The following is a 136968-nucleotide window of genomic DNA, read 5'->3' on the forward strand; positions in this document are numbered from 1 at the left end:
AGAGCATACAGGGAAGTGGACTTTGTTTTCAAACTATTCTAACTCGATATCAGCAATATTTCAGAGGGTAAATAGACATGGTGCTATTCTACGACTATACTCTTAGGCTGGACAAAAGAGCTACTACCCTCTAGGTATTTCTGAGGCCTCCCTTCCATTCCTTCCCTTCCCTTCTCTTCCCCCAAGTCTCCCCACCCCATTAGCTTCATGTTGGTACAGGAACAACCCATGAATGCATTCCATTCTGGAAAATGAGGTCAGATTCCAGAATTATCTATCCTAGCCATTAGTTGCATACAGCTATACTTTTAGACAATTCAGATGGCCACGTATATCTCATATAGCATTCACCTAAATTACATATATAAAAGGAATTAGATTATTCTGCTTGATTCTTGAGGAAAGAACTAAAAACAAAGGGTATCATTTTCAAGACTAAATTTACCTAAAGAGGAAAATTTAGGGTTTTTAAAATTCTTTATTTATTTTAACTGAAAAAAATATTTTTCCACATTTATATATTTCATTTCCTTTCTCTTCCCTTTTCTATCCCACCTCCCAGATCCAATAAACACTTCCATTGGGTTATACAAATGTTACCACTTATGCCTATTTCTATATTATTCATTTTTTCAATAAAGCAGTCTTTAGAAACCAAAAACCCCAATCATATATCCATATAAATAAATGATAAGTCATTTGTTTTAATTCTGTGCTTCTACTTCCACAGTTCTTTCTATTGATGTGAATAGCATTCTTTTTTGTAAGTACTGTGGGATTGTCTTGTAAGTAGCAAAGTCCAATACATTGTATTATTCCACAGTGTTTCACTTTATATGCATAATGTTCTTTTTGTTCTGCTCATTCCACTCTGCATCAGTTCCTAGAGGTTCTTCCAGTTCATATAGAAAGCCTCCAGTTCATCATTCCTTTCAGCACAGTAGTATTCCATCAACACCGTATGCCTCAATTTGTTCAGCCATTCCCCAATCGATGGACACTCCCTCATTTTTTTATTTTTTTTTGCCACCACAAAGAGTGCAGCTATAAATATTTTTGTACAAATATTTTTCATTACTATCTCTTTAGGGTGCAAACCTAGTAATGGTTTTGCTGGATCAAAGGGCTTTTAAAAGGGCTTTTAAAGCCCTTTCAAATAAATACTGTTTATTATTTTGAGGAAAGGTCCTTCTATTCCTATACTTTCTAGTGTTTTTAGTAGGAAGAGGTATTGTATTTTGTCAAAAGGCTTTTTCTGCATCTATTGAGAAAATCATGTGATTTCTGTTAGTTTATGATTTTCCTAATGTTAAATCAGCCTTGCTGATCTCCCCATTTCAATCAACAAATCTAGACGTCAAAGAGGGAATCCTATTTTCATGAATTAAACAAAATAAACCAGAAGCCTAAATTAAAAATGCATTTGGAATCATGATATCAAGGTTATATTATTTTAAAAACAATATTGGAAAAGTTGGAAGGCAGTCTGGTGCAAGTTAGTATAGACCAACTTCTCTCATTATATATGCAGACAAGCTCCAAAGATATGTACCCCTTATATTAAAAAGATCACATCACAAAAAAAAATTAGAAAAGCAAAATGGATTTATGGATAGGACAGAAGTTATTACTGATGCAGATCACAGAAGATAAAATAAACAATTTGATTAGATAAAATTTTTAATTAAATTTTATTTTATTTTTCACATTAACAACATTTCCTCTTTTCCTTCCACTCCTCCCCTTAGAGGGAAAACAACAACAACAATGAAATTCTAACAGATAAAAACAGTCAAATAAATAATAGTAGTAGTAGTAGTCTTTCGGTAACCTTGGTAACAGAGGATGACGATTGTCTTTGTGCACTTTCATCTGTGATGTAGATGAGTGTGCACAAAGATACTTGTGCGTGAAGGAGATCCACTTAAGTGGAAAAGTCGATGCACAGAGACAGTCCCACTCTCTCGGCGTTGGAAGCCTGGGTCCATTGGCACAAAAAGTTGTTACACCTGGAGACTTCCTCAGCTGCATTGGATGGCCATGTTGTCCTTTGTGCTCCAACATGCCCTAAGCACTCCACAGTGCTTTGCTGCGTTGCCATCTCAGCCGTTGAACCTTCTTATTGGTTTCTTCGGTCTGTTCAGCTGAAGCAGTCTTCACATGCTAGGTGAGCAAATCCTTGGTTCACCAGGGGTCAAGGCTACCCTCACAAGGTTTAGCCGGCCTGTCGAAGTCGTTGCCCGGGGTGTGGCCACTGCTGCATGCTAGCAGCTACTGGGAGCCACAAGTGAGAGCTGGGTGTCAGGTGCGGGTCAGAGGCTGGAGAGCTGCCCTAGAAGGGCACGACAAGCCCTCCATACCGGAGATACTACCCCTCCCTGAGCACCCCATACACCCTGGTATTATAGTATTATATTATATATAGTATTATATTGGAGATAATACTATTATAAAAATCCATAGACAAGTTGGACACTGTTTTGGCTGACACAACGTCATGGAATGCAAACTATGAATTTTGGATTTAAAAAAATTTTTATTATTGTATAAGAAAGAAGAATCAACAGGATGTGACAACTCATGGGATCTGGGCAGTGGAGTTGAGGATTAATGGAGGCTGTCACAAGGGATGATGGTGGTAGCCTCCTAAGTAATTGGGAAGTGAGAAGAAGAATTTAGAGGAAAATGTGAGTTCAGCTTTGGAAAAGTAGCACTTAAGACTATCTAGAAAACATTCGTTTAGAAATGTGCAATAGGCAGTTCGAGATCAGAAGAAAGATTAGGCCTGGATGGATAAATCTGGAAATCATTTATATGTTGCTAATATTTGAATCCATGGGACCTGTGACAAATATACAATCAAGCAAAACAACATGCCATATTGTTCATGTACAAAAACATTTGTCTCATGTTGCATTGATATACGATACAGTCAATCATCTCTCTATTAGGAAGTAAGCAGTATTATAAATCACCAATCATCTGAAATTATAGTTGATCATTTTAATGATTAAAGTTCTTAAGTCTTTCACAATTATTTTTATAATGTTGTTATCGTATTGAGTATTCTCCTGGTTCTGCTCCCTTCACTTGGCATTTGTCCAAAGTAAAGTATACTTTGCCCTCTGATTCTAAGAATCCAAGTGCTCATGATTCCTTAAAATATGGGTTCTAACCTTATTGTTTTTGGCTTGGCTTTCAGGTAGTCTAGTATTTGTTAAATGATGATTCCTTAGTCCGTTTTTTAGGTCAGGTCTTTTTAATAGGAGACAATTTTCATTTTCTTCTGATTTTTTTCACTTTTGACTTTTTTTTAGCATTTGTTTCATGGAGTCATTAGCTTCTGTTTAATTGAATAATCCAAAGCTCAAAGCTCATTTGCATAGGACTTTCCACATTAATGGAGACTAATTACTCAATTTTCTATGTCATCCTGAAGGGTAAAGTTGGTGGGAACTTGGGAGAAGAGATATTTTTGCCTTCTGACTCAGCTTTGAGAAAGCATATAGTTCCAGATTCTTTTTATGCCCTAGAGAGAGACTCTGAGAAGAAACTGGGGTAGAGTCAGAGTAGGGGATCATCTTGGGCCCCTAAAGAGAGTAAAATTAATTTCATCATCAGTTCCTTGTGCATTTATTCCACCTGGACTCATAGGATAAAAGTCTGGGCCTTCTACTGGACTACATATCCCATTGCTTATCTATATCATCACTGAGATACTTTCCCATTGAATTGTCAGGGCAATGAAGAATTTCTCCTTGACTGATTGTTCTTCATATGTCTACTTTCTTTTTCTGTACTTAAATGAAAGTATAAATAATCCATTTCAATCCATTTTATCGTTACTATGTGCCACATATAATAATAGTAATGGCATCATTGAATTTATAAGTGTGTACTATGTTCCAGGTAGTGTGTTAAGTGCTTTACAAATATTTTTTTCCTTTGATCCTCACAACTCTGTGAAGTAAGCGATATTATTATCTCCACTTTACTGCTGAGGAAACTATAGAGGAAAACAACCTTGAAAGAATGAAGAACCTTGACCAACCCAATGAACAACTATGATTCCAGAAAACTGATGATGGATGATGTGGCATCAAGCTTTCAGAAGCTATGTGGCTTCTGAAAAAGAGTTGAAGAATGAGGCATTCATTTTTTGAAACACCTAATGTGAAAGTTTTACTCGTAATTATATATGGATTAATGTATATATATATATGTGTGTGTATTGATATATGGGTGGTAGATAGATAGATACACAGACAGAGAATTTCTTTTTTTCTCAACTTCAGAGAGAGAGGAAGGGGAAAGGTGAATTAGGAATAGGTTTGACAAAGGGAGGGGGGAGTCATTGGAAAATGTCTTCAAAATGCACAGAACACAAAGAAGTCCAGAAAGAATGATGAATAAGGAGAAGCTCCGAAAGTTATGTCATCATCATCTTTAACATATCATTTATATAGTACTTTAAGGTTTACAAAATATTTTACAAATATTATATTGATTTACATAATGAATTTGAAAAGCAAGCTTTATATAATAGATGTACAGTTTCTTGTACAATATGCTTAGGTTTTGCTAAAGATATGGAAGTGATCAGTTTAGTTGATGTCTATTGTTTATAATTTTTAAATGTATGTAAAAATTTTGAAAAATTTCTCCCAAATTATAGTGGTTTGTTGCAGCATTCAGAAAATTGAAAGGACAATGGTGCTTTGAGGTGTTTGTAGTTGTTTTTATAGTAAAAATATAAAATTCTAAAAGGCATCATTAGAGGAGCTATCAACTATAAGCCACATTTTTCTGACTCCAGTCACATCATTTTTCCCTCAGATATATCACACAACATGGGACTGTCACATTTGAAACAAAATTTTTGTAGCACAGGCACAAACATAATAGGCCCTGTGCTACACTGTAACGGGTATGTAGAAATCTAATCCAAAGTTAATGAGGGATCAACCTAGACTGAGGGTAGGATCTAAGAAACCAAAGCCAGAGATATGAATGGAGTTGTATGCCTACAGTTACTGAATAATTGGATCCATATGAATGAAAGAAAAAATAAGACTAAGAAGATGCTTATGTTTCAAAAATGGATGGCTGGGAGAAAGGTGCTATCATTCATAAGAGACAAAGATGATTGTGTCCAAATTGGTGATACTAAATTGCTACCATTGTTTAATATTGTAGAACTGCAGGGTATTTAACTTTTTTCCATTTTGAATTTTTTTCTTCAGCTTCTTCTTCATTCATTCCTTGGGTTGTTTTTCTTAGTAAAATCTCTTAAATTTTCAACAAGCTTGTTTCTTCTCAATTTTTTGCTAAACAAACTTCCATTCTGACTCAATGTTATCCTTTGATGAACAGTTGTTCATCATATTTTATTGCTATTCCTGTGTTCAATGTTCTCCTGGTTCCACTTATTTCACTTTGCAACACTTCAAGTATGTCTTTAAAACTATTTTTGTGATGATCTTGTTCATCACTTTTTGTGGGCACAATAGTATTCCACTACAAGCATTCAGTAGAACTTTTTCAGCCATTCCTCAATTAATAAGCATCCTTTAAGTTTCTAGTTCTTTGCCACCACAAATATTTGTTTTGAAAATTTTATTCAGTCAATTTAGAACATTATTCCTTGGTTAAAAGAATCATATTCTTTCCCTCCTCTCCCATCACTCCTTCCCATAGCCCACACACAATTCACCTGGGTTTTCCATGTGTCCTTGATCAGAACCTATTTCCATGTTGTTGATGTTTACACATGTAGAGTTTACATCCCCAATCATATCCCCCTCGACCCATGTAATCAAGCAGGTGTTTTTCTTCCATGTTTTTACTCCCACAGTTTTTCCTCTGAATGTGGATAGTGTTCTTTCTTGGAAATCCCTGTGAGTTATTCAGGATCACTGCATTTCCACTAATGGAGAAGTCCATTACATTCGGCTGTACCACAATGTATCAGTCTCTGTGTATAATGTTCTCCTTTCTGCTCCTTTCACTCTGCATCAATTCTTGGAGGTCATTTCAATGCACGTGGAATTCCTCCAGTTAATGATTCCTTTGAGCACAATAGTATTCCATCACCAACATATACCACAATTTGTTCAGCCATTCCCCAATTGGAGGGCATCCCCTCATTTTCCAATTTTTTACCACCTCAAAGAGCACAGCTATGAATATTCTTGTATAGGTCTTTTTACTTATTATCTCTTTGGGGTATAAGCCCAGCAGTGCTATGGCTGAATGAAAGGGCGGACAGTCTTTTAGTACCCTTTGGGCATAGTTCCAAATTGCCCCCCAGAATGGTTGGATCAATTCACAATTTCACTAACAATGAATTAACATCCTGACTTTGCCACATCCGCTCCAGCATTCATTACTTTCTGTTGTTGTCATGTTAGCCAATCTGATAGATGTGAGGTAATACCTCAGAGTTATTTTGATTTGAATCTCTGATTATAAGAGATTTAGAACACTTTTTCATGTGCTTATTAATAGTTTGGATTTCTTTGACTGAAAAATTGCCTATTCATCTCTCTTGACCATTTATCAATTGGGGAATGGCTTGATATTTTTGGTACAATTGATTTAACTCTTTATAAATTTAAGTAGTTGGGCCTTTGTTAGAGGTTTTTGTTATGAAGATTTTTTTGCATAGTTTCTTGCTTCCCTTCTAATTTTGGTTGCATTGGTTTTGTTTGTACAAAAACTTTTTACTTTAATGTAATCAAAATTATTTATTTTACATTTTGTGATTTTTTTCTAACTCTTGCTTGGTCTTAAAATCTTTCCTTTTCCAAAGATCTGACATGTATGTTATTCTGTGTTCACCTAAATTACTTATAGTTTCCTTCTTTATATTCAAGTTATTCACCTATTCTGACTGTATCTTGATGTAGGGTGTCAGATGCTGATCTAAACCTAATCTCTCCCATACTGTCTTCCAATTTTCCCAATTTTCATCAAATAGTGGATTTTAGTCCCAAAAGATTGGATCTTTGGGCTTATCATTGACAGTCTTGCTGAGGTCACTTACTGATCCTCCCTTCGGTCTCTTAGCCAGTACCATATTGTTTTAATGACCACTGTTTTATTTTTTTGTTTGAGATATTAGTTTGAGATCTGGGTCTGTAAAGCCACCTTCCTTCACATTTTTTCCATCATTTCCCTGGATATCCTTGATTTTTTGTTTTTCCAAATGAACTTTGTTATTTTTTTTCTTATTCAGTAAAAAAGGTTTTTGGTAGTTCAATGGGTATGGCACTAAATAAGTAAATTAATTTGGGTAGGATTGTCATTTTTATTATGTTAGCTCATCCCACCCATGAGCAATCAATGTTTTTCCAATTGTTTGGATCTAGATTTAATTGTGTGGAGAGTGTTTTGTAGTTGTGTTCATATAGTTCCTCTGTCTCAGCAGATTGATTCTAAGTATTTTATATTTTCTAGGGTGATTTAAAATGGAATTTCTCTTTCTAATTCTTGTTGCTGAGATGTGTTGGAAATATATAGAAATGCTAATGACTTGTGTGGGTTTATTTTTTTTTCCTACAACTTTGCTGAAGTTGCTCATTATTTCCACTAGTTTTTTCCACTATTTTTAGTTGATTCTCTGGCATTTCTTTAAGTAGACCATCATATCATCTGCAAAGAGTGATAGCTTGGTATCTTTATTCCCTATTTTAATACTTTCAATTTCTTTTTCTTCTCTAATTGCTACTGCTAGTGTTTCTGGTACAATGTTAAATAATAGAGGTGATAATGAGCATCTTTGTTCATACCTGATCTTATTGGGAAGGCTTCTAGTTTATCCCCATTGCAGATGATGTTTGCTGATGGTTTTAGATATATACTATTTATTATTTTTAGGAAAGGCCCTTCTTTGATTTCTAGTGTTTTTAATAGGAAGGAGTGTTGTATTTTGTCAAAGGCTTTTCCTGCATCTATTGAGCCAATCATGTGATTTTTGCCAGTTTGCTTGTTAATATGGTCCACTATGTGGATGGTTTTCCTAATATTGAACCATTCTTGCATTCCTGGTATGAATCCTACCTGGTCATAATTAATAACCCTCATGATCACTTGCTGGAGTCTTTTTGCTAGTATTCTATTTAAGATTTTTGCATTTATATCCATTAGGGAGATTGGTCTGTAGTTTTCTTTCTCTGTTTTTGACCTGCCTGGATTTGGAATCAGTACCATATTTGTGTCATAAAAGGAATTTGGTAGAACTCCTTCTTTGCTTATTCTGTCAAATAGTTTGTATAATGTTGGAATTAGTTGTTCTTTGGATGTTTGATAGAATTCATTTGTGAATCCATCTGCTCCTGGGGATTTTTTCTTAGGAAGTTCTTTGATGGCTTGTTCAAATACTTTTTCTGATATGGGTTTCTTTTAGGTATTCTATTTCTTTCTCTGTTAATCTAGGAAATATATATATATATATATATATGTACATATATATATATTTGCAAATATTCATCCATATCACCTACATTGCCATATTTGTTGCCATATAATTGGACATAATAATGTTTAATGATTGCCTGAATTTCCTCTTCATTAGAGGTGAGATCTCCCTTTACTGTTAATTTTGTTTTCTTCTTTCCTTTTTTAAACTAGATTGACCAATACTTTGTCTATTTTATTTGTTTTTTCAAACTACCAGCTTTGTGACAAGGAAATCACTTTAAAAGACTGATATATATTAATTTAAGGTCGCCAAGGAATTCATCTATGTAATTCCTAAATGAAAACTCAAGTCAGCCGTCAGCCTTTTATAGAGTTTAATTACAAACAGGAGGAAGAAAGGAATTAGAGATAGAGATAGAGAGAGAGAGAGAGAAAGGGGAGAGAAGGGAATAGGGCTTAAATACCCCCTCTGTTTAGGCTGGGCCAAAAGGCCCAAGCCCTTAGATAGCTGGGGCAAAGAAAGGAGATCAGTCCCTATTATTCACGTGACCAAAATGGAGAAACAGTCTCCAGGGCCTCCACCTCCAGCTTCCTTCAGAGCAAGCTTCTCAGAGCACCTCTCCAACCACTTAGAGCCAAAACTCTCCCCCTAACCTTCAGTCCTCAGACCCCTCTATCTTTAAGGAAACCATCCAAGTTCCCTCCCCTCAGTTCTCACATCTACCAATCACTGTCCATCATTTTCCCTGTGCCAATGGTGGCTCTAGCTTAACCCAGGACTGCCCAGAGGTCTGTGGCTTTGCACATGTCTGTTGGAGGTCATATTCTCAAATAATTAAATCTTGATCTTTTGCTACAGCCCTTCCTAAATCCTGTTACCCCGAGTAGGGTAGAGATTGGAATAATTAAATTTTGATCTATGCTGCAGCCCTTCCTAAATCCTGTTAGGACTGAGTAGGGTGGAGATTGCAATTTCCAAGACTTGGTTCTGTCATTCCAAGTATCTCCATTGTATCAATTCTAAAATCAATCATGACTCAAAGAAATTCCTGTTCTATGCTTAAGCATAGGTCAAAGTCCTTTCCATTGTTCAGCAAAAGGTTTCTGTCCTAAAGTAATCTTAAGAAGGGAGGAGGAGGAACCTCCCATGCCAATGGGGTTCACATTCCAATAGCCAAGACCCACTATCAATAGGAAATTTTTCAAGTATGAAATTTCCCAATGGTGAAATTTCCAACATTTATAAGTCTAAGAAATTTTAAGGTTTACAGCTTATAGTCTTATTTATTAAGTCAATAGTTTTTTGACTTTCAATTTTATTAATTTATCCTTTGATTTTTAGGATCTCTAATTTAGTTTTCATCTGAGGATATTTAATTTGTTCACTTTCTAGTTTTTAAATTTGTATGCCATTGACCTCTGCCCTCCCTAATTTGTTAATATATGAATTCAAGGATATAAGTCCCCCCTTCCCCCCCCCCCAGTAATGCTTTGGCTGCATCCCATAGATTTTGAAAGGATTTGTCATCATTGTCATTTACTTCAATGAAATTATTGATTGTTTCTATGATTTGATCTTTAACTAGCCAATTTTGGAGAATCATATTGTTTAATTTCCAATTAATTTTTTTTATTTTCCTCTCTGTATACCCTTACTAATTATTATTTTCATTGCTTTGTTATCTGAGAAGATTTCATTTATTATTTCTGCTTATTTGCACTTGTTTGCAATGTTTTTATGCCCCAGTACTTGGTCAATCTTTGTGAATGTACCATGTGCTACTGAAAAGAAGGTGTATTCCTTTTTGTCCCTATTAATTTTTCTTGACATATCTACTAACTCTAATTTTTCTAAGATTTCATTCACTTCTCTCACCTCTTTCTTATTTTTTTGGTTTGATTTATCTAGTTCTAATAAAGGAAGGTTCGGGTCTCCCACTAGTATAGTTTTTCTGTCTTTTGCATCCTTGAGCTCCACTAGTTTCTCCTTTAGAAATCTGGATGCTATTCCATTTGGTGCATACATGTTGAGTACTGATATTTCCTCATTGTCTACATGGCCTTTTATAAGGATGTAATTACCTCCTCTATCTCTTTTGACTCGATATATTTTTTTACTTGAGCTATTATGATTGTGATTCCTGCTTCCTTTTTATCAGTTGATGCCCAATAGATTTGACTCTATCCTCTTATTTTTACCCTATGTGTGTCTACCTTCCTCATGTGTGTTTCTTGTAGACAGCATATGGTAGGGGTTTGGTTTCTAAAACACTCTGCTATTCACTTGTGCATTGTTGATGAGTTCATTTCATTCACATTCAGAGTTATGATTACCATCTGTGTATTTCCCAGCATTTTGATTTTCACTCCTAGTCCTGCCCTTTCTTCTTTCACTACTTCCTTCTACACCATTGTTTTCTTTTTAATCAGTCCAATTCCCACCCTTATCTTACTTCCCTTTCTACCCCCCTCCTTTCTTATTCCCCTCTTATTTTCTTTACAGTCTTTTTAAACTAATCCCCACCCCTCTCCCTCCCTCATATTGCTTCCCTGCCCACCAGTCCATTTGTTACCCTTCTATTTCCCTATCGGGCACAAATCAATTCTCTGCCCCAATGTATTTGATTGTTCTTCCCTCTTTGAGTCAATTTCAATGCACATAAGAATTGAATATTTCCTATCTCCAACCACTTTACCCTTCCAGTGTATTGATGTTCTCCCCCCCTCCCTCCATGCCCTTCTTTGTGACATATAAATTTACCTCATTTTGTTTCTTTTCCCATTTCTCTTAGTATTAACCTCTTTAAAAAAAACTCTAGTTATATATATGTATATATATATATATATCTCCATATTTATGCATATATATATATATATCTATATACATATTTGTGTCTTGGCACTTCATCCTATACAGTGTCATTGTTCCCTCTAAGTATAATTCTTCCAGCTACCCAGGTGATAATTACAATTTTTAAGAGTTACCAAATATTTTTTCTTGTAGGTATACATATCATTTTAACTTATTGGGTCCCTTTAAAAAAGTTTTCATTTTTTTATTTTCCTCCTTTCTTAATTACTTTTTGTTGATTCTCTTGAGTTCCCTATTTGGGCATCAAATTTTCTGTTGAGGTCTGGTCTTTTCTTTATGAATGCTTGGAATTCTTCTATTTTATTAAATGACCATACTTTATTTGCTCATATTTTCCCCTTCTTTTCCCCATGTAGTTGTTTATACTCTTGCTCCTCTCATTACATGCTGAATCTGTGCTTTGGGGCTTTTCTGTCAACCTTCACCCTTGGAGGCACTATTGTGCCTCTCACAATAGTCTGTTGGGGAGGGGTGTTGGAGCTTGAGCTTCCCTGCCCTCTGAAAGCTTGAATAGATTAAGCCCAGCTGAGTTGAACTTGCAGAGCTGAATGTGCCCTGAGGCCAAAACCTTTGGAAGGGGGTGCAATATGGAGTGTCTCGGCTGCTGTGACTAGGCTGCCTCTTCTCTACTTCTCCTAGAGCTGCCTCCCAGCTACCCGTGTTCAAACTCCTGAGTGTGGGAGTGCTTTCCCTGCAAGATATCCCTCCAGACTAGCACCCTTGCTCTCCCAGAGATTCTAGCCACTGCTGGAGGCTCAGCATTGTAGGTGGGGTAGGCATCCTGGGACCTTCCTTCTTCCTTCTCCTTAAAACTGAGTGTTCTTGAATTCAGGCTTTTGGGAGGCTTACCTTTTAAGTTGAGTCCAGCAAGGGGTTCCTTAGCTCTGTCCTGTTGTTAGATTTGGTTTTCAATCCCCTAGGAGCATTTGGTATTTAATTGGTGAGGAAGGGTTTTCAGAGGTCTGAACTTTTGCTGCCTCTATGCTGCCATCTTGACTCTGCCTCCCCCACCACAAATATTTTTGTATAAGTTTTTCTATGTACTTTTTTTTGGTCTCTTTTGGATACAGGCCTAGCAGTGGTACTGCTGGGCCAAAAGTATGCACAGTTTTATGGTCCTTTGAGAATGATTACAACTTGCTCTCCAGAATGCTTTTATCAGTCCACAACTCAATTTACAGTGTATTAATGTCCCAGTTTTCCCCAAACCATTCAATCACATCATTTTCCTTTTCTTTTTTCTTATTAGCCAGTCTGATAGGTGTGAGGTAGTACTTCCAAATGTTTTAATTTGCATCTCACTAATTAATAGTGATTTGGAGCATTTTTTCCATATGACTAAAGGCAATTTTAATTTTTTTTTATCTAAGAATTATCTGTTCATATCCATTGACTACTTGTCAATTGGGGACTGCTTTGTATTCTTTAAATTTGATTCAGTTCTCTATATATTTGATAAATGAGGTCTTTGTTGGAGATGTTTGCCATATGCCGCCCCCCCCAAGTAGTTGTTTCCCTTTTAATCTTGGTTTCATTAGTTTTGCTTCTGCAAATCCTTTTTAATTTAATTTTAATTTTTAATTAATTTAAATTTAATTTAATTTAAAAGTTATCTATTTTATGTCTCATAATTTATTTATGTCTTTTTTGGACATGAATTCTTTTCTAATCCATAGATCTGACAGATAAACGATGTTGTGCTACCTTAATTTGTTTATGGTACCCACCTTTATTTTTAAATCATATATTTATTTAGACTTTACCTTAGAATTTGGTGTGAGTGTTGGTCTATGCCTAGTTTCTGCCACACTCTTTTCCAGTTTCCCCCCAATTTTTGTCAAATAGTGAGTTCTTCCAAAAGTCTAAATCTTTGGGTTTGTCAAAAATTAGATTACTATGGTCACTTACTTCTTTGTATCAAGTGCCTAATCTATTCCATTGATCCATTATCCTATTTCTCAGTCAGTACCAGATTGTTTTGATGGTTGTCCCTTTATAATACAGTTTGAGATATGGTATAGCTAAACCACTTTCCTTCATATGATTTTTCACTGATTATTTTGACATTCTTGGCCTTTTGTTCTTCCAGATTAAATTTATTGTTATTTTTTTCTAGCCCTGTGAAATAATTTTTGTGTAGTTTGATTGTATGTATCTGAATAGGTAAATTAATTTAGGTAGGGTTGTCAGTTTTAATATCTTGGCTTGATCAACTCCTGAGCAATTTATGATTTTACAATCTAATTATTTAGATCTGACTTTATTTGTAATCATTGTGTCCTAATATTTTGGAGTGATGCCCAAAATGATTTGATTTCTCTTACCTTTTAAAACAAATTGCCTTTAAAAATCTTCAAAACTGACTATGCTCTACTTGCTTTTAAATATCTAGAGAGCAGTGTGGGCATTGTCACTTTCCTTGTCACATGAACAAAATGGGAATGTACCACAACATGGCTGAAGCCATGGTTTCCACATGATATTGTTCATAGAAAACTGCTGAGAAATAGGGTGGAAAGTATTCTGATGCTCCATTATTGCCTCTCTTAATCTTTCAATCACAGTATGATAGAAGGGCTCAGTATCAGGTGAAAGTGGGTTAGTCTCAGAGGGATCTCTTGAGAGATCAAATAGCAGAGGTTGATCATGGTAAGTTACATGTTCCCCAGAACATGGGCAGACTCCTCTCCCATAGCAAGCTCCAGATCCTTCTGGGTGAAAATTTGGAGTTATATAATGAACCTTCCAGATTTTGTTACCTAGTATGAAATAAAAACAATATACAGATGAGAAAGAGAAGTCTCCTATAATCACTTATGTTACAAAGTACTTTGTGTCTTTACCTTATGAGCAGAAATTGTTTCTTAGTAATTATGAGAAAAAATGTATCATTTTAAATGAAGACTTTATGAATGTTGATAAATTAAGTTTGCTTATCAAATAATATACTAAGCTATATGAGGATCATTTTTAAAATTATTCTTATCTTTTCTTATAAAATTTTTCTAAATCATCATATTTTGAACTCTTTGTATATCTAAAAGAAATCACACTAAAATTCACCGTAGCTCTTCTACCCCCAAAAGTATATTTAATTCTCTACTGTGATGAGTTTCAAGCTGTAATTATTTCCCACCAGAAAATTTCATATTTCTCATTTTAAGCTTTGACATAATTAGTAGTAATATCTTAGCTGTGACTTCTTAGTCTAAATAACCACATTTCCTTGGTTTTTATACTATATGAGGCTGGAAATATGCACGTATTATGCCAGACAGTATTAACCACTAGAATATTATCTCATTTGATAAATTAATTGATAAGAATGAAACTTACAAGAGTAAATAAGACACTTTTCTAGTCTCCTTTGCCTATCTTTCCATTAATATATTTTCCATATATATTTATTACATGTAATAAATATATATACATGTATATTTATCTTGCAGCATATTAGAAATTAAAATGTCAGTATTGTAATGACAATTTTTATTTTGCTGACACACTGAAAAGGTTTCAGTTCTTGGTCTATACTTTTAAAACTGCTGTATGAGAACAATGAAATCAGTTTCCCTTACCTCTTCCTAACCTCAAAATTCCTTAATTAAAAATTTTCATTATAATTGAAATGGATATTTTAGATATAATTTATTTATCTATCAAGGTACAAAAATAAAATTTTTGCTCTTTTTATAAACACACAGTGACCAAGGAGAATCTAACCAATTCTATTATAGGTGAAATAATAAAGAAATGAATTTGTTTTTATTGTTGTGAGAAAAAAAGAAAATATCATACTCACTATCCTTTTGGTGCCACCGTGCTGCATGTAAATGAATCCCACAATAGTGAAATAGGAAATGGTGTTTGGAGTGCTCAACAGTTCCTTGTAACAAAGGCATCAGATTGTGGCCATCAATCACTCTGTTTAAAGGGAGAGTATGCAAGTTAGTCAATACTTCCTCAGCTGTGCTATGTCAATATCTGCCATCTCAACTCATAACAAAACTCAAACAGTCCTGAACTGTCAAATTTGCTTCAAGTATTTGACATAGATTTTAAAAATTCCACTGCTACTGAATATGTTTCTTTAAATAATCATTCCATCTACAGTCTTTATTTTAATGTTTTCACTATGAAGAATTGGCAAATAGAGTTGGATAGCCAAAGTTGATGAAAATCAAGTTAAGCTTCTATTTTGAATAAGTTTTTTAAAAATTGATTCCTGACTGATTCTTACTTGAAATTAGGTGTTTTGTTCAGAATGACAAAGCAGTGGTATTTCTTCATTTTTTTCCAGCTGGCTTTTGTTCTTTTTAAAAAATGTACCCTAATAAAGCCCCCCCTCCACACACACACACAACATGTATAGCAATACTTTTATCTTGCTTGTCATTTAGTAAATATGTTTCCTAATCATCTTAGATACAGAAAAATTGAAGTTTGTAGAAAATTATAACTTTTGTTACGATAGTTTCTCAATTTGACAAACATGTAGTATAGAACTATTCCTTGCTAGTCTTGATTTTAAGTGTTATTTATACAAAGATGAAATAAATATGATTGCCATTGTTCTCCAGGCACTAAGCAATCTAAAGTTTACCTTATGAGTTCATTTATATTAAAATAAGGCTAAAATAATTGCCACTAGGAAACAGAAAAATTAAATATGTTTGTATAGATTTATGACATATAGAGACATTTTTGTATTTGAAAAATTATAAAAGATTTTCAAAGGCATGGAAACCTTAGAATATAAATATGATCCCCAATTACCCTATATTATAACAAGTAAACATAAATTTCTTCCCAAAATGTCACTTAATTTAGTGCTAGAGATTATAGACTATTATCATTCTAAAATTTTACTATTCTTAAGTGATAATAAATACTTTAAAATACACATTAATAAAAGGAAAAAAAAACCTTCCAAAATAAATTGTGTTATTTCTGTACCTGTCCTGAGGAATTTTACCACCTCCTAGATGAACTACAGTCGGGTAGACATCCATCAGACTTGTAGGTTCATCAATCACTTGACCTGCCGGTAACATCCCAGGCCATCGAAATATTCCTGGGACACGAATCCCACCTTCCCAGCCTCCCATGCCTTTGCCTCCTACAATTTGAATGATAGAGTAATAAGTTACCAGGATATATTTATAAAAACCTAAATGAACATAACATGAAACTGCATTATTGATTCCTAACCTAAAAAATCAAATTACACACACTATTAATCATTGAACTGAAGTAAACCTTGTTAGTGATCACATATATTTTATTGCTTTGAATATAGCATGAAGAAGAGGCACTAGGCCATCATTCCTCAATTGTCTAAGTTTTTTCTTTAATATCATCATTAAATTCTGTCAACTCTATATTTTCAATTTGAATAAGTAGTACCAAAAAACAAAATCAAAACCAAAAATGTAACAGCTTTGGCTTTGGGACATCCTGTATTTCTTTGAGGTATACTTTTCAGATTGCTCTGCTAAAGGAAATCCTCAAATCAGTTTCAGTTCTCTCAACTACATTCCAGTTGATGGGAGGAGTCATTGTGGGACAGCCCATAAATATGCTATGTTTAAGTAGGATACCAATCAAGAATCACCCAAAATTTCAAAGTAGTTAGTTGATGAACCAGGACTACAACTGAATTTTCCTGTACCTTCTTTAAGTGCCCCTTTCACTTCATGACATTATTGACCTAATCTAATATTTCTTCACTGTTTTTCTGATCTTCTAAGGAAAGATTCATTGACACCTTTGTATATTCCATTTGATCCACCAAGCTGGACATGTCCTTCTCTAGCTTCCAAATGCCCTCCGTGGTCTGAGGTAAAGTAAATAAATGTTGTGTTTTTCAAGCCTTCCTGTTCAATTGCATCAAGAATTTTACCTGTAATAAAGAAATCAAAAGTAAAGTCAAAAAGTAAAACTGACAACAACATGGTAGAAACAAAAAGGGCCTACTTGATAGAAAGGAGGTATAATGAATCATAAATATAATATAAATGTTAAACTAATTGTAAGCAATACAGTATTTAAAAAATATTGTGTGTATATGTGGGTATGCAGCCAAAATTGTAGAATAAAGCCACATGGTTTTTGAGTTCTCCCAATATGCCTTCTATACAAAAACCTTTAAAAGGCATGCCAAATCAATCTGAGCAGGAAAGCCAATGAAAACTCATTGAGTCATTTTTTAAGCCTGAAGTAGCTTAAGAATACAGAAGGAGAGGCCTGTGAAAAGAGAGATGTAAACCCTTTTTACAGTGTTTTTCTGTACAGTGGATACATTTTTTAGTTTGATATAAAGAAACAGCGGAGACATCTAGTGCTTTAGGGGGTTCTTTTGGGACATAAAAGGAGTCCAAGAGCCTGTTCACTGAAATCCAGAGGCTACTTTGCATCTATGGATACATGGACTTTGGGATAAAGAATCTAGACTTGTGGATCAGAGTTGCCTTCTGTGTTAGATTAAAATCTTGCTTCTGACAGATGCTGGCCGTGTCATCATAGGCAGGTCACTTTGCCTTTATGTACCACAGACAAATCTCAAGGTCTGATCTGAATCTGTAGAGTCCACTTTCTCACCTACTATTCCAAATACCAGTGAAATCAAGATCCATATATCATGTGTATGAATTAAATCACAAGTACACACGAACAATAAAAAACAAAAGCAAATAAATAATAAAACTCCAAACAACTGAGGTTGTTACAGTAAACAAGGATATATCCTAGTGGATGAAAGGGGATTGGTGAATGCCTAAAGAGACAACTTTTATTACATATATATATATATACACACACACATATATATACATGTAAAACTTTTATTGGCGGCTTTAAATAATCAATTTGTTCTCTGAGTGCATTTTTATTAATGGATGGTGATTGTATATCAAATTAGTAAACTGAGATGTTTCAGTGGTAAATAAATAACTTGAGATTAGTTTTATTTTTATATTATGAATACTAGGAATATGTCCAAGGAGGTAACTTAGGATGAACTGAAGGAATGTGACCTCAAGAAAGGCAGCTAAAAATATTTGGAGGGTTCAAAGATAAAACTGTAACACATTTTCAAACAATGTGTTATAATCATAGATACTGCATAAACCACAACATGAGCCAGGCCAGTCTAATGGGAGGTGAAGGAAAAGGAGTAGTTTTGTTTGAGTAAATACTTTGTACCAATTGGAAATCAAAAAGTAGAGTCACAGTTTTCTAAGCAATTTTTATAGGTTTAAAGCCAAGAATGGCATTTACCCACATTAACCATCTTAGCAGATATTATAACTCCCAGATGAGAACCAGATCAAGTGCCTTTTATGGTAATGGTTGAGAAGAGAATTCTTAACCAAATAGGGATAGAAGCAATCATAAAAGACAAATAGAATTGAAATAGAAATATTTTATGAATAAAATCAGTGCAATGGGGATAAAAAAAAAACCTCTGGATTTGAAGAGAAATTTTTGCATTAATTATTTATCTCTGATATGAATTTGATATCCAAGATGAATGAGGAACTAGCATAAATATATAAGAATAAGAGCCATTTCAAAACGTATATGATCAAAAATATACATAATTCTTAAAAGAAGGAATTGATATTATCTTTAAAATTATATGAAACTTTCAAATCACTAATTAAGGCTTATTCCAAAAATCTCACTACATTTTTAATTTTAAAAACTTAAAAAAAGAAAGTAAAACTTTGGGACCCTACATAAGAGAAATGTAATCCAAAATACTGTTGTCCCTTGCTATATCGTGGTTCATTTATTGTGGTTTCACTGTATTGCTGGTTTTTAAAAAATATATATTTAATTCCATATTGCAACATTATGTTTATATCACAGGATTATTATTATTTTTAAGAAACCACCAGTTTATTGAATGAAAAATTCTATAGCAACTCCCTGCAAACCCATGGCCCAACCAAGAGAGCAGCTGTCCCGGGGCAAGGTGCTTTGGACAACAGGGCTGAGTCATAGGACCTGAAGGCACAGGAGGGCTAAGAAGTAAGAAAGCTTTTCTATCCAAAACTCCAGGATGGGGATGAGCTTGGGGCAGGAAGGGGGTCTCAGTGGACAGAACACTTACTGGAGGACAAAGGCCTGTGGCCCTAGGACCTAGAGTTCAATCCTTCCCATCTTTGGGGTGGGAGAGGGGGAAGTTAGGGCTCAGATATGCATTCCCCATGAGGAAGAATGAGGCCTGTGGACTCACAGCCTGGATGGGGCAAGAACAAAGGGTGGAGGGATCCTAGCAGGGGCTCCCCTGATATGGTAGGCTGTCCACAGAGGGAGAAGAGCTGGGAAGAACAGCTGCTGAGATTGCAGCCTGGGGAAGGCAGTACTAGGCTGGAATGTGGGTGGGTAGGAGTGTTGGGAGAAGAGATACCAGAGGAGGCAGGGCCTGGTGCACAAGGGAGTCACACTGAACAAAGAGGACAGAGTAGGCCAGAGGGAAGAAATGCTATGAGTTCTTGAAGACACACACACACATTGACAGGACACTTCTGAGGACAGCGAGGATGCTGGGCAGGGCCCCTAGAAGTGGGTCCCAGGGATAGAAGAGCCCTTCCCTATCGTGTCCAGCTAGGGAGGAGTCGGAGAGGCTTGGCAGCCCTGACTGACCCTTTCTTGCTGTGTGGCTGGCCAGTTCAGTCCCTTTGGCCTCATTCTATTACCTTCAGGAAAGCTGAGCTGACTTGAGACAGAAAAGACATTCCTGGGTGAGTGGGTGGGGGTTTGAACTAACTTCTAACCAATAGCTGGGGACTCATGGGTGCCCCTCACCAGCACTGTGTTCTGTATCCTGGGCACTGATTGGATCAATGACTGTAGCATCACTCTGTTTGCTCTCCCACTACTTGGTGGATTTTCACCTATCACAAAACAGAACTCCTGCCATAGCTAAGGGATCACAATAACCCTGGCGTTTCATCTCACACCAAGAAAATGAAATGGAAGAAAAAATATTAGAATAATCAAAACCATAGATATATTGCGGGAAGATGGCAGAGTAGAACATGAAGTTTCCTTGCTTTTTTAATACCCCCAATAAACAACCATAAATAACTTCACAGAATCAATACTAAAAATGGCAAAAACAGATAGGAATTGGGAGTGAAGTAGAATACCCTGGAACAAGTAGGGAGGAAAATTTCTGACTTTACTGGCCTTAGTCCTACTGTAGCAGATCCAGGACTCAGGAACAGAGCAAACTGAGTGGAATCAATAGCCAGCAACCTTATTTTGTTTGCTAAGCCCTGGGGCTTGCATCTCTGAGCATACCACTGGAATATACAGGCAGAGAGAAGCTATATTTGCTGTGGTCTTGGCTCTGGAGACCCATGTTGACTCAGACTTGGTATTGAAGGAATAGAAACATCCTAAGGGCAGGAATTCAAGCCTCAACACTAAACAATGATGGACTTTGGAGGCCTAGGAACATGGACTAGACAGGAAACTTAGCCACCCCAGATTACATCAGACTGTGGCATATAAAAAGTAGAATAATTAAATAGTTAAAAAAAAACAAGAGTAACAATCACATCAGACAAAGCTAAAGTAGAAATTGATCTGACTAAAAGAGATAAGTAAGGAAATTACAGTCTGTTGAAGGGTATAATACACAATGAAGAAATATCATTAGTAAACATTTATGCACCAAATGAAATAGCATCAAGATTTCTAAAGGAAAAATTAAAGGAGCTCAAGGAGGAAATGGATAGTAAGACCATATTAATGTGGGATCTCAACCGTCTCCTTTTGGAACTAGATAAATCAAACCAAAAAATAAATGAGAAAGAAGGGAAGTGAATGAAATGCTAGAGAAATTAGAGGTAATAGGTATCTGGAGAAAACTGAATAGGAATAAAAAGGAATATATCTTCTTCTCAGCAGTGCATGCTACATATACAAAGACTGACCATGTACTAGGGCAAAGAAATGTTGCAAACAAATGCAGAAAATCAGAAATAATAAATACAACTTTTTCAGATCATGATGCAATAAAAGTTACATTCAACGAGGGGCCTATAGAAAGGCAAATTTAAAATTAATTGGAAACTAAATAATCTAATTCTTCAAAACTGCTGGGTCAAGAAACAAATCATAGAAATAATTATGTAATTTGTTAAAGAGAATGACAATGAGGAGTCATCATATCAAAACCTATGGTATACAGTCAAAGCAGGACTCAGGATAAAATTTATATCTCTGAGTACCTATCGCAAGAAAATTGAGAGAGAGAGGAGATCAATGAATTGGGCTTGAAACTTAAAAAAATTTTTTAAAGAACAAATTAAAAATCCCCAGATAAAAACTAAGTTTGAAATCCTAAAAATTAAAGGACAAATTAATCAAATTGAAAGTAAAAGAACTATTGAACTAATAAATAACACTAGGAGGTAATACTTTGAAAAAACAAATAAAATAGATAAAGTACTCATAAATCTAATTAAAAAAGGAAAGAAGAGAATCAAATTAACAGTATCAAAGATGAAAAGGATAATTTCACCTCTAATGAAGAGGAATTAAGGTAATCATTAAGAACTATTTTACCCAATTATATGGCAATAAACATGACAATCTAGGTGAAATGGGTCAATATTTACAAAAATATAAATTACCTAGATTAACAAAAGAGGAAATAGAATACTTAAATAGTCCCTTCTCAGAAAAAGAAATTTAAAAAGCCATCAAGAACCTTCCTAAGAAAATATCCTCAGAGCAAGAGGATTCACAAGTGAATTGTATCAAACATTTAAAGAACAACTAATCCTAATATTATACAAATTATTTGACAAAATAAGCAAAGAAAGATCTTACCAAATTCTTTTTATGACACAAATATGGTATTGATTCTAAAACTGAGAAGACCAAAAACAGAGAAAGAAAACTATTAGACAAGTCGCCTTAATGAACAGATGTAAAAATCTTAAATAAAATACTAGCAAAGAGACTACAGCAAGTGATCACAAGGATTATTCACTATGACCAGGTGGGATTTATACCAGGAATGCAAGGATGGTTTAATATTAGGAAAACCATCCACATAATTTACCATATCAATAATCAAACCAACAGCAAAAACATCATTATCTCAATAGATGCAGAAAAAGCCTTTGACAAAATACAACACTTATTCCTACTGAAAACACTAGAAAGTATAAGAATAGAAGGACCCTTCCTCAGAATAACAAATAGTACATATTTAAAACCATCAACAATTATAATTTGCAATGGGGACAAGTTAGAAGCCTACCCAATAAGATCAGGAGTGAAGCAAGGATGCCTATTATTACTTCTGCTATTTAATATTGTAATAGAAATGCTAGCAAAAGCAATTAGAGAAGAAAAAGAAATTGAAGGGATTACTCATTGAGGAAATTAAAACATTACTCTTTGCAGATGACATGATGACAGACTTAAAAAATCCTAGGAAACCAAATAAAAGGTTAGTTTAAACAATTAACAACTTTAGCAAAGTTGCCGGGTACAAGAGAAAACCACATAAATCATTAGATTTCTATATATTTCCAACAAAACACAGCAGCAAGAGTTAGAAATTCCATTTAAAATCACTCTAGACAACATTTAGGAATTTATCTACCAAGATAAACATAGGAATTATGTGAACAAAACTACAAAACACTTTTAATACAATTAAAACTAGATCTAAATAACTGGAAAAACACTAATTGTTCAAGGTTGGACAAGCTAAAATAATAAAAATGACAATCCTTCCCAAATTGATCTACTATCATACTACCATACCTATCAAACTACCAAAAAAAAAACTTTTTAAGAGAAAAAAAAACTATAGAAAACTATAGAAAAAAACCTATAACAACATTCATCTGGAAGAACAAGAGATCAAGAATATCAAGGTAAATGATGGAAAAAAAAAAGTAAAGGATATGGGCATAGCAGTACCAGATCTTAAACTGCACTATAAAGCAGTGGTTTTCAAAACAACATGGTACTGGCTAAGAGACAGAAGAGAGGATCAATGGAATAGACTTGGGGTAAATCTCTTCAGCAAAATAGTATACAATAAACCCAAATATCCAAGCTTTGGGACAAGAACTCAGTATTTGACAAAAACCATTGGGAAAATTGGAAAACTATGGGAAAAATCAGGTCTAGATCAACATCTTACACCCTATACCAAGATAAATTCAAAATGGGTAAATGACAAACATAAAGGGTGAAATCATAAATAAATTAGGTGAACATAGAATAGTATTATAGTATAATAGTATATATACATAGTATAATAGTCAGATCTTTAGGAAAGGAAGGAATTCAAGACCAAGCAAGTGATAGAGAACATTACAAAATGTAAAATGAATGATTTTGATTATATCAAATTAAAAAAGTTTTGTACAAACAAAACCAATGCAACCAAAATGAGAAGGAAAACAACAAATGGGGGAACATTTTTATAACAAAACTCTCTGACAAAGGTTTAATTTACCCAAAATATAAGGAATTAGGTGAAATTTACAAAAAAATCAAGCCATTCCCCAATTAACAAATGGTCAAGGGACATGAATAAGCAGTTTTCATATGAAGAAATAAAAACTGTCAATAAGCACATCAAAAAGTGTTCTAAATCCCTCCTGATTATAGAAATGCAACTTAAAACAACTCGATTTTTCTACTAGCAACAATGCAATGACCCAGGATAATCCAGAGAAACTTATAAGAAAGAACACTATCCAGATCCAGAGAAAGAACTGTTGGAAACAGAAATGCAGAAGAAAAATATATGATTGATCATGTAGTTTTATAGGGATGTGATTATGGTTTTGAAGTTAATCACTCTACTCCAAATATGAATAAGATGGAAATAGGTTTTGAACAATGATACATGTATAACCCAATGTAATTGCTTGTCAGCTCCAGGAGTAGGGAAGGAAGAGGAAAGGGCGCGGGTGGGGTGGGGTCATGAATCATGTTGCCCATGGAAAAGTATTTTAAATAAAATTTAAAAAATGAAAGTGAGTAAAATGTGTCTAAGTTGTGACCCAAAGATACCATTACTAATCATATTTCCCAAAAAGATCTAAGACAAAGGAAGGTCACATATATATCAAAATATTTACACTATTTTTTTTGCATTAGCAGAAACTTAAAAACAATGTAGATATCCATTGAATAAGTAATGGTTAAACTAATTATGGCACAGTAATATGAATATTATTGTGCTATAAGAAACAATGAATATTAAGAATTTAGAGAAGCATGGTATATCATTGATGAATTGGTGCAAAAGGAAGAAGAAATTGAAAACATATATGGTATGTAAATGTATACATATGTTCATTAAATACATAGAAACAAAACATAATATATAACACATTATAGAATACCTATAGAATATATATAAATATAGATGTAGTTTTTCTATTTTTCCATAAATATATGTAGTTCTACCATATAAACATATATATGTCACAAAAATATATTTCATTGTATATATGTACATGTCTTTGTAGTACCTGAACTATAATACTGTAAATGGGGAAAAAAAGGCAAAAGAAAACAAAATTATTTATTATATAATTGTAATGACCAGGGTTGTCCCTGGAAATGAAATGAGAAAATATCTCTCCCTTATTTTGCACAACTAGGAGACTACGTGTATGGAACATTGTATTTTCTTACTGATTTGGTCAAAGTATTGGCTAGTTTTCATGAATTGTATTTTCCCTTGTTTTTGTTGTTGTTTTTAGGGCTGCTCTATGGGTAAGAGAGGATTTTTTATGAAGTCGATATAAAAGCAAAACAAAACAAAATATACTCTTTCAAAAATTACATGTCATAATCTCTTATATCTTAAGGTGGAGGGAAAAATTATTACTTGTTGCTTAATGAAACATGTTTTAAGAATTACTTTCAATTTTCAAGATAACACTAAATTTTAAAAACTTAATATACTTCACTTACCAACCATCCAGTCCATCTCTTCTACATTGTCTCCATAGAGGCCATGTCTGCTTTTCCCAAGGAACTGTTTTGTTGTAACAAGAGGAATATGGACATGCAGCAGAGAAACAAAGAGGAGGAAGGGCTTATGCTTGTTTCTAAAAGAATAAAACCATTTTGGTAACTTTTAGAACCTATGATAAGAAATTTACAGAGTACATTCTTTCTGTGAATAGAAACTAATCTGAAAATGTTTAATTTGTTTCCATGTTCATTGAAATTTCTGATGAATTCATCACATAGCCTTTTTAAAAAAAATAAACTTCTAAAAGCTAGAGTAAGAAAAGATTTAGGATCTTCAAGAAGTTCTTGAACATCCTTTAAGAAAATGGCTGTTAGTTTACCTGGCAATAAATGAAATTGCTTCCTTTAGCATAAGAGTTGCTGTTCTCTCTAAAACCATTGGTTGTTCAGTAATTTCATAGTTTCTCATCATGATACAGTTCCAATACTGCACAAATCCAAAACTGGAGTACCAGGAAATGAAAAACAGAAAACTAAGAGTAATCAAATACATCAGTATTTTCCAGGATACTGAGATTAAGCCAGCAAGTTTGCCAGTTATAAGTGTTAACATCCCAAGGACAATTACCTGGGTGTAAACCCAAAGTTTAGCTCTAAAGGCAGCATCTACTTCTGGGGGTTTATTTATCTGACAATCATTTATAAGTGTGAAAGGCATGCCATAAAAATAGTCAAATCCATGTCTTAATGGATGGTGGCAGTGATCAGTTCGGAATTCACAATTCACTCCTTGGTGCCATTTTCCTGTAAACGGAAGGGGGGAAATTTTAAATTACATTTTCAAATACTAAATAGTATTAAAGGATCTCTGCATTTAGTATTCATTTTTTCACTATAAGTATTAAAATAAAATAGTAAAAATATAATTTTAAAAGCACACATAACATAATTATTTAAAACACCTATGTGAAAAAACTTGTCATTACTTTGAGAAAGGATTGGGTGCAATAAGTGTTAATCTTAAAAATGGCAGGAATAATAAATAGCATCCTTACTTAGTCTTAATAGTAGAATGAAGATATATGGGAATTCAGAAGTATTTTCATGGTTAATAATCAAGTATACAATGAAATAAATGTTTATTGGATTGAATTGAAATAAGGTCATGTGACAAGAAAATGCTAACCTGTAATGAATGAATTCAGGTTTGTCAAAGTTTGGGTGAAAGTATAACTTCTGAAAAAAAACTTTTTAATTAATAAGGGTAAGCTATCTTAAAACTTGGCCAATAAGAGAAGTGAAATATTCACAGTCAGAATAAAAAAGTAATCATTGCCTAGTGATTCAGAATGAGGAGACTGAATCTCCTGAAAATATAACAAAGTTATGCATTATTTAATAGAGCTCAGATTCACCTTTGATTTTACAGGGGGTAATGATTACTTTTGTTTGTTTTTGGAGATAAATGAAATTCTCTAATAATTGAATAAGTCTAGTGCTAATGTGATTCAAATAATATATTGCTATATTCACCTATAAGTCCTGTTGCATATCCTTGCTTCTGTAGTATTTTTGCAAAAGTTGTTTCATTTGTGGGAAGTCCTCCTGAACCTCCATTCCATTGAAGTGCACGATATCCATTAGTGGCATCCATTCCTATAATTTAAAGAGATACTTTTTCCTTTAATCTTTTCTTTAGTTATTTTAAGTTCTGGATTTTAAAAATAGACTAGGCCATTCTAAAAACTACTTTAAACCAGAGGTAATATTCCAAAAATAGTTTAGGCTTTTCTGATCTTTACTTTGAATTCATGATATCAAACTCAAATAGACTTGAAAGCCACTAAATACAATATAAGAATCCTTATGGGCTGCATATTGACTTAGAAAGCCAGATATTAATATCATACATGTTCTAGTCTACTATTTATTTTATTGGTCATTTCAAAATTATATTTTTATCTGGTGGGACCTCATTGGAGAATGTTGTTGCCTGATAAGGACCTCAGGCTACATGTTTGACATATCTACTCTTAATAATATAGCTGTGGAAGACAAAATTATCAAGCAAGATTTAGAATCCAGTAAACAAGAGTATTTAGATCAGATTAACTTTTTTTTTTGGTTGTTTTTTAGACTAACTTTTCTTACAAAAATCCTAGAAGTCAAGTGGAAAAATAGTCATTTTTATTAGCAACACATGGAAGAGAAAATGGATAGGAAATTTTTTGTAAAGTCAATACTCTTTCAACAAAATCAACCTGAATTAGCCAGTTGGGGTTTGTTTTTTTTTTCTGTTTCGACTGTGCAGATTATTATAATTTTTTGTTCATCATAATTTTTGATGCCCTTAGAGCAATTATATTTTATTATATTCACTGTCAACAAAAATAATTTGATTATACAATATATGTGTATATATTGCATACACATGTACACACACACATATATATGTCTATATATATATATATATAGACATATATATGGAAAGGAACTGGGTCTATGATTTAATTAGTATAGAGAACTCCTGGGTAAGGAATATCTCTTTTATAAGGCTAATATTAGAAATTGGGTCTTATTATATTAGTTTAGAGATAAGAAGTAGAGAAGCTGGCTTAAGAAAGAATTGGAGTTTTAAACAGAGCTAAGACAGTGTCAGTTTCAAGTCTAACAGTTTTTCTGTGACAGTTGCTCTCTGGGTGTGGCTGTTGGTCTCTGGCAGGTGGTGGAGTTAGTCTCTCTCTTTGAGGGCCTGGAGGAGGTAACATCTTTTTCTCTCTCTTTCTCACTGGCTGAGGTAGAAGGAAAGGAGGGAAAGACCTGAAGGAGCTAAGTGTTTTACTTTTCCAAATTGGGAAATACTAGTGACTATCTATTTCTGTTTTTATATCTGAGAGGATCAAAGAAAGACCTGGTCTTTGATTTGGACTCTGAGTCTTCTAATACTCAGAGTTCTAACTTGGTTCTTGCTGAGACTCAGCAAGTTAACCTTTGATATTTTTATAACTTGGACACAAAGTTAAGCATTGTAAGGATAATAGTGTTAGTTTATTTACAATACTAAAAATTTGGGTTAGTCAGATCAGGAAGGATCAGGGTAGCCTGTGGAAACAGGAGAAGAAGTTCCTTGCGGAACCAGGGAGTTTTATTTGGGTGGAGTTAGAATCCCTTAGAGTTAGAAATCCTTTTTTATCCGTATATTTTCAATAAATATTTTATTTTTATATAACAAGAGTCTCTTTAGCATCCTTGCATCTGGCCCTGAAGAGAAGTTCACTTTTGAGCTTCACTTCACTTATATAAACTGGAGATACTTTGTAAACACAGCAAGCAGGGTATCTAAATCAGCTTATAACCTATAATCAATTCATAGCCTTTATTATTTTTACAGTTTTCATCATTATTTTTACACTTTCTTACTTCAGGTCAGAAAATTGTGTACAAACTACAGTCTTTGAGAGTTGCCTAGATAGAGCACTTAATGGTCAAGTCACTTCCTCAGAAATACAGAGTTAGTTTGCATTGGGGTAGAATTTGAACCCAGGTCTTTCTGGATTTAAGGCCATTTCATTTATCCACTAGTCAATGCTCCATTTCATGTGTATGTTCACAAACAAAAATATAAATAGCAATAATAATGGTAATTACACTGAAAAGATAAAAAATGCATTAATATTTGATTGTAGCAAATCAAAGGGAATCACTAAAGTATATTGTGTGGGGAAATAGTATGGTCAGACTTGATATTTTGGGGGAAAAATTAAAAAAATTTTCAGAAACTACATGGACGATGCAGAAGATAAGCAAGAGATGAGATTAATTAGGAAGTTATTTCAATAGCCTTGGCAAATGCTGATCAAATGTGAACTGTGGACATATGATTAGAGAGAAAGGGATGGATTCAGGTGGTGCTGTGGATAAAGCATTGGGCCTGGAATAAGAAGACCTGAGTTCAAATGTGAGCTCACATACCTACTAGCTGTGTGGGGTGAGTCATTTAACATTTATTTGCCTCAGGTTTTCCATCTGTAAAAAGGGGATAATTATAGTACCTACCGTCCAGGATTGTTGTGAGCATCAAATGAGATGTTTGTAAAGTACTTAGCACAGTGTCTGGAAGACAGTAAGTGCTTTGTAAATGTTAGCTATCATTATTGGGGCATATTAGAAATGGAAAGATTTAGTAACTGATTGGATATATAAGATGACTGAGAATAAAAACTCAAAGACAACACTGAGATTATAAGATGGAAGAAAGTTGATGCCCTCCATAGAAACAGACAGATTTGGGGAAAGGGAGGAATTTGAGCATGAGATCTATCCATGCCTTCACATTCAGAAATTATTAATTCTTTTCCATGTAAAATATAAGGGGATGGCAGTCATAGTTGGTCACTACCTAGAATATAGTCTACTCTCAGAGTAGCATTTGCCAAAGCCACCACATGATCTGTGGCAGTGGTGTCAAATTCAAGTAGAAATGGACTTCTATAGCTAGCTACCTATTAACTTGGAAAACTTCAAGTGAACAATGTTGTATTTTTGTTTATTTATTAAACATCTACTGATTATATTTTAATCCGGTTCAGGCTATACTTGGGAGTTTTGTCCATCACTCGCAGGCAGTTAATTTGACTCCTCTGCTTTGGAGGACAGAAAATTAAGGATACTGGTGAGGGGCATAGAGTTTCCTCATGAGACCTGCATAGATGCTGCTCTGGTTAAGAGTTAGGTTATAATTTTCCTAAGAAGTCCATGGCCAGTTCAGACAGTGGAAATGGGCAGTAGTGAAAGGTAGATTGGGCTATGTTAAGGACAGCTCTACAATTTTCTATCTCTTAGAGGATGGAATTCAATCCATCTTCCCACTCTCTAATAAGTTGATTACATGACTTTTGGTGTTAGTCCACAGCCCCTTTTGGATCAGGAAACCACTATTTTAGAGATGTACTGGCACCAAGAATTTATTAATATTCAATCAACTGGGAATGAGTTTCTACAATTTTAGCATCATATTTTCTTAATCTAGATATACTATCTTCAAGGGCCTTCTGCTTAAAGTTTTCTAGTTCAGTAAAACCCAACAGAGTTTATAATCCTCTAGCACTGCCTCTGAAAAACCAAGGTCAATCTACTTTATAATGGGCAAAATGGAATCAACTATTACTACCTCAGTAGACAGACATCTGGTTCTCTGAAAACATCTTAAACATACATTGATGTTACTTTCAAATTTTAAAATGGCATATGAAACAATGAATTATTGGCAGGCTTGGTGAAGTGAAAACATATATGTACGTTATCATGTTTCTTTTTCTTATCTTGTATGTATTCCCCCTTTCATTAAATTACTCCTACAGCTTCCTTATGTTGACAAAGATAAATCCAAAGGTTGCAAAAATCCAGCATTACTCAATTTTTTTTTCATTACTAGCAGGGTTCTAACCTGATCTGAAGGCATGTCTACCTGTCAGGAAAGCGGCTCTGCTGGGAGTACACAGAGGAGCAGCAGCTAAGTGCTGCAAGAGTTTGATTCCTTCCTTGGCAAGGCGATCAATATTTGGGGTCCTAAAAAAAAACAGTCCAATGTCAATGCATGTTGATGAGAAAATATTCATAATATTGAACCAGTTTTAAAGTAAGTGAACATTGATTGAATTACTCTCTTGCTTAAGTGGTTTTCCTGAGACAACAATGTCCATTATTATTATTTTAATTTTTCATTTTTAAAAAGTATATATTTGACTAACATCAAGAAACACGAGCATTTATTTCTAAAAGTAAAGAATAAAACAATGTCTAATATATAACATATTTTAAATATTCATATACATATATATATATAATTTATTCTATCAACATCCAATTTGTATCTTCTGATCCTTCTTTGATCTTGGTGTACTTTTAAAATCTTTCATTGATTTTTTCTCTTTTCTTTTCATATCTTCATCACTATTCTCCCAATTCCACTTTTAATAATAAATAAAAGCCCCTTCTGACTTCATTCTTTAACATTTCATTTAAATAGTCATATGAGTAAAATGACTGAAATATGAAAAATGTTCTTTTCTTAACATTAATAGGCATCTTTAGTTAGATTTTCTTAATCTCAGAGTTACTCAGTCTGGAAACTGCATCATTCTTTTAGCACATCAGGTAGGCAGAGAAAAAGGAACACTAGATTTGGAGTGATTAGAAGAGTTCCATCCTTGCTTCTGTAATTTACTATCTATGTGACTTCAATCAAGGCAAAAGCTTTTGGGTCCTTGGTTGAGAGAGAGAATAGCATAGTGGGAAAGATGCTTGGCCTAGAGTCAGAAGATAACTAGTTTTGATTGACATCATGGACATGGGACCAAGACAAATCATAAAATCATACTGAATTATAGCTTGTTGTCATACAGTTTTCCAGTCATGTCTGACTCTTTATAATGTTGTTTGCGGGTTTTGTGGTAGAGATATTGGAGTGGTTTGTCATTTCCTTTTTCAGTTATTAAGGCAAGTAGAAGTTGTGTCTTGCATTGGTCGCATAGTTAATGAGGTTTTGAGGCTGGATTTGAACTTAAGTCTTTATGACTTCAATCCCAGAATTCTCTCTACTTAGCCACCTGCCTGATTACAAACTACAGCTTACCCATATTTAAAATAGGAATAATGATAATAGTTATAACAACAATAATAAAAATAGTGGAGTAGCTGGGTGGCATTGTGTTGAGCCTCGAGTCAAGAAGACTCATCTACTTGAGTTCAAATCTGGCTTCAAACATGTACTATGTATCTAGCCCTGGACTTAACCCTGTTTGCCACAGTTCTTCATCTATAAAATGAGCCAGAGAAAGAAATGCCAAACCATTCCAGTATCTTTGCCAAGAAAAATCTAAGTTAGTTTACAAAGCATTGGATATCATTGGACCAAGCAACGAAAAACAACAGCAATAACAATAATAATTAGCCTGCAGTAGCTGGCCTCATAAAGTGGTTGGTGTTTCAAAGGAGATAATAAAGTAAAGTACTTCATGATCTTAAAAACACTTTATAAATGTCAGCTATTATTATTAGTTGCTTCATACACAAGAGGATATACATGATCTTTGAGGTTACTTCTAGCTTTAAATGCTAACATCTTTATCACACTAGATCCATGGAATCATAGAATTTCAGTACTCAAAGGAATTTTTTTTTTTTGGAAGGGTAAGAAACTTTTATTAGTTTCTCTTGAAAATGCAGGCTAGGGAGAAAAGAGATCACTTATATTGGTGACACATTTGCACTCTCTGCAAATCAAAGAACAGGATTCCTGGATGCCAAACAGATACAACCTCCTCCACACTAACTCTCCCCTTAAAACACATTAATTTAAATTAATCCCATTTCAACACATGCTCCAATGCCTCAAAAATTATAATTGTTGACTTCCGGTCAAGATGGTGGCTTAGAGATCTAAAGTTCAGATCTCCGGAAAGCCTTCTTAACCGATCTCAAACTGTATGCTCCTAGGACACCGATACTCAAAACAAACAACAGGATAGATCCCGGGAATCCTCCTCCTGGACCTGGATCAAAAAGTATGGCCCCCCCAAAAGCCAGAACCCGAGATCACTCAGATCTAAGGGGTAGGCAGAAGGAAGGTCCCAGGACCCATCCCCCCCAACCCAGAGCACTGAGTCTGAGGCAGCAGCAAGAACCTAACAGCCAGAAAAAAGAACCTCAGGGCTGGCTATTCTGAAGGCAGCATCCTGAAAACAACCTGAGCCAGTCGCGGGGGCACCCAGACAGCAGGGAAACAGAGAGAGACAGAGGGGATCCTGTAGCCCCCTGGCTAGATCCTTCTGTCCGAGTCCCAGAAAAGGTCCCTGCTTTAAGACACACTCAGTCCAACCCAGCTGAAGTTAATCCTATCAGGAGCCCTCAGAGCTCTGGGAAGCTGTGGCCCCTCCCCCCTCAGAGTGCAGGGTCTTCTAAAACAACAGTAACCCTTAGGGTGGACAAAAGAACCTCAGGGCCGGCTATTCAGAAGGCCACATTATGAAAACAACCTGAGCCAGTTGCGGGGGCACCCAGACAGCAGGGAAACAAAGAGAGACAGAGGGGAGCCTGTAGCCCCCTGGCTGGATCCTTCTGTCCGAGTCCCAGAAAAGGTCCCTGCTTTAAGACACACTCAGTCCAACACAGCTGAAGTTAATCCTATCAGGAGCCCTTGGAGCTCCGGGAAGCCTCTGCCCCTTCCCCCTCAGAGTGCAGGCCCTTCTGGCCCACAAAGGCTCTGAGATACCTCGTGGACAGTACCAAGCCAGTCTCAGAGCATGGAAGTAAGGCAATGAAGAAGCATCGGGAGGGAACTGAGAGCAGTAACACCCGCGAACGGACAATTCGCCTGGGGCTAAAGCCTCTGAACATCAGACAGAGATAAGAAAAGCTAGACCTCTCCACTCAGATAGAGATGGCAAACAGCACAGAAAAGCCCCCAAAACTCCAAGAAAAACAAGAAGAAGGGGGTGACTTTGGACACATTTTATGGAGCAAAAATACAAAATACAGAGGAGATAGAAGAGGAACCACAAGCAAATGCTCCTAAACCTTTCAAAGGAAATGTAAACTCTCCACAAACCCATGAAGAATTTGAATCAAAAATGATCGAAAAGATGGAAGCCTTCTGGGAGGAAAAGTGGGAAATAATGCAAAAGAAATTCACACATCCACAAAACCAGTTTGACCAAACTGAAAAGGAAAACTAGGCTTTAAAGGTCAGAATCAGCCAACTGGAAGACAACGTGCAGGGAAAAGATGAAGAATTAATAAAGCAAAGCCAAAAGACCAAGAAATTAGAAGAGAACATAAAATATCTCACCGACAAGGTAATAGACTTGGAAAATAGAGGGAGAAGAGACAATTTAAGAATAATTGGACTGCCAGAAAAGCCAGAAATAAACAGCAAACTTGACATCATAATACAAGAGATAATCAAAGGAAATTGCCCAGAGATTCTAGAACAAGGGGGCAATACAGGCACTGAAAGAGTTCACAGAACACCCTCTACACTAAACCCCCAAAAGACAACTCCCAGGAATGTAATTGCCAAATTCCAAAGCTTTCAAGCAAAAGGAAAAATCTTACAAGAAGCCAGAAAAAGACAATTTAGATATAAAGGAATGCCAATCAGGGTCACACATGACCTTGCAAATTCCACTCTGAATGACTGTAAGGCATGGAACATGATTTTCAGAAACGCAAGAGAGCTGAGCCTTCAACAAAGAATCAGCTACCCATCAAAACTGACTATATACTTCCAAGGGAAAGTATGGGCATTCAACAAAATGGAAGATTTCCAAGTTTTTGCAAAGAAAAGACCAGAGCTCTGTGGAAAGTTCGATATTGAAAAACAAAGAGCATGGAATACCTGAAAAGGTAAATATTAAGGAAAGGGAAAAGGAGAAAAATGTTATCTTTTTCTTTTATTCAAACTCTCTTCTAAAAGGACTATATTTATATCAATCTATGTATATTAATATGTGGGGAAAATGTAATGTGTAAATAGGGGGAAAAGAAAGATCAAATAGAATAATCTTTCTCACACAAAGATTCACATGGGAAGGGGAGGGGAAGAAAACTCCTATAAGAAGGAGAGGAAGAGAGCTTTTACTTACACCTTACTCTCAGGGAAATCAACTCTGAGAGGGAAGAACATCCAGATCCATAGGGATGTTGAATTCTATCTTACCCAACAAGGGTAGGGAGAAGGGAAAAACAAGGGAGGGAGGGGGGGAGGGAACATAAAAAAGGGAGGGAAGAAGAGGGGGGTGGGGAGGGAACAAAAAAAGGAGGGGCTAGAAAGGGAAATATATCAAGGGAGGGGACAAGGGGGACAGACTTAAAATAAATCACTGGATTAAAAAGTTAGAGCTGAAGAAGAAAGGTTAGAATTAGGGAAGGATATCAAAATGCCAGGGAGTCCACAAGTGACAATCATAACTTTGAATGTGAATGGGATGAACTTACCCATAAATCGTAGACGAATAGCAGAATGGATTAGAATCCAAAACCCTACCATATGTTGTCTTCAAGAAACACACATGAGGCGGGTAGACACCCAAAAGTTCAGAATTAAAGGATGGAGTAAGACCTTCTGGGCCTCAACTGACAGAAAGAAGGCAGGAGTGGCAATAATGATATCTGATAAAGCCAAAGCAAAAATAGACCTGATTAAAAGGGATAGGGAAGGTAATTATATTCTGTTAAAAGGGACTTTGGATAATGAGGAAATATCACTAATCAACCTATATGCACCAAATAATATAGCAACCAAATTTCTAATGGAGAAACTAGGAGAATTGAAGGAAGAAATAGACAGTAAAACCATATTAGTGGGAGACTTGAACCAACCATAATCAAATTTAGATAAATCAAATAAAAAAATAAATAAGAAAGAGGTAAAAGAAGTGAATGAAATCTTAGAAATATTAGAATTAATAGACATATGGAGAAAAATAAATAGGGACAAAAAGGAATACACCTTCTTCTCAGCACCACATGGCACATTCACAAAGATTGACCATACACTAGGTCACAGAAACATGGCATACAAATGCAGAAAAGCAGAAATAATAAATGCAGCCTTTTCAGATCACAAGGCAATAAAAATAATGATCAGTAATAGTACATGGAAAACCAAATCAAAAACTAATTGGAAATTAAACAATATGATATTCCAAAATTGTTTAGTTAGAGAAGAAGTCATAGAAACAATTAATAATTTCACCTAGGAAAATGACAATGGCGAGACATCCTTTCAAACCTTTTGGGATGCAGCCAAAGCAGTAATCAGAGGTAAATTCATATCCCTGATTGCATATATTAACAAACTAGGGAGAGCAGAGATCAATCAATTGGAAATGCAAATAAAAAACTCAAAAGCAATCAAATTAAAACCCCCCAGCAGAAAACCAAACTAGAAATCCTAAAAATTAAGGGAGAAATTAGTAAAATCGAAAGTGATAGAACTATTGATTTAATAAATAAGACAAGAAGCTGGTACTTTGAAAAAACAAACAAAATAGACAAAGTACTGGTCAATCTAATTAAAAACAGGAAAGAAGAAAAGCAAATTAACAGCATCAAAGAAGAAAAGGGGGACATCACCTCCAATGAGGAGGAAATTAAGGCAATCATTAAAAATTACTTTGCCCAATTATATGGCAATAAATACACCAAACTAGCTGACATGGATGAATACATACAAAAATACAAACTGCCTAGACTAACAGAAGAAGAAATAGAATTCTTAAATAATCCCATATCAGAAAATTAAATCCAACAGGCCATCAAAGAACTTCCTAAGAAAAAATCCCCAAGGCCCAACGGATTCACAAGTGAATTCTATCAAACATTCAGAGAACAGTTAATCTCAATACTATACAAACTGTTTGACATAATAAGCAAAGAGGGAGTTCTACCAAACTCCTTTTTGATATAAACATGGTACTGATTCCAAAACCAGGCACGTCAAAAACAGAGAAAGAAAACTATAGACCAATCTCCCTAATGAATATAGATGCAAAAATCTTAAATAGGATACTAGCAAAAAGACTCCAGCAAGTGATCAGAAGGGTCATCCACCATGATCAAGTAGAATTTATACCAGGGATGCAGGGCTGGTTCAATATTAGAAAAATCATCCACATAATTGACCACATCAACAAGCAAACCAACAAGAACCACATGATCATCTCGATAAATGCAGAAAAAGCCTGTGATAAAATAAAACATCCATTCCTATTAAAAGCACTAGAAAGCATAGGAATAGGAGGGTCTTTCCTAAAAATAATAAACAGTATATATCTAAAACCATCAGCAAAAATCATCTGCAATGGGGATAAACTAGATGCATTCTCAATAAGATCAGGAGTGAAACAAGGATGCCCATTATCACCTCTACTGTTTGACATTGTACTAGAAACACTAGCAGTAGCAATTAGAGAAGATAAAGAAATTGAAGGCATCAAAATAGGCAAGAAGGAGACCAAGTTATCACTCTTTGCAGATGACATGATGGTCTACTTAAAGAATCCAAGAGATTTAACCAAAAAGCTAATCCAAATAATCAACAACTTTAGCAAAGTTGCAGGATACAGAATAAACCCAACTAAGTCATCAGCTTTTCTATATATCTCCAACACAGCTCAGCAGCAGAAACTAGAAAGAGAAATCCCATTCAAAATCACCTTAGACAAAATAAAATACCTAGAAATCTATCTCCAGAGACAAACACAGGAACTATATGAACACAACTACAAAACACTTTCCATACAACTAAAACTAGACTTGAGCAATTGTAAAAACATTAACTGCTCATGGATAGGACGAGCCAATATAATAAAAATGAACATCCTACTCAAACTTATCTATCTATTTAGTGCCATACCCATTGAATTCCCAAAAAATTTCTTTACTGATTTAGAAAAAAACATAACAACATTCATTTGGAATAACAAAGGATCAATGATATCCAGAGAAATAATGAAAAAAACACAAATGATGGGGGCCTTGCAGTCCCAGACCTCAAATATTACAAAGCAGCAGTCATCAAAACAATTTGGTACTGGCTAAGAGACAGAAAGGAGGATCAGTGGAACAGACTGGGGGCAAGTGATCTCAGCAAGACAGTATATGATGAACTCAAAGATCCCAGGTTTTGGGACAAAAATCCACTATTCAATAAAAACTGCTGGGAAGATTGGAAGAAAGTGTGGGAGAGATTAGGAATTGATCAACACCTCACACCCTACACCAAGATAAATTCAAAATGGGTGAATGACTTAAACATAAAGAAGGAAACCATAAGTAAATTGGGTAAGCACAGAATAGTATACATGTCAGACCTTTGGGAGGGGAAAGACTTTAAAACCAATCAAGACATAGAAAGAACCACAAAATGTAAAATAAAAAATTTCGACTACATCAAATTAAAAAGCTTTTGTACAAACAAAACCAATGTAACTAAAATCAGGAGGGAAAAAACAAATTGGGAAAAAATCTTCATAGAAACCTCTGACAAAGGTTTAATTACCCAAATTTATAAAGAGCTAAATCAATTGTACAAAAAAATCAAGCCATTCTCCAATTGATAAATGGGCAAGGGACATGGATAGGCAGTTTTCAGATAAAGAATTCAAAACTATTAATAAGCACATGAAGAAGTGTTCTAAATCTCTTATAATCAGAGAGATGCAAATCAAAACAACTCTGAGGTATCACCTCACACCTAGCAGATTGGCTAACATGACAGCAGAGGAAAGTGGTGAATGCTGGAGGGGATGTGGCAAAGTAGGGACATTAATTCATTGCTGGTGGATTTGTGAACTGATCCAACTATTCTGGAGGGCAATTTGGAACTATGCCCAAAGGGTGATAAAAGAATGTCTACCCTTTGATCCAGCCATAGCACTGCTGGGTTTGTACCCCAAAGCGATAATGGGGAAAAAGACTTGTACAAGAATATTCATAGCAGTGCTCTTTGTGGTGGCCAAAAATTGGAAAACGAGGGGATGCCCATCAATTGGGGAATGGCTGAACAAATTGTGGTATATGTTGGTGATGGAATACTATTGTGCTCTAAAGCTTCCTCAGACGGGAAAGAAGCTTTAAGGTAGGAAGATAGAGACAGGATAAAAGTTTTAGATGCCACGAGGGGGATGACGGAGTCAAATTAGAGATATGAGGTGGCAGGAATGAGTCTTTATTAATTTTCCATAAGCCACAGCTAAGCTCTGATCAAAGGACCCTTCCGTAGGCTTTTACCAGTCCAGAGATCCACATTTAATACCACACAGGTCAGAGAGATGAAAGAGAGATAGCGAAGATTTAAAGATGGACCTTGGCCAGAGGCCAAGCTCCTGCCAGGCCAGCCATCAGCTAACCTGAAGAGAGAGAGAGCTAGAGGTGGAGCTTGCTGGGCTCCATATACCCTTTGATATGCAAATATACACAGTACATAGGGATGATCCTCATTGGTTAATGACAAGGTATAGGTGTGGTTTCTCTTAACCAGGTGAGCACAAAGAAACCTGTGTTCCCGCCTAACCTGGGGGAAGCTGGGGTCAAGGGTCAGAGGCCTTCCCAGCCATGTGCAATACTGAGCATGTTCAAGACTGAGCATGCTCTCTTCTAAGGCAGTCTGCACATACCAACTGTTCCCCTTGCCCATAGCTAGGGGTGGACTGCTACATGCTCAAAGGAATAATAAAGTGGAGGAATTCCATGGAGACTGGAAAGACCTCCAGGAAGTGATGGAGAGTGAGAGGAGCAGAACCAGGAGAACACTGTTCACAGAGACTAATACACTGTGATATAATTGAATGTAATGGACTTCTCCATTAGTGGTGGTGTAATGTCCCTGAACAATCTGCAGGGATCTAGGAGAAAAACACTATCCATAAGCAGAGGACAAACTATGGGAGTAGAAACACCGAGGAAAAGCAACTGCCTGACTACAGCGGTTGAGGGGACAGGTCAGAGGAGAGACTCTGAACGAACACTCTAATGCAAATACTAACAACATGGCAATGGGCTCGAATCAGGGACACGTGATACCCAGTGGAATCACGTGTCAGCTATGGGGGGGGGGGGAGGAAAAGAAAATGATCTTTGTCTCTAATGAATAATGCTTGGAAATGATCAAATAAAATATTATTTAAAAAAAAATTATAATTGCTTCTAGAAAGATAAACATTTTCTGATAAAATTAAGAGGATTATTAGTTCTGGCTCCTCAATATTCAGAATAGGAAGGGGAAAAAAAGCCAAGAGAATCATTTAATTTGCAAGGTTTTGTTTTTTGTTTTTATTACAGCAGGTATAGATTTGGAAGGTTCCTTCCCCAGTCAAGTCTGATACCCCTGTGTTCTGCTTGGCAATGTGAAGAAACACATTGGTTTTGGTGGTAATGGGGAACCCACCAGATGAGATCAGTCTGAAGGACCTGATTTCAAGGCTTGTGTTCATTTCCCCTTTGGTCCTGTCTCAAGAGGCTTTCCAATGTCCTTTCCACGAAGCTTGAGACCACTGGCTCTTTCAATCTTGCCCAACACCTGGTTATTAAGGAATGGCCTGTCTGCACTAAGAGTCAGCAACAACTTGGGGCTTTTCATTGATTTTTTTTTGCCAGATCCTTCTGTTTCAGTCCGTTGCTCTGCCAGCCCTCTAGGATCACTTAGCCAACTTCTAGAATGACTCTGTCATGGTGAAATTCTTCAGTCTCTCAATCCAGCTTGGCTGTGTTCTTTGTGATAGAGTGCTGTTTGTTTTGGTCAGCAACCCATTTTTTGGAAGTCTCCACATCTCCCTTTCTCTGAGCTGCTAATATGGCCAGCTTGAACTTGTCCTGGGCTGCTGTGGAGCACTCCTTGTGCAGAGCCATCACCATGTCCCAGTCACTCTCGGCCATGGCAGGGGAATGAGGGGAAAGTCTCCAATGGGGAGGAAGCAGGACTAGGGGAGCAAGGCAACACAATGCTCCACCAGCCTCCATAGGTCCCTAATCTTCTTACTCACCAAAAGGAACTTTGGATTTTTAACTTCATTCCCCTTGTTTTACAGCTTTTGAAAGAAACAGGTCCAGAGAATTCTTAGGCCTTTATAATTAATTTGCAAAAGAAGCATTGAAACCAAAATATCTTGATTTATCCAATTTTTTCCCCCACTCTACCCAATGAGAAAGGCAATAGAAGACATCAGGAAATAGTGAGAAGTCAGTAACTGGTTAGTTGTAGTACCTTGGACAAGTCATGAAATTTAATTAAATTCAGCAAAAATTTATAAAATGATTGCTAGACACTAGGGAAGCGGGTAGATACTGAATAAATGAGGACAAAAATGAAATTGTCTTCCTCTCAATAAACTTACATTTTACTAAGCAAATAACTGCTCCCAGGCCTTAGTTTTCTCATCTAATGGGAATGTATTACATGATCCTTAAGGTCCCTTGCAGCTCTAAAATTCCATTATTATTATTAAAGTCATTAAAATTCCATTATATTACTAGAATATTTCTCTATTTACATCAATTAGTATGTACCCTGGACATGTGAATTAATTTTGTTAAGTTCTCAAACATAATTAGTGTGAGAGGGAACTCTTTATTCTCTTTGTTTATTTTGTGTTAACACTTGGTTAACACAAAATTAAGTACCCCTACTTAGTACCTCACCAGACTGTGAAGTGTAAATCAGACTTTCTTTTAGTACCCGTACTTAGTACCTCACCAGACACTAAGTAAGAGTCATTTGCTAAAGTAGGTAACAACTCAATCAGTCAGGAAGGTGTGAATCCTTTAATAAGAGTTTACACCTCCAGAGGATGAGAAGTGGATCCTGCAAGACACTGCTCACCCACCCCCCACATCCCCCCTGGGCAGTGCTAAACAAATTTAGCTGTGATTTTTCCCCTTTGAAGAGGGGAAGGGACAAGAAGTCACTATAAAAGCCCTGAATTTCCAGGTCTAGAGGCTGGCTCTAGGAGTCGTCCTCTACAGGTCATCATCTTCAGCACAAGTCGTCTTGACCTGCCTCTTGGAGGGACCTTGGGTGAGTGAAGAGCTGGCTTTCCTTTCCTGGCTTCTGGAGAGAGTTTAACTTAAGTTTGAGGGTTAACCAGTTGTGCTGGGCTGAGTAGAGCACAGGATCAATATTTAGTGTAATACACTAACTGTCTTCTCTACCCCCTTTTTGTATTTCTCAACTTTCACTCTCTCCACCTATTTTGTTAATAAAAACTATTGAAAGTCATTTTGATTTGAGCTATAATATTTTATTATTTAGAATTCTCATATATTTTAGTCAAACCCTTAATTTTAATTCCATTAGAAAGGTAATATGTTTCTTAAACAAACAAAACCTATATACAAGAAAATTAATTTCAATGCCAAATATAAATTATTTCAGCTTACCCTGTTTGGGATTGTTCATGCTATTCTTCCCAATTTAATGGGTAATAGGTGGTTGAATATATTTAACAAAGAACTTTTAGTAAATTTAGAAATACAAGTACTCTGATTTTTAGAAAAGAGTTGTTGTAGTTATTGAAGGTAAAAAATTTGTTTCAAGGGGATAATTTAGGCACTGAGAGAGACAGAACCATTTCATACAAGGACTTATGGAAAGAAAGATGAAATTGAACATGATGTGCATTCAGTACACTGATTTCTTGTCAAAATAAACCTTGTGGCAATGTCCAATATTTTCCTTGCCTACTAAGGAATGTGAAATTCCATGTCTAAAAGGCTTGATTTCTATTTTTCTTTAAACAAATATGAGAATTTGTTATTCTTGTCTAGTAAGCAAGTTTTCTTTTCTATAAATAAAACTGAAATAGGCATTAGGTATAGCTCTTACCTGAGTGTGTTATTGCCATAACAACCCAAATCTCCAATCCCAAGGTCATCTGCCATTATCAAGAGAATGTTTGGTTTTGAATCATTTGCTACACAAATTCCCAGAAGTACATATGTAACAAGTAGGATGGAGTAGGCCCTAAAAATGAAAAATAATACATGCTAAAAGAATAAAGGACTCTCATGATTAAGAACCCCATAGGTAATATAAAGCCCTAGCTATTTTGGACTGATGTTCAAATCTCTGTTTTGGTTTCATTCTTTGTAATAGGCAAACATGAATAAGACAGAAGTTGGTTGGTAGCAACCTTTAAGATCAGCAAAAGTACATCAAAGGTTTATAATCCCCCTGAAGCAACAGGCATTTTCTACAAGTTTTCAATATTTCTTTTAAGCTGTTCTTAATTTCTGATTTTTTTTCATATAAACAATGACAGACCATAACTTCCATATATACTTTCATTCTCAGGAGTTTGAATTAGCAGAGTAAGAGTGAGGAAGAGTTCAGGTTGCATTCAAAGTATCCATTGAGGCATTTCCATCTCTCCAACTGTCAGATCTTAGCCTGCCATAATGCAATGAGAATACATAATGCATATCAGGTATTTACATTCTGAATCATAACTGCAGCAAAATTACAGTTTTGAAGTAGCCACCAAAATAATTTTTTGGTTTGGGGTAGCTGCAACATGGGGAACTGTATTACAGGGTCACGGCATAAGAAAGGTTGAGAACCACACTGCCTTTAGTGATCATAATACCAGAAGTTCTCATCAAACCCAGAAAATTTCAACTTATACAATGCACTTCTATGTGTAACTTCTATGTAATTTAATATTAATACTTTAACCATGATCTGTGTGAAGACTGTTAACATTAAGACATAGATTGCTCAAAGAAAGAGGTTACAAGAAGAAGCAATAAGGCAGATTGTACATCTTGGGAACTAATGAAAGATACTAGCAACCAAATCCCTTAATATTTTAATTCAGAGAGACTATGAATAAATTCCTGCTACTGGGAACAGTTAAGAGGTGTGGTGATTACCATGGTTGGAATAAAAAACATAAAGATCCTAAGGTGGTTCTGTAGTTAAGAGACTTATGCCTGGAGAGGGGAGGTCCTAGGTTCAAGTCTGGCCTCAGACACTTCTAGCTGTGTGAATCTGGGCAAGTCACTTAACCTCAATTGCCTAGCCCTTACCACTTTTCTACTTTTGAACTAATACTTAGTATTGATTCTAAGACAGAAAGTAAGGGTTAAAAAACAAAAAACAAACAAACAAACAAACAAAAAAAGATGCTTATGGCACTGAACAGATCTGGTTTGGTTGTCTCTCAGCCTTTTAAAACATGTTTTCCTTTCACTTTTTACTTTGAAATATGATTGAAGCTCCTGTGTTAACTACTTCTCTGATTTCTAAGCAGGGAGAAAAATGAAACTAAAATGCTTCTGCTCTTTCAGTTAGACATATTTAGCCGAGGCTCCTGTATTTCTAAAGTACTGTACTGGCCAACATCTCACAAATCTCTTCTCCTCATGATTTCTGTCCATCTCTTTTTGTTACTGGATATTACAGTGCTGTTATTTGGACAACAAAATTTGGGAATGGGAAGCAGGCATGAGCAATTGTGAATTATGTAGTAGATTCCTCCAGTACCATCTCAGGAAGCAGAAGCTAATGGAGAAATAATTCTCCCTGGAACTGACCAGTTACTCCTGTCCTAGAGAATAAGTAGGAAAAATAAAAGCAAACATGAAGATATCTGGGATCTGAATTCTTTAATCCCCTAGACATGTGTTAGTGACCCAGAAGGCTGGAAGAAAAGGAGAAAGACTGACTTGCCCTACCTGCATTTTCAGGTTTCTCTAACATTTCTCCAGTTCCATTCATTGCTACTCCTTACAGGGGGATTACCCTATCAAAGTAATACTGTAACAAGTGGATTATCTAAACCCTCAGGTCACAATGATATCCTTTATTAATTTAGACAGTCTGTCAAATGTCAAGAAAAGACTTTTCAATGTCCAATATTATTCAAAAGGGCTGGATATTGTGAAGTGTTGAGAAGGCAAAATGTAATGTACTTTAAAGGGGTAATTATCACTTCAATCAACCAACAGATATGCAATATGAATATGCCATAGGCAAATTCCTTGGCAATGTTATGGCAGAAGGTGGGGGTGGTTTTAATCCTACTGAGGAAAGAAAAATAAAGAGCTTACAAATTTGATCTGTACATACAACAATATGAATAATGTAGCACAATACAGTCCCTCTCCTTTTAAATGAACCATTCTGACTCTACATGCTAGACTTCATTTCACTAAATTTAGTTTATTTATAGGGCACTAATAATCTCAGTCTTTGCTTTGCCTAGGCAGTTGAGGCATTCTGTTATGACAAGAGTTGAGAATTTGCAGTTGGGAAACCTGGACTTTAATCTCCCCACTAACATTTTCTAGCTTGTTGACCACAAGTATGACATTTAACCCAAGCCTTGTTTTTCTCACTAAGTAAAACAGTATCACTTTTAAATTATAATTAATAAAAAACCATACATGATTCCAAATGCAACAGTTTTTTCATTCCATTGGAGCCATAAACATTAAGAGAGAGAGAGAGACAGAGAGAGAGAGAGACAGAGACAGAGACAGAGAGACAGAGAGAGCGCCAGTATTTATAGAGAACAAAGTTTGACAATGAAATCACAAAGTTATAATACTTCTGGGGTCAGTCATATGACATGATGTCTAAATTTAAAAAGCAAACAACAAGTAGTGAACTTTTCTAGAGATGAGCCAGCAGATGTCCCTACACTAACATCAAAGTTTATGGAGCAACAAGTTCCTTTTGCATTGCAGCCAAAGCAGTTAAATGTTCAGAAAGTAAAATTTATTGCTAAGATTAAAAGGAAATATATGTATTGCTGAAGAAGGGGAACAGACGGCAGCACAGGAAGGCAAAGTCAATGTGGGTATTATGTATTCGTCCTATTTTTATTTGCCTCAAGTTAAAATATTGAAAATCAAAGCGAAAATGTTCTCCGGACTGTGCCAAGGAAATAAAAAGTCATCCCCAAAGAATAACAATTTCCACACATCCACATTCTCTTTCCCTTCCCCTTCACTTTCTTTTTTATACCCAAAGAGTTACACTTTCTAAATTCATCTTGGGGAATTCCTTTCCAGATCTCCCTAAAGGGCAAGGGCATATTTTTACTTTACAAAAGATACTGTGAATTGTTTCTTGACACTGTTTCTTGACAAAACAGTGGCTGATTTTCTTTAACAGAGGCCATTTTGAAAGCCAGACCCATGAAAGAAAGTCACAGTCAAGACAAGTAGCGAAAGCCGGTAAGTCTTTGTCCTACGCCAAATCCCGGGGTTTCACTTCTGCGCGCCACAATTCAGGGTGAGGTGGCCATTGTCAGGGTCGCTGGTGGGTGCCCGAGGCCCAGAGGAGAAGGGGAGGGAAAATTACCTCCCAAATCCCCATTACCCAGAATTAGGAATTAGCGGAGAGAAGCTGGGCAGCAGGAGTGGAAGGAGTGGAGGGAGAATTCCTAGCAAAGAAGAAATATCAGATGGCCAGACTTGAGGGCTGCTTGTTTGCATTATGTTTAAAAGAAAGAAAGAAAAATCTGACTTTAAAATGTCTGCACAAAGAACTATTTAAGGCAAGAGGCTGCAGGGGAGAAAACAAAGGGTGGATAGCTTTTAATTCCGGAAACGGCGGCACTGCACCTTACACACCTGCAAGGGACTGTGGAGCCATTCAGCCGGTACTTCCCTTGTCTTTCGGTGATCGGGGACCACCCCCAAAATCGAACGACCCCCATCCACAAAACAAGCGAAAGAACACCGGAAAAAGCTGCAGAGTCCAAAGTCTCCCAAGTTCGTTTAGAGAACCAGGAAGAGCTTAGGTGAGGGCACTGAGATAAGCCATAGGGAAGGGAAATTGCAAACCTTGATCAGTCTGGTGTAAGAGCCTTTGTTAGAACACCGGAAAATTCTTACTGGCCCTTAAAAAAAGGTGCGCGCGCCCGTGTGTACGCGCCTGAAAGGATAGTAAGAAACACACACACACACACACACACACACACAATTGTGTGTATGTGTCTGAAAATGCCAAAAAGGACGATAAGAAAAAAAATGTCCCTCTCTTCTTTCAACCTTGAAAAAGTACACATTTGGCAGCTCAATTTGCTGTCTTCCAATGTAGTTTTAGGGTTTATCTGAAGCTCTGAGAAAGCTAGCCATACTTAAAACTCAAAGAGTTATTCCAGGAATAATAAATAACACTGCTTAATACCAACACAACAGCTTTCATCTGGAACTAATAGTTTCTGTGCACAACAGTTAATTTTCAATACATCATTTTTATGTCTCCTGTCTTCACAGGTGAAAAGGCCTGAATGCTGAAGTGTTAAGTGATCAGCTTTATGCACCACTGGAAATCAGGATTAGATTTCAAGGAGATATTTTGTCCATGCCAACAATGGAAATGTCTATTCAAAATGTTATGTATTTCTTCATTAACACTGAGAGCACACATAATATTTTATAGAAGAATGAATAGGAGATATGACAAAGGACAAAAATCCCATCTTCTGAAGTTTACAACACATCTCAATTCATTCTGAAATATTTTAGCAAATATTTGGTACAGTGGGCAGAGCACTGGAACTGGAAGTTAGAAGACCTCAGTTCAAATGTAGGCACAGACCCTGGCTTTGTGATCTCTGACAAGTCACTTAAGTTCTGCTTGCCTCAGGTTCTTCATCTGTAAAATGGGGATAATAATAATATCTATCTTTTGTGGTTGTTGTGAGGATTAAATTAAATAATAAGTGTAAAATGCTTAGAACAGTACCTGTCACAGAGTAAGCCCTAAAATTTTACTTATCATTATTATATCAAGTGCCAATCTGTAGTTCTTAATGTGAGCTTTGACATCTTCGATCCCCTCCAGCTTTTCAGTCCCTTTTAATGTTATTTTTCCCCATTAAAATGTAAGTTCCTTGAGGGCAGAGAATGAATCCCTCCTCCTTGTAAATGTATACTCAAGGTTTAGTATGATACTTATAACATACTTAATGGAATCTCTTGTAGGAAGTAAGTAAAGGATAGAGTAAATTTCATGGATTAGCTTTAAGAGAAAAGGAGGAAAATTTTGTATATAAGCCCTGAGGGGAAAGATTCTGGAAGGAAGAAAAGGATTGTGGGAGTTTTTACTGGCATTAACTGTCATTCCTGTTTTGGCTGAGTTGGAAGGAGGATCTTTGCTCTGGCAATTTTCCCTTGGAAATCTTAATCTTATGGAAAGATTAGTGATGATTAGTGATTCCTTGGTTTGAGAATTTGCCTTGGAGCATACTGCTTTTCCCCTGAAGTGCAGAGACCATCTGCCTGAGATCCATCTATCAGAAATCCATTTGGTAAGGGTGAACCCCAGAGTTTGGTCATCTGGGACTCTAGGTATGTCTAGGAACAACCCCAGGCTTTAGATAAGGACTCAAATACATCTGTGAGTCCTTCCTCATTATCTTTTTGATAATCCATATTAATTAGTATAGTAGGATATTCAGATAGCTGGGTTTTCTGGGTCTTAGTTAGAGATAAGGAGTTTAAGTAGCTTGAGTGAATTCTAAAGAAGAAGAGGTTGGGTGGAGATTAGATCTATAGTTTTAGGAACCTACCTATCACTTCCTCTTTACTCCTATTATAAAAAATAAACTTTGTTTCTAGAGCCCAAGGGGTTTTGTGCTTTACTGGTCCTGAAGAAGTCCCTAGGTGGGTGGTTATCATCTCCTATCCATCTAGGAAGGATTTTTATTTCTTTGTGAGGTATTCAGGGACGGCTAGCATCTCTGGTGTGAGAGCTTGACAAGAGGACTGCTCATCCAGCTTTGTTGTCTACCTTTAATTCAATTTTCACCTGTGGTTCTAAGAAGCTATAGCATGCACAGTGGCCACACCTTGATAAAGCCATAGCTGCAGATGGGCCAAAACTAGGGTGAGGGTAACTGACATGCCTCAAGTCTGTTGAATGTATATCCCAATTCTGTGAAGATTTCTCCTGGTAAAATAGGAAGATGAGAAAAATTGTTCCAGTAGCTAAGAAGATGGCTAAAGCAAGCACTGTGGAGCCTAGAGTTTGGTCAGACTTAGAGGACATTAAGGTATTCACTGCATCCTGGGTCATTCCCAGCATATTGACTTTTGTCTTTCATTGAGAAAATGTCACAGAAGGATACTGTAGTTAGTTGAGAAAGGAAGATTTGGAACAGCTGCTATGGGGAGATAATAAAGAATCAATAAGAGAAGAATAAAAGAACTAATAATTTAAGAGCTTGGTTGAGATTAGATAAAACAAACTTGAAGAAACTCATTCATAATGTTACATGACTTTCTCCAGTAGCATTCTGTAAGAGCAGGATTCAGAGAGGGAGGATGATGGGAGTAACCTAGTGTTTATATGAAAGTATGTGTGTGTGTGTGTGTATATATATATATATATATATATATATATATATATATATATATATATATATATGAGTTTCTATGCCTGTCTATAGATTCAGAGAGAGAAAGAAGGAAAAACTTATACACACATATATACATATATGTGCATATCTCCATTTTATAGTTGAGGAAACTGAGGAAAAATGAGGTTAAATGTCTTACCCAGGGTTATATAGCTAGGAAGTATCTGAGGCCAGATTTGAACTCAGGCCATCTTCATTTGAGGTCCAACATTTTCCATAATGCCCCCTTAGTGAACATGGTGAATGTAGAACATCATGGAAAGATGTTTATTCCAAAGTTATGGAAAGTAATATTAAGTAGAGCCAGAAAAGCAACACATAATGATTAAAACAAAGTATAAAGAACAACAAACACAAACCATTCAAAAGAAAATATTTAGTCTCAAAAAAGAGATATGAAAAGACATCTTCCCCAACTCCTTTGTAGAGGTTGAGATCTGGGAGTATATAATTTTGCATCAGAACTTTTCAATGTATTTTTTGATGAATTTTTTTCACTTCCTATAAAAAATTATCACAAGGAATGACTTTCTGGGTGGGGTGAGTAGGTAATAGAAAACAAAAACAAATGACATCAATAAAATATTTTTAAACATTAACAAATAGCAGGCACAGAAAGATTTTCTAGTCTTTTATAAGTGGGAATTGGAAGGACAGCAACTGGGGACACTAAAATGTTTTCCACTTAATTTTACAACATATAATTTCACTAATGGACTAGTTCTAGTTAGAAGCTCATCACCAGGTTAGTCATAGACTATTATTATTATAATTTTGGCACAGCAACCCTCAAAAACCATATGCAAGTTATTAAAACATGGGATCATAGCTTTAGAAGTAGAAAGAGACAGAGTAGATAATTCAGTTGGCTTGTTATTGAGTCCTGTCAGTTGTGTCCAATAATCCATTGGGGGGGGGGGCATTTCGTGGAGTTTCTTGGATATTGGAGTGGTTTGCCCTTTCCTTCTCCAGGTCATTTTTCAGATGAGGTTACTGAGGTTAATACATATTAAATGACTTTTCTCACATCACACAGATAGTGGCAGAGCTGGAATTTGAATCTGTATTTTGACTTCAAATTCAGCATTTTTTACCTGCCACTATTCTCCAGAGGAAAATACAGGTTAAACTGTATGGTAGGAGTGACATCTACCAGCATCTTTGTTTTGTGGGATAGGCTAGTTTTTTTTCTCTAAAAGGTAAGGAAACATGATTGACACATAGGATTAAGGCTTTAGATATTGTTGTGCCATCCTTTAACAAGCATTTATTAAGGACTGACTATGTGCAAAGTAAGTACTGTGCTAAGCCCTGAGGATATAAATACAGTTCAAATACAAATTTAGAAAAACTCTCTTCCACTCCCAACTCATCCCAAAAAACCCTACATTCTAAAAAAGACAATACATAGAAGAAGCTGAAAACATGGAGGTGGTGATAGAGAGACAAGGGACAAAAGTATCCAGCTCATGGACATATTAGGGATTGTTTGGATGGAGTGAGGGAGTGCAGATCAGAGAAGAATGAGACTTGACAGATCTGGGTACCCTTTTTAGTTAGAGTTTCTGGAAAAAGCCATCCAATCAGAGGAAGAGTCTACAGGTTTGGAAGTTTTGTTTTGTTTTTCCCCCAATATGTGGATTCCAAGGTTGGAATGAACATTCGTGATGAAGAGGTTTCTGGAGGATGGTAGAGAAAACTGGATTATATTCTGGAGAGGAATGAGAGTGGCTTCTGGGCCACCTGGAACATAGAAAAGTTAGACCTCAAAAAAATAGTGTTTTCTTAGCCAAAAGGTATTCCATGGATAAATGAATCAACACACACTTTTGATCAGAATCTTTACTATATTGTAATATTTATAGGGAGAGATGGATGGATATGAAGAACAGGGGATAGGGAAGGTTTGTGGTAGGGAATGGAGGAGTTGAAGGGAGAGAGGGAATATGGCTGTCAGTGAGGCAAAGGAGAGAGATGTTCCCTGCCAAGAAGCTATTTTTGAATAAAATGGGGTGTCCAAGAAATGAACCACTTATGATAGCCTGCGGGGATGTCTTCTCTATGGATTGATGCTGAAGATGCCCAGAGAAGGTAAAAATGAATGCTATATCTGTGCTAGTTTTCTTAATTTCAAATCTTAGCATTAGAAAGCAAGCAACAAGAAAAGTTCTGACTTTCCGAGCTGATTGGGCCTGTCTCTTCAGGCTGAAGAAAATAAAGGCACCACTCTCTCTCCAGAGACTGGTAAGAACAAACTCCTCCCACTTCCCACACCAGGAAGGAAGTGCTCCTCACAAGACCCACTGTCACTCACAAATTGTAGTCCAGGGGTAGTGTTTGTTGTATCAAGCCCATATCATGCAACTCTGCTATTCTTGTCTGTAAAGCTTGTATATATTTTGTTAATTGACAGTCTCCACCTATCATTGCAATGTAAGCTGGTTTACACATCCTTCCTTGCCAAATTGCATGTCTGTATAGCATCTCAAATGGAGAGATGTGGAAATCTCCACTGGGTCATGTTCTAAGATAGAACAGAACTAATGGCAAAATGTCTGTCCATTTTTGGTGTGTTTCTGCACAAAATTTTCCTATCAATGTTTTGATGTCTTTCTTTAATTTCTCCACTTGCCCTGAACTTTGGGGATGATACGATGTGTGGTATGTTGCTTGTATTCCTAGATTTTTATAAATTTCATTTAATATTGATTGAGTAAAGTGACTTACACAGTCTGAGTCCAATTTTGTGGGAATCCCAAATCTAGGTATGATTTCTTTTAATAGGATTTTGATCATAAATGCTGTGTTGTTCTTTTTGGCAGGAAAATCTTCTGGCTATCTAGTCAGTCTGTCTACGATGACAAGGCAATACTTAAACCCTTTGTCTTTTGGCATATTGATAAAATCTATCTGTATGCAGTCAAATGGAGTATATGCTAAGGGATGACCTCCTAACTCTTTGGTCTTATACACTCCCTGATTGAACTACACACAAATTTTACATTTTTGACAAACTGTTATGGCATATGAGGATATTCCTGGTGCAGTCCAAAATTGTCTAACTACATTGATCACTGCTTGGGTTCCATAGTGTCCTTGTGAATGTATTGCATTGCACACATGATAAAATAACATTCTCGGCAGGATGGGCTTGCCTAGTTGTGAAAACAATATACCTCTTATTTGTTTCACCCCTAAGTTCTTTATCCATGATTGAATTTCCTGTTCATTGTAGGCATTAGTTAGATTGTCCTGTTCAACTATTGAGAAATTCAATACATGTAGAGGTCCTTCTCTAGCTCCAAATTTTGCTGTAATTTCAGCTCTATGGTTTCCTAAGGACACATGATCATTAGCCCCTGTGTGTGATCTACAGTGGATTATTGCCACTTCCTTGGGCAGTTGTACGGCCTCAAGAAGTTGCATTATTACTTTGGCATATGTGATCTCTTTGCCTGCACTTGTCAAAAAATCTCTATGTTTTCAAATTTCTGTTGTGGCATGAATTACTGAGAATGCGTACTGGAAATCTGGGTGAATATTGACCTGCTTATCTTTCCTGATTTGCAAAACATTTAATAAAGCAACTAGCTCTGCCCCTTGAGCTTTCATGTGCTTTGATAAAGATGCATACCATAATGTCTCTCTTTGTGTTACTACTGCCGCTCCAGGGTACCTTTCTCCATTAACTATCATGCTTGAACCATCCGTATACATTTCAATTTTGGGTTGTTCCAGGGGAGTGTCTTTTAAATCATTTCTTGGTTTTTCTTCTAATGATATTGTTTCATGGCGATTATATATGGGTTCCCCTTCAAATGGCAGATCTGGAATCAAGGATGCCAGATTCAATGGTTGGCAACATTTTAAAGTGATGTTTTCATTGCTTAGTAACACAATTTCTTATTGAGAAAGTCTTATTGAGAAAGCTGTGTGCAAGCTTGTAAATGACATTTCTTCAATATGGATTCTAGTTGGTGTAGACAGATTCTAGTTGGTGTAGTAGACATTAAGTTTTTATCCTAATACCAAATCAGATGACTTTTGAATCATGGTTGCTGTGGCTGTGATTGCTCTCAAACAGGGAATAACTCCTTTCTTAATTATATCCAGCTGTGTACTATAATATGCCATTGACCTAAAATTGGGGCCTAAAGTTTGGACTAACTCCAGAAGCTATGCATGTACAAAGAGATGGAATTCTTTGTTGTATTCTAGAATACCTTAGGCTAGAGCTGTTATGATTGCTTCTTTGAGTTGTGCCAAGGCTTGGAAATCTTTTGTTAGTTTCAAAGGTTCTGTGACTGTGTTTTTGGTTAAATCCGTAAGGCATTTTGTTATTTGGCTATAGCCTAAGATCCATTGTCTACAGAAACCTGTCACTCCTAAAAAGCCTCTCAGTTGTTTCTTGATTTTTGGTATGATGAGCTTCTGTAATGCCTTCTACTCTTTTCTTGGAAATCTTTCTTGTCCCCTTTTCCAAGATAATTCCTAGGTATTCCACTTTAGCCATGACCCATTGTAGCTTTGATTTGGAAACTTTGTGGCCTTTATTATATAGCTCTAGGAGGAGTTTTTTACTGTACTGGTAACAAACTTTAGCAGATGGAGATACAAGAAGAATGTCATCTACATAATGCACAATTTTGCTTTCTTTGAATTGGATGTTTTCTAAATCTCGTTGCAATATTTGGCAAAATACTTTTGGGCTATCACAGAATCCCATTGGTTGTCTTCCCCATGTCAATGAGTTCCATTCCAAATGAAAGCAAAGATTTTTTGGCTTTCCTTTGCAATTGAAATGCTAAAATAAGCACTACACGGATCAATGACAGTATAATATCTAGATTTACTTGGAATTTCTGAAATTATTTTAGATGGGCTTGGAATGACTGCATGGGACTTTAACAAAGTTATTTACTGCTCTTAAATCTTGGACCAGTTTTCATTGAACTTTTCCTTCAGAGTCACATTTCTTTTTCTTTATGTGTATTATTGGTGTATTATGTTCTGAAATTGTTGAGATTAAAATTTTCTGATCCAACAAGCTTCAGATAATTGGGTTGATCCCCTCTATGCCTTCCTTACTTAGTTTGTGTTGTGGTATCTTTGGTGGTGTCCCTTCTTTAACTTCAACTTTTATTGGTGTTGCTGACTTTAGAATCCTTACATCTGTAGAATATGTGACCCAAAGTCCTTCTGGTATATCACTTGGTACTTCAAATATTGTACCTTCATTCTGAACTTGTTCATCATCCACTTGCACCATGAACAGCAATGGATAATGTTTTAAAGAGTCTTTGGGTAGATGTAGAAAGATTTTCCCCGATTTATCACATTGAATGTTTGCTCCAATTTTACACAAAATATCTCTCCCAAGAAGGTTGATTGGGCATTCTGGGATTAATGTGCGTTCTGTTTTTAGGGGTCCTAGAGTTACCATTTTTGATTTTAGTTTTGGTGCTCTCTGTTTTTTCCCCTGTAGCCTCCATTATTTGTACTTAACTTGTGATTTGACTGTCTTCAGGAGATGTTTTTAAAACAGATTTTGTTGCCCCTGTATCAATAAGAGCTGGGTAGATCTCATTACCCACTTTTATCATGACCCTTGGTTCTGTGTTCTCATTTTGTTGGCATACTTGGACCATAGGTGCATGTATTTCTATTTTGCTCAAATTCCACTTTTGTTCTTCAGTTACAGACTTCTCTTGTTGCTTTGAACATTCATTTTGCAAAACATCATCAGTTTGCAATGGAATTGCATTATCATGGAGACTTAAGGATTGCATAATAATGTTTATGTTTGCTTTTTCTTGTGCAGTTACTATTGTTTGGAATTCTTCTGCATAAGGATTAAGGTTGATTTTTCTATTATGTCATGGGTATTTTCTTTTGTAATATCATCCCTGCCTTCAGTGTCATGTCTCCAGGAGGTCTGCTAATTTGAATGTTCTCTGTTATTGCCTTTTCCTCCCCATTGGACACTTCTATTGTTTGCTCATGTGCTTCAATTAATTCATTTGCAGTTTGTTTAGAATCTTTATAACCCTCTACTATTTGTGTTTCATATGGCTCTGTTTTTGGTTTTATACTTCCTGTTTCTTTTTTTTTAAACCCTTACCTTCCGTCTTGGAGTCAATACTGTGTATTGGCTCCAAGGCAGAAGAGTGGTAAGGGCTAGGTAATGGGGTCAAGTGACTCATCCAGGGTCACACAGTTGGGAAGTGTCTGTGGTCAGATTTGAACCTAGGACCTCCTGTCTCTAGGCCTGGCTCTCAATCCACTCAGCTATCCAGCTGCCCCCTTCCTGTTTCTAAAGTATATTCTTTCCTTTCTGCTGAGTTACTTTTCTCTTGTGCTGAGAAATGTTTCAAATCACTGTTGCTTGGATCTAATATTTCATGTTCTTTGTTTTTAAAGTATAATGTCTTAATAAGTTTAAGGTTTGTGTATTATAGACTGTAGCCAGTTCTCTTCCTTCCTCTTTCTTTGTAGCTTGCTCCACTGTTCCAAAAATTTTCTCTTTAATCTCTGTTACATCATTATCTAATTATATATTTCTTCTTCTATCTGTTCTTTAGTTTTATTTTGTGCTTTTGGGCCCCCAAGTTCTATTTGCATGCAATCTCCTTCCTTTTCCTTTTCCCCATTTCCTTTCCCATATTGCCTTTTTGATGTTACCCCATGCACCTGGCTTCATAACTGACTTTGTTTTGCATCCCGTGAGACTACTTGTGAATGATGTGGTTTTGCTCCTTGTTGGATGTATCTCTCCGTGGTTTCTAAATGTGGTGCTTGCAATGAATTCTTGCAATTACAATTAAAACATTTTTTATTTGTTTGTGTATTGTTGCTGCTATACTTTATGTTGCTTTTACAGGACCTCTATTTGTTGTTAGCTTGGACTAATTGTGCCTTTAAATAACATTCTCAAACCATGTGACCCATTTTTCCACATAAAAAACATTTGGGTATATTTCTCCTTTGATTGCTTTGTGTGTAATTTCTTGTGGGTTTGTATGATTGCAGGATGGCAAGAATTCTTTATTTCTTCAATTTCTTTATGTGCTATTTGCCTCCTTGATCTTGGTTTTAAGCTCTTTTATTATTTCATCTTTTTCCTCTAGGATTTCTTTATGACCTATGTGAACTTTAAAAACTACTCCATCCTACTTAGACCTTCTTTAGGGGAAGATAAAATTGTAATCTCCTGATTAAACAATGAAGGTACTTAGTTCTCACCTTATAGTGAAGCTAGAACTTTAAGCTACTACAAAAAGTTATTAAGTAACTATAAAGGTTAAATTAATCACAAAAAAGATCAAGTGACTCAAAAGGTGAACTTAACAAAGAAGTGTTAAGTAATTCTAAAGATATAAACAAATCAAAGAAGGTGAAAAGTAAAAGTATGGGTAGTCCTGGAGAAAAAGCCTTTAATGTGATTAGTAGATGTGAAAATTTAGAGGAGGAGACACAAGGATGAAAGGTCTATATATTTGAGATTTTTCATCCCTCAAGGGAACTCTCTCTCTCTCTCTCTCTCTCTCTCTCTCTCTCTCTCTCTCTCTCTCTCTCTCTCTCTCTCTCTCTCTCTCTCTCTCTCTCTTTCTCTGATTGGCGGTGGAGAGTTAGCTGAGAGCTACGTGCTGAGGCTTTCAGCATACAAGCTATTATCTGGTTTGGTAGTGAGTTTCTGGCTGAATTTTCCTCCTTTACTTTCCAACCTTTTCCTCTCAGAAGCCTCTAATCTTCTTTAGAGACCTAGAGGTGGGGAGTTTAAAACTACCCCTGGCATAGGCCAGGTAGGAGAAATCCTATATCCTCTTTCCTCCTTCTCTTTAAATTCCTTCCCTCTATATTAATTAAATTACTATAAATTTCCAGACTGACTTGGGAATTTTATTTGATGACCACTTAAATGTAGATTTAAAGTCAGAACCCTAAAACTATCTGACACATGTGAATATGTAAGTTGCAGTTTTTCTTAAATCTTCCAGACTTAGTGTTTCCCAGTCTGGGCATTGAAGTTTAAAATATGATCTAATAGGTCTTACTGCCTTTCATGAATTGTCTCCTTATGTGTCTGAGATTTTGTTCAGTTAGATTTTCAAGTCCAAGCACATCCTCCGCTACTTCAATTACTCTATCAATTCTTTATCAAGAAACTTTGTTTGATGTTCCCCACTTTCCTGTCTCAATTTCTCAAATTGTTCCCAAGTATCTGGTCTTTTTGAAAAACTTTTCATTGCCTCTCATAGATCTTTTCTGATCTTTTTTAGATAATGCAGATTTGCATTATTTGCATTATTGCAATTATTTGTATTAGTATTAGAGATAACTCTAAGTCTGTTCCCTCCTCTGGCCATGATGTTAAATTTGGATTGTTTCTAGTTTCATCAATGAATTGGGTTTTTTTTTCCCCCTTTTTGAAAATAATTCTGAGAGAAGAATTTCAGTATCATGGAAATTTGGATCATAAAGTCTAATTGCTCTTTTAAATTCTTTCAAACATCTCACAGGTTCTGAAAACCAGGAAGGCATCCATTTTTTCAGACTTTCAAGGTCAGCTGTTGTAAGTGGTTTATGTGTTTTAATATGAATTATGCTGCTATCTGGTTGTAGGCTTGCTTGATCTTTTAGTGGCAATATTGGTATTCCACCTTCAGCCCTACCTGTATTTTCTTGCTTAACTACATTTTTATTTTTAAGTATGTCATGTTGTATGTTAATATATTTGCCACTTTGTTTCTTCTCGGTCAGTTGCTTAATTATTTGCTTTAGTTGCATCATTGCCTCCCTCATGACTAAAATCACCACGGCCATTTCATTGTCTTTTGATTTTTTCCCATAAATTAGATGCACACCTTTTTTAGGGCATAGTATAATTGGATTAAGAATAATAATATTCCAGCATATGTGGGAATGAATGAAATCAAGGAATTTACACTTATATTCAGCCATTGAAAACTTTCATAGATATTAAGTAGAAAATAAATATAATCTGGAATCTTAACAAAAAATAAGTTGTAAAAGATTTAAAGAAATGTCCAATCCAGCCTAGATAACCCATGGCAAGTAATAGTTTCTTTGCTGTCTTGTATCTTGAAAAGCCTTTTTCAACAGAAAAAATGTCTGACCCTTTAAGAGTTGCTTCCTCCCTTCAGAAGTAGTGGGGTTTTTTTGGCTGTGGTGTTACTAGGCAAATTAGTTGCACTCAACTCTGCTCTCAAAATGGCTGCATTCCACAGTCACATAGGCTTTTGAAATGTATGTTAAGGCCCAATTTCTCTGAAACTTCTCTGACACTTCCAACTGCCTTCTTTTTCCCAAATTCTTGACAAAAGAAGCTGGAAAACCTAACTGGCTCTGCCAAAAGCTGTAATATTTATAGAGAAAGATGGGTGGCTATGAAGAACAGGAGATACGGAAGGTTTGTAGCAGGGAATGGAGGAGTTGAAGGGAGAGAGGGAATATGGCTGCCAGTGAGGCAAAGGAGAGAGATACTTCCTGCTGAGAGGCTATTTTTTAACAAAATGGGGTGTCCAAGAAATGAGCCTGCAGGGATGTCTTCTCTATGGATTGATGCCACAGATACCCCAGAGCAGGTAATCACGGACCTTCCTGAGGGACAAGCCTTTCCCCAGACTTTGGTTGCCCAGCTGGGGTCCGATAAGGACCATTTGTACTTAGATGACTGAACTGAGGTTCAGCTCCCTCTATGCACCAGAAAAGATAGTCCACTTATCTGACTGTGATATTTAAATAAGATAAATTTTAATAACGAGTTCAAATTGGAGAGGTATCAGGGAAAAGGGAAGAGTTCCTAAATAAGGTTGGAGTCTTTCTCACCTTTGGAGCTGAGGCCAGGCCTCACAGGCTGGTGGAGGGTTTCTCTTATTCCTGTCTATGCTATATCTGTGCTAGTTTTCTGGTTCAAAATCTGAGCAGTAGACAGCAAGCAATAAGGAAAGTTCTGACCTTAAGAGCTAGTTGGGTCTGTCTCTTTGGGCTGAAGAAAGTAGAGGCACCTCAAACCAGAGACTCTGAAGAGCAGCTCCTCACACCAAGAAGGAAGAGCTAGTCACAAGACCAACTGCCACTCTCAGTTGCCCCTTCCCCCACCCACTGTCAGTCTTAACAATTTCTTCTCTCTCTTATATTCCCATTGTTGCTTGTTCCCACTGTGAATTTTAAAACTATTCCACCCTAATCAGACCATTCTTTAGAAGATGTGTTTTAGCTATTTCCTGATCAGTAACAATGGAGATATTTGGAATAACAGAATCATGTTATTAACAGAATATTTGGAATAACAGAATCAGGAAACTACATTTCTCCTCCCTTCTTAGTTTAACAAGATTTGGAAGGTCTGCATCAAACTCAAGATTTAATTATCTAAGGAAATGGCCTTCAACAGACATGTGAAGAAAAAAGGACAGACCTCTGGGTTGTTCTATGTCAAGCTAAATCATCATTGGTACAGATGAGACGCAGGAAAGTGATGTAAAACTGTCTATATAAGGCACACACTATATAAGGGGTGTATGGGGTGTTCAGGGAGGGGTAGAATCTCTGATATGGAGGGCTTGTCATGCCCTTCTAGGGCAGCTCTCCAGCCTCTGACCCCCACCTGACACCCAGCTCTCACTTGTGGCTCCTAGTAGCTGCTAGCATGCGGCAGAGGCCACACCCCAGGCAACAGCTTCGACAGGCTGTGTGAAGTAGCCTTGTGAGAATAGCCATCAGGTCATAGACCCCTGGTGAACTGCCTTGCTCACCTAGCATGTGAAGACTGCTTCGGCTGAACAGACTGAAGAAACCAATAAGAAGGTTCAATGGCTGAGATGGCGACACAGCAAAGCACTGTGGAAGTGCTTAGGGCGTGTTGGAACACAAAAGACAACACGGCCATCCAATGTAGCTGAGGGAGTCTCCAGGTGTAACGACTTTTCATGCCACTGGACCCAGGCTCCCAACGTGAAGAGAGTGGGACTGTCTCTGTGCATCGACTTTTCTACTTAAATCTCCTTCACGCTCAAGTGTCTTTGTGCACACTCATCTATCATAGATGAAAACGCACAAAGACAATCGTCATCCTCCGTTACTGAAATACTACTATTATAAGGCACATCACTTCCTGACTCTCCTCCTCTTTCCCTGGAAAGGTGACTCTGGCTGAGAGTGTTCTAGGTATTTCGACATCTTGGAGTGTTGGTGGTGAGTTTTGCCCTTGAGCTGATTCAGGTTCGGGCATCTTAGCTGAGTCCCTTTGGAGGTCAAGCTGATTCTTCCCTCCTTCACACTCAAAACCTTACTTTCTAGATCTCTTAATCTTCCCACCAGGTACTAGCCTCTTCCTTCTTTCTTCTTAAATCTCCTACATTATATCAATTAAATCACCATAAAATTTCCTCAGCTCACCAGTTTGGGTGTTTCATTAGGATTTTATAAATAAAATCCTTGGTGACCAAATATAATTATTAAGTTCAGTCTCAACCATAATTTTAACCCTGACACAACACAGTGGCAGAAAGTCCAGACCTTGTTTTAGTTTCCTTTCCACAATATAGAGATTTAGCACTGTATCTCCACTAAATATATATTCCAGTTTAACTCCAATATTCCTTCTCAATGTTTAATCTTATTCCAATCCCCAGCATTTCCTCTCTGAAAGAAATGTCATACTTGGACTACAACAACCAACTGATATGGATGGAGTACCAATACTGAGGAAATTATAGATGTTTGAGGTTGAAGTTATTATAGTGTAACAATGAAAATTGCTGTTGAGCCAAGGCATTAATTAAGGCACTGGATTTACTTTTTTGTCTTATGGGGCCCAAGTACAACCAAGGAGATGGATCAAGCTGAGTACACACTAAAGGGAAACTGCTTTCTAATTAATAAAATTAAGATACCTCTCTTTCAAACTCTTTGATTTCTTACATCACTCATACAATTTATAAAATTTTTGTTTAAGGCTTATGGTAGCAGAAAGGTACTTTATATATAATATTGAACATATACTCAATCCATAAATATAAATACAATATGAAATAGCTATATTTATTTTCTTAACATGGAAAAATACTAACACAAAAGACTTACAAACACACATTGTCAGAAAGATTTAAATGAACAAGTAACAGTATAAACTACTCTTGTACATGGCCAGGAGATTTAAGAAAACAAAATAGTTTACAGGACTGCTGAAGGGCCATTTTTACATGTTACCTTCACTGCATTGGCCCCTCAGAATCCATATCTAATCTGTAGCCAGGCTAATGCTTGGGCTCCCTCTGCTTGTATATATCTCTAATACAGAAATGTTCCCTGCCCACAGTCACCTCTTCCTGATAACTCTAGCACTTCTTGGACTCAAAAGATCACATCTAAGCCTATTCCTGTTCAGTGGTTAGTGAGGGAATTGCTTTTTTGAAAAGCATAAGCCCATCAAATGAAAAATAACATTTGGAAAGGAGACATGGATCCCTTAATTACTAAAATGCCCAGCAGATGACCTTACACATTTCATTGACCAGAATCTGGAGAGGGCAGTTTTTGCATATCCTGATAGATCTTTAGTTATGATCATAATAAATTTATCTTTATAATTATGTTTTGTCTGATATCTAGAATAAATAAAATGTCTTTTTTCCTTTTTTTCTTTAAGTTTTATTTAATTAGTCAATTTAGAACATTATTCCTTGGTTATAAGAATCATATTCTTTCCCTCCCTTCCCCTCGCCTCTTCCTGTAACTGACTTGCAATTCTACTGGCTTTTACATGTGTCCTTGATCAAAACCTATTTTCATGTTGATGTTTACACTAGGATGATCATTTGGAGTCTACATCCCCAGTTATATCCCCATCAACCCATGTGATCAAGTAGTTGTTTTTCTTCTGTGTTTCTGCTCCCACAATTTTTCCTCTAAATGTGGATAGTATTCTTTCTCCTAAATCCCTCTAAGTTTAAACAAAATTTTCTTAGAACAAAGAGGAAGAAAACAGAGGGAGCTAGCACAGAGGAATAAAACTAAAATGGTATTTTGAAAAATCAAATACATATGTATTTTTAAAAAACATAATAAAAATCATATACATATAGATAGGGGCAACTAAGTGGTACAGTGGATAGAGTGTTGGGCCTAGAGTTAGAAAGATCCATCTTTCTGAGTTCAAATATAGCCTCAAATACTAGCCGTGGGACCCTGGGTAAGTCATTTAACCCTGTTTATCTCAAGTTTCCTCGTCTATAAAATGAACTGAATTCGAAAATGACAAAATACTCTAGTATCCTTGGTAAGGAAACTCCAAATGGAGTCACAAAGAGTTGGATAACACTGAAAATAACTGAACAACATCAAAAAATACATAGGAATAATCAGTGACTAGCTGGCTGTATATATCCCAAGGGTAACATCCAATTTTAAGTATGAAGTCAGAACTGAGAGATGCTGCATTTTTATGTGTGACTTTTTCAAAACTGCTTTAGTATATTGTGGCTTCTCATCTGTAAAATGAACCTAATTAAAAATTTCTCTTAAATAGTTCAGTAGCGATTTGCGTCAATAACCCTCAAATTAACAGCATGTTTCTGCAAAAAGAGGGCAACAAGAGCTGACTAGTAATAATCTTGCCAATTAGTCTTTGACTCCTCTTCTACATTTAAATCAGCTTCTACTAATGGTGAAAAGCCCAGGATGTATTCCACTCTGAACTCAGAAATTCTCAACAATGAAAAGCTTTCTAATGACTAATCACAAAATGGCAGTTTGTACCTTTATTCCTCCCTATACCTACTCATCACTTCTCATCTTTTAGAAATTGATGGATTTTTATTCTCCCCTCAAAGGATTTAGAAATACTCTTTGCCAAAAAAAAAAAAAAGACAAAATATTCTTTTGAGAAATTATGGAACTTTTAAAAGAAGTCATCTTTTTAAGATAAGGAAAACAAGGTGAGTTTTTTGTTTTATTTATTATTTATTCATTCTTTCATTCATTCATTTGTTTGCTTATTTATTTTTACATTGAGGTAATATGGGTAGTGGGAAGAGTGCTTGATTTCCTAGACAGGAGAGAGCTTGTATTTGAATTTTGTCTCTGAAATTTACTAGCTGGGCTTCTATACCCAATTTACATATTTCTAAGCATGAGTTTTCTCATTTGTAAAATGAAGATTATTTCTAAAGTATAGACTTCATAGGGTTTTTATAAGGATCAAATGAGTTAAAATATATAAACCACTTTATGAAAGGATGAAAGTTAGCTGTTATACAGATAAACTAAAGTAGGGATTTGAAGACAATTATCAGGAAAATCAAGAATAAACTACTGTAGTAGGGCTCCTATATCTGAGAGGGATATATTCCAAGATCTATTACAGATCTACTACTGAAACTCTAGGTATAAATGAAGACTGTAATAGATGGTATTTGGAGAGTATAATTGATGGATACTAGGTAACTAATGTATCAGATAGTTATCTTCTTTTTGCCTAACCTCCTCCCTTTTGTACCTCCTTCTTCAGAAGCCTTTCAGCCTCCCCTCTCCCCTTTCTTCAGTCTCCTTCAAGTCACTCAGTGTGAGCTGTGAGGTTTCAATGAAATGGTTCTTAATCTTCTTTGTCAAACAAGGGGTTTATTTGGGGAAGACAGGACAAAGGTGAAGGATGGAGGTAAGAGGTATTGGGTTTTCCCTATTATCTACAATGAGTTTTATGTTGGAGGATATTGAGAGAAATGGCAATTCAGTCACTAGCATGAAATAGATCCAGTCAGAGAGAGATATAAGGACTACTGTCCTTCCTTTTCTTCTTCAAATCAGCCAGGCCAAATCCAACTTGATTATCCCAAGTCCAAGTGATAAAATCAACTTCTTGCTTTAGTTACCACCATCAGCCAAAGACCAAAGACCATCAGTTTCAGTCAAGCAGTTAACTCTTGCCTTCAACTGTTTCTCAGTCACATTCCAAATGGAATGTTCATTTGACTGACAGATGATCAATCTCCAGCTTTTTGTCTTGCTGCAAGCATGCCTCTTCCACATGACCTGCTGAATACACACACACACACACACACACACACACACACACACACACACATACACATTCTCTCTTCCCACTCCTGAAGCATGACTAGGCATTCTGTGATGATTAAAAAAGGGGAAGTCATAAACTGTTACAGATAAAAGAGTGGTTGACTTAAATTGTGGCCGCAGAAAATATGGTTTCAAGACAGTGTCTTGTTTTAAATCAAATATAAGGTGGTCACCAGGGAAAAATTCCCAAATATTAAATATACCCAAGTCAGCTGGGTTTTATAGAGATTTTAATTAATACAAATAAGGAATTAATGAAAGAGAGAGAGAGAAAGGAAATAATGAGAAACAGGGCTAGACCAGCCTAGGCCAGCATGAGCCAGCCTAGGCTGAAAACCCTAAGAGAGAGATCAGTCAGTCTTTTATATACTCACCACAAGATTTGTCCAAGCAAGATTCTAGTGTTCAGAGAGACACCAGCTGCCTCCTCCAATTCAGCCTTTCCCAGCTGAATCTCCCGAGATCTCCTTTTTGACCTCCTTTGAAAGGGAATTTTCTCCTATGTTACCTCCCCTTAGTTCTCACATCTACCAATCACAGTAGACATTTTTCCAAAGGACAGACCATTCTTAATTTACACCTGAGTAGACTTAAACTTTTGATTAAGTTCACACCTGAAAAAACCTCTGAGTAAGTTCTCACCTCTTTGCTCCTTGTAAATTCACAAGTTGCCTGACCTTAGCACCCTTTTATATTAGATCTAAAAATAGGCACAGTTTAAAAACTTTTGCCTTACTATCAGTATGGGTTTAAATATTTTTGATTGTTCAGCAAGGAGTTTCTTCCCCTAAAGCATGCTTAAGTAGGGGTGGAGTAGAGGTCTCACATTCCTGATCTAAGTTCCTTCATTGTTTAAAATGGGGAATGGTCTTAACCAAATCTTATGAAGTAGGGTCTGAGAATTTTTAAGATTCACAATTCTGCAGCCTCTACCCCATCATGAGAAACACCCACAATACACACACACACACACACACACACACACACACACACACACACACACACACACGGGGAAAAAAAAGTGATAATAAAAGCGCCAGGAAGTGAAAGTGAAAGCAAAAGCAACTGTTCCAGAAGGCTTTGCAATTTACCCAGATAACTGAAACTAGATAAAGGGACCCTACTTGTATGTATAAGAAACTAGATGGTGTAGTAGATAGAATATTGGACCTAGAGTCAGGAAGAAATGATTTCAAATCCTCAGATACTTAGTAGCTGTGTGACCCTGAAAAAAAAAGTCTCATAACCTTAGTTTCCACAAACATAAGATGAAAAGAGTAATAGCACTTGCTTCCCAGATTTGTTATAAAGATAAAATAGATATTATTTGTGAAATCTGTGTCTCAAAGCCTATCAGCATAAGACTTGCCATATTGATGGAGACTGATTTCTCCATACTTATATGAAGGGCTAGTTTGGCAAGAGCCCTAGAGAGTAAATATCTTGATCATCAGGCTTTTAGCTTCAAAGGAGAATATACAGTGTTTCACATTGTGATAGGGGCTGGCACTAGAGAAAAAGTGCCAGACTGAAGAGTATATGAAATTGACCACCTCAAAAGGGGAGGGGTCCCGGGGATTTTTCCTGAGTAGATTTCCTGAGTAGAGAAGCCTCTGGCTGGAGAGCAGTGAACTCTCTCCATCTGGAGACCTCGAAGAGAGAAGGTAGATAAAGATTTTCTCCTGAGGGTTACCCATTTTTCCTGCTGGTGACTGGAAATCCTTCCCCCCAACACTTCCAAATTGAAGGGACTTTCTGAAGAGAAACCTGAGCAGACTTTACCTCAGCTCCTGTTGCCCAGGGGTGAGTCAACCTGACTTTCTCTCAGGGGGGTTCAGGCTACCAAGGCCTGAGTTCCCCCCAAACTTGAGGAGGGAGGAAAAGGGTTTAGATAGAGTCAGGGATCCCTTTCCCCACTTTCCTTTTCCCATTCTTCCCTGCCCAATATTCCTTTTTGTATTACCTGAGTGAGTTAACATTAAAAGTTATCTGTTCCCCAAGCTGAGTGTGAGTGAATGGAATTGAGGGGAGTCCTTTTGGTCTTGAGTAGTGGAGGGGGGACAAAAGGGACAAGAGTGAACTGGGGAGAGCAGCTTTGGCTAAGGAGGGAAGGCAGAAGGGGGGAAATCTTCAAACCCCCTCTCCTCTCTCTGAGCCAACCCGTTACATCTGCTATCTCCCTTGAACCCCACTTTGTGGAGAAGGGAGTTCTCCTCTCTTCCCCCCTCTCCAAACCAAAAGGTCCAGGCCTCCCCTTCTAGACTACATCCCTACTTCCCTTCCTTCTTTTTAATTTTTTTTTAAACAACATTCTCTTCAAGAGAGATCCCTAAATGGGGGGTGGGGGGTGGGGAAAGACAGAAAAAGTTGATATATAAAAGAGCCAGCACTTTGATCATGTTCCATCAGCTTACTATACTAAAGACTTGGGGGAATTTCCCTTTAGGGGAAGATCTTGTTGCCTGTCTGTCTGTCTGTCTGTCTGTCTGTCTCTGTCTTTTTCTCTGTCACTGTCTCCATCTCTCTCTTTCTGTCTCTGTCTCTGGCTCTCTCACATACACAAACACACACACATGCACACATCTCCTAGTGGAAGAGCCCATTCACACTAGGCATTGTCTTGCATATTATCATCTGCAATTCCACCCCCAACCCCATTTCTGTTTGCTATTGGCTTGAATAAATCTGTGTTTGTTATTACCTATGTATGGTATTTCTGGAACTGTCATTTGGTGGAGAATCAAATCCTAGATACAGAGCTTGAGGCACTCCTTTCTTGCTAAGGGATAGCAATCAAGATCTCAACTTGAGTCTAGAAATTTCCCCCCCTATATTTTTAATGAGGGGAGATAGAATTCTACCCTATTCCCCATTCTCTGAGAAGAAGGAAAAAACGGTTTAGATTCTAGTGCCAATCTCTTGCTACTTTCCTGGTTGGAGAATTGTGGGCACATGAGACTCTAGAGCAGGGGTCCCCAAACTACAGCCCACGGGCCACATGTGGCACCCTGAGGCCATTTATCCAGTCCTCATCACACTTCTGGAAGGGGCACCTCTTTCATTGGTGGTCGGTGAGAGGAGCACTATATGTGGCAGTGCCACAAAGCACGGCATCACTCACATACAGTACTACTTCCAGTGACATAATCCTTTGGATGGCACCTTGTTCTGAGAGTAACTGAAGGAGAACAAGGCATCGCACAAAGGATTATGTGGATGCACAATGGAAGGTGTCAGCATGGTGAGTGGCAGTCTGGGGGAGGGGATTCCGCACTGTGTATACTGCTGCCCGGTATAGTGGTGGCAGTGATGGGCCTGTGCAAGGTGTGACAGGCTCATTACAGCCAGTGATGCAACCTCTGCTATCCCAGACAGTGCTATACAGATTTGTTCATAGTTTGTTTTTTTAAGTCCGGCCCTCCAGCGATCTGAGGGACAGTGAACTGGCCCCCTGTGTAAAAAGTTTGGGGACCCCTGCTCTAGAGATATATTTATTCATGTTTGCCTCCTTAAAAGGTACAGACTGGGCAGACTCATGTGGACACATGTAACACTACCAAAATTTTTAAAATGCTTTGCAATCCTTAAAATTCTATATGAGGGGTGGGGCAGCTGGGTGGCCCAGTGGATTGAGAGTGAGACTTCTTAGTTGTGTGACACTGGACAACTCATTTGACTCCCATTGCCTAGCCCTTACTGCTCTTCTGCCTTGGAAACAATATGCAGTACTGATTCCAAGACAGAAGATAGGGGTTTTAAATTTTTTGATATAGAGACTAGCTATTATTATTAGAGCTAAATAAAGTTTTATTGACCCCCAAACCATGGGTTAGTTTTCTGTATGATCAAATAAGTTAAATAAGTGCATTACTTTCTCTGTGTACATAAGATTATTTGTTTTAGCTTTGAAGAAAGCAGGTAATCCATGTATTAGAGTAGAAAAGTAATAGAAAGGAAGGAAACAAGCATTTATTAAGCACATACTATGTGCTAGGTCCTGTGTTAAGTTCTTTACAAATATATCATTTTCCCGCCCCACATGCTAACACTGGAAGGTAAGGAGATGTTATTATCTTCATTTTATAGGTCAGGAAATTGTGACATGCAGAGTTCAAGTGAATTAACTGGGGATACATAGATAACAAATATCTGAGGATGAATATAAATTCAGGTCTTCTTGACTCTAGGCTCAGCACTCTATCCATTGGACCATGTAGCTGCTAGCAAAGTAGGGTTCAGGGAGTTATAACATTCAGTTCTAGACCTGACCCAGATAGTTTGTGTTCTTGGGCCTTGGGCCAAATTAGTGGATGTAGTCCAATTAAGAGAAAGCTCATAGTTCACTTCTTCTTTCATCAGTCTCCTTTCTTGGCTCATCTTCTCTTCCTTCTTCCAGGCCTCAAAAATTTAGAACTGTAATTGTCCTCAGATGCTATTTTTCTAGCTGCCCCCCACCCCCACATTTAAAAGGTGAGGAAACTCTGTATGAAGAAAATCATCTTTTGTGATGATGAAAAAAGCTGAAAAACTGGGTTCCTAGTAAGCAAATCAATTTATTAATCAGGCTAGCATAATCAACAGATTAATTGATCAGTGATCAAAGTGAAAGAAATCCACCCTCTTCAGTCATTAAATACAATTTTGGGAACTCATTATTAAGCTCTCTCCCTAGATAGCCGAAGACATATCTAACTAGTGAATAATGAATGAGGAGGAAGAATAATTTTCTCTCAGTTCTTTCCCTATTTCTTTATGACAGTGAAGGAGTCATACCTGGTCATAAGATTCTACTAGCCTTTAGTGGTATAGATGGGAAGATTGAGTTGGGTCTGGTTAAGTTTTAATTTTTTTTTTTAATCTTTAGTTCCTACCTTAGAATCATTACTAAGTATTGGTTTCAAGGTAGAAGTTCAGTAAGGCTTTGGTAACTGGGATTAAATGACTTGTCCAGGATTGTATAGCTAGGAATTGTCTGAGGCCAGATTTGAATTCAGGACCTCCCATCTCCACTCAACCAAATAGCTACCCAAGCTGGTTAAGTTTTGACCTCCACAGCTCATTTCAGTGACACTGACCCAAGGACACTGCCTTGGCCTGAAGACATATTTGGCTTGAGCCAGTTCTTGTTTATTGGGCATGATAGAACTCAAAATCTCACTTTTTAATTACTTCAATTTAGAAGATGCTTGGGGTAGGAAATATGACCAGCATTTCTTGGATTTGTTAGGAACAAAGGAATGAGGAAAGAGGCTTGAAAGAAAACTTGAGCTCTAATTTAAAACTTAGAAATTATACAGTATTTGAAATAAACTTTCTCACTTGCCCAAGATCATATATAAAGTAACAAAAATGAGGTTTAAGTAAGAGTTGTCTAAACAGAGCCTACCACTTCCTCCTTCGCTAAAATTATGCCTTAAGTCTTCAACAGCATCCCTGTCCTTTTAGTTTCTCTATATTCTCTTAAATTTCCTTCTATGGCCTCTCTATCCAGCTAATTTCCACTTCTGTTCATATTTCTCCCAAATGTATTTTATCCCCCTTTTTTTATTAAGAGTTTAGACATGAATTTTTTATTACCTTCCATATACCTCTATAGGGGTGCCTCACTGGCACCTTGAACTCTACATATTGACACTTGTACTCATTTCTTCCTCAAACCTACGCACATTTATTTCACTACTGGACCCATATGCAAAGTCTTTCTAGCTACATATGACCTATCAGGTTTTATATCTCTGGCATAATCCTTGAGAACCCAAGATTGCATCTAACCTGTGGGTGGAGTACTAGTACAGAGGAGTACTAGCAACACATGAATGCCACATAATTTATTACACTTACGTACGAAGAAGATAAACAGAGGAAGAATAGGAAATAATTAATAGAGAGTGTGGACTAGTATAAACACTGAACACTTTCTGTAACAGATAGAGAAACTCAATTATTTCTTATTTTTTAAACCCTTACCTTCTTAGTATAGATTCTAAGGCAGAAGAGCACTAAAGGCTAGAAAACTGGGGTTAAGTGACTTGCCTCAGGTTACACAACTAGAAAGTATCTGAGAACAAATTTGAACCTTGGTCCTCCCAACTTCAGGTCTAGTCCTTTATCCTCTATGTTACCTAGCTACCCCTAATCAATTATCTCTTAAAGGATTTAGGATCCATCTAGACACTAAAAGTCACTTATCTTGAATTCTTTCCTAGACTACATTGGTACTGGTTGGGTGTAAGGATAAGTTGTTTTATGTTGTTTCTTTACAGGTTATTTATCCCATGAGATTTGGTGCTTTGCAATGTTACAAGTTTTGTAGTACAAATAACTTTGTGAATATTTTAAACATAGTGCATTTTATTTTGCATGACAAATTCTATTGTATTGTTGGTGATTTTGCAGCAGTTCTCCATAAGTACTTCAAGTGAAGATATGAAGTGACTTCTGTCACCTTTAGAATACTAAAATTCTCTTATTTGTGGCCATCTTCCCAATTACACCAACACAATGGGAATGTGCCACAACATGGCTGAAGCCATGGTTTCCAAATGTTATTAAAAGTATTAAGCTGCTGTGGAACTGGTGTTAGTGTACTTCGATGATCTTGTATAGCATGTTCTACTCTTGCAATTACTAAACTAAATAGGGGCTCAGTGTCAGCGGAAAGGGGGTTAGTCTCTGAAGGATCCTTTGAGAGATCAAATAGCAAAGGTGGGTCATGGTGAATTACACCATCCCCAAAACATGGGCAAACTCCTCTCCCATAGCAGGCACCAGAACCCTCTGGGTGGAATATTGGGGTCACATAATGTACTTTCCATACTGTACCACCTGAAAAAAGAAGAAGGATATACAATTTGACAGGTACAATTCAAAGAGCATTATTGATGTTACACTTTATTCTGTTCTGACTGGTAACATTATTTGAGACATTTAAAGATTTTCACCCAAATTTCAATATTTGAGAAGGGAAAGCATTGTGGAATTGAGAAAGAACCATTTATTAATTCAGGAAATTCATTGTTATTGTTCTTTCTCAATTCCTGTGTCTGACTCTTTGGGACCCTTGGTAGAGTTTTGATGTAGTAGATTGTCATTTCCTTCTCCAGTTCATTTTACAGATGAGGAATAGCATTAAGTAACTTGCTCAGGGTCACACAGCTAAGAATTGCCTAAGGTTAGGTTTGAACCCAAGTCCCTCCAACTCCAGGTCTGGCATTCTACCCATTGAACCACCTAGCCACCATAGGATATTTTCCAAAACTAATGCTACAGCTTTTGAGTTTTAGAGCTTTGAGCAGAGGATCTTCTACTTACTGTCCTTTTGATGCCATCGGACTGCATGCAGATATGATTCACAATAATGAAACATGAACTCATGATCTGATTGATCAATTTCTCCCCAAAGCAGAGGCATTAAGTCTTTACCATCAATCATTCTAAGGAAACAGAAAAGATAAGGGAAGAAGTGAATTGCACAATATGCACTAATTTTTATCCAAGGAAGCAGCATAATATAGTACCCAGAGTGCTTTTATTTAGGAGGATCTGAGTGAAAATCTCACTTTGGACATTTAATAGCTATATGACCCTGGTCAAGTTGTTTAGCCTCTCTTTTTTTCTGTTTCCTCTGTCAAATGAGAGGATTGGATTTGATTACATCTTATGCCCTTTCCAGTTTTAGAGTTATGATTATATGACCCCCATAGCATAGTCTCCACTCATTAGGAAAAGATCAAAAGAATATTACTGGTCACTTGTATTTATTTAGCTACTTTTAAAGCAAGAAGATATAGATATTTAATTAAATATTTCACATAATTTAGCTTCAGCATCACTTTTGGCTGAAATACTCTACAGAAGGAATAGGAAAAAAAAAAACCCACCAAAACACATGACCTAAATTATTTGATTTTCAATATATTTCCAACTAGTGTTCTTGCTTTCCACTTGACTGAAAAATCATTGAATAAGACATTTTCTCCCATATTAAGTGTGTGAATGGATATGTGTGGGTGTGTGCAAATGAATGCATGCACGCTCCTTTAGAGCAGGGTGTTTATCTCTTTTTTGTATTCCCAGAAACTAGCATGGTATCTTGAAAATGGCAGCAGTTAATATATGTTTGTTGAATAGAATTGCTTTAGTTAAGGTACTTGTCTATGCTCTAGTTTCCTAATTTGTATGCCTAAATTGTTGACTGCTAAGGTCTCCTCTGATTCTAAAGTAATAGCAATAATAGTGGAGAGAATTTAGATCATCATCTTACAAATATTGTCTAATATAGCTCTGGGAGTTAGGTACTATTATTGTTCCATTTTTGGCTGTTTACTTATTTCAATTGTGTCAGAATCTTTGTGAGCCCATTTGGGATTTTCTTGGCAGAGACTATAATGGTTTGCCAGCTTCTTCTTCAGCTCATTTTTATAGATGAGGAACTGTGGAAAGCAGGGTTAGGTGACTTGCCCAGGTTCATACAGCTAGTAAGTGTCTGAGGATGGATTTGAACTTATGAAGATAAGTCTTCCTGATTCTAAGCTCAGTGTTCTATCCATTGTTCCATCTGGCTGTCTAAAATAACAATTCTATTGCAAAATAGATAATTTAGGCTTAAATTTTATATATGTTTGTGTTTTAATCAGACTCATCCAACTCTAGAAACCTTTCATGAATTAGGGCTTCCTTAAAAAGTTTAAACAAGGGAAACTGGGGGCAGCTGGGTAGTTCAGTGGATTGAGATCCAGGCCTAGAGACTGGAGGTCCTAGGTTCAAATCTGGCCTCAGACACTTCCCAGCTGTGTGACCCTGGGCAAGTCACTTGACCCCCATTGCCTAGCCCTTACCACTCTTCTGCCTTGGAGCCAATACACAGTATTGACTCCAAGAAGGAAGGTAAGGGTTAAAAAAAAAAACAAGGGAAACTAGAGATGTACATATAAAAATAAAGCAAATATACAAATTATATAATCTTAGTTCTTTGGTCTTCCTCTCAAACACTAATATAGTGGGCACTATATCTTATACCTTTTAAATGCTAATATTAAATTACAAGAATGCACTTTTCATATGTAAAAATTTAGAAAAAATTTATAGTGCTTTTGCAAACAATATAGAGTGATTATATATAAAGGTTTCTTTACCTATCTCTGGGCACTTTTCCTCCTCCCAAACGAGCCACTGTTGGGTAGATATCCATCATGCTTGTAGGGTCATCAATCACATGACCTGCAGGTAAGACTCCAGGCCACCGGAATATCCCTGGTACCCTGATTCCACCATCCCAGGCTCCCATGCCTTTGCCTCCTTAATTTGATTTAATGAAACAAAATTCATAATCAAGAACATATAAAAGGAAATAAGTTCACAAGTAAGATATCTTTCTTATTTGTTTTAAGAGAACTTTTACTATAATATTTCATTTCTCCTCAGGGAGGAGGTATTAAAAAGGTCTTTTGTGGGGAGGGGAAGGCAATAAAACCATTCATTTTATGTTACATTGGAATTTCAGTATCCATTATTGGTTCTAATACCTTTTAAGACTTAAAATGCATTTTAAAATAACAACAATGATTTAATATTACTCTTAAATTATTCTTTATTTTGTTGGTATCTTTCTCAGGATCATATTTAACAAACTTGTGCTTGTATTTGAGATGAATATAAGCTCAGTTAAATCATGGATACATGTTTGTGAAGATTTGACTCTGATATCTCTCTGACACATTGCCTTCAGGATCAGGCATATATCTTCTGTTTGATTTTTTAAGACCTGCATAACCTGACCCACTCCTACCTTTCCAGACTTCCAACACTTTATTTTCCTTCAAGTAGTCTGTGATCTAGTGTCTCTGGCCTCCATATGACTCCTAGAACCAGATACTCTATCTTATCTTCCTACTTTGTGAATTTAAATATACTCTCTCCAATGCCTGGAATTCTCTTCTTCTTTCTTCTTTCTCTTTTCTTCTTTCTTCTTTCATCTTCTTCTTCTTCTTCTTTCTTCTTTCATCATCATCTTCTTCTTCCTCCTCCTCTTCCTCTTCCTCTTCCTTCTCCTCCTTCTCCTTCTCCTCCTCCTCCTCCCTCCTTCTTTCTTCTTTCTTCTTCTTCTTCTCTGACTCCTGGCTTCATTGGTTTCCTTCAAATCCAAAGTCCCTCAGAATTGTCCTAGATCATTTTATTGCTGTTAATAGCAATCTATTACATTTTATCATTCCACCATATTGCAGTTACTGGGTATAATGTTCTCCTTTTCTGCTTATTTTACTCTGCATCAGTTCACATAGGTCTTTCCAGTTCTTTCTGAAATCATCCAGTTCATCATTCCTTAGAGCCCAATAGTATTCCATTATCATCATATGCCACAATTTTAGCCATTCCCCAACTGAGGAACATCCCTTTAGTTTTCAATTTTTTGCCACTACAAAAAAGCAAAGTTATAAATATTTTTATGCAAACAGGTCGCTTCCCATTTTAAAAATCTCTTTTGGGATACAGACCTAGTAGGAGTATTGACGGATCAAAAGGTGTGTATGCATCCTTTTAAAACCTTTTGTGCATAATTCCAAATTGTGTTCCAGAATGGTTAGATCATTTCACAACTCCACCAGTAATGCATTAGTTTTACCACATCCCCTCCAACATTTATTATTTTCCTTTACTGTCATATTGGTCACTCTGCTAAATGATACCGTAGAGTTATTTTATTTTGCATTTCTTTAATCAGGAGGGATTTAGAATATTTTTTCATATGATTATTGATAACTTTGATTTCTTCATCAGAAAACTGCATATCTATATCCTTTGACCATTTGTCAATTGGGGAATGACTTGGTTTCTTATAAATTTGACTTAGTTCTTTATATATTTGAGAAGTTAGACCTTTATCAGAGAAATTTGTTGTAAACATTTTTCCCAGTTTGTAGCTTCCCTTCTAATTTTGGTTGCATTTATTTTGTTCAAAGTTTTTTAATTTAATATAATCAAAATTATTCATTTTATATCTTGTAATTTTCTTTACTGCTTGTTTAGTCTTAAATTCTTCCCTTCACCAGAGATGTGATAGACAAACTATTTTACATTCTCCTAATTTACTTATAATATTACTTCATATTTAAATAATATACCTATTTTGAATTTATCTTGGTATAGGATGTGAAATATTGGTCTAAACCTAATTTTTACCATAAAAATTTCTAATTTTCCCAGCAATTTTGTCAAATAGTGAGTTCTTAGCCCCGAAGCTGGGATATTTGGGTTCATAAAACACTAGATTGCTGAGGACACTTATTCATAGTCTATTCCATTGATCCACACTTCTATTTCTTAGCCAGTACCTGTTTTGATGATTGCTGCTTTATACGACAGTGTAAGATCTGGTATTGCTAGGTTGCCATCTTTCACATTTTTTTTCATTAGATTCCTTGATATTCTTGATCTTTTGGTCTTCCAAATGAATTTTGTTATTATTTTTTTAGTTGTATAAAATAGGTTTTTTTTATTTTGATAGGTATGGTACTGAATAAGTAAATTAATTTAGATAGGACTGTTATTTTTATTATATTAGCTTGGCCTCCCCATGAGCAATTAATATTTTTCCAATTGTTTAGATTTAATTTTGTGTGTAAAGAATTTTGTAATTTTGATCATATAATTCCTGTAATTGTCTTGGTATATATATTCTAAAACATTTTATATTATTTATAGTGATTTTAAATGGAATTTCTCTTTCTAACTCTTGATGCTGAATTTTCTTGGAAACATAGAAATGCTGATGATTTATGTGGGTTTATTTTGTATCCTGCAACTTTGCTAAAGTTTTAAATTATCTCAACTAGATTTTTAGTTGATTTTCTAGCATCCCCAAGTATGCCATCATATCATTTGTAAAGAATAATAGGTTAGTTTCATTATTGCCTACTTTAATCATTTCAATTGCTTTTTTTCCTTTAATTGCTAACACTGGCATTTCTAGTACAATAGTAAATAATATTGTTGATAATGGCAATCCTTGCTTCACTCCTGATCTTATTGAAAAGGCTCTTAACTTATCCCAATTGTAGATGATACTGGCTGAAAGGTTTAAATAAATACTACTTATTTTGAGGAAAGACTCTTTTATTTCCATGTTTTCGAGTGTTTTCCTTAAGAACGGGTATTGTATTTTGCCAAAGGCTTTTTCTGCATCTAATATAACCATGTGATTTCTGCTAGTTTGATTATTGATATAGTCAATTATGCTGATTGTTTTCCTAATATTAAATCATTCTTGCATTCCTGGTATAAATCTCATCTAGTCATAGTGAATAATCCTTGTGATAACTTGCTGTAGTCTTTTTGCTAATATTTTATTTAAAATGTTTGCATCTATGTTCATTAAAGATCTTGATCTATAGTTCTCTGTTTTTCATCTTCTTGACTGAAATCAGTAATATATTTGTATCATGAAAAGAATTTAGTAAGACTCCTTCTCCCAGCTATTTTGTCAAATAGTTTGTAGTGTATTGGGGTTGTTTTTTAAATGTTAGATAGAATTCACTTGTGAATCCATCTGGTCCTGGTGATTTTTTTCTTGTGTAATTCCTTGATAGTTTGTTCAATTTCTTTTTTCTGTTTGGAGATTATCTAAATATTCTATTTGCTCTTCATTAATCTAGGCAATTTATAATTTTGTAGATTTTTGCTCATTTTGCCTAGATTGCCATATTTATTGTCATATAAAAAGGCAAAAATAGCTCTTAATAATTTCCTTAATTTCCTCTTCATTCTAGGTAAGATCTTTGATACTGTTAATTTGGTTCTGTTTCTTTTTCTTAATTACATTAACTTTATCTAGTTTATTTGTTTTTTTTAATACCAGCTCCTAGTCTTATTAGTTCAATAATTCCTTTACTTTCAATTTTTATTAATTTCTCCTTTGATTTTTAATTTGTTCTCTTTTTAGTTTTTTTTAAGTTGCACACCCAATTCATTGACCTCTTCCCTGTCTGATTTGTGAATATATGCCCTCAGGCATATAAATTTTTCCCTGAGTACTGCTTTTGCTATATCCCATGAATTTTGATTTGTTTTATCTTCATTGTCATTCTTTTCAATTAAATCAGCAATTGTTTCTATGATTTTTGATTCAACCAGTTTTGGAGGATAAAATTATTTAACTTCCAATTAATTTTTATTTTGCCTCTCAATGTACCCTTACTAATTAAAATTTTTATCACATTATGATATGAAAAGTTATATTTATTATTTCTGCTTTTTTGCATTTGTTTGCAATGTTTTTATGCCCTCTATATGGTCTAATTTTTCTAAGATTTCATTCACATCTCTTACTTCTTTCTTATTTAGTTTTTGTTTGGTTTATCTAGATCTGATAGAAGAGGGTTGAGGTCTCCCACTAATATAGTTTGACTATTGTGAAAGGGATTCTTTATTCTCTTTGTCTATTTTGAATTAATCAACCAAAAACTTAAACACCCCTACTTAACACTAAGTAAGGGAGTTCTCAAGTCACTTAACAAAAATGGGCAACAACTCCAGAAACTTGTGAATCCTTTGATAAGAGTTTATACCCTCAGAGGATGAGAGGTGGATCCCAGACAGCCCCCCACCTACCCACCATGGGCAGTTCTAGGCATTTTGGAAGCTGTGATTGGCCCCTGTGAAGTGGCGGAAGGGACAGGAAGGGATGTGAAAAAAGCACTAGAAAAAGTCCTGAACTTCCTGTCCAATGGGGTCTTCAGCTTGAATCTTCAGCATGGAGCTTTGGCTTGTGACTTGTCTCTTGGAGGTGGCTTTTGACTTGTACTTTGGCTTTGGCATGGGACTTTGGCTCTTGGACTGTTTCTTAAAGGATTGCTCCTGGACCTTCTCCATTGGACTTCATCTTGAGTGAGTGAGTAGCTGGCCTTCCCTTCTGGCTTCTGGAGAGATTAGTTCTAGAGAGGTCTCCTTCTCCTGGAAGAGACTGCGATGGTGGAACCTTTGTATGAGACATCACCAGGTCTTCTGGCTTAGGGTTAATGAGCCCTTCCAGGGCTGAGCTAGACATTGAAGCAACATTTAGTGTGATAGGCTACATATTTTCTATACCCTCTTCTTACATTTCTCTACTTTCACTCTTTCCACTTCTTTGTAAATAAAAGCTACTAAAAGTCACTTGACTTGAGCTTGTGAACTTTAGATTACTCGACCCCACTTAGTCTAACAAAATCAGGAATGTCTACACCCATACTTAAGGATTAAGTATCTAGGAGGATGGCCTATGATAGACATGTGATAGCAAATGACAAATCAGAAACAGCTGACAGACCTCTGGGATGTCCTAAGTCAAGCTGAAGCTACCATTGGTACAGGTGAGACACAGGAAAGTGATGTAAAATCCTCTATATATTTCTCATCACTTCCTCTCTCCAGTCTCTTTTGCACTGGAGAGGTGGCTGGCAGCAGCTTTCTGAGCGTGCTAAGCTTTCCGGTATCTTGGCGTGGCAGCAGCTATTGTCCAGTTTGGTAGTGAGTTTTCCTTGATACTATACTGGGAGAAGCTGAGTAGCCTAGTTCAGGTGAGGCATCTTACTGAGCTGTGTTGGAGTTTAGGTTGATTCTTTCTCCTTTACCTTCCAAACACTACCCTCTTAGAAAGTCACTAATCTTCAGAGACCTTGTGGCAGAGAACTTTGAACTTCCCTTGGCACAGGCCAGGTGGGAGAAATCCTAAGTCCTTTCCCTCTCCCTTCTCCTTAATTTCTTTCCTCTATATTAATTAAACCACCATAAATTTACTAACTGATTTGGGTATTTTATTTGGGATATTCCCTGGTGACCAAAATTAATTTAGATTAGGTCACAACCTTATTATTATTTTTTTATATTTTTTATAATTTTATAATAATTTTATATTTTTTATTTTTATATATTATATATCACATATATATAAAATAAATATATTTTATAATTATCTTTACAAGCTATAATATTTTTTAATTGGTGACCACAATATTAACTTAGTATTCTCATATTTTAGTCAAACCACTAATTTTAATCCTTTACACTGTCTATTTCTTCCTTAAGATCCAATAGTTTCTTTAAAAATCTGCTATACTATTTGCTGCATACATGTTGAAAACTGGTATTTCTTCATTTTCTATACTGCCTTTTATCAGGATGTAATTACCTTCTTTATCTCTTTTAATCAGATCTATTTTCTCCCCCTTTTAATACTCCCCTTTCCCACACCTCCTCTTTCTTATTCCCTTTCTATTTCTCTTCAGGGTAAGATAGAATTCTATTCCTCAATGAATTTGGATGTTCTTCCCTCTCAGAACCAATTCCACTGAGATTAAAGTTTAGTTATTAATGGTCACCATTATCTTTTTTCCCCATCATATAATAGTATTCCCCCACCACCCAATGCACCTCTTTATGTGGTGTAATTTATCATATTTTACTTTTTTCTTTAAGTTTCTCTTAGAACAATCCTTTTTTCCCTAATTATTTTTTTACATATCATCCTAAACAACTTAATACCAGAACCTATGCCTATGTATATTTCTTCTATCTATTATGATAATGAAAACAATTTTTTGAGAGTTACAGATAACATTTTTCTATATAGGAATATAATCAACTTGACCTTATTGAAGACCTTAATTTTTTTTTCTTTCTTATTTACCTTTTTTGGGTTCTTTTGAATTTTGTATTTGGACATCAAATTTTCCATTTAGTTATAGTCTTTTCTTTAGCAATAATTGCAACTCGTCTTTTTTATTAAATGCCCATATTTTCCCCCTGAAAGTATATAGTCAGTGGGTAGGTGATTCTTGGTTGTAGACCCATTTCTCTTGCCTTCCTGAATATCATATTCCAAGCCTTGGCGTCTTTTAGTGTGGAAGCTGTCAAATCTTGTGTAATCCTGACTAGTACTCCTTGATATCTGAATTCTTTCCAGCTACTTACATTATTACTTTTTTGGCCTGGAAGCTCTTGAATTTGGCTATAACATTCCTTGGAATTGTCTTTTGGGGATTTAATTCAGGGTATGATCTGTGGATTCTGTCAATGTCTATTTTGCCTTCTTATACAAGAATATCTGGGAATATTCTTGGAAAATTTCTAGTAATATGATGACTAGGCTTTTTTTTTTTTGTCTGATCACAGCTTTCAGGTAGTTCAGTAATTTTCAAATTGTCTTTCCTGGATCTGTTTTCCAGGTCAGTTGTATTTTCAATGAGCAATTTCATGTTTCCCCTATCTTTTAATTCTTTTGATTTTGCTTAATTATTTCTTGTTATTTCATGAGATCATTAGCTTCTACTTGCTGTATTCTAGTTTTTAAAAACTGATTTTCAGCTATGATCTTTTGATTTTCCTTTTTTGGTTTGGTCCATTCTATTTTTAATGGCTTTTAACAGGTCAGTTCTGGTCTCCTATTTTCTTTTTCATTTGATTGCTGTGCCTCTTTTTCCAGATGGGTAATTTTGTCTTTTAAGCTGTTATTTTCTTTTTTTTTTGTATTACTTTCATTTCTTTTTCCCACTTTTCTTCCCATTTTTTCCTCTCTTTCTTACTTGGTTCTTGAATTCCCTTTTGAGTTCCTCAAGAGCTTGTGACAAATTTCCATTTTTGTTTCTCATTCTCTTCTTTTGCTTCTCTAGTTTGCTCTTTTTCGCCATAGAAATTTTCAAGGGTAAAGAGCTTTTTTTGCTGTTGTTTACTTCTTTTCCACTGGAGGATTAGGATTCCTGCATGTTGGTTGTCATTGCTCTCTTGGTTTCTGTATCACAGGGCTATAGTTTGGGATTATCTTCCCTTCCCTGTCAGAGGCCTGAATGAGGGCAGGTAGATCTATGGTATTTTTTATGTACTATGCCTCAGAGTGTTTTGTCTTAAGGCTATTTTCCTCAACTACTGCTGTTGTTGCTACTGCTACTGCTACTGTTGCTGCTGCTGCTACTATTGTTGCTGTTGCTGTTATTGCTGGTGCTGCTGTTACAGCTCTTAGCCCCACCTCCTAAGGCTGGCATTTTTAGGGGTGGCTTTGTAGTGTAGCAGATTGTGGGGCATTTTGCCCAGAGGCTATCTTCCTGAGACACTGCTGCCTCTGCTGCTGCTGCATGGGAGTGAGCTCCCTGGTATTATCTGAGCCTCACTGCCCAGGTCTGCAACAGGTCTCAGGGGTGAGTTTGTGGTGCTTTCAGCTAATTGCCAAGAATTTAGACATTTTTTTCTAGCCATGTTTCTCACTGGCATGGTGAGTAGGTGGGAGGGGTAGTCCCTTTTGAAGTTTTTCCCCCTCATAGCATGAGAATCCCCTCTCACAGTCTATCTTTCACACTGTATCCAGTGGAAGAAATCCTTTACTCATCCTGTTTTGACCTCTTTACTTTTGAGACTCTTTGTAATTGGATTGGAAGAAATTTCTGAGGGGCTCCAAGTTTTTCCTGCTACTAAGCTACCATCTTGGCTCCACTTCCCCAATTCTAATTTTTAAAGACTGAATTTCTTCCATAATCTTTTGAGCCTCCTTTTCCATTTGATCCATTCTACTTTTCATGACACTTTTCTTCACTGAATTTTTTTGCCTCTTTTACCAGTTGACCAATTTTGCTTTTTAAGCTGTTATTATGCATTACTATCATTTCTTTTCTCCCATTTTTCTTCAAACTATCTTATTTGATTTTTTAATTCATTTTTTTAAAAGTTCTTTTAGAGCTTGAGACCAATTGCCATTTTTTTTGAAGTTTTGTTTGTAGTTCCTTGAATCTAACTATCCTCTGTTGATTCTGCTCTTTGGTCTTTTTTTTTCCCAAATAAGTTTCTAAGGGTTAAATGTTTTTTCTGTTGTTTACTCATTTACCCAGACTCCCTTCCCCCCCCCCCCCCCCGTGGTTTGGGAATTCTATAAGCTGCTTGCTGATTCTGTATGTCCTCTGCTAGTTTGTAGGATTAGGCAGTGTACCCTAATTTGTCCTGGGGCTAAGTCTTCAGTGCAGCTGTGGAGGCTTGAAACGACATAGTCAGATTGATTCCTGGACCTCACTGAAGGCTGGTGCCAGGGATTGGAACTTCAAAGGGTGGATCTGATGTGCTCTTGCTGGTGTAGTCCCCATCCCAAGATCCCAAAGTCAGCCTATGCCCAATTGCAGAACCTATTTGATAGGTGGGGGGGGGGGGTCAGTTGGTCAGCATTCTTCTATGTACAGTTTTGCTTCAGGTTCCTCCTTGTCCAGGAAAAATCGACTCTATTTGCCTTCCTTTCAAGTTGTGTTCAGCAGGAGAGCACTTGATTGTCTTACTGTTAGATCTGGATTCCTGTCTTTTTGAAAATTAGCATGGAAGGACAGTCAGAGCAGTTTCAGCTTTTGCTGCTACTAAGCCACTATTTTGCCTCTGACCTACCTCATCCTATCTTAATATTAAAGCCTTCCCTCTGTGATTATCTCTGAATTATTCTGGATAGTTGTTTGTGTGCTGTCACCCCTATAAAATGTGAATTCCTTGAAGAAAAAGTTTTTGCTTTTTTTTTTGCTTTTCTTGATATTCTCAGTATTTAGCAGTCCCTAGTAGTAGGCACTTAATAAATTCTGGTTAACTTGAATAACTGCTACACCCCTTTATAGTCCCATTTTCATTTTTCATATAATGTACACATTTCTCTGTATTGTTTACCTTCTATTTCTTTTTCTTTCACCTTTTCTTCCCTTCATTATTCTCAGTATATTTGTAAATGTATCCTTCCCTGAAATTTTTCATAAATAATGAAGATTCAATTGTTTTAGAATGCACTTGAAGTTACTGCTGTTAAAGATAAAAAAATTTGTAATCTCCCTTTGCCATCATTTTACCAGCTGTTTGGTGTAGCAGTCCAGCCCATAGGTATTATAAAGAGACAAGGTTTGTGAACGGGCACAAGGCCATTCTGTGCATGGCAATGAACTCTTTCCCAACGTGGCTGAACTTAGGGCGTGAAACCCTGCTTCCTTTGTCTCACTCACCTGAAGATAAAAACCCCACCTTCACCTTGTCGTAATTTGCAATTATCCAATGGCAATACACTATGTAACTCATCTATATGTATTGAGGCATCATGTAACTTATCAATATGTATTGAGTTCATTTGCATATCAAAAGACAATAAATTGGGGAGCTGCAGCAAGCTCCTCCCTCTTCTCTCTCTTTCTTCTTCTCCTTCTTGGACGAGCTACAGGTTTTGCTGTCCTCTCTATCTTTACCTGAGGCCTGGCCTTCGGCCATGTGTCTCTCTCTTTCTTTTCCAATGCTAATACCTAGCATTCTCTAATTCTATTAGTCTCTATTTATTCTCTCAGCTGAGCTATATCATCTTCTGACCAGTGTAGTGTTAAACAGGATCTCTGGGTGGAAAATAGCCTTTCAGTGATGTCCATTGATTGGAGCATGGCTGTGGCTCCCAAATATTAATAATAATTGATTACTGACTCATTATTGACATCTCAAAAGCTTGGCTCCTTCACACCCTTCGCGGGATCCAAAACTTCTATCCCTTTTCTATTTTCCTACCATAAAGCTTCTCGCTGGTGGGAGGCTTTACTTGGGAATAACATTAAAAGTGTTTTATATATCAAAATCAAGAATTTTTGTTTTTCTTCTGATGTTGTGACTTCCTTAATGTTTTAAATCCTTCATCAGTTCAATGTAGATAAAGCACTCTAAGGAATCACACAGAGTTGCTCCCTCTGACTAAACCTAGAATTATAAAACAGAGAGTACCACCCCAGGATCCCTTGAACAATTAAACAGATTAGATTTCCTTAGATTAGCTTATACATTATCTCATTTGAGTGAGTGAGATGAAAAGTTGAGCAGTGATTACTCCCCCACAGAAACAAATGTCTAAGAATAAATTAATATGAGAAGACTCACCTTTGTATATTCCATTCCAGCCACCATGCTGCTCATTTCCTATTTGAGACTCTAAAGACCCACCATTATCAGAAGCAAAATAAACCAGGGTACTTTTGGTCAGACCTTGATTGTCCAAAGTCTCAAGAACCTCACCTAAGGAGAGGGATTATGTTTGATCTGATTAGGCAAGAAGTATATTATGCAGTAAGAAATTCCATAGAAATATAACATTTTAATACTGTTAGCTTGAAGTAATTTCCCATTTTAAAGTTATTGAATTGATGATTTTTATAAATTGGTATCCCTGATTCTAAGTCTGTAACCACAGAAAAAAATATTTTAATAATAGTTGAATTTTGAGTTAAGAAGGCTGATATCATATTGTTCTATGCTTCCTTTGGATAATGTTCTATTTCTCTCTTTTTGTTTCACTGCTAAAAGTCTACAAAAGAGTCTAAAATGCCGTATCTATTGTTCTGGTTACCCTGAAATAGGGCTTTTACCTCCACATCTACTGAAGTTGGGAGACTTCTGTGGGTGGAGCCAAGATGGAGGAAAAACTAGGGCAGCAGCTCTCCATTTCACCATGAAAATCTTCTCCAACCAAGAGTAAAATATCACCACAAAATGAATACAGGAGTGAAAGAACCAACAGAGACAGTGGTAAACAACATTCAAAAAAAGAAAACCCCAAAAGGTTGGCAGAGATCATCTGTTGAACTGAGGTGAGAGGGGAGCAGAGCTAGCAGGGGGCATAGCAAGGAGTGAAAAGCAAATCAAGAACAAACCACACCACTACCACCCTATGCATCTGCTCTGACAGGTTCTTTCAAACTTAAGACTAAGCTAAGTCAGACCTTAAGATCCTGCTAGGCAAAAAGAGATTCAAGTCAACTAAAACCCCTTGAAATTGCAAACCTGTGGAGAAGTCCCACCCCAGGGCAATCTGGGCCAAGGAGGGCCAATCCATATGGACCCAGGAAAAAGCCAGGAATCACAGTCTGGCCTTGGGGTGAGACAATCCACAGTTCGGGGTGAGGACACATTTTTCAGGGGGAGCCTCCCCGAGATCTTTTTTGCGCAAAACTAAGGGTGTAGCTTCAGGACAGGGGAATCATCAAGAACACCCTGAGACCAAAAAACTCAAGCCTAAACCTGGGGCTAGAATCTGATCAGCACTTGATCTAATCAAGTTCAGATTGAGACCAAAAGCTTACACCCAACCCTTAGGAAAGTCTTTAAACTATCAGCATCTCAAGAGTCCATTGAATCAGCAGTGGGAGGGGCCTCTCAGAGTTCTCATCCCTCAGACCATCTGGTAAATTAGTAACAATACAGAAAATAGTCCAAAAATAACACCAAGGAAAGACTGAAGTTTAAGAGGGTACCCAACCTCCCCAGAAAACAGAGCCTACCTATAATTAGATAGGAAAAATGAACTAACAATCAAAAAAGCACCTAACTCTAAAAACTTTTTATGGAGACAATGAGCAAGATGCAGACACAAAAAGGGACAGCAAAAGCAAAGGAAACACACCCAAAGTCCAAAAGAAAAATATGGAGTGGACACAGATTCTGGAAGAACTCAAAAAAGACCACATCTACTGAAATTTTATGAATGGGGAAGGAATTCAAAGTAAAGACTGAATCATATTCCATACCTAAAGTTCAAAAGATGACCACCTACATGGTGCAGAATAATAAAGGATATGTGCTTCACATTAGAGCAATAAGGTCTAGTCCAACCTTGAAACACTCATCCATTTATTCATTTAATACAGATTTACTGACTGAGCACCAAGTTCTAGAACTCTAGAAGACCACATAAGAGTGTGAAATAGATGTTCTAACACAGTTGTTATTAATCTGAGGTATATTTCAGGATGGCTGTATACTTGGATGGGGAAAAAATACATCTTTATTTTCATTAACTTCTAACTCAAATCAATTAATCAATCAATAAACATTTATTAAGCACCTACAGGTACTGTGCTATCTTGTTCATTCTTTCTTTCAATTGTGTTCAACTCTTTGAGATCCCATTTGGGTGTTTTTTTTTTGGTTTTTTTTTTTGGCAAAGATACTAGAGTGATTTGACATTTTACAGATGAGGAACAGTGACAAACAAGGTTAAATGACTTGCCCAGTGTCTCATAGTTAGTAAATGCATGAGATTAGATTTGAACTCAAGAAATTATTTTTCCTGACTTTCTTCCTGGCACTTTATCCACTGTACTACCTAGTTGCCCTTTGAAAATGGGCATTTCCTGTAGGGAAATGAACATTATTCTGAGAGGGAGTCTACAGGGTTCTCCAGATTTCCAAAGATGTCTATGACACAAAACACTGATGGGACCTCTGTATTAGAGGCTCATTTGGCTATTCACAATCAACCCAATTAGATCCTTTTAAAAATGTTTTTAAAAAGTTATTTATTTATTTGTCTGTTACAGTAAAATACCCAATCAAATCTCTACCATTTCCCTCTTCTTTTATTAGAGAAGGCATCATTTAACAAAAAAGATATATATATATTTATATATATATATGCATATGTATATATAAAACTTCATCTTGCTTATTTCTGTTTATTGGTTCTTTCTCTTGAATGTGAAGATTGGATTTAACTATCTCCTGATTGTAAAAATGAAGATAATTAACTTTCTTTATTGAGAAGATAAAATTGTAATCTCCTGATTGTAACAATGAAAGTACTTAGCTCTTCCTTTATTGGGAAGATTGAATTGTACTCCATAATCTATTTTTAGATTTAACTACAAAAAGGTGATAAGTAACTACAAAAGATGAATTTACCAAAAGAGGTGTTGAAAAACCCAAAAAGATATAATCTAAGATTATATTGAGCTTAATCTAGATTAATTAAGATTAATCTAGAGAAGGTGAGAACTAAAGAGTGGGCAGTCCTGGAGAAAATCTAACCTTCTAAGTGTCCAGGTGAGGCCTATCTTCTTGAGACTTTCTTCCCCTGGCTGGGGCTTAAAGATTCTAACTGGTATCAGAAGAAGTCAGAGTTTTCTCCCTTTCTCTTATTCCTTAATATCTTCCTTCTATTGTAAATGTTGTAAATAAACTACCATAAATTCCATTTACTTCAGTAATTCATTTTGGGATTTAGAAAAAATCCCTGACAACCACCTATTATATGTTTTAGTCCAACCACAATTAATTTTAACATGAGGTGGCTATGAAAAGGTCATTCTTCAAACTATTTTTGTTGCTGCATATAATGTTCTCTTGGTTCTACTAGTTTCACTCTTATAATTTCATGTATGTCTTTCCATATTTTCTCAAAATTAACCTGCTTGTCATTTCTTGTAGCACAATTATATACCACAACTTGTTTAGCCATTCCCCAATTGGTGGGCATCCCTTCATTTTCCAGTTCTTTATCACAACAAAGAGAACTGCTATAAATATTTTAGAACATTTAAGTTCTTTCCCTTTTCCCCTTTTTAGGAAATAAACCAATTAGATACGTCTTGAGACAACTAGTACATTGGAAAGGACATTGTACTGAAAATCAAGAGTGATGTAGTCTAATCTTGACTTTTTAACAAACTATCTGTTTAAACATGGGGCATCTTCCTTTTCTGGTTCTGAGTTTCCCCATTTGTAAAGTGCAGGTTTTAAGCTACATGCATTTCTCAATCTGAAGTATGAATCTTACTATGTGATTCAAGAAACTTGTCAAAATATATGGGGGATATATGGCAAACAGCTTCTATTTTCTTAACTCATCTATTTGATTTCTTACGTGCACATGAATGCTAAACTCTGGAATTGATTTACTTTCATTTTGAATAGAGGTAGGAAAATTTCATTGAATGTGAAGGAATACAGAGCCTGAAAAGGATTGGAAAATCTTGAACTACTTTTGAGTTTTGATATTCTATTGTTCTAGGATCTTGGTGTCAGCTTTGGGCAAGAAGTACATCAAAGGCTCAAAGCAGAGGCCTGTCCTGGTGGCTTTGGTATTTGACTCTCCTCTTGGGTGAAGAAGCCCCTTTATAGGGGATTACTCTGAACAACAGCTTGAAAACTGCTTTAACATAAAAAGGTGTAATGTGTACCTAATACTACTTCTAAGGGATGGGAATGGGACTCTTTTAGCTTTATTACCCATGTGACTGTACATTGCTTCTCTCTTTTTTGTCCCTTCTCTTGGGAGGGGAAATGCTTTTACCTAAATCTTCTTTGGGAGACTTATTATTTTCCCTCCTCTCTAATCTCATTTCCATGTTCCCCAGGACTCTTAGAAGAAACAAACTTTCATATTCAGGAAAAGGGAATGTTTGCTTGTTTTGCTGAAATACAAGGGTCTGCCTTCTTTCCAAAAGAGCATATATTTGTAAAAAAGTGGGTAGTATGGTTTCTACAAGATGAGATCAGTTAGTTGTTAGGTAAGTACTAGATATTTATTTGTGTGATCAAATCTAATTTTTCTGTGTCTGCTCAGCCTTCTAGGCCAAAAACAAATCTTATCAGTTTGCTCCTAAAAAACAAACCCAAACAAAATAATACAAAATCAAAACCAAAAAACTAAAACTAAAACAAAATATATTACTATCTATTAAGCTGAAGGGAGATCATGCCCTCAGGGTTCTCTTCTCCCAGATCTCAGCAGTTCCCATGGAATTAATTAACTCTATGCTGATGATTTCCAAATATGTTTATTCTGTCCTAACCTCCCTGCTGATCTCCTATCTGGCATCCTCAACTGACTTTCAGGCATCTCAAACTGTACATATAGTTGTTAAAATTGGCAAACTTGGAAAATATAACAAAAAGTTTATTGGCACCCCAAGCCATCAAGCATTTTGAGTGGGGCTGATTCTCAAATATAAGCTCCAGCCTGCTTTTATAGATGGCAATGGGACAATACACATATTTATCTAAGACAATTCAGATTGGTAGACATTTTAATGAGTAGGTGGAATAAATGTCATCTCAGTTCCTCCTCATTAATGCATCAGTGGAATATGAGATTAGTTCTTAGGTGATGGGAGTTATTGTCCATCCTTCTTTTGAAGGTGACCACTGACGTTACTGGCTGATGTCTTGATTCAAGTGTCAGCTGGATTTGAAACAGAATTATACGAAGTCATCAGCCTTACATTGAAGTCCAAGTGAAGGTAAGAGTCAGGATGACTGAAGATGGTTCAGAGCACAGTGGATGACTGGAGTTTTTAGTATTTAACCCTGCTTCACATTGCCTACTTCAGCTGCCTTTGTAACAAATTGTTCTCATCCTCCCATTCCACCAAAGGAAGTCTTCACCTTCCCCATAACTCACTGATGAGTGTGAAGCCTTTTAGTTACCCTCAACTTGATTTAACCCATCTGCTGATATGGCTTTATAGGGGCATGGACACTGTGCACGCTACAGTTTCTTGGAGCCATAGGTGAGAGTTGAGTGAAAAATGGACACCAAAGTTAGATGAAGAGCCCTGAAAAGGGCTCAGCAAACTCTCATACCAGAGGTGCTAGTCCTCTCTGAACACCTTATATACTTCATTGAACTTATTAACACTATTTTAAAATTCTACTATTACTACTGCTACTGATATTGCTACTACTCCTGCTGCTGTTGCTGCAGCTATTACTACTAGTATTTTATTAAATACATTTGATATGTATTATATTTGTATAATATAGTAAACTTATTTAGAAATATTTGTATACACATGCATATACATATATAATTTGAAAGATAATTTTAATATTGGCCTGATTGTCTGTCCCCTTTTAAGTTTCATTTTGCCTCTTTTTCAGGCTACAAGTGTTCCACTGGCACTTTTTCTGTTTTGAAATGCTAACATTTTCCTCACATTCCCTGTTAACTTACTCCCTTCTCCAAATTAAAACCTTTCCTTTCAACTAGTAAATATAGTCAAGCAAAACAAACCTGTATTGCATTAGACATGCCAAAAACACATTTCTTATTTGTCGCCTCTCTCTCAAATATGGATTTTTCCCCTCATTTAATTGTTTTAATTCTAACTACACTGCTTTTGTTCATGCAAAAACTTTTCAGAATTATATGCCATGTTTATTCAAGAAATCTTTTATGGTGATCTCTTTCTTCCTAAACCCAATGTCCTTTCCTCAGTCCTTATCCTTCTTGATTTGTCTTTAGTTTTTTGTTATTATTAATCACTACCCTCCTGTATATTGTATTCTTTTTTTTACTGAGTTGTAATGGCATTGCTCTATTGTCATTCTGTATCCACCTATAGAACCAATCCTACTCATTCTCTTTTTCAAGATCATTATTCATGTCCTGCCCACTATCCATGAACATTCCTCAGGGCCCAGTCCTGGGTCTCCTCTTTTTGTTTGAAGATAATCAAATTAATTTTCATTTATTCAATTACTTTCTTATCTAGATCTTTATCCTAAATCTATATATCCATAACTATACTAAGTTTCAGTCTTGCATTTTGAATTGCCTAATGAATTATATCTACTTGGATATCCCATAGAAATTTCAAGCTCAACATTTCTAAAACAAGTCATTATTTCCTCCCCCAAACACACCTCTCCTTTTAACTTTCGTATATCTGTATAGGACAACATCCTACCATGTCTGTTTCCCAGGCATATTCCTCTCCTCTATTTCTCTATATCCATCAACTTGCCAAATCCTGTTGATGCCATCTTCTATCTATTTCTTTGAATTCATATCATAGTCACCCCAATTCAGACTTTCATCTTCTCTGCCTGTTACCATTTCAATAGCCTTCTAATTGGTCAATCTTCCAAACAGATGTCAAAATCTTATTCCTAAAAATGTGATCTTACTACTACCTTGCTCAAGATGCCCTATTGTATAAGGAGGACAAAAAATAAAAATAAAAACAACCCTCCTCTATTCAGCTTTAATATCCTTCTGCCCTGTGGCTTCTAGCTTATCAGTCAAGATTAATTTCACAATGCTATCACCCTAATGCACTCTGTGGTCCAGCTTTAATGACACACTTTCTATTCCCCATATAACTTAATTCATTTTCTACTTAAGAAAGTTTGCATTAGCTACACTCCTATATGGAGTGTTCTACCTCCTTTACCTCTTCCTCATGTAGTCTGGAAGGTTCAGCTGATGCTACCTTTTTAAAGGAGCCTTTCCCAATGCCCAGGGTATTATTCTTCACCCCAGATCACTTTGTTAAAAGCTGGTACTTATTTATCTGTGAATATGATGTATTCCTCTATTAGGATATATGCTTGAGGGCAGAAATGATCTTATTTCTATATTTATAACTCCATTGCCTAGTGTATTCAGGTGCATAATTATTATTCAATTGATCATTTGATGATATTCTGATTCTATTACTATCTGATTATGTAATTCAATCAATATGTTTGCATGCTTTCTGATTGTATTAATCCAATAGAAATTGTGATTCTGTTAATACAATAGAGATAGGTAGGTGGCATAATAGGCTCAGGAAGATATAAGTTCCAAACATACCTCAGACATTTATTAACTCTGTCACAACAGTAAGTCACTTAACCTGGCTTTGACCTTAGGTTCCTCATCAGTAAAATGAGAATAATAGTAGCTTACCTCCCACAGTTGTTGGGGAAAATGGTTTGAGAATCAAATGAAATAAAATATAGAGTGCTTTGAAATCCTTAAGACACTATGTAAATGTTAGTTGTTATTATAATTATTACTATTAAAGCTATTAATTCAGTCATGTGCTGGAACTAACTTGAGCCAGTGAATGAGAGACAATTGTTAATTTTTCTACATGAATATTTATACCCTAGATAACAGCAAATGCTACAAATCTGGGTTTGATTTGTTGTTTTGTTGACTTTCTAGGCCAAGAAAGAGATGAAGAAAATGTTTATAATTGAAATCAAACTCTAAAGTATGTTATGAGTACATACATTTTTAATCAGTCAGTTGTTAAACATTTGCAAGCATATTCCTGTATTATTAAGATTATTAAAAATAATGATATGCTATGGATATTATGAGTGTGGGTCCTCAATCTAGAAAGTAGATTTCACAACATTATATGGGAAAAGAAATCTTTAGCATCTATAGCACATGTGCCCCCTCCTTAGTCACAAAATTATCCACTGGAATCACAAAGAAAAGGGAATATCTTTGTTTCCCAGAATATTTCTTATATCTTGTATATACCTTTTAATGTACTTTATCCTCCATTAAATTGTAAACACTATGCTTTTTCTTTGAATTCTCAGCACAACAAAGTGTCTGAAATATAGAGAACATTACTAAGTGCTTTTAACTGATTGAGTCCATGGTTGTCCCTTTCTTTCGGTAGGCCAAATAAGGTGCAGAGGACTCAAACAACCACCAAAGTCACAAAACTAACTAGTTTGGCTGGAACCAGATTAAAATGTAATTGAGAAATGTTGAATAAAATCAATAAAAAAGCAAAAAAACAGAGATAATGTTAATTTGTCATTTTCTAAGTTAATAAGCAGCCTTAGGATCATTTCTATTTGAATTTGACACCATTGGTGTTTAGGATATGAACCTGACACAGTTTGAACAGAATGTGTATATATGCACAGAGAATTTAAAATATCACATCTCTCTTTTTTATACTTGGAGATATATATATATAAATAGTTTTTGTTGTATTATTCAGCTCTTTATAACTCCATTTGGGATTTTCTTGGCAAAGATACTGGAGTAATTTGCCATTTCCTCCTCTGGCTCATTTTACAGAGGAGAAAACTGAGGCACATAGGCTTAAGTAACTAGGGTCACACAACTAGTAAATGTCTGAGGTCAGATCTGAAATCAGGAAAATGAGTCTTCTTGACTTTAAGCCAATCACTCTATCCATTGTACTACCTAGATATTCTGTATTTGCCTCTAAACAATTCTCAGTATTTACATTAGGGGACTAAATATCTACTCAACACTGCATTCAAAATGTTCAAGACAATATAATTAAACTTCTGATGTATTTGTTAGAAAAATTATAATGCAAAATTAATAATGATCTGTATTTCATAATACCATAAAGAAACTAAATATATATGGGCATTTCAGGACTTTAAAGGTTTCCATAAACACTTGGCATTATCATATATTTGGTTATTATTTGACTTTAATGAATCTACTCTTTCCCTCCTTAATATCATCTCCCTAATTAGATAGCAAGAATAATTTGCATAAGTTTACTTACCTACCATCCAGTCCATCTCCTGTACATTATCCCCATATAATCCATGTTTGCTACTTTGAAGAAATTTTTCTGTAGTTACAAGTGGTGTGTGTACATGTAAGAAGGAAATGAGGAGGAGGAAAGGCCCATCCTTGTTCCTAAAATAAAAATTTTTTTTTGTTTTGTATTATTTAATTGTAAAAAAAATACTAAAGAAGCTAAGATATGAAATTCTGATTTTAATATTTATATCAATAGGCACAAAAGGCAATTATTAATATGTGCTGCCTGTTTTTCATGAAGTAAAATCAGATGAGGCAACATGAAACAATAAAAATATTGGCTTCGGAGTCAGAAGACTCAGCTTCAAATTCCACCTTTGAAAATTTCTACCTATCTTCAAATTTATCCTCTGAAACTTTCTACTATGGGCAAATCTTTAGATGACTATACTTCTTTGTTACAAGTACTTTGTTCTTTATTTCTCCCCCACCCCCACCCCCCATGGAAGAAAGTAAGGAAACTCCTATTTATTAAATGCCTATCATGTTTCAGTCACTGTGCTAAATATTTTTGCATATATTATCTTCACTGATGGTCATAACAACTCTTCAAGTTAATATTCTTCTCATTTTAAAATTGAGGAAACAGGCATATGGAGGCTAATTGATTTGCCCAGGATCACACAACTTCTAAGTGTCTGAAACCAGATTTGAAAACTCAGGTCTTCCTGACTCCAAGCCTGCCACCTCATCCACTACATGACCTAGTTACCTATTACCTGGATACAGGCCTTCTATCACCTCACACTGGGACTATAGAAATTGCCTTCCAGTTGGTTTCCTGTTATCCTGCCTTAATACTGCCTTAAACTTTTTTCAACTGTCTTTAAAATTAGGTCTCTTCTGCCTTATGTCTCTCCCCACTCTAGTAAAATCTCCACTTAGCTGCCAAAGTCAGGCCATGTAAGACCACTTCAATAAATATCTGTAGTTTCCTGTTTAGGCAATATTTAGATATAAAACCTTTTTCTGGCCTTCAAAACCCTTTACAACCAGGCTCCTTAATACCTTTCCTGCATTTTATACTTTAGTCCTCTGCATTGGCTGCATTGGCATGTGTGTTATTCTACACACATCTCCTGGTTCTGTCTTTTTTTCACTGACTGGTTCTGTTGCCTGGGGCATTCTCCTTCTTTTAAAGATAATTAATTGGGGCAGTAGATAGAGCAGTAATCTTAAGATTTGATTTCTAATGTAACATCAAACATTTACTAGATTTGTACTACTGGATAAGTTATTTAAATGCTGCCTCAGTGACCTTATTTATAAAAAATAATAAATTAATAAATTAAAGAAATAAAAAGTTATAAAAACATTTATAAAAAAAAGATTACACCCACCTCCTAGAGTTGCTATTAGAATCATAAAGTAAAAACACAAGTAGCATGGTGCCTGGCATATAGATGCTTAATAAAGTTTTGTTTTCTCTTTCTTTTTCCCTTATCTCCTCTTTACCTTCCTCACCCCTTTATCATACCCATGCCTTCTGTCTGAGATCATCTTTGATTTCCATTGCATATATCTTATACACACACACACACACACACACACACACACACACACACACACACACATATATATATATATATATACTTTTTTCATATTATTTCCCCTATTAGAATGTGAATTTTTTGAGGATGACTTTTTTTTTAATCCTTAACATTTAGCATAACATTTGGCAAATCAGTGTTGGATAATTATTTATTAACTGATTGCTAGATTGTCAGTGTACATTGTCAGAAGGGAATCTGACATTTTAAGCTTTAGAAATCTCAATGTATGCCAAGAATAGCTGAAGATATATTTTGTACTCACATGTTGTTATTCAGTTGTATACAACTCTTTGTGACCCAATTTTAGAGTTTTCTTGACAAACATATTCCAGTGTTTTGCCATTTTGCAAATGAGGAAACTAAGGTAAACTGGGTTAAATGACTTACCCAGGGTCACACAGCTGATAAGTATCTGAGGCTATAGAATTGAATTAAGGTCTTCCTGACTTTGGGCCTGGTACTCTATCCATTATATCAACTAGCTGCCCTATATAGTCATACATTTTCATTCAGAAGTGGCTCATACTTTAAAAGATTTTTTTGAGGCAGTTGCATAACTTGTCTTGCTACTATAAAGCAACTCTGGAAAGGTATTAATATTGCCAAATAGGGCCTTTGCTTTCATAGAAAACTTGAGTTCTATAAAGGAATTTTCTAATTCTCAGAAATCAGTTCTAGTCAGCTATCTACTTCCTGTTCAAAAGCAACTGTTTTGGAAGAATTAAAAATTAAAGTCATCTAGAGAACAATGGAGAAACACATCATGGGAATGAACAGGCTTTTAAATATATAACTAATGAGAAACTGTGATGAAAGGGACTGAAAGACATTAGCCAAAAAAATTATATGTTAAGAAGAGGAGTGGCAAGAATGAAAGATGACATATGGATAGCCAGGATCCATCACTAGCCTGGCAATGTCAGCAGAAACAGAGTTAGGACTCTCTCCGTCCTTTTGAAGGTCGTAGAAGAGAGTCAAATAGGAGGAGCTGGCCTGAATGGGATGGGAACTACAGGACTGGAGAGAAGGCACAAATCTATGAGATTATAGATATATTTGAGCAGGTAGAATTTATAGAAGGAAAATGGAAACAGAGGACTACGTTTTTGATACATGGGAGTGTTTACAGTTCATGTAAAGTAACATCCATCAAAAACTGGTTTCAGTCACAATTGAACAAAATGTAATCTAAAGCCAAATTACAAAAATATATTTTTTTGTTAAAAAGTCAAGGTACCTTAATGGGGGAAACACTTCCTAAGACTATAATTCTTCATGTATTAGGATAACTTGTATAATGTAGATACAACCATAACTTACCTTTCAATAAATGAAACTGCTTCTTTCACTATTAGGGAAGCAGTTCTTTTGATGATCATTGGTTGTTCAGTAATAGTATGGTTTTGCATCAGAAAACAATCTCCATGTTTAATTAAGATATAAAGGAAGTACCATATCAGGAAAACTAGAAAACCGATGATGGCAATGGTTATTATTATCTTCCATGGAACTGACAATATACCAGTGAACCTACCAATGGTAAATGTGAATGTAGCTAGAACTATAATCTGAATGTAAAAGTAAAGTCTGATCTCCAGTCTTGCACGCCTCTCAGAGAGCACTGAGTATTCACAATCACTCATTAGGGAAAATGGCATTCCATAAAAAAAGTCAAAACCATGGTTCAATGGATGATGACAGTGATCAATGCTGGATTCACAGTTGAGTCCCAGGTGCCATTTTCCTGAAAATTGAAAGTTAAAGAGTTAAAACGTAATCCATTATTAAAGCTGATGTATAATGGCTATTGTTTTATGCTATAATTGTATTCATTCATTCAAGAGTACCCATTGTCTTTAATAAGAATGGAAGTTATTCCTGGGTTATTTAAATACTCACAGGAATAGAAAGACTAGAATGAATGATAATATTTTTACTCATATATCTCCTATATGTAGATTTTAGATTTATTTCACAAATATTAACTTTTGTTATGAAGTTTTAAAAAAAAGTCATTGAAATGATTTCTTTCATCGCATCCCCATGACTAGAGGAAAACTGGTAAACTATTAAAATTACTATACTGCACACCTCCATAGAAAGAAATGATGAACTCTAAGTGCAGATTAAGGTTTTTACTCTTTGCACTTTATTTTTCTTGCTTTTCTTTTTCAACATGACTATAGTAGAAATGTTTTTTTATATGACTTTCACATATAATTAATATAATATTGCTTGCCTTCAGGAAGGAAAGAAAGGGCCGAATTTGCAACATAATTATTTTTTTAAATGAATAATTAAAATTAAACAAAATGCTGCTATTATTACTAAAAATAAAATAGCAAATTTTAGAGATGAGGTGGAATTCCATTAATAAATTAGAAACAGAAAAAAGAACTATTAACATTGTTGGCAAAAATATAAATTGATTTAAGTGTTCTAAAAACAAATAATGTCCTGGAAAAGTTACTAAATTGTATATACCTTTTTACCTTTGGTAGGCAAATACCCAAATGAGATCAAAGATAGAGAGATAGGTTCTATGAATACCAAAATATTCACAATAGTATCTTTTGTGGTAGCAAAAAAAAGAGAAATAATGTAAATACCCACAAAATGGGAAATGGCTGAATATAGAGAAGTCTGAAAAATGAGTATGAATAATTCATTCATATTTGGAAAGACTTGCATTAATTGGTGCAGAACAAAGTAAGTCTCCGGAGAGTAACACACACACACACACACATACACACAATAGCCTAAATATGGTAAAAGGAAAAAATAACATTAAAAAATAGAATTCAAATGAACACAATGACTAATTTTAGCACCAGAGGACTGCTAATCAAACAGATTTTCCTTTTGTCAGTTGAGGTATATGCCTCTCCCTTTAAAAACTTTGCACACTCTTTCAAGCAGAAGACTTGAGATGTACAATTGATCTCATAGAGTAAAATCATTATTGTCATTCAGTCATGTTAGATTCTTTGCGATCCCATTCTGGGATTTCTTGGCAAAGATATAAGGGTGGTTTGCCATTTTCTTCTCCAGCTCATTTTACAGATGAGGAACTGGGGCAAATAGGATTAAATGCTTTCCCCGGGATCACATGCCTAGTAAGTGTATGTGTCCAGAATTAAATTCAGGAAGATGAGTGTTCCTGCACTCGTCTCTGGCATTCTTTCTACTGTATCACATGAATACAAAGGTTCAGTGACTCTTCTAGTTTCATTGTCCTTACCAAAGGACACAGTCTCTGCTGGATACATAGGACATGCTTAATAAATGCTTTCTGGCCAGGACATTTCAAACAATTTAGGGAGCCTATTTAATATTATGAATGTGTTTTATTTTAGTTTGTATATGTGGGTAGGCAATAATAATAGTGAACATTGAACCTTCTTTCCCTGTCAAGAGTAAGTTGTCCTTTTCAGGCCTCACTTTTCTCACAGAAAAAAGGAAGCCTAGTCATGATTATTGTAATGAGGTTTGAATGTAGCCATTTTGCTTCCACGTGGGTAGGTAAGTACAGAAATTTTATGACAAATGACTTGCAGAAACTTGTGACCCTGAACAAGTCACTTAACCCCCATTGAATAGCCCTTACCATTCTTGTGCCTTGGAAACAATACACAGCATTGATTCTAAGTCAGAAGGTAAGGGATTTTAAAAAGTAAAAAATAAATAAATGACTTGTAGACAAAGTAAGAGTTTAGAAATATATATACACATGCATATATATGTAAGGTTTTAAAAGATATTATTTGTAAAACCTTGACATATTTTATTAAAATATTTTCATACTTAAAAGTTTTCCTCCACACTTCAGATTGTAATCTTTATCTTTCTCTAAACAGTAATATTATGGATTCCTTAAAAAATCTACATACCTATTAGTCCAGTAGCATAGCCTTCTTTTTGTAGTATCTTTGCAAAAGTTGTTTCATTGGAAGGGAGCCCTCCAGATGCTGCGGTCCATTGAAGAACACGATAGCCATTATCAGAAACCATGCCTTGGATGAATATAGTTTATGAAGAAACACAATTTGTTAAAAATTTACTTGTTGAAAATGAATCATGTAAACATGAAAATATTTTAAAAATTAAAATTAAAAAATTTATTTGTTTTCTGATTTAAAATGTTATTTAAAACTCATCAGAAATATGGCAAACCAATGTATAACTGAAAATCTGTTACCCTAAAAAAGAACTACATTTCCTGGGAACCCATTGACTTCCTGTCGTTATACACTTCCTGTAGGCAGGGAATATTAGGCAGGGATGTGGAGGGTCCCACCCTCTTTGGCATGATGACAGTGAGCTTGGTGGTGATAAGGCAGGCGTTTGAACTGGCTGATCAGTCATGGGCATGTTGTCTTTTTATTTGTTACCTTTTTATTCCTTTATTTCTAATATTCACTAATAAATATCCTAAAATATAATATTTTATTATGAGATTTAATTTTAATTTTTAAACCTATCAGATTCAATGATTAATTTATTATTTAGCTTTTGACAATTAAAACAGTTGACACATTAAAAAGATAATATTGTTATGCTTTAAATGAACTATAAATTAAAAAAATGGCCATAAATCAGGTAATATGAACCTTTTTAAACATGCCTTCAAATTTCATTTGATTCAATATTGTATGTAATAAGCCAAAAGATACTGCATAGTACCGTGGAAAAAGCATAATTTATGCAGTCAAAAGACCTGGGTTTGACTTTTATCAGCTTTTTGCCCTTCGGCATGTTATTTGTTCTTTTTCTATTCAACTTTCCTTATCTATTTATCTATAAAATGAGAAGGTTGGATTAGGGTGCCTCTGAGGTTCATTCCAGGTCTAGAGCTATGATCCTAAATGTTCTCAATGTCTAATTTCTTGGTTGGATGTGCAAATTTGAGACTGTGAAGATAGGATTAACTCTCCCCTTGCCCATTTTTAGCTAAACAAATCAAGAACTTAAAGTACCCCTATTTGACACTAAGTAATTGAGTTCTCAAGTCATTTACTAGAGTAAGCTCACACCTCCAAAAGTCACTGCACACCATGTCCCCCACCTCCTTCCCAGAAAGTGCTAGGCAAATTGAAAAACTGCAAATGGTTCCTGTAAAGTGGAGGAGCAACAGGAAGTGACATCAAGAAAACTGCTTTAAAAAGGTCAGACTGAAGGAGGAGACTCTTTCCCTGGATCCTGCTTTGGCTTGTGGTGGTGGGTGGAGTGATTCCTTCCTTGGTTCTTGGGTGAAGAGACCCTCTCTCCTCATTGGCACTTTGCTTGTACACTCCCTTCAACATGAGTTCTGGTGATATTCTTGGTGGTCTTAGCCTCATGTGCACTGAAGGTTCTAGGTGCATTCTTCAGTGTATCCGACTCTTTGGATTTTAGCTTCCTAATTAGGACTTTGGATTCCGGTGAGATTTGCTTTTACATTTGCATTTGCGGTCTGGAGACATTAAGATTAAACTCAGGGTATCAGTAGCTAAGCAATTGTCTCTTTACATTTTACATTTTTCCACTTTCACTCTTTCTAGTTCTTTGTAAATGAAGCTGCTGAAAATCATTTTGACATAAGCTATACTATTTTTAAATCAGTGACCACAATATTACTTTAGAATTCTCATATTTTGCCTAAAACCTAAATTTAAATTCTTATGATTGACTACTTTTTTAAACAACAAAATTTAAATTTTTTCAAGAGCAAATTTTCTAATATAAGTTATTGGAAAGTTTACATTAAAAGTCATGAGACCTGGGCTATATCTTTGGCTCTGATAAGCTAACCATAAATCTTCTGAGAGAACAACTATGATAGAATGTCAGAATTGATTTACCCACAATGGACTTAGTTTTTTCTTGTGTCTTGCCTAATTCGTTGTGCTATTTTAAATATTTATTACGTAATATCAAATATTTGTTCCATAATATCATCAAAGAATTAATCAATTCTTTCAGATTATAACTTTTTATATCTTAAAATGTAAAAATGGAGATTTGAACCCTGGACTCCAATCCCCAGAACTCCTTGGCCACTTCCCAGAATGCTTTGTAATCTCATTGAGACCCACACCTGGGAGAGATAAAAAATTTCTTTTTAAACTGGTTGTAAAGCCTACCAGCTCTCTTCCTATTTCCGCTTCCAAGCAGACATGTCTCTCATGATGTAAGTGAAATTGAATGGGCCTCTCGACCCACCTAGGCACATGCTTTCTTACTTGGATTTTCTTAAATTCTTAATCTTTAATAAACCTCATAAAAATATAATATTTCTAGCAAGAAACTAATTTTTATCTGCCACAGTTTGGCCTAAATTTTAATCTTAACAAAGAGTAGTATAAAACCGTATTAACATATATGGAATCAGGGAACAGCTAGACAGCTCAGTGGATAGAGAGACAGGACTGGAGATGGGAGGTCCTAGATTCTAATCTGGATTCTAACACTTCCTAGGCTTGTGTATGAATTAAATATCAAGGGGACCTCCAACTCAGGCCAATCCAGAAAAGATTCAACATAGGAATCAGTGCATCACATTTCTGGATTGCTAATGAAATCTGAGAAGTCCTCATTGGCTAATCAAAGTATGGGGGGGAGGAGCTTAGATGAGATTTGTAAAGGGGTGGTTTTGGGGAAGCTCACTGCTCTCTTAGCTCTTGTCCCACTCTCTGGAGCCATCCAGGTACCTCTTGTCTGGCTTGCAATCTCTGGCAAGAGGAAACCAGGTCAGGCTGGAATCCAGGACCTGATCTTCCTTTAAGTTAGAAAGTCTGTAAACTTTATATTTTGCTTTATTTCTCTTAACAAATAAATACTTATAGATTTAGTATAAAGTTTCCAAGATTAATTTTTATTTATAAATCTTGGGCAAGTCATTTAATCTCAGTTGTCTAGCCATTACTACTCTTCTGCTTTAGAATGAATATTTGTAGTGATTTTAAGATGGAAGATATGAATTTTAAGAAGCATGGAATCAGTACCGTAGGCTTGTCTCACTTTGTTGTGTTGTATTTACTGTTTGACATTATTGCAAAGGGAACTAGACATACTAGATACTGTTAACTAATAGAAAGCAGAGGAAAATTTACACATTGGGAAAGTATGTTGTCTCTGACAGGACAATGAACACAAAGCATCTACTTCAGTTATAATACTTATTCATACAATGTTGCAATCACAACTTTGATTACTATGTCCTATTAATTCTCTTTCAACATTGTATTATTCTTCACTTCTCTTTCATCTCTACCATTCTCAAATTCTAAGACTAAATTGTTTATCTATACTCAGCTTAGATGAAAAACAAGGCTATATCATGGATCTTCATGTGTTATGGTTCCAATCTATTCTTGTATAACAAATAAAATCCCATTAAGTCAGAAAAATTAAGAGCACTGTCAATTTTTCAATGCAAAGAACATATTCTAGGAGTCTTGGTAGTTAAGCATCAGTGTGGTTTCAAATACACATATTTGTCAATTTTAGTTTGAATGAAAAACAAAAGACATTGGATTTTGTATTAGAAAAACATGGAGATACCAGGACACTTGAATTGAGAGAATTTTTTATGATCACACAGAACAAAAATTGATGGAAATTTTTGGTGAGTCCAATGTATTTATGTGTCAGCTGCTCTGTCTGGGATGGGTGGGGAGATAGATTTGACCTGCTAACAAGATCCATATATGCTGTTAATGATAGATTAGATATTTTTAAACAGTCAGTCCCATATCATTCTCAAGCATTCAAGGAGATTATCAAGATTTATTCAATTTCTTCACCTTCCTAGAGGTGGGAAAAAATCACATTTTTCTATGAAATAGAGACAAAAATCATTAATTCCTAGGAGTGATACATTGAGACACCAAATTACAATTTGAATCTGCAAATAAAGAATTGGATAAGAATGTTTTTAATGAATGAAGAAAAAATGAAATGAATGAAAGAATCTAAAGATGTGAATTCTGAAGAAAATTGGAAATTGGTTTTGGAAAAATTCATATTCAATTTTGTATTAGGGCACATGAAAAATTTATTTTGATCACAACTTTTAAAGATCTTGGTATCTCCAATTATTCAAGAAACTAGCTCTTTGATGAGAATTGTTAAAAATAATATATAGAAAATATTAATTCTGAGACAATCTAAGAAAATTTCTAACCTGATCGAATAGGGTATCTTCCAGTTAATAAAGCAGCTCTGCTTGGGGTACAAACAGAAGCTGCTGCTAGGTGCTGAGTAAGTTTCACCCCTTCATGTGCAAGGCTGTCAATATTTGGTGTCCTAATAAGAAAAAAAATGATATGATTTAATTCATTTTAAAGTGAAACATGAATTATATGTACTTGAAAAGAAAACTTGGATTTGATTACATTTGAAAATATAGTAAAAGCATTTTATTTATTAGAGACCTCTTAACCAATACTTTATATATTCACATAATAATGATTTAAGTTCCTCATTATATAGCTCTGATGCATTGTAGTTTTCCTATCCCTAATCAAAGAAATATTACTTCAATTCAAGTATTTATTAACATTTAATGGATTAGAAAGCTTAGTAAAGTAGTCTTTGCCTCATCAGTGTAGGTCTCAAATCAGAATACTTTTTCTAAATGCTTTCGGGAATCCATTTTTTTATGAGGTTGTAACTTGACTTTGAAATGTTTATATGTGTAGCTTGAATTGACTGACACTGTCAAATCATTCCTTTTATCTTTCCTACGAAGGAGAATCATGTGTAAACAAAGTAAAGTGAAGAGTTGAATAACTCTTTGTTTCTTACCTCATTGTATTATTACCATAGCATCCTATGTCTCCAATACCAAGATCATCTGCTAGCAAAATAACAATATTTGGCTTGAAGTCAGCTAAATAGATTGATTCTGATGGTTTCAAAATCAGAAATGTTAAGAGTGTAATGGGCAGAGAGGACCTGAAATACAAAATTTTAAAAAATGACCTGGAATGTCCTAGCACCAGCTCATTCTAGCTATTGAGAGTCAATTAGTAAATCACCAGCATGAACATTTTCATCTTGGAATTTACCAAATGCTAGAAATTAAGAATTGACATATTGTTTTGTTCATGCATATACTTAAGAAAATGATGAAAAAATGTTAATAATGCAGATTATACTTAAAAAGTATCATTTTTTGAAAGTTGATTTTTCACCTTTTATAAAATACCATCAAATAACCCCACTTTTGATAGGGACCCCACTATCCCCTTTTTTGTGTATATATAAATGGTGCTATCTTCAGGATAAAGAAAAGGTTGGACTTATTTCTTGGACAATTCAATATGTGTACAATTTTGAATACCACATTTTAGAAAGGACATTGACTAACAAAAATTCTTTCATGTGAGAATAATCAAGATAGTGATGAAAGAGCAGGATGTATAATGCTCTATTAAAGATAACTTAGGGGAAATGGATTACATTAGTTTTTCTTGGCCCCTGAGGGGAAAGTTATAAGTAATAAAATTCTCTTCAGGTAGACAGACTTGTGAAAAAAAATGTTAATAATTTTGATTATCAAAATATAGAATGGGCCATTATAAAAGGTGGTGGATTCCCTTTCCTAAGAGATCTAACAAAGGCTGGAAAATTCATTTTTCAAGAAGAGGTGACTTCTGTTTAGATACTGTGAAAATTGCTGTTTTCTGAATGAATTCCTTTCCAAATGTGAGATTTCCTGAATGTGCTCTGTGTGTATATTTGTTAAACAAACTATAAAATATATAGGAAATGAAACAAATTAAGTAAGCACAACCAGGAAAAAGATAGAACTACTATAGCTATGTAATTGGAAAGAAACAAAAGAACAATAAAAATAGGTATCATATGATTATAATTATCAAGTTTGGCCCCAAAGAAGAGATGTAAAAATATACCCCTCCCTTCCTTCTTTATAGATATGGGGAATGTAAAACACTATATATACTATTAGAATAATTTGACAAATGTGTTACTTATATTAAACCTCTTTTACCAGTAATTTTTTAATTTTTTCTTGTAAGTTCTACCTCTCTGGATAGGAGAATGGAAAAGATATAGTTGGAGATGAAAGTAATTTAAAAACAAAATATATCAATAAAAATAAAACACTACACATTTATGGTTTTAACTATTATTTCTCAACATGAATGTAGGAATAATTTGTGAGTCTTCTTTCAAATGGCCAAACTTGTTATTGATTAGATCCTTTTTTCAGGGAATTGTAAGGATAGAATTTATTTTTTCTAATTGAATGATGCTTAGTTAGTCTGGGTATTTGAAGATCTTGATCAGAATTAAGTGCTAAAGATGGACGAATGAGAGAAGAAAAGTCACTTATAACAGGGGAATAATTAAGAGCTCTGCTCCCTCTTCTCACATGCCCAAATTATGTTATAATTTCAATATGATAGTATTAAGTATCTTTAACAGATCTTTAAGTCAAGAGGGAATGACACTTCTTATTAACTTTTTTTGGATGGCTAAAAGCTCTCAAAAATGACAGGGATCTGTGTTTAAGTAATATCTAGAATACCTGAAAGACAGTATTATTTATACATATCTTGAAGAAGAGAGTTATGCTTCATTCATGTGGCAAGAGGTTGCTCTTTCCTCTTTAACAAATATAGTCTGTGTCAAGACTCAGGGAGCAAAGGAAGAGGAAGAGTGTCATGTATAGTTCTCCAATCAGCTCTCAAATATTTGGAAGTCATTAGTTTTATGCCCCTGTGTTTTAAGTTGAATTGAGGTAGAATTCACTTTAAGTTTACCTTTCATTTTTTCTAGGTCTACAAAGCCATGACTTAAAATGTATGCTCTTTTCCAGATACTCGACATGCTGTCCTGATGGAGCACACCTACTTCATTAATACATTTCATAGAAAACCCCATATAACACAAAAAGGTAAATAAGAACCAATACCATAATTAAGAATGGCAAACATCTTACCAAGAATCTTCCAAGTGCATCATGCTATCTGCCTTCTTTGAAAGAATAAATCAAGGTTCTGCTATCAAGAATGAGAAATAAAACAAACAAAATATATAAAAATTACCCAGGAAATAAAAGTGAAAACACATAAAAAGAAAGAAATTTTAGTTAAGCATGAGTCACTTCTTTCCACCATCTCACCGTCTCCCTGTCCTCATATATATTCCCAGTATTCAAGGACCTTCTTGTAGCTTTTAGTTAAGCAGTTTAAATAGAATCATGGAAAATTCTTGCAGAAAAAAAAAAGTTTCTCTTTCTAATGAAATCCTAAATGAAAAAGGTCAATAGCTTAGAAGAAAAGGAGATTGAGCAGTAAAGGAAAAGTTCAAATAGGAAAGAATTTAGCTTTAGACACTAAGGGAATGTAATAATTAAGTTTTATTTAACACTTACATTGTATAATTGTGATTGTAGTAGTGGGCAGGAAGTAGAGTAAAATTCCCAGGACTTTTATTCATTTAGAAAAATCTCTGTGGATGTGATATGATTTTTAATAGATCTTTTTAATAAGGGAAGTAATGGATGACTTCTAGTTATTTGAAACTTGTTTCTTACTTTCATTCATATAGCAAATATTTATTGAGCATCTGTGAAGAAATAATTGTTCAGGGGGTAGAAAGCATCATGAAATATGAAGTGTTATGCTATGTCAGGGGAATTATAGGAAGGAAGTAGTTAAAAGATGGCATGAGAATATTGATGAATATTGATGACAGTTGTGTAGGGAGATGAGAAATTCTTTATGAATTGCTGAAGGAACTAGGGTTGGAAGATGAAGGATGATATGGTATGGATAAGAATCAAATTTTGCCATGAAGAAGGTGTATATTTTATAATATACTGTGATAATTCATGTAATGTTTATTAGTGGGACAAGGGCAAAATCAATGTTTTTTCAATGAATGAAACAACTGCATATTTTAAATATAATAATAATCTATTTCACAGTAAGTTATTTACATATATTCAATGTAATATCAAGAATCCCAAAGGCTTCTAAAATGTTAGAACTGAAAACAGTAATTGAAGGCATTATCCATATTTCCTGAGGGGAAAAGATACTGAAGTTTATTCATATAATTAAAGAATTTCAGTTTTTAAGCTTAGCGATACCCTAAATTGAATGAAACAAAGAGAAAGTTACATGTGTTTGTACTGACATTGAGAGGAGTACTTTGATTGATGATGAGGTGAATGGTGGAAAAGAGATGAGAAACATTGCCATACAAAGAACTCCATTGTGAAGATCCAAAGCAGTAGTCTTTCCTAAAGGTCATAACAATTGGTTAGCTTTAAGTCCAAACCTCTCACTTGGGAGTTTTTTCCTTTTTCTTCTGGATACGGGAAATAGAGGCAAGGTAGCACTTCAACATCTCCAATGGCGTGAAACAAGGCTGTGTGTCCTCACTCCAGTACTATTCAACCTATTTTTCACTCAAGTATTAAGACATGCTCTGATGGATCTAGACCTGGGCATCTACATCAAATACCAACTGGATGGCTCACTATTTGACCTTCGCTGCCTGACTGCAAAAACAAAGACAACAGAGAGACTCATCCTGGAAGCTCTCTTCGCAGATGACTGTGCTCTCATGGCCCACCAAGAAAATCATCTCCAAACCATCGTGGACAGATTCTCCACCGCAACAAAACTGTTTGGCCTGACTATCAGCCTCAGCAAAACAGAGGTGCTGTTCCAACCTGCACTAGGGAGGCCAACTAACCAGCCGTGCATTACAATTGACGGCACGCAGCTTTCTAACGTTAACACCTTCAAGTACCTGGGCAGCACCATCGCCAACGACGGGTCCCTAGACCACGAGATGAATGCCAGGATCCAAAAGGCCAGCCAGGCACTTGGGCGGCTGCGCTGCAAAGTCCTCCAACACAGAGGTGTAAGCACTGTGACGAAGCTCAAAGTGTATAATGCAGTGGTCCTCAGCTCGCTCCTGTACGGTTGTGAGACATGGACACTGTACCGGAAGCACATGAAACAGCTGGAGCAATTCCACCAACGCTCCCTCCGGTCAATCATGAGGATCCGATGGCAGGACCAAATCACCAATCAGGAAGTCCTTGACAGAGCCAACTCCACCAGCATCGAAGTCATGGTCCTCAAAACCCAGCTACGATGGTCTGGACACACCATCCGCATGGACCCACAGCGAATACCAAGACAGATATTCTATGGTGAACTGTCAGCTGGACTCAGGAAACAAGGCCGACCAAAAAAAAGATTCAAGGGTCAGCTAAAGTCAAACTTGAAGTGGGCTGGCATTACACCAAAGCAACTAGAACTTGCTGCCTCTAACAGAAGCAGCTGGCGAACCCACATTAACCATGGCGCCACCACCTTTGAAGATGAGCAACATCGACATCTTGCCGCTGCTAGTGAACGCGGACACCAGGCCACAGCGACACCTCCCGTAACAACTGGCGTCCCATGCCCCATGTGCCACAAAATTTGCGCCTCAGCCTTTGGACTTCAAAGCCACATGAGGGTACATCATAGATGAAACTGCACAAAGACAATAGTCATACTCGATCACCGAGAGACTACCACTACTAGTCCACAGGTTGGGATATAGAGTTCCTGGTCTATGCTCCACACTCATCTGAGTTCTGAGGGCAAAGACCCTTCAATTAGCAGTTTTTTCCCAACAATCTCTTCTCTCACTCCAAGATCACTCCCACTCCCCATCTCATTCCAAAAGCTGTCTGCTCATCTCAGTGGGCAGAAATGCCAAAGCTTGATTCACAGTTTTCCTTTCCACATACACACACACACACAAAACTAATAGATACATACAAGATATAGTATGTGTGTATGTATTTATTTGTTAGCTCTTTTTCTAGGAATGAATATTTCAGTTGCTATATATAATGTTCTATTCTTTTTATTCATTTTGCTTTTCATTATTTCATGTAGACCTTTCTTTATATTTTTAATTAATCTGCTCATCATTTCTTATGGCACAATAGTATTCCATCACAATCATATGCCACAACTTGTTCAGCCATTCCCCACATGATGGACATCCTCTCAGTTTCCAGTTCTTTGCCACCATGAAGATCATTACTATAAATATTTTAGAACATTTAAGTTACTTTCTTTTCCCCTGATTGCTTTGGAAAACAGAACTAACAGTGGTATTGCTGGATTTGAGTATACATAGTTATGTAAATCTTTGGACATTATTCCAAATTGCTCTCCAAAATGGTTGGATCAGATCACATTTCCTCCAACAGAATATTAGTGTCCCCATTTTTATACACCCCCTCCAAAATTTCTCATTTTGCTCTTTTATCATTGTTGCCAAGTGGATAGGTGTGAAATGATATCCCAGAGTTATTTTGATTTGTATTTTTTTAAAACCCTTACCTTCCATCTTGGAGTCAATACTGTATATTGGCTCCAAGGCAGAAGAGTTGACTTGCCCAGGGTCACACAGCTGGGAAGTGTCTGAGGTCAGATTTGAACCTAGGACCTCCCATCTCAAGCCCTGACTCTCAATCCACTGAGGCAGCCAGCCAGCCAGCTGCCCCCTGATTTGCATTTTAAAAATCAGTAATGATTTAAAGCATTTTCATAATGTGTACATATAGCTTTGATTTCTTTATTCAAAAACTTTCCATATTTTTAAACTATTTATCAATTGAAGAATGGCTCATATTCTTATAAATTTGATAAAGCTTTCCCTAAATTTGAGCTATAAGACCTATATCAAAAATCTGTCTACAAAACTTTCCCCAATATTCACATTTTCTTTTAATATTGGCTATAATTGTTTTATTTGTACAAAACCTCTTTAATTTAATGGAATCAAAATTATGCATTTTATAATTCAAAATTCTCTTTACCTCTTGTTTGTCCTAATTTCTCTCCTATCTATAAATTTGATAAATAAGTTCTCTGTTCTTCTAATTTGCTTATGACATTTCCTGTTTTGTCTATATCATGTATTTACTTTGATTTTATCTTTGTAAATCATATAAGATTTTGGTATATACCTAGTTTCTGTCTGATTGCTTTCCAATTTTAACACTAATTTTTACCAAATAGCAATTTTTTATCTCCAAAACTTGGATCTTTACTTTTGTGAAATAAAATGTTACTATTATCGTGTACTACTATTTTTTGTATGTTTGTTTGGTTCTACTGATCTACATTTCTGTTTCTTAGTTAGTACCAAATAGTTTGATAATTATTGCTTTATAATATAGTTTAAAATCTGGCACTATTAGATCTATTTCCTTTACATTTTTTCATTAATTCCTTTGATATTCTTGACCTTTTGTTCTTTCAAATAAATTTTGTTATTTTTCCTAATTCAATAAGATATTTTTTGATAACGTAATTGGGATGGCATTGAATAAGTAGACTTATTTATTCTTTTCAATTATGACTCTACCAACCCATGCACAGTTAATATTTCTCCAATTATTTAAATATGACTTTATTTGTTTAAAATGTTTTATAATTGTGTTTATGTAGTTTCTGGATTCTTTTTGGCAGGTATACACCTATGTATTTTTTTTCTGTCTATGATTATTTTAAATAAGGTATCTCTTTACTCTCTCTTTCATAGGACTTTTTAGGGACATATAGAAATGCTGGTGATTTTATGTGGTTTTATTTTATATCCTGATAAAATGCTGAATGTTATAATTGTTTCAACTAATGTTTTATCTGAATCTGAATTTCCCTCTCTCTACATTTGCAGAGGACATTCCTCACTTCACCTACCCCTCTGTCCAGGAGCCGCTTCCTCCCTCTCCTGTGGGGGCACACCTGGCACTCCATCTTAAAAGGTTGTCCATCACTGCTATAGGAGTTACTGAAATATTTAAAATGCTGACTAATTTAAAACATGTTAATAATTGAAAAATGTTTAGATTATGAAATCTCTACACTCAGCAGACAATTTGGGAACAACGAAGGGCAAAAGGTTGTATATGCTTTCTGATTCATTGACTCTACTGAGCTGTTTTTATTAAATAGGAGGATAAAGTGCAAGGATATCAGTGAAGTGGATGCTATATCTGGAAATATAGATGTATTCAAGAAAAAAGGTTACTAATAAAAGACTTAAAGTTCTACTCCCAGGATAAAGTTCATGGACTAAACTTCAAGAATAAGATACTGTGTAATAAGAACTTTATTTCCAGTCTCTATCCAATGCAGAAACAGGAGAAAATGTAACTCTTAAAAATTGGTGAAGGATGCTTCTGCTTAAATATCTACCAGATAACTCTGTCTTATGTCTCCTCTCTCTGATGGTTGATCTCTGGGCATAAAATCATAATCCCACAAGGAGGACAGATGGCTACAGAAGGAAAAAGGTCTTCAGGATCTGACTCCCAATGAAAGGCTTAGAATATAAATATACAAATAAATATGTAATAGAGTTACAATGCCCATAGAATCAAGAATTATGGCATCTTCCTGGGTCATCCCAGTTTTTTATTTAACTTTCTCAATAAAAATAACCATGCCCAGATTCATCTTTTATTGACTTTTACATAGTTGCTCTTCACAGATGTTGCATTTTTTTTTCTTCACAAATTGAAGTTTTGGGGCACTTTGTTTCAAGCAAGTATATCAGCACTATTTTCCCAACAACATATGTTCATATCATATTTCTGTGTTTCACAATTCTCACAATATTTTAAGCTTTTCCATTATTATTATTATATCTATTATAGTGATCTGTGAGCAGCGATCTTTGATTTTATAATTGTAATTGTTCTGGAGTGCCACAATTGCCATATAAGACAGGAAATTTAATTGGCAATGACTGGTTCTCCTGTCTTTCTTCCTCTCAGGCTTCCCTATTTTCTGAGACAAAACAGTATCAAAGAAGTTTATGTAAATGTGGTTGATAAGGCAATGCCAGGATTTGAGGCAGTTTTGAAAGAAATTCTGCTGTGGATAAAATCCTATCAAACTACATGATATATTATTGATAAATCTTCTGTAAAAGGCATCAGTCGATGAGGCAAATTTCAATGCTATCTAATTTTAAGAAATTGACACAGCTAGCCAGCCTTCAACAAGCATCATCCTGATCAATTAGCAGCCATCAAAATTGAAGTAAGACCTTTTATCAGCAAAAAAATAAAAAAATTATGAATCAGTGAAGACCCAGATGATGGTTAACATTAGTCATTGCATGCTCTGATGATGGTGAACACTTTTTGGCAAAATATTCTTTTAAAATTTTGATATATACACTGCTTCTTTAGAATAATATTATTTCTAGTGTAAACATAATTTTTATATGCACTGGGATATTCATTTTATCATGGTGGTATGGAACTGAACCTATAATATTTCTGAGATATGCCTGTATAGTGGTCTCTGAGAGCAAATTGAGGAACTAAGAAGTTGTCAGAACTGCAATCTGACTCCTTTTCCTTGATGAGCTGAAGTACAAATTAGTTCTTTGTTCCTAGCTTTAAAAAATAGTTTCTGGAATGATGAATTCAGGCAAAATGAAGAATAAGTTTCATTCTGAGACTGGATTTGAGCTCTTCCTAACATTGCACAAGCATGAACTAACTTCCTTTCCTACCCACACAATGAATTGACAAGGGAAGCCAAGTAAACACAATGATATCTCCATGAACACTGGAGGAAGACTTCAGGTCAGGACCCCCAGGTTATATTACTTTGGCAAGAGCTAATCAGGAAGAAAGATTCTAATAAGAGAAAATTTAGGAAAATATACATTCTTTATTTCTTCATAGTGGAGTTGGGGACACTATGGATATGGAATACTATATATTCTTACATATTGGTTGATATAATTCTTGATTTTCACTTAACTATTCTGCCCTCCCATTTCTTTTAAAATTCTTTGTTATGAAAGCTGGTTTTTTAAAAAGGGGAAGAAATGAAAAGTAGTATTAATTTCTTAAAAATTACTACCAAATAATAATGAAGAGTTGGCAACAAATACTGCACGAAATCAATTCATCTGGAAGTAATTTAAGACTGCTCCTTAATTAGGGAGTAGAACATATCAAGTTCTGATACCTAGTCTGGAAATTTGAAAGGCAGATATTCATCTGGAATGATTCAAGTGGAGGGTCATTCACAAGTTAGAGAGATATTCTAAAATAGAGCTTGTCTGACTTCCTCCCTGCCTCTCACTCCAGAATCCCTTCCTACTTTAGGACTCTAGAACAAATTAAATACAATTCTACTTTGCTAAGGCTCATTATACAAGCAAAGAACTGAATGTGATAAATGATGTATCTGAAGGCCACCAAGAACAAAAGATCATTCAAGAGGAAAACCCCAGATATAAGTAAAAATTGTTCAGTTGTTTCAATTGCATCTAACTCTTGGTGACCCCATGTGGGATTTTCCAGGAAAAGATGCTGGAGTGGTTTGCCATTTAATTTTCCAGCTCATTTTATAGATGAGAAAACTGGGGTAAGTGAATTTCTCAGCTATTTTTTGAGGCTGGATTTGAACTACTGAAGATGAGTCTTCCTAGCTTCAGGTCTGGCTCTCTATTCACTTTACCACCTAGTTGCTCACAAGTAACAATATTATGTTGGGAAGATGAAAGATGAACTAACAAGAAGATGCAGAGTGGAGTACAGAGCCTTTAGCAAGTCTTTCCCCCCATTCCAAATATGCAAGCCTAGTTAGTTGATATGAGAAGTGGCTGTGATGAGAATCAAATGAAATCATGTATGACAACACTAGCCAAACTTTAAAGCTATACAAATATTAGTTATTGTTATTACATGTATAACTTTTACTTTGTGTATATGCTCAGAGAAGAAGTCTAGAAAAGGTCCCCAAAGTGGAGAGCCTGCTGAAGAAAATGGAAATAAACCTGGCCTCATCTCAGATACTAGTTGTAATCTAGAGTCACAACTCTCTACTACTTTTGAGGGAGGACTCAGAATCCAATTTATAAATGCCTTTATAAGTTTGCTTAGAAAGTTGCTATTCAGGAGATAAAAATTTCCAAGTTCCCCAAGAACTTGGTAGCCCTGAAACCTTTGAGATATCTACTTAGGAGAATAATAAATGACATCTGTACCATCTCCTTTTCCCATATGGTCTTCTCAAACAATTTCAAAGTACCTTTCAGGAATTGTTAAGCTTCCTGTTAAAAAAAACTAGGCACATCATCTTCTATGACACAAACTGCAGCAGTTACCAACCCTCTCTCCATTGTGAAAGGTGACCAGAGACAGCATACTAAACTCTCCATGTTATTGTCTTAACAGCTGAAGAATCAGAGTACTCATGAATCAGAGTACAATTGATGTCCTCGATTTCCATCTAAAGGTCATTAGATGCTACTAGTCTGAATTCCTTCATTTTATAGAAAATGAAAATGAGTTTCAGAGAAGTTAAGTGATTCATCCAAGGTCATCACTCCCATAAAATTTTCTTATTAATTTTGAATCACAGAGACTACTAGTTCTTTTTATGTTTCTACCAGTCAATAACTCTTTGCTTAGGTCCAGAATTGAAAGGTATGACTTTTTAAAAATAAAGATTTGATTTCTTTAAAAGAAAATCATTGGTTATTCTGCTTCCGGGGGGAGGGGGGAAGGTATATAACCTTATTCTTAGACTGTCCTTTCTAAGTATCTAAAGGCAAGCATGTAGGATTCTCCATATGTAAGTCCATTTGGACACTCTATATGTAATTCTAGGCATCATACTGTGTTTGCCAGTCAAAGTATATAGCTTTAACCAGGAACTGAATTATAGTTTTGGAGTGGCAAGGAGGAAGACAGAAATACATATTCAACAGGGAGAACAGGTTGCCTTTCTCCATAGCAATAGATCAGACTCAAATTTGGAGCAATGTAATAGGACATTTATTATTAAAGACCCCATATCTCTAAAGCAACTGATTCAGGACATCAATGTTTGTGTAATCCACAGGAATCTTAGAAGCATTGGTTCAAATCTAGAAGGAACTTTTAGAGATAAACATAAATCACTAATTTCAGTGTTGGGGATTTCAAGTGCTTACTGAACATAATTCATTCATGAAAAAGAATCTCATTTAAAATATACCTGATAAATGGTCATGTAGTCTTTGCTTAAAGAGCTACAATATGAGGAGAACCACTATCTTATAAGAGAACCTATGCTCCTTTTGTATACCCACCTTATATTGAGTCTAAGTTGTCCTATTGGCAATTTATTACCTCTATTTTTTTTTGTAATTTTGGCCTCTGGGGATACAACAAAAAAGACAAATCCTATTTCTATGATAAAAATTTTCTCAAAAACTTAAACATATCTATCAAGTCTCCTTTCTCCTTCAAGTCATTTCTTCTCCAATTAACCTCCTCACTTCCTTCAACTGATCTTGAAATGGTATTAATAGAAAGACCCATCACCAGTTTGATTGCCCTCCTCTGGACATTTTCTAGCTTATTGGTGTTTTTCCAAAAATATATCATCTAGAATCAAATACACTAAATGTTGTTTGACCAGATCAGAGTACAATGAGACTATTATTTCCTTATTCTTGTGTGCTAAATGTGGACCAACACCCTCATTTTAATGATGAAGAAACAGAAGCAGAGAGTATAATGACTTTCACAAAAGCATATAGATTTAATCCTGCAGTGTGAGGCTAAAAACCTAGGTCTTTTGACTCCAAACTAAGTTATTTTCCCCTATACCTTGCTGCATAGCTCAGTTTACAGCCTCCATTAATGCAGTCATAGTCAAACATTCTCTTGGGATCAGAAACATTTCCTTGGATTAGTTCCAGACAGGTGGAGTTAAGAGAGTGGAAGAGGGGGAAAAAAAGTATAGCTTAGTAACTCATGCAATGCTCCTGCCCCAAATCTAGAAAATGTACTATACTGAATTCTGATTGAGAAAGTCAAGAAAAAGTAACAGGGAGTCAATTTTCTAGCTCAGAGAAGCTCAGTGAGACAGATAGGACTTCAGATGCTGGTGAAGGAGTATGCCCAAGAGCAGAGCCTAAAAGAGAATCCAGTCTGGGAACCAGGAGAGAAAGCACCTGGTCAGGAAGAGATCCCAGAGGATCTCTGAACTAATTCAAGGCATAGGAATGGCTGCCATATGGCAGCTGAGTTACTCACTATCCAGTTCTCAGTCAGATTGGGGAGGTGGATCTGCATAGAGCATGATGGAAGCAATCACTAATGAGTCTTCCTGTAACACTGAGGAAGGAACAAACTCAGAAGAAATTAATAGCAGTATGGTTCTGATTTCTTGAACAGAATTGGAACTCAGTTCTAGCTTGTAGTGCAGGGTGAAGGCATCTAATGGAAAAACCAGGACAAGAGTCTCAGATCAAAGGAAAACCTGCATTTCAGTCTGAACCTGCAGAACTTCCCAGTGGGCTAGTGAAATTCCTAACCAGAAACAAGCCAATAGACTGGAACCTGATTAACCTGATTTAGGAATTTACAAAACTCAGACTATGAATGCAGTGAGTAGGCTTAGTTCTGATTAAACATCACTGAAAAATTACAAGTCACCATGAACTATGAAAATAATAGGATATAAGAAAATAGAAAAATCAGGCCATACATTCCCTTTGGAAGTACACAGAGTCCAGTGCAATGATGTCAATATGAACTAAAGAGAACTATCAAAATAATAACAACAAAAGATCTTTAATAGAAGCAAGGAGATTATAATCCAGGGTGACCACACAGCACCAGAATGCAGGGGTACCCATGATGGGCAGATGGGAGCAGAGTTCAATAATCTCATGGGAGGCATGGGGAGGCCCTCCACACACACATAGTTGTGTGACTATGAGCAAGTCACTTAACCCCTGTTTTACCTCAGTTTTCTCATCTGTAAAATGAAGGTAATGATAACACCTACATACCAGGTTGTGTTGAAAATAACTTTTTTCTAAAATCATTTATAATCATTAGCTCATTATTATCAGTATCATCATTATTGTTATGAAGTAGAAAGTCTAGGTAGACCCACAAAGCATTCTATGTTGTAGAGTAAAGTAAACCTAAGTGCAATACCAAGTTTGGTTTGCCTTTTGATAATCATTAGACTCTCCCAGTGGTAATTTTTTATTTTTTGAGGCCTCATCTTATTGTGCCAGGGTAGATACAACTTGTTCCTTGAAAAAAACAACAACAAATACTGTGCTTTATCTTTTCTAATTACCTACCCAATCAGAACCTTTTAGGAATAAGAACTTAAGGTTTAGGTTTTGGGTTAGACAATCTTTGAGTATACAACCAACAGAGAGAAATTAGTAATTTCTTAGCCTTTTGCTGATGATCTCTTCAGGCTGACTAATTACTTCCTTACCTTTTCTTTTAGTGCAATGCCTCTTATCCCCAATTTCTCCTGGAGTTAACATCCAGGCATTTGTACAGGACATGGATATTGGGAAAAATAGATCATGAACCAGTCATTGTTAAACAAATCATTTGTTGTGCTTCTGCTCAGTGACAAAGGAAATAATACTGGAGGTTATAAAGTGAAATAGGACCAGAAAGATTTGGCAATACAGGAAAATGTTCTGAGAGAATAGTAAAAACAATAAAGAAAAATTTAAGAAAATCAGATGAAATAGATCAGTGATTACCAGATTTCCTAATCATCTTTCCTCAACCCACTCAAGATTACAATCCTTCTCTATATACAGTTTATGCATCCCTTGTTTTCTTCTTTAGCTCTTCTCTTAGCTAGAGGAATCTCCATGGTTTCTTAATAACAAACAAAACCCTTAGATTCCAGTGGTAATGAATCTTGCTTTTCATGGTCCTTTAAAGTTTTACACATGATCCATGGCATATGTTTTTGCTTCTAATGATCCCTTCATCTCTCTAGTCCATTTTGTGTCTGATCTCTCTAGGAGGTCTCTCTTTGAAAGTTGCAGGACAAGATTTTAAAGACAGGAACACTATTCTTTCTTGGGTTTATGAGAATCAGAACAAACAGCAAAAGAGAGGAAAGTTAGAGCTGGCATGTCTCATTGTTATGTGGTGAAGAGAATGGAGCACTGAGCTTAGAATCAGGAAAAACAAAATTCAAATCTTGCCTCAGTTCCTCACTTGCCTCAGTTCCACTGCTGAGTGACTCTGAGCAAGTCATTTTACATCTCTCGGTCTTAGTTTCCTCATCTTTAAATTGAGGAGGTTGGACCTAATAATCTGTAATGTGTCTTCTCATTATAAATCTATAATCATATGACCAACCTTGGGACCTTTAAAATCTACAAGAAGAGAATATGGAGCAAGACCAGCATAAGCAAATATATTAATTATCACTCTAATAGTTTTTTCCCCTAGTCCTTCCCTGTAATCTCTCCTGTATGCTTGAGAGAAAATTTGAACTTCTTGCCCCAGTCCTGAGAGAAAAAGACATCTCAAATCTTTCCCTTCCTATAATGTTTTTGAGTCTTATTTCTAGTGCTCAGTCTAACTAGTCCCTGATGTCTATTCCCATCCCTCTCCACCACATAAACACCCCCCCACACACACACACATACTTACGTCAATAAGTCTAACACAATAAATAAGTATGCTTACAAATTTCTTGTCAACATAAATTCTCCCAAGAGTCTCAGTAATGTTTCAAATAAAGCCTGTGTTTGGTCTAATAACACACATTTAAAAAGAGCATTTTAAAAACTCTCTTCTCCCTAGTTTTGTAACATTTCCAATGAGAGATTCCAAGAAATGGTAAAATTATATTAAATGGTTTGCTTCTGCATGGCCTCAGTGCCTGGACTAATGCACAAACAGACTGAAAGTTTACTTAGTAGATTCCAGGTACCTGTATGGGCTGCTATCACATTATAATGTGCTACGTGGATCGGCGTTGGGCTTCATTCACTCCAAATGTTTCAGAAATGCAGCCACATTCCTTGCCACAGTCTTAAGAATTCTTTGGTGGTTTCATCCATTGGTCAAAATAGCACAATCCAGCCAGGCTAGAGCACGCATGTGCAGTGTTAGGTAGCCTCAAAGAGAAATCATTTTTTAAGAGCACAATGTTTGGTTGTGCCAGTCAGACCTGAGGAAAGCACATCTAGAGTGTTTAATAAAGCTGTTATTTTTCTATCTCATTCTATCACATATTACCTCCTCTTGTTTATAAATAGAAACACAAGACTGAGAGCTGGTCAGTGAAACAGTAAGTCTTTCATAATTAAATATTAGTTTTAAATGCATCCTGGCATTTCCCCAAATCCTGTGTACAGTGTGTCTGGCTTTTCACCAAACTAGGAAGTAGTTGCATATAAATACTTCCTTGAACTCAACTGGCAAATAACTAATTTTTAATTTCACATTGTTTCTCTCTTTGAAGTACTCAGAAAGTTGATGCCAGATTTTATGGAAAAACACTCATACATAAAAAGAAAAAGCTTACTTCTCAAGGGGATGATGTGATGTTCTTAACAGGCCTCAAGTTTCAGCCACTTTGAAAAGAATGCTAATTTTTAAAATAACACATTATGTAAACATAATTAGTCACAAGAAAGCAACAAGTTTGTTTGTTTTTAATTCTAAAGCAACCTAGTTTCTTTTTAAAGCTCTTTCCCTGATATTCTTTGGCAAGGTGTCATTTCTTATCTAGTGGTGACTGAGAAAATCTGGCAGTATTGAGATTTTCAGCAGTCAGTTTTAGGATGCTGGGATCTTGTAAGGCTCAAAATACCATCTACCCACAGAGCTTCAGATTACTCATTCAGCTAATAGAACCTCCACTGCTACTATGGGCATCAAATATCTGGATAAGTTCCCGGAGGTAGCAAAGTGAATAGCATAACTAGGACTGAATTTGGGAGGAGCTGGGTTCAAATGTAACCTCAGACACTTCATAGCTCTGTGACTTTGAGTAAATCACTTAATCTCAATATCCTAACCCTTGCCTCTCTTCTGCTTTAGAATTAATACTTTGATTCTAAGACAGAATGTAAGCATTGAAAAAAAGAATATAATAGATCCCAGAGTTGCTAACTTCACCTCCTTGCTTTTCTATATACTAATCATCTTGAGTGAATGGGTCAACAGAATATCCAATAATCATCCAATTACCCAGATCATACCAATCTCTTGGCTACATTCTAAATGTTGGTCCAGTGGCTCTTGTTAGGTGCCTTCAGAAAAAAGAGTTACCTGGGAATTTTAATGTAACAAATAAATATTGAAAAATTAAAAAAATTCATAAAACTAGTATGAAATAATAGGACAGAGTGCTGCACTTGGAATTGGGAGGATCTGGGTTCAAGTCCAACTTCCAGTTAGCTGTGAGACAGTGGTCTCTAAGCCTCCCTTTCCTCAGTTTTAAAATAGGAATAGAAAGTCTGCCATAGAATTCAAGAAGACATAGGCTCCTCTCCTCTCTTTGACAAATACCAGCTGCTTGAACCTAAGTTTAATGCCTCAGGTATTTGCGTAACTATAAATTCTAGAGTATATTTGTTAATATACACATGAGGGAGTTTACTAATCCATGTTTCACTCTTAAAATATGTGTGGATGGGGTCAGGGGAGAGGAAGTACCGATATTGCTTAGGATCGTTTTTAGGCTTAAATAAGAAAAAATATATGGAACACTATACAGAAATAATAATTTATGACACCTCAGATCTTTGAATGTATAAATCTTTTTAGAAGCATATTATTTATTCAGCATATAACTTCCAAAGCTATACTGCTTGCATCTTCCTCTGGACTTCCTTCTCTCATCATCTGTGGATTTTTATCTTGTAAAGAGGCTTTCTTGAGAGAGGGAGGGTCTCTCTGTTTTCCTGTTTCCACCATTGTACTTTCCTTGGGGGAAAAAAAAATAAACTTCTCCTTTGAAACAATTTAACAGAATTAAAAAAAATTAAATCTACACATTAGTTTTGCCTAAGAATGTATTTAACATTTAGCACATCCAGTATATTATCCCTTCATTTCATTTTAAAGAGGTGGAATGGGACAGTTAGGTATCATGGTGGATAGAGTGCCAGACCTGGAGTTAGGAGGTGCTTGGTTCAAATTTGACCTCAGATGCTTTCTAGCTGTGTGACCCTGGGCAAGTCACTAAACCTCTGATTGCCCAGCCCTTGCTGCTCTTCTGTCTTAGAATTGTTACTACAACAACAGTGAAGAAAACCAAAAAATACTCACCTTCTGTCTTAGAATCGTTAGTAAGGCAGAAGGTAAGTATTTTTCTATTATCATTACTGTTGTTTTTAAAGAGAGGTGAAACAAGCTTTTTCATATGTCTTCTGGAGTTATGGTTAAACATTGTATGGGTCAGAGTTTCAATAAGTTATCAAAGGACGTTAAAGAAAAGAGGATATTCATAAGAACCATTGAACTCTACCCTACCAACATCTCTTAACCTCTCCATTGCTCTTAAGACTAAATACTTTTTCGACTGCCCTTAATGGCTCTTCCAGCTTCTCTCCTGAAGCTTCATTAGTGAATTAGGTAGCAGTTTACACCAAGCTCTAGGAAATCCTCCTTTGCCCAGAAATTCTTGTATAAAGTTCAATTTGCATAACATTCAAATCTAACTTCCTTGATCTTATCCATTGAAGTAACTTATTTTAGCTATTTCCCTATTCAAGAAATCCTTGTTACCTTGTGGTTATGGGGGGAGGGGGGCTTTACTCTTTAATTCAAAAGATCTTAAGGAAAGCCCTCTACTGAAGTCAGCATCTTTGCTTATATTTTGTTGTGCTGCATTATAATCAGAAGGGTTCTGAGCTTAACATTATTGACTATTATTTACACAGGATCTGCTAAAATATACATCCTGTTTCAAAAATTGTTTACTTAGTTGGATTCCTATATTTGGTGTCTGCTCTCAGAAACTGTTGACATTGGATTTTCCTAGTTGTTTGTTTTTTAAAGCTGTTATGTTATTAACACTATACTTTTTCATTAAGGGAAGCTAGTTTGACAAGGAAGACTCCATACCTTAGCTCAGAAAAAGGTCCAGAAGGACCTCTCAGAATAGCCAAATGCTGCTCTACAAGCATTGTTTGTAGTTGCACTAAGTCAAGTAAGAGACAATGAGGGCATAAGGTAAGGTAGTGATGGGAATAGAAATGAAGGGGCATATGAGAGAGATACTGTCAAGGTAGAATTGTGTAAACCTCAAAATTCCTTAGACTTATAAATGTTGGAAATTTCACCATTGGGATATTTCATACTTGGAAAATTTCTTACTGACAGTCTATTGGAATGGGAACCCCATTGGCATGGGAGGTTCTTTCTCTTCCCTTCTTAAGATTACTTTAGGACAGAAACCCTTTGCTGAACAATGGAAAGGACTTTGACCTATGCTTAAGCATAGAACAGGAATTTCTTTGAGTCTTGATTGATTTTAGAATTGATACAATGGAGATACTAGGAATAAATCTCCACCCTATTCAGTCCTAATAGGATTGAGTAAGGGCTGCAGCCTAGATCAAAATTTAATTATTCCAATCTCTACCATACTCAAGTTAACAGGATTTAGAAAGGGCTGTAACAAAGGAGTAAAGATTTAATCATTTGAAAAATATGACCTTCAACAGACATGTGCAAAAGCCAGAAACCTCTGGGCGGTCCTGGGTTAAGCGAGAGCCTCCATTGACAGGGAAATTGATGAAGAGTGATTGGTAGATGTGAGGACTGAGGGGAGGCAACTTGGATGGTGTCCTTAAAGATAGGAGGGTCTGGAGACTGGAGGGGGGTTGAGTTTTTTTGAGCGGTGTGGTTCCTGGGCTCTGGGGAAGCTTGCTCTGAAGGAAGCTGAAGGTGGGGGCCTCTGAGACTGTTTCTCCATTTTGGACACGTGAGTAATAGGGACTGATCTCTTTTCTTTGCCCCAGCTATCTAAGGGCTTGGGCCTTTTGGCCCAGCCTAAACAGAAGGGGTATTTAAGCCCTATTCCCTTCTCTCCCCTTTCTCTCTCTATATATATCTCTAATTCCTTTCTTGCTCCTATTGTAATTAAACTCCAAAAAAAGGCTGACGGCTGACTTGAGTTTTTCATTTAGGAATTACATAGCTGATTCCTTGGCGACCTTAAATTAATATATATCAGTCTTTTAAAGTGATTCCCTTGTAACATTGTGGCTGACCACACGGGAGTCTAAAGAATCCTCTCAATAAAACTTTTTCCTTGCCTTTTTACTATACTGTTTCACCACTTAGTCCTTTTTTAAAAAAAAAAAAAAACTTGGCTTAAAGACACAGCTGCTAGAACACGTGAGTATAAAAAACTTTTTCTCTTTTCTCCTTAAGTTAAATTGGAATCAGCAGTTTTTTCTTTTTCTTCCCTTTAATCTTAAGGGACAGCTGGGTAGCTCAGCGGATTGAGAGCCAGCCCTAGAGGCAGAAGGTCCTGGGTTCAAATCGGACCTCAGATACTTCCCAGCTGTGTGACTCTGATAGACAGAAAACAGCTGTTTTTAAATCTCAGCAACAGGACTCTAAAGTCCTGGCTGGAAGAACTGTTTCTAAATATCCTTTCCCTTAAGGAACAACTTCCTGGATTTAAAAAAAAAAAAAACCCTGTGGAAAGTTTGTTGCTTTGCCCTGCTCCCCACGTGTTTTGTGAAATTACAAAATATACATATAAAAATGAGTACTACATTCTTTGACAATTATATGGCAGCTGAAGAAGTAGGGGCATTGAGGAATGAAGGATACCTCCAAATTTTTATATTAATAGGTACTGTTATTTTTGTACTCCTCAATACTATATTTAGAGATGATAAAATAAAAAATATTGAGGATAAAATAAAACAAAATGAGGATAAAATAAAACAAAATGAGGATAAAATAAAACAAAATGAGGATAAAATAGAAAATATTGAGGATAAAATAGAAAATGTTGAGGATAAAATAGAAAAAAATGAGGATAAAATAGAAAATATTGAGGATAAAATAGAAAATATTGAGGATAAAATAGAAAAAATTGAGGATACAATAGAAAAAATTGAGAATACAATAGAAAAAATTGAGGATAAAATAGGAAATATTGAGAATAAAATAGAAAAACTTGAGGATAAAATAGGAAATATTGAGAATAAAATAGGAAATATTGAGGATAAAATGGGAGATATGGAAGATAAAATAGGAAAAATTGAGGAAAAAATGCAAGCCCAATTAGAAGATCTAAAATGTTTCTTACAGGATCAATGGGCAAACACCCACTCTACCAGAAACAGACCTGTTTCTGAACCTTTGAATGAGGAAATTTCCTTCCCTGAAATAGAGATGGAAAACACCTTCCCTATAGCCCAGTTAACAGACTGCTTCTCTCGTGCAGTGCAAATCTTGTCTGAATTTAATCCCCAAAACCCTTCCCCTGCAATCCCAGCTTCTCATGTTCCTTCTCCTACAGAAAACCAAATTCCAATGCAAGGGAGATCTTGTCCTCCTAGAGAAACCTGTCCTTGTCAAACTGACCCACAGGTGCAAAATTCAACTAGAGGCCTGTTTCCTCTAAGAGAAGTACCTGAAATAGGACGAAATGGGGATGTGGTGACTTTAAGACATAGGATACCGTTTACTCCCCAAGAAATAAATGAATTTACACGAAATATCCCCACATATGAACAAGATCCTTTTCTAGTAACAAAAAAGATGGGAGACATATTTTTTCAATATAATCCGTCTTACAAGGACGTTGAGAGCTTACTACAGGCTTTTTTAAGTGAACGTGAAAAAAATAAAATAATTGCTCATGTCAACAAAACCCGAGGGCGTAATGCAGCACATTGGCCATCTCAGGATCCCGAATGGGACTATAATAATCCTGAGGACTATCTACAACTATACCGTTGTAGAGAGGCCATCCTCACGGCCATGAAGGAATGTGCAGACAGTACAGATAAGTGGATGGAACTGGAAAAAATTAAGCAAAAGGAAAACGAAACACCCTCCAGATTTATGGACAGAATTATCGAGTTTGGGGACAGATACTTAGATTGGGACTTAAATAAAGAGAATAGTTTAAGACAAGTTAGAAGAATCTTTGTAAATAATTCATGCAAAGTAATTAAAAATTATTTTAAAACACAATGCCCAAGATGGTCAGATATGGACCTTGAAGAATTGCGAAAAACAGCTATATATGTTTTTAAGGGAAACGAAGAAAAGGAGAAAGAGAATAATGATGACATGGAGGAAATGAAGAAAAAAATGAGATGTGTAATAGATAGGATAACTAAATTAGAAAGTGGGCATGATAATGAACCAACGACAATTGCCCCTCTCCAGAAATCCAATTATCAATCCATTACTTGCCACTTCTGTGAGAAGAAGGGCCACAAAATGATGGAATGTAGAACCTTTCTTAAGATGTTTGGAAGGAATACACAGTTTAATAATGGTTTTAGAAATAATAACTATAGAAATTATGATAATGGTTATAGAAACCAGAATTCTAGAAATTATAATAATGACTATGGAAATAACTATAATAAATATAGAAATAAGAACTTTAGAAACCAGAATTATAGAAATAGGAATTGGGAATTTAATGACAATGCTCAAATTGAAGAAAATTTTAATGATAATACTCAACAATATATGAGAAATGGCGCTCGTCCAAAAATTACTCGAGGTGCTAATGATCCTCAGAGAGGTGCCCTTCAGGAGGGTGCCCAGGGAACTTCCCAGTATAATAAAGATGATTCTTCTTAGATTGTATTGATTTTGTTGATATTAATTAACCTTTTTCAGTTTTTTTTTCTCTCCTCTCCAAATAGTAGGAAGGATGAATAAAGAACTTAAGACTATGATTGGCAAATTATGCACTGAGACCCATTTAAAATGGCCTGAAATTCTCCCTCTGGCCCTATTTTATCTTAGAAGCAGGCCTAGAGGAGACTTACATATTTCACCATTTGAGATGCTTTTTGGACATCCGCCTATACAGGCTAAGCCTTTCTCCCCGGCTTATACATCGCTATTAGGGGGAGATATTACTATTGCTTCCTATATACAGGAGTTACAGCACAAACTACGTGAACTTCATGAATCTGGAGCTGCAGTACAAGCTGGACCATTAGACTTTTCTCTGCATGACCTGAACCCAGGAGATAAAGTTTATATCAAGAATTTCAAGCGAACTGGAGCAACTGAACCTTCCTGGGAAGGACCATTCCAAATATTATTAACTACTCCAACATCTATAAAGATTGGAGAAAGAGACTCTTGGATTCACTGCTCACATGTGAAGAAAGCATCTTCTGCTGAGACTGATTGACTCTATCCTATCATATGAATTGTGACTCTATCTTATCATATGAATTGGAGATAATAATCCATAGACAAATGGATGTTTTTTTTTCAAGAATATATTGAATTACTGATTTTTTTCCTTATTTTTTCTTATTTCTTTTTATTTTTTGATCAGAATATTTGATTTTTTTTCTCATTTTTTTGTACTGAAGGTACACATAATTAATATTAATACTATTTTTTTCCCTGCAGTAATACAAGTTAATATATATACTCTTGCTATAATATCAATATATGCCTAAAAGCTTTAAACTATGGGAACCTGCCATTTATTGATAAAATATTATAGGACTGTGATTAATGTTTGTGTCTGATTCCAGGAAAAGGGATAAAAACAAGGAGCACAGACTAAACCTCAATAGTGCCAATAGAGCACACATGAAATATTAAAGTGAGACTCAAGGTTGCGACGCTTAACTTATGTTTAAGTCGTAGGACTTCCTTGTATCTACACTCCTTTCGAAGTACTCAAACAAGTACAAAGCTTGACTATCATGCTGGCTCCCTATATCTCTGAAGGAAAAAAAATCAGACAAGGGAATGACATTTCCCCATCAAAATAGAATTCTAATTCTTTCCTTCTTATATTATGGCAACTTCCTGTAGTCTTGGCTACAAATGGCTAAGTGAAATATTACTGCATTCTGTCCTACATACTTGTGGGATAGAAATTACTTTAAACTGGACCTATACAAGGTCTATTTTGAGTTTTTCTCATGTTTTTGATTATTTTTTCTATTCTTTTGATAATTGACACATACAACCCCATAACTGAACATTGCATTCTGAGCTAAACTTGATATTTTTTTTTAATACTTACTTCAGGGGGGATTGTATTTTAATTTAAAATCTAAGAATTTTTGATTTTTTTTTGTTTGAGATTTTATTTTTATAAAAATCCAAGACTTTTGTTTAAGATTTTACTTTTATAAAAATTTCAAAGATTTTGATTTTGTTTGAGAAAAGATCTTCAAGAAAGAAGCTTGAAACTTTTATATCCAGAGAATGAACTGTTGCAGAAAGATGCCGAAAACCTACACTTCATCAAGAAGATCAAGAATGAACTTTGGATGTGATTGATTGGACTGAACTTTTGATTGAACATTTATTGTAACATTTATGCCAAAAGGGACTGCCCCTAATTTGGCTTTCTGTCAATGCGCCTAGCAAACATTGGTTTTGCTTTCTTTTCTTTTCTATTTCCTCTCTCACTCTTCTAATTTCTCCTAGAAAATTGAATATTGTGTATATCTTTAGTTAGAAGTGAATTTAGAACTACAAAATGATTATGTTAAATGATCAATGGGGAGACTAGTCTCCCAATGATCATTAGGGGGGATTGTAAACCTCAAAATTCCTTAGACTTATAAATGTTGGAAATTTCACCATTGGGATATTTCATACTTGGAAAATTTCTTACTGACAGTCTATTGGAATGGGAACCCCATTGGCATGGGAGGTTCTTTCTCTTCCCTTCTTAAGATTACTTTAGGACAGAAACCCTTTGCTGAACAATGGAAAGGACTTTGACCTATGCTTAAGCATAGAACAGGAATTTCTTTGAGTCTTGATTGATTTTAGAATTGATACAATGGAGATACTAGGAATAAATCTCCACCCTATTCAGTCCTAATAGGATTGAGTAAGGGCTGCAGCCTAGATCAAAATTTAATTATTCCAATCTCTACCATACTCAAGTTAACAGGATTTAGAAAGGGCTGTAACAAAGGAGTAAAGATTTAATCATTTGAAAAATATGACCTTCAACAGACATGTGCAAAAGCCAGAAACCTCTGGGCGGTCCTGGGTTAAGCGAGAGCCTCCATTGACAGGGAAATTGATGAAGAGTGATTGGTAGATGTGAGGACTGAGGGGAGGCAACTTGGATGGTGTCCTTAAAGATAGGAGGGTCTGGAGACTGGAGGGGGGTTGAGTTTTTTTGAGCGGTGTGGTTCCTGGGCTCTGGGGAAGCTTGCTCTGAAGGAAGCTGAAGGTGGGGGCCTCTGAGACTGTTTCTCCATTTTGGACACGTGAGTAATAGGGACTGATCTCTTTTCTTTGCCCCAGCTATCTAAGGGCTTGGGCCTTTTGGCCCAGCCTAAACAGAAGGGGTATTTAAGCCCTATTCCCTTCTCTCCCCTTTCTCTCTCTATATATATCTCTAATTCCTTTCTTGCTCCTATTGTAATTAAACTCCAAAAAAAGGCTGACGGCTGACTTGAGTTTTTCATTTAGGAATTACATAGCTGATTCCTTGGCGACCTTAAATTAATATATATCAGTCTTTTAAAGTGATTCCCTTGTAACAATTGACAGGCATGAGGATCTGATGGCAGGACGGAATCACCAACCAGGAAGTCCTCGACAGAGCCAACTCCACCAGCATCGAAGTCATGGTCCTCAAAACCCAGCTAAGATGATCTGGACACGTCATCCGCATGGACCCACAGCGAATACCAAGACAGGTATTCTATGGTGAACTGTCAGCTGGACTCAGGAAAGAAGGCCGACCAAAGAAAAGATTCAAGGATCAGCTAAAGTCCAACTTGAAGTGGGCTGGCATCACACCAAAGCAACTAGAACTCGCTGCCTCTAACAGAAGCAGCTGGCGAACCCACATTAGCCATGCCTCGGCCACCTTTGAAGATGAACAACGTGACGTCTTGCATCTGCTCCTGAACGCCGACACCAGGCACCTCCCGTAACAACTGGCCCCATGTGCCACAAACTCTGTGCCTCAGCCTTTGGACTTCAAAGCCACATGAGGGTACATCAATAGAAGATAATGCACAAAGACAATTGTCATTCTCGATCACTGAGAGACTACCACTAGACTAGAATTGACAGGACTTTTCAATTGACTGGTTATGGAAGATAGGATTCAAAGGCTTAAAGTTGGAAGTGATGTTAGAAATAATCTCAATTGCCCCATTTAAATCTTGAATGATAGAAAGGAAGGAAACAAGCAGTTATTTAGTGATTACTATGGGCCAGGTGGCAGCTAAGTGCTACAGTGGAGTGCCAGGGCAGGAAGACTCATCTTCCAGAATTCAGATCTGTCCTTAGACAGTTAGTTAGCTGTGTGACCCTGAGCAAAACACTTAATTTCCATAAGTTTCCTCATTTATTAAATGAGAATAATAATAGCATCTATCTTGTAGGATTATTGAAAGAATCAAATTAGGTATTATTTATAAAATTCTTAGCACAGGGCCTGGCACATAAGAATTATATAAAAATTAACTGCTGTTATTACTATTAACCATGTTTTTGAATGAAACCCAGCCCATTTTCTTCCTCAGTTTTAAACCCAATTCTTTGGCACTATAGGCAGTGCGTCAGTCTCACAAGCTGAAGGTCCTGAGTTCAGTCCTCGGAAGGAGAGTGTGATATGATGGGAAAAGGCTTCTGGGGACCAGTCACTTCGGGTTGGGCTTAGCTCCACCTGAAGTGGATTGTCATTCCCTCGAGGGTCTCCCACTCAGTCTCCCACTCAGTCTGAAACTGCCAGCCTGGGATTCCCTTCAGGGTAGATTCCCATGGGAAAAGGGAACAAGGACAAGCTTTGGGGTCTCCAACCTATAAGCTAGTTCTGAAACTTGGGGTTCATCAGATCTCACTAGGTCACAAGTCTGGGATTCCTAGATTCCATGTTGACACATGCAATAAACTTCCACACAAGTTTTCCAAAGCTACAGGATCAAATCGATGTCCTTCCCTCCCCTACACTCCCTCTATGTAAAACAGGAGACTCAATCAGGGTTAGATAGGTATTATAATGCAAATATATATTTCCATATGGTTAATTTTTGTGAGTAGTCTTATAAAACCCAAACCCCCAAACATAAGCCCAAGTAAATGACTGAAAAATAATATACTTTCATCTGCATCAGAATAAGATTTTAAATGCATGAAATAAAATTCATTGTATTACACAGGAAACAATTGTTGAAATACAATTATCAAAAACAAATTTAAGAGTTTAGGAACTACAGCTTAGTATATTCTGGGGAAATTGCTTAATCAAGTAATAAACTATCTAAATATGATGATTAGTGGAACACAAAAATTCAGAGGTGATTTAACATTTAAGAGAAAAACATTCAAAATAATATATTAGGAGGAAACTAAGCCCACACCAAAGCAATGGAATTCAGGGGGAAAAGTATAAAAATTATATATTTCCCAGAAAAAATATAAAGAAACAAAAATTTGTAATGTCATATTCTTGGACAAAAGAAAAAAATACCTGGGAATTTTGGAAACTCTAGGCAAAGTACAGAGCTTCAGTTTCAAAAATATAATCTTATTGGTAACCAAGGAGCCAACAATTTTCATGTCAAAAAGTATAAATTTGAGTTACTTAAGATTATTGGATTTGGATGAGAAATTTTTAAAAAGAGAATGAAATGTAAAATTCAGAGAAACAAGGTAAATCTGGAACTTTCTAAAATTACTTGCCATTTAAGGAGCAAAGATGATTCTTCAGTTCTATCAGAGGTTTCCAGTCTTTCCTTCAGCTATGTGGTTCAGTAATGAGAGTACAAGGCTGAGAAACAGGAAGACTTAAGTTCAAATTTGACTGTAGGGACCATGTGATCCTGGGTAAATCACTCGGTTACTGTCTTCTTCAATTTCCTTAACTGTAAAATGGAGATCATAATAACTCTTAAAACCCAGGATTGTTGTGATGATTAAATAAATTATTTTAAATGAGACATTTAATGAATGTTTGTTTCCTTTCCCTCCCCACTTGTCTTCAAAGAAAACCAGATTTGAATAGGGTTTTTCACATGTATATGGACTTCTTAACAGAAGTAGAACAAGATGACAAAGTCAGATTTGAAATGAACATGTTTTGTTTAAAAAAAACAACCTTATCTTCCATTTATATAATATATAGAATACCGTGTGTTGCTTCCAAGACAGAAGAGTGGTAAGGGCTAGGCAATGGGGGTTAAGTGACTTGCCCAGGGTCACATAGCTGGGTCAAATTTGAACCCAGGACATCCCTTCTCTGGGCTTGGCTCTCAATCCACTGAGTCACCAGCTGCCCCCCTCAACTATGTTTTAAGAAGGAAAAAAGAGGTTATTGGTTGTTTGTTTTCAAAATCTTTCTTGGACAAAGGCTGGCTAATTTAGTGAGGATTTTCACAGAAGACAAATAAACACAGGATCAAGATGCAGAGGAAAACAATTCTAAGAGGAAGAGGTATAAAATAAAGAGTATGAAATGGGAGTTTCAGATCACATGGTGGAAGGAAGAGGGCAGGGCTGGGATAAGACAAGAAGAGGGTTGAAGTGATTGGGGATCAGAGAAAAGAGAGTGGGAGTTGGGAAAGAGAATAACACTCTTGCGCAGCAGGCGATTTGTCATTTCATACAAGAACTGGAATAAAACTGGTATAAATCAATAGGCGTTGATTTTTGGTTGGTGGCCCAGTGGCACTCCTTTTGCTCCCTGATCTTGACAAGTGATGGGATGCTTCTTGTCTCAGTCTCTAGTGTTCCTGTCCAGTCTCAAAATAACCATACTTTAACATCAGGCAATAGAATGGACAGGGGAGGCTCTGCCCTCTGAGAGGGTATGCTTTCCTCCACATGCTCATGGTGAGCAAGGGAGAACTGGGCCTCTTCCTATGTGCTTCATGAAGTGGGGTCTCCATCCTATGAAGGGCTGTTGAAAGGCACATTTGACCTTCCTTTACAACAAAAAAGTAAACTACACAGTTTCAATGTATTTAGTTTGAATCTCTCCTTTATATTGTTTTGATTCATTGTAGGAAATGTATTTTGTGGATTTTTATGACGTTCATATTTTTATTTGTTTTATCAGTGGTACCAAAACAAAATTAATCTATTTTAAAAAAAAAACACAAAATGAGATCAACAAAGAGCCCTTTAATCATCTACAAAAGACTTCCAAATGCAAAATAAGTATGATCATATAAAAAACTTAGAAGACACTTGATTGTAATTCATTTACTAATATATGAATTAATTTCCTAAAATAAATGCCATTTTGGCTTTTGTGCCTTCTGCTTTTTTGTATGTTTTGGGGTGTTTTTATTATAATTATTTTATATTTTTACATAACTGAAACTATTGTTCCAAATTTGTGTTTATATTTCTGTTTGCATTTCTTTGTGTTCTGATCATTTGTCATTTTTAAAGATAAAATTATATCTCATTATATTAATATATCAGAACTTGTTCATTTTTCAATAATCAGATACAAAAGATACCTTATGATTTTGTTCTTAAAGATTTTTTTTTGTACACATAGATTCCCCTACCCCCTTTTTTTAGTAGTATTCTCAAGATATATTCATTGCAGTGAGGGAATAAACAAGTTTGTAGCACACTGTTTAGTGTATAGTGTAGCAATTCAGAATTCTACCAGTAGCATAAAATTTAATTCCTGATTCAATTCTTACCACTGTTTTGCATTCATCCTTCATTATCTAACTATGTTTCCATGTTTTAAGGTTTTCTGTAAATTTCTGTAAATTTCAGGAAATTTCAGATCTTATTCTTCTATTGATAATGTTGGCTACCTATTCCTTTTTCTTCTCAGAAAGAGAGAAGAGAGGATAAAAATAGAGAGTGAAAGAAAGGGAGGAAGGGAAAGAGAGAGAAAGAGAAAGGGAGGGTTTTAAGAAGGGGAGCATATTTTTAGACAGATGGAAGATAGTAGAGAGGAAGCTACAGAAGATTCAGAAGACAAAGGAGATGGTTGAGGGATAGACAAAGGTCATGGAGGGTATAGAAGGGGATAAGGTATACAGGAAAAATGGAGATAGCACTGAGACAAAAATGAAGAAGGTGAAATTATGAGATACAGAGGCGTTTATATCTGGTAGTTTCATTTCAGAATAGTTGAATGTGAGGTATTAGTGTGAGGGTGAAATAAATAGGGAGGAAAAAAATCCAAAACAATTTCTGGAAATGATGTGAATAAAGGAGTGCCAGATAAGAGCCTAACTAGGAATTTTGAAGTTTCCTTGACAAAACTTAAGAAACAAATTATTTTGTTATTAGAGATTCTACTCAGTTTAGTCAGTTAAACAAGAAGACTTGAGAACCCACTTAGTTTATACGTACTCAAGGAAATATGTGACATCTGGAAAGGGAGAATGGAGTGAGGTTACTAAGGGATTTCAATGACAGAGGGAGAAATTTGACCTTAGCTCTACGTAGAGGTGACAGAGAACCACATGAACTTCTTGGGGAGGGACGTGACATGGTCTGACAGTCTTAGGCTTTAGGAATATCCATTAGTCTGCTCAGTTACTCAGCATCACAAACCTCATCATTTGTCCATTTATTCTAATTCTAATAATTATATTGTTGGTATTTTTTCCTTGTGAGAAATACCCTGCCTTGTAACTCATTTCAGAAACCATCCCAGCCTAGATTCCGTGACTAAAATTCCAACTCCCAGAACTGGGAGGCAGTATGGTGTAATGGAAAAAGTGCTGAATGGAGACCTTCCATTTAAATATTGACAGACTCATGCTAGTCATATGACTTGGGCAGCTCACTTATCTTAAAATAAAGAAGTTAAATTACATCTCTAAGATCTTTTTTGCATCTAAATTTGTGATCCAATGACTTGTGTTTTATTTTTCCCAGTAAATCAAAGAAATCTTAACCTTGAACTTTTAATTCCTATATCTCAGAACCCAGTAGGTGCTGCTAGATTTTTTGAATGCTTTTTATGTTTGCCCCCATTCATTATAATTAGTAGTAACTTACATTTTTATAGAATTTCCAAGTGTCAGAAATGTTTTCCTTGAAGAAATGCTGTGAGATAGATATATAATTTTCTAGATTATTTTGAAACCCAAGATTATTTCTTCAAGATACAATGGAGAACATCTACCTTAAATACCCTTACTTTATACATGAAGAAATTCAATACTATAACATGATCCAATAAATTGGAGGGAACACTAGATTTTGAATCAGAGGTCAAATCTTGGCTTATTACTTGTGACATTTAGCATCACTTCCATTATCTACAAAATGAAGGTATTAGATGATATGATATCCAGAACCTATAACATAAGAGTTGTCTCAGATTACTAACAGCTAATTAGTGTTAAGTTGAAATTTGAACCCAAATTTGATGACTTTAAAGTATTTCTCTTCTACTTTACACCAAATATGGGAAGGATTCTGGTACGGTAAAAAGAACATAGATAACCTGGGTTCATATCCCATCCTTAATATTCCCTTTGTGAACTTGAGAAATTTACTTAATCTCTCTGAAATTCAGGTTTCCCATCTGCAAAAGAGGAGATAGTCTCTGAAGTCTCTTCCAGTTCTAGACCTCTCATCTAATGATCCTATGAACATGTGATTGGTAGGACTTAAATCAGATCCATGAATAATGCTCAATAAATGTCTATTGAAGTGAATTGCATTGAATTATCTCTTGAGATAATGTGTCTGAAATATCTTAAACTAGGATAGATGAAAGACTAACTTCCCAGGAAATTCATTGATTGAATTCTCAAATTTGCTCCTTTCAGTCTTTTTTTTCAGATAGTTGAACTGGGTATCAATAAACAATTGGATAGCTTCTAGTAACATCAGCAATCATAAAGCTTTACTAAAAATATAATGAGTGATAATGATGTTTTTGTTGGTCTGTATAATTGTTAAAATATGCATATATTCCTTCATGGACATTCTTTAAAAGCTAGTGGGTACATATCTTTCTGTTGCAATGACTCCACAAATTGCATTTTATGGGAGGAAAATGAAACTACACAAAACATGTGGTTTCTATGTTTAAGGGAACATTTATGTTAGGATTTTCAAGAAGTAAGTCAAAATCAAAGTATTGAATTTTAGAGAGAAGCAAAAGTGGAGTACCCATTTTGCCTAATCATATTCAAACTTGCTTGTATAAGTAGCTGATTAATTTTAGAGGAACTGCCTCATATTAAGTCAATGGCAAGGTTGCAGATTTTAGTGAAAGCTACAATATAGCTTAAGCAGTGGATTATACATGATTCTAATTGTACATTTCTCCACAGGAAAATGTGGTTACTTAGATTCTATTATTAGTCCACATCCTGGCATATGAAGTGAAGTTGATAACTGAAACCATCTTCAATTCTTACCACTAACTCCTCCCCCATGTGGAAAAGTCCAAAGCACAGGATATTAAAAAGCTGGGAAAGGGGAGGCAAGGGATGAACCTTGAGGAACTACATTAAGGAATATGGGTAGGAACAAAGAACTTCAGGAAAGACCTATAAAAGAATCAAGAGAATAAGTGGTATCAGATGCTATAGGGAGATCTTGCAGGTAATTAATTAATACAATAATTTATAATCTCTAAAGGTGTAGTTTAAGGAATGTAAAGATTACTTCATTGCAAATATTTTGGGAGAAAGGGTACCTAGGAAGGGAAAATAGCTTGTAAAAAGGTTCTTACCCTTTGGGGGTATCATGGACCTTTGGCAGTTTAATGAAACATATAGGCCTATTCTCAGAATTTTTTAATGGGTAATATAAAATACATAAGATTACAAAGAAAACTAAATAGGTTGAAATATAATTATAAAAAATAATATATCAACTTCATGAAATTTATCACTGGACTTCTAGGTTCCAATTGGTTAATGGATGCCAGGTTTGGAATCTTTTTGATGTAGACAATTAATCTAGAACTTTGGAAGTGAAAAAAAAAGGGAGAGAAATAGGATATTAGGGAGAGTAGATTAGTGATGCCAATTTAGACATTAAAGCCTGGTAACAATGTAATGAGTAGTAAGGTGGAGTTGGAATCAGGAAATTCTTTATTTGAATCCTGCCTACTAACTATTGTATCCCTGTATTAAAGGACTTATGGACCTTAGTGTGAAGAATCCCAGAATTATCTGTGAGCTTCGCCACATCTCAGAGTGGCATGATCTTATGTGCCCCTGATTAATTTGCATTTGAAGGTACAATACTGCCTTGTGCCACTGTATCATTTGCATTGTTATTTTCCCCTACTTCCCCTAATGGTGTTTCATTATTAGTATTAGTAACTACAGCGTCCTTATTAGTCTGTCCTGTCACGACCCCGTCACCATATTGGTTCCTTTTGTTTCTTTAGCATGTAGTCCTGGCATATTTCAGTTAAAATGGGTATTTGTCCAAACAGTGCCTCAAGTCTGTTGTCAATTACTAGGGTATTGACTGCCTTCTTGGAAAAAATGATGTTGGCACCAGCTATGATGTAATTCAGAACATTCACCACTGCCAAGAAAGTTGGGGTAGAGTTTGCCATAGAAAAGTCACGTCCATAGCAATTTGAATCCAAACTGTTATTATGCTGATCACAGTCCCAATGGCATTTTCAATTATTTCATCTACTGTGTTGTAGACTAAACAGTAGCTCCAAAATATTGCCAATACTCCCATCACAGTAGACCAATAACAGTAGCTGCAACATACTGCCTATTTGTTCTTGTTACCACCCTTCCTTATCTCTGTTGGTTATAGAGATGTTTTATCCTATTGTCTATTCTTCCCCAAGTCTCTAGTTGTCAGGAGCTAACAGTTAGGAATGTCTGTTGTCAGACTTGAAGCTTTTTCCTATATAGGATTCAAGATGTCTAGATCCAATATGCTGGCTTCCCTAACACAGGCTTTTTTTTTTTTAGTGGATTCTCTTTCCCCTGTATTCCAACTGTCACAGAGGGGCAGTTGGTGAATGGCTTGTAGTAGTCATTCTTCTCCACCAGGAT

The 136968-nt window shown here is 35.8% G+C and overlaps 3 protein-coding genes and 1 pseudogene across 6 annotated transcripts; 1 reads left to right on the plus strand and 3 right to left on the minus strand.

Annotated features, from left to right (window-relative positions):
* Positions 1–8778: 8778 nt before the first annotated feature.
* LOC100010127 (arylsulfatase D) lies at positions 8779–46701 on the minus strand. 3 transcript variants are annotated; one of them, XM_007500967.3, is made up of 10 exons: positions 46412–46686; positions 42657–42794; positions 30741–30841; positions 26807–26929; positions 25654–26077; positions 25271–25407; positions 17061–17195; positions 16250–16412; positions 15096–15217; positions 8779–14052 (listed from the first exon to the last, which is right to left on the minus strand). In XM_007500967.3, exons 1-10 carry the CDS (start codon positions 46495–46497, stop codon positions 13682–13684), a joined length of 1800 nt encoding a protein of 599 aa, XP_007501029.1. In that variant the 5' UTR covers positions 46498–46686; the 3' UTR covers positions 8779–13681. The 3 variants fall into 3 exon arrangements, with proteins under 3 accessions (XP_007501029.1, XP_007501028.1, XP_056663691.1); XM_007500966.3 differs by having other exon boundaries at positions 30720–30841; positions 46412–46685; XM_056807713.1 differs by lacking the exon at positions 42657–42794 and having other exon boundaries at positions 30720–30841; positions 46625–46701.
* LOC103100399 (endothelial differentiation-related factor 1-like) lies at positions 40080–42759 on the minus strand (annotated as a pseudogene).
* On the plus strand, positions 45722–110294 carry LOC130455864 (uncharacterized). Of its 2 annotated transcripts, none has more exons than XR_008914065.1 (2): positions 45722–46012; positions 47060–49151. XR_008914065.1 is itself a non-coding variant. In XM_056807714.1 (2 exons), the coding sequence occupies exon 2, from the start codon at positions 107422–107424 to the stop codon at positions 108478–108480; it is 1059 nt and encodes a 352-aa protein (XP_056663692.1). In that variant the 5' UTR covers positions 45722–46012; positions 105800–107421; the 3' UTR covers positions 108481–110294. The 2 variants fall into 2 exon arrangements, 1 of the variants encoding a protein (XP_056663692.1); XM_056807714.1 differs by lacking the exon at positions 47060–49151 and adding an exon at positions 105800–110294.
* Positions 69848–119115, minus strand: ARSL (arylsulfatase L). The gene is made up of 11 exons (XM_007500972.2): positions 118749–119115; positions 105923–105980; positions 103759–103908; positions 103136–103257; positions 98862–98984; positions 96292–96715; positions 93378–93514; positions 84199–84333; positions 73443–73605; positions 71620–71741; positions 69848–71133 (listed from the first exon to the last, which is right to left on the minus strand). Exons 2-11 carry the CDS (start codon positions 105943–105945, stop codon positions 70775–70777), a joined length of 1758 nt encoding a protein of 585 aa, XP_007501034.1. The 5' UTR covers positions 105946–105980; positions 118749–119115; the 3' UTR covers positions 69848–70774.
* Between the last annotated feature and the right edge of the window lie 17853 nt (positions 119116–136968).

The sequence above is a fragment of the Monodelphis domestica genome, chromosome 8 (genome assembly GCF_027887165.1).
Source record: "Monodelphis domestica isolate mMonDom1 chromosome 8, mMonDom1.pri, whole genome shotgun sequence".
In the NCBI taxonomy this organism is placed as follows: Eukaryota; Metazoa; Chordata; class Mammalia; order Didelphimorphia; family Didelphidae; genus Monodelphis; species Monodelphis domestica.

What these genes read in the sequence shown, in the direction of transcription:
- ARSL (XM_007500972.2), bottom strand. Translation starts at nt 105,945, where the DNA reads ATGATGCACTTGGAAGATTCTTG. An exon ending in ATGCACTTGGAAGATTCTTG is followed by an intron (nt 103,909 to 105,922) that starts GTAAGATGTTTG and finishes TTTGTATTTCAG; the next exon opens with GTCCTCTCTGCCCATTACAC. An exon ending in TATGGTAATAATACAATGAG is followed by an intron (nt 103,258 to 103,758) that starts GTAAGAAACAAA and finishes TTTTCTTATTAG; the next exon opens with GACACCAAATATTGACAGCC.
- LOC100010127 (XM_007500966.3), bottom strand. Translation starts at nt 46,497, where the DNA reads ATGGGGGTCGTTCGATTTTGGGGGTGGTCCCCGATCACCGAAAGACAA. An exon ending in GGCTCCACAGTCCCTTGCAG is followed by an intron (nt 42,795 to 46,411) that starts GTGTGTAAGGTG and finishes TTTCATTTTTAG; the next exon opens with GGCCTACTCCATCCTACTTG. An exon ending in ATCAAATGGAATATACAAAG is followed by an intron (nt 16,413 to 17,060) that starts GTGTCAATGAAT and finishes TTCAAATTGTAG; the next exon opens with GAGGCAAAGGCATGGGAGGC.
- LOC130455864 (XM_056807714.1), top strand. Translation starts at nt 107,422, where the DNA reads ATGGATCTAGACCTGGGCATCTACATCAAATACCAACTGGATGGCTCA.